This window comes from Pongo abelii, chromosome 1 (genome assembly GCF_028885655.2).
Source record: "Pongo abelii isolate AG06213 chromosome 1, NHGRI_mPonAbe1-v2.0_pri, whole genome shotgun sequence".
Lineage (NCBI taxonomy): Eukaryota > Metazoa > Chordata > Mammalia > Primates > Hominidae > Pongo > Pongo abelii.
In genome coordinates this window covers 207,266,549-207,377,551 of record NC_071985.2, presented here as the reverse complement: position 1 = coordinate 207,377,551, position 111,003 = coordinate 207,266,549, and the positions used below count along the sequence as shown (strand labels likewise).

At 52.3% G+C, this 111,003-nt stretch overlaps 5 protein-coding genes and 1 long non-coding RNA gene across 35 annotated transcripts; 3 read left to right on the top strand and 3 right to left on the bottom strand.

Moving 5' to 3' along the window:
* The first annotated feature begins 900 nt into the window (after positions 1-900).
* On the top strand, positions 901-2,318 carry SH3BGRL3 (SH3 domain binding glutamate rich protein like 3). The gene is given in 3 exon segments (NM_001131878.1): positions 901-1,005; positions 1,566-1,733; positions 1,859-2,318. Coding segments are annotated over 3 exon segments (282 nt in total). The 5' UTR covers positions 901-957; the 3' UTR covers positions 1,925-2,318.
* Positions 2,319-3,077: 759 nt separating this feature from the next.
* On the bottom strand, positions 3,078-27,599 carry UBXN11 (UBX domain protein 11). 19 transcript variants are annotated; one of them, XM_054539654.2, is made up of 16 exons: positions 27,346-27,512; positions 23,775-23,899; positions 23,536-23,641; positions 22,406-22,434; positions 21,637-21,735; positions 18,695-18,795; positions 18,158-18,212; positions 17,650-17,726; positions 14,937-15,063; positions 6,514-6,728; positions 6,156-6,233; positions 5,068-5,188; positions 4,848-4,951; positions 3,588-3,661; positions 3,373-3,513; positions 3,078-3,293 (listed from the first exon to the last, which is right to left on the bottom strand). In XM_054539654.2, the coding sequence occupies exons 3-16, from the start codon at positions 23,604-23,606 to the stop codon at positions 3,095-3,097; spliced, it is 1,491 nt and encodes a 496-aa protein (XP_054395629.1). In that variant the 5' UTR covers positions 23,607-23,641; positions 23,775-23,899; positions 27,346-27,512; the 3' UTR covers positions 3,078-3,094. The 19 variants fall into 19 exon arrangements, with proteins under 19 accessions (XP_054395629.1, XP_063570289.1, XP_054395617.1 ...); XM_063714219.1 differs by having other exon boundaries at positions 18,683-18,795; positions 23,536-23,665; positions 27,346-27,480; XM_054539642.2 differs by having other exon boundaries at positions 18,683-18,795; positions 27,346-27,480.
* Positions 27,600-38,650: 11,051 nt separating this feature from the next.
* Positions 38,651-41,283, top strand: CD52 (CD52 molecule). The gene is made up of 2 exons (XM_002811220.5): positions 38,651-38,816; positions 40,931-41,283. Exons 1-2 carry the CDS (start codon positions 38,763-38,765, stop codon positions 41,060-41,062), a joined length of 186 nt encoding a protein of 61 aa, XP_002811266.1. The 5' UTR covers positions 38,651-38,762; the 3' UTR covers positions 41,063-41,283.
* CRYBG2 (crystallin beta-gamma domain containing 2) lies at positions 41,277-81,488 on the bottom strand. 5 transcript variants are annotated; one of them, XM_054539580.1, is made up of 23 exons: positions 80,931-81,485; positions 77,474-77,537; positions 76,330-76,419; positions 75,038-75,777; positions 64,575-67,683; positions 64,083-64,130; positions 63,884-63,996; positions 63,591-63,720; positions 60,100-60,239; positions 59,167-59,293; positions 58,829-58,864; positions 58,347-58,483; positions 58,062-58,188; positions 57,650-57,789; positions 57,415-57,541; positions 57,147-57,179; positions 56,903-57,015; positions 52,331-52,460; positions 49,570-49,709; positions 49,045-49,168; positions 44,921-45,079; positions 42,929-43,088; positions 41,277-42,821 (listed from the first exon to the last, which is right to left on the bottom strand). In XM_054539580.1, the coding sequence occupies exons 1-23, from the start codon at positions 81,041-81,043 to the stop codon at positions 42,733-42,735; spliced, it is 6,189 nt and encodes a 2,062-aa protein (XP_054395555.1). In that variant the 5' UTR covers positions 81,044-81,485; the 3' UTR covers positions 41,277-42,732. The 5 variants fall into 5 exon arrangements, 4 of the variants coding, with proteins under 4 accessions (XP_054395555.1, XP_054395569.1, XP_054395562.1 ...); XM_054539594.2 differs by having other exon boundaries at positions 81,237-81,485; XM_054539587.2 differs by lacking the exon at positions 76,330-76,419.
* Positions 81,489-82,628: 1,140 nt separating this feature from the next.
* Positions 82,629-95,607, bottom strand: ZNF683 (zinc finger protein 683). Of its 7 annotated transcripts, none has more exons than XM_054539542.2 (7): positions 95,315-95,490; positions 93,546-93,626; positions 89,449-89,576; positions 88,583-88,787; positions 85,526-86,220; positions 84,029-84,157; positions 82,629-83,017 (listed from the first exon to the last, which is right to left on the bottom strand). In XM_054539542.2, the coding sequence occupies exons 2-7, from the start codon at positions 93,556-93,558 to the stop codon at positions 82,646-82,648; spliced, it is 1,542 nt and encodes a 513-aa protein (XP_054395517.1). In that variant the 5' UTR covers positions 93,559-93,626; positions 95,315-95,490; the 3' UTR covers positions 82,629-82,645. The 7 variants fall into 7 exon arrangements, with proteins under 7 accessions (XP_054395517.1, XP_054395530.1, XP_054395507.1 ...); XM_054539555.2 differs by having other exon boundaries at positions 89,449-89,573; XM_054539532.1 differs by lacking the exon at positions 93,546-93,626 and having other exon boundaries at positions 95,315-95,607.
* A 14-nt stretch (positions 95,608-95,621) lies between these two features.
* LOC129051864 (uncharacterized) lies at positions 95,622-110,275 on the top strand. 2 transcript variants are annotated; one of them, XR_008516376.2, is made up of 3 exons: positions 95,622-95,771; positions 95,945-96,099; positions 108,818-110,275. It is a non-coding gene; the product is annotated as an uncharacterized LOC129051864 (long non-coding RNA). The 2 variants fall into 2 exon arrangements; XR_008516377.1 differs by lacking the exons at positions 95,945-96,099; positions 108,818-110,275 and adding an exon at positions 96,137-96,304.
* The last annotated feature ends 728 nt before the right edge of the window (positions 110,276-111,003 follow it).

Here is a 111,003-nt window from a genome sequence, read left to right as displayed (position 1 = left end):
ACATCTGAGAAGCATTATGTTGAGTGCCAGCTAGGTCTCCAAAGTTGGGCTGGTTGCTGGAGTCTGCCCCCTCAACCCCTGAATTCTTGCTGGGGGTAGTAGCAGTTTGGGAATGCCATCTGCAGCATGGAGCTGGGGTTGAGCTTGGACCACCCCAAGACCAGGGGGTGGATCTTAAGGGTCAGCTTGAGCCTAGGCTCTCGAGTCCTGACACCACCCTCTACCTCCACGCTTTCCAGCTGTCAGCCTTGGTCTCCATCTGGTTCCTTGAGGGTGTGGCCTCTGCGTCCTGCTACCACCCTTGTCTAAACCTTCCCACCTGAGTGGAACTTGGGGGAAAATCTCTAAGCATAGGCTCTTCCTGCTGTCCTATGCTTCCTATCCCCTAGGGTTAGTGGTGCGTGTTGGGTGGCGGAGCGGGGGTTCCCTTGGAGCAAGGTTCCTTAGTTTGGGAACTTTGGGTCTGAAAGCAGCTCAAGCCTTCCAAAGCCCCAAGCTGCCCTGTGCTATTAGGGCACCTCCTCCTGGAGACAGCGGCTCTCGTGGCTGGGGAGTTGGATGCACCAAACCTCTGTGCGACTGGAGAGGGAGGCTTCTGCCAGACCGTCTCCCGGGCCTGTCCTGCCACCCAGCCCCTCCCCAGTCTCACACTGAGCTCCAGATCAGGGAAGGGCCGAAAAGGACGAGCAGAGCAGCCGCAGAAGGGGCGCCCTGCGTGGGACGGGTCCGTTGCGCGCCTGGTCACCGAGAGGGAAGGGAAGGGGCCTCTGGCGCGCGGGGCGGTGTCGCGCAGGACCCGCCCCGCCTGCCCGCGCCGCCCATTGGTCCCGAGCGTGATGACTTGCGGGCGGAGCAGGAAGGAAACCGCTCCCGAGCACGGCGGCGGCGTCGTCTCCTGGCAGTGCAGCTGCCGCTACCGCCGCCCTCTGCCCGCCGGCCCGTCTGTCTACCCCCAGCATGAGCGGCCTGCGCGTCTACAGCACGTCGGTCACCGGCTCCCGCGAAGTAAGTGTGCGCCCGGACTGGCGCTGGGGGAAAGCGCAGGGCTGTGTCCCGGTGCCTTGGACCCTGGCGCCCGGGACCCGCCCCCAGGACGGGGGCGGGGTGGGGGGAGTGCGTCGGCGAGGTGCTGGGCACGATCTCCCGGATCCAGTCCCGAGACCCCATCCTGAGCGTCTTCATCGGGCATCCTGGGTCCTTTGCAGCCGCAGCATGAACTTCCCGTGCCCATCCCCCATCAACCCCACACCCATTCTCTGCACTCCCACTACCGGGCTGACCCTGACCACGACCGCAGCCTGCTCTTCCGGGGCCTGCCCTCCCCTCCCCTCCCCACCCTACCCTGAGCCTGACCCCCTCCCCCGTGGTTGATAATCCCTCTCTTCATCCTGCACCACCTCAAGCCTGACTCATCCTCCCAACTCCTAGAGGCCAGAACCCTCCCCTAGTGTGGAGGTGAATGGGGAGACAAAAGCTCCTGGTCACACTCTCTCTCACCCTGCCCAGTGTTTCCCTCATAAATCCTCCAGCCTATCCACTAACCCCTACCCACCCTCTGTCCCCAGATCAAGTCCCAACAGAGCGAGGTGACCCGAATCCTGGATGGGAAGCGCATCCAATACCAGCTAGTGGACATCTCCCAGGACAACGCCCTGAGGGATGAGATGCGAGCCTTGGCGGGCAACCCCAAGGCCACCCCACCCCAGATTGTCAACGGGGACCAGTACTGTGGGGTATGGGCTGGGGGACTGGGGGGTGGGGGGAGCGTTGGAAGAGAACTCTGGCCAGGGTCAGATCTGCCACAAAGCACTTGGGCCCCCTGCATTCAGGTGACCACCCCTCACCTCCCCTTCTCCAGGACTATGAGCTCTTCGTGGAGGCTGTGGAACAAAACAAGCTGCAGGAGTTCCTGAAGCTGGCCTGAGTCAAGCCTGTCGAGTTCCCCTGCTGGACTCCATCACCACACTCCCCTCAGCCTTCACCTGGCCATGAAGGACCTTTTGACCAACTCCCTGTCATTCCTAACCTAACCTTAGAGTCCCTCCCCCAATCCAGGCCACTTCTCCTCCCTCCTCTCTAAATGTAGTCACCTCTTCTCCATCTAAAGGCAACATTCCTTACCCATTAGTCTCAGAAATTGTCTTAAGCAACAGCCCCAAATGCTGGCTGCCCCCAGCCAAGCATTGGGGCCGCCATCCTGCCTGGCACTGGCTGATGGGCACCTCTGTTGGTTCCATCAGCCAGAGCTCTGCCAAAGGCCCCGCAGTCCCTCTCCCAGAAGGACCCTAGAGACAATTAAATGATGTCCTGTTCCATTGGCACTGTGTCTGGTTGGTTGTGGCCTGGGCCTCCTGGGTCCCTGCCCTGGGCAAGGTTGGTAGTTGTGACTGTGCTGAGACTGCTCTGTGGGAAGGGTGGCTGAGCTGTTCTCTTGTGACTGTCACCTCTGTGTTAGTGCATGTTTGGATATGTCTGCACACAAATACCTGTATGGACCAGTGGTTTCTGGAGATGTCTGGGTGGGCCACCCTCCAGTTCACATGCATGTGTCCATATCATGCTCGTGCCTTGGTGTGTAGTGCACATTTGCATGCCTGTCAGTGAGTATGGCCATCCCATGCGCCTGCCTGTGTTGGAGCACAATGGCTAAGTACGAGTGTGTCATGGGAGGTGGGTACCCAGCTGCAGTTCTGCTAGTTTGGGGGCATGGGTCTAGAGGCTAAATGGCTTTGTGTGGTGTTGAAGTGTCCCCACAAGTTGGTGGGTCTGTGCCTGTGCACAGGTATCTGCTGGCTGCACACGTATACAGTGAGGCTCTGCTGTCCCAGCTGAGAATATAAACCCAGCTGGGGCCAGCTCCTTCCCCCCACTGCATCCCTCCCTTCACAGGATCCACTTAGCCCTTCTTGGGAGAAAGAGGAACCTAGAAGACAAAGACCCAGCAGCCAGGCCCGCCAGCTGGGGCTCGAGTTACCAAGGGGCGGGTCGGCACCGCCCCCTCCCTGGCCCAGCTGGTCCCAGGCCTTTCCTATGTGCCTGGCGAGATGGCCCACCCGAGAGCCTGGCGGAGCAGCGGGTTGAGGGGGCGGGCACTTTATTGGGGGCTGGGACTGGGGCCGGGACCGGGACAGGGACCAGGACTGAATTTCGGGCTGGACTTCGGGGCTCGGCGTGCCCGCAGCAGCAGTGCTGCTTTGGGCACCAGGCCTGCAGCCTGCAGCGTGAGTGCATCATCCTGGTAGAGGGTGGGTGGGAATGTGCTGAAGATCTCAAAGGCGGAGGCATCCATGGCCCTGGGGACCAGGCAGAGCAGATCAGGCTGGGCAGTGGGGCCAGAGCCCCTCTGTGGCCCCAGCCCTGCCCTGCGCCCACCTGGCCTGCGCTAGCAGAGCTCGCACATCCCCAATGGTGTTGTCAGGCTGCATCATCAGTAGGAAGGCCTGTTCCCCATTCTCAGACTTGATGCGCAGCATGGAGAGCGGGGGTGCCGGCGTGTTGGGCGACTCCTGGCTCCTGCACAGCCCAGAGGCCATCAGCGCTCAGTGACCCAACGCCCCCAGGCCCTCACCTCCTCGTCCCGCCCTCACCTCTCTCGTTCAGCGGCCAAGGTGGGCGTCTCCACCACAATCTCCTGGATCCGGGCAGACAATGGGCAGCAGTTCTGGAAGGTATCAATGGAGGGTGGACAGAGCCCTAGGCCCCGTTTGAGTCATCCCCGCAAACCTTAGAGGGACACATCCTTGACCAGGGACAGATGAGACCAGTGAGCAAAGCGGGAGGGGGTGTTCTGTATAAACCAAGGCCAGAGGAGAGACAATGGAAGGGGAAGAAGGTTCTGGGAGGCAGCCCCATGGTTCCCCCCAGGTAATGGAGACAGAACCCCACACAGACGATGATCAGGCTGGAAGCCCACCCCAGCCTGGGGTCAGGGAAGGCTTCCCTCGGAAAATGACAACTGAGCTGTGACTGAAGGATGAGTGGGAGTCCTTAGAAATGGAATGGATGCAGGGATATTCCAGACAGCATCAACAAAGATCCTAGGGTCAGGGAAAGCTTCCTAGAGGTGGCGACACATTTGGGCAACTGCCAGCATTATGTGTGGCTGAAGCTGGGGCTCAATTGGACTGGAAGGAAAAGGTTGGTGTGAGGAGGGGCCTGGCAATATAGGACGGGCCTTGAGTGCAAGCATAAGGAACCTGGCTTTATCTCAAGAACCACTGGAACATTTCAACAGGGAAGGCAGCCTGGAGGGTGGTCAGCAGGGGCAGGAGTGGCAGTGGGAGGCAGCTGTCTGGGAGAGACACTCTGGACCCTAGACTAGGGTGGTGGGTGGCTGGAATGCGGAGAAGGGATGCATCTGGGAGAAGTTCTGGGGGTGGACAGACCAGACAGGACTTAGCAAGGTGTGGGTGAGGGAGGCAGAGGAGGCCTGAGAAACTAAGGTTTGGTGCCTTTCACAAGTGGACACCTAGGAGGAGAAGCAGAATAGGGAGCGAGGAGACAGAATGATGAGGGCCAAGGAGAGTCTGAGGCAGCCACGAAGGGAGTACCCAGTACTGAGTTGGATATTTTGGCCTAGACCTTGATGGGGTGGCCTGGGCCTTGGGCTCACCCCTGGCCTGGACTCTGACTTTAGCCCTCTTACAGCCAACCCACCTGCTTTCTGGGGCCCAGCCAGTGCCCTCACCAGCCTCACAGTTTCCAGGAGACAGTGGAGCAACAGCTCTGAGGGACTCATCAGGTGCCTCAAGCTTGAGCCTCCAGACAAGACACTGTTCTGGCAGGCTGGACCAGGGCTGGTGCTAAAGTTCCCCCAAGAGGGCTGGGGGAGTTAGCGTTGGCCTCACCTGCAAGGTGTCCCTGATGGGGCCCCGGATGTCAACCACCTCGCCTTGCCGGATCACAAACTTGGGGAGCCTGTTCAGAAATTTCTCAGCAGTCATCCTGGAGCCTGCAGGGAAAGCATTGGGAACTGGGGCCCAGGAAGGACTGAGTGGTGGTGGAGCCCCCCTGGAGTTTGTTCTGCAATCCCCCGGCCCCCTGGCTCAGCCTGGGGGCCAAACTCACCTGGGTGCTCCTCCACCCTGTCCAAGGCCTTGTGCATCCGCTGCCTGCCCACCACACGGCCCTCGCCTGGGAAGGGGTCCAGCCCATCCTCCAGGTAGACCTGATTGCGCAAGTCACTCACCTGGCAAGAAAGAAGGGCGACGGCAGCAGGCCCAGCTCTTCAGCCCTTGGCCCCACTTTCATCCCTATTTGCCTAAACACAGGCCAAGGGTATGGTCTAATGCAACCCCCGTTTTACATATGAGGAAACACAGGCCTCATAGTTCATACTGCTGTCATCTCCCTCGGCCCTGCTGCTCCTGTAAGCACCCCATCCACGCCAGCTGAAGCTGCAGTACTGACACCCTCCTTGGAGACCCCCCTCTCAGGAGCCTACCATGAAGGCAGAGTGTGAGGGGGTCAGAAGAGGACAAAGCCCCTGCTTTTTTCCAGTCTGCAGCACAAACCGCATCATCATACACGGAACCTCACTTGCCTCATCAAGGCATAGCTCCGAGGCCCCCATTGTGGCACGAATGCCTTAAACACCCCCCGTCATGACTCATGCTGTTTCCTGAGCCCTGGTGACACATGCTCCCTCCCTGACACGCCCTCAGTGCGGCACTAACCCACCACCTTCTGGAACACGAAACCTCATGGGCTCCGGTGGTGGCACCTACCCATGGGGCCAGTTCTACCTTATGTCCTTGAGTTCCAACATCTGTCCCCTCTGCTTTGCATTTGTGGCTCACAGCACTGCCTCCCACCCTACCCAGATAGCTTCAGGAGACTTGGGGGATAGCTGGGCCACTTCTGCAGGGACCCCAGGTTGTCAAGGTGTCCTGAAAGCTGGGGAGGACTAGAAGGCAGTGGCCCCACAGCCGAGGCTGTCTCCAGGGTGCCAGGAGAGGGCGCTGCCTGCTGCTGTTTCGGGCCTCTCTGCTCCCTTCCCAGCCTGGCTTCCAGACTTATCCTCCTAGAGGGCATCAGACTGGGGTCCCCCAGGGAGTGCAGTGGCTCCCCCTCAGAATGGGAGGTGCCTGGGGAAGCTGTGTATCCCCACTCCCTTCAAAATCCCCAGAGGTGTAGTTTGAGGAGCAGCTCATCACCTTAAAGGGGACCCCGTTGGGGTACAGTCGCTGGAGCTCTGAGGGAAAGAAGCCATCCAATATGTCTCGGAGACAGCGCTGCAAGGGGAGAGGAAAAGTGAGGGGGTGGCCTGGGCCTTGGGCCCACCCTGCCCTGCCACTGGTCTGGATGGCAGGCCCTAGATCCAGGGTCACCCAGTGCCACACTCTGGAAACATTCAGAGTTCCAGGCCTTGGGAGAGGGGCCTCTGCAAGTTGTGTGTGGGCCTGGGTGCCCCATGGAGGGCAGGCTGGGCCTGGGGTGAGCTGGCTCCATCATCCCCAACTAACAGTGGGCAGCAGGGGCACTAGAACACCACCCCCCCAACACCGCTCCTACCTGTGTGGAGGGATCGTAGAAGGGCTGGAAGGGCCCGTCGAACATCATGATGCCATTCCGGTAGAGCTTCAGCGGGATGGGCTCGAGGGTACGCAGCCGTGCCCCGCCGGGCACTGGTGTCACCTGGGTGTCACCCTCTACCACCAGCTCACTAAGATCCTGCAGGCTGGCCAGCAGCCTGTCAAAGTCCACCTCAGGGGGCGCCAATGAGTCCCCTGGCAAAGAGGACAGACACCTATGAGCCGCCTCTCAGCTGTCGTGTCCCTAGCAGCCCTAGCCTCTGTGGCTCCCTCCCAAGCTGGGCAGTGGTCTGTCTCCTTAACTGACTGCCTGGGGAAAAGGAAAGACAACGCTAGATAATAACAGCAGCTGTTAGGACAACGCTAGATAATAACAGCAGCTGTCTTTTATTGAGCACTTATTTTGTGCTAGGGGTTTACTATCCATATTCCATTCCCACTTCTTACCAAGCCTATCTATAAAGGCTACAATCACCTCCATTTTTTCAGATGAGGAAACTGAGGGTTAGAGAAAGTTACATGGCTTGTGAGGAACACAGCAGTAAGCAGCAGAAGCAGGATCTGATCCCAGATCTGTGCCAGGCACTGGGTTGGCAACTGAAAAGCACATGGCAGAGCTCCCAGCTCTGGATCAAGGCCTTCTGGGTTCAAATCCCAGCTCCTCCCTTCTATCTGTGTGACCATAGGTCATTTAATGCTTGTGCTGCAGCATTCTCTTCTAGAATGGATGACAGTAGTATCTGCCTCCTAGGATGGCTGTAAGACTACAAGAAGTGACCACGTAAGAGCCAGTTTGGAACACGCACCCTGTCCATGTTTGCTACTGTGCCCACCTCCACCTTGCACACATGGTCCTTACACCAACCCTGAGGCTTAAGGCAGGGGTAATTATTTTTATTTATTTGAGATGGAGTTTCACTCTTGTCCAGGCTGGAGTGCAATGGCACAATCTTGGATCACCGCAACCTTGCCTCCTGGGTTCAAGCGATTCTCCTATCTCAGCCTCCCGAGTAGCTGGGATTACAGGTGCGTGCCACCACACCCGGCTAATTTTTGTATTTTTAGTAGAGATGGGGTTTCATCATATTGGTCAGGGCTGGTCTTGAACTCCTGACCTCAGGTGATCCGCCCGCCTTGGCCTCCCAAAGTGCTGGGATTACAGGTGTGAGCCACCACGCCAGGCTGAGGCAGGGGTTATTTAGTTCCATTTTACACATGAGGAAACAGGCCCACAGAGATGAAAAATGACTCGTCCCAGCCACTTGGTGAGAGGAGGAACTGGGAAGGGAGCCGGGGCTGACTCTCAAGTCTGTTTCCCCCACCCATCTGCACCATCAGGAGAGGGAGGTCAGAAGAGGGACAGATGGCTCTTAGGGAAGATGTAGGGACAGCTGCTGGCCAGAACAGATATGGGACAGACCTTAGGTTGTACAACTATTTCTGGGTCACAGACCCCTTTGAGAAGCTGACAAAGCTCTGGCCTCCTCTTCTGAAAAATGTGTGGCGCATACATCTGTGCACTGGCTTCCGGGGAGAGTAGGGAGTGGTGGGGACAGCCGTGACGGATAACACAGCAGAAAGGTGGAGGGCAGGTAGATGCTGGCTGGGTGCAGACCAGGGGCCTGTTCTGTCATCTTTGATGGGACCTGGCCCCCAAGTAAGTCATCTGTTCGGGTGTGCCCTACAACACACCAGTAACTTTTGGGGCCTCGGAGAGGCTGTTTTTCAACAGGACAAGCAGGCTGCGGCAGGATGTGGGTCAGGGCTCTGGGGACCTAATTCCTTTCCTCTCAGTGGTGCAGTGGCTGTACCAGGGAGGTGGAGATGTGTTTCCTGTTGCTTTTGCAGCAGGTGAAATGGTAGGCCCCAGCTGGCCTTCTCCTCTCCCTTACACTTCCTACCATTGAAGGGGCTATACCTGCCCCCACCCCCTCCAGGGGTTCCCCCCATAGTCCCTGAGATTCCCAGGAAAAACTCGCCTAACAGAATGATACCAAGACACTATTTTAACAACTACCTTAAAAACAAATAGGCAAACCTAAAAACAATAGCAGAATAGATCATCTCATATAATGCCTGCCTCAACCCTCTTTTTTTTTTTTTTTTTTTCCGAGAAAGGGTCTCCCTCTGTCACCCAAGCTGGAGTATAGCGTCACAGTCATGACACTGCAACCGTGACCTCCCGGGTTCAACTGATCCTCCCACCTCAGCCTCCCAAGTAGCTGGGACCACAGGCAGGCAGGCATCACCACACCCTGCTAATTAATTTAAAAAAAAAAAATGTAGAGACGGGGTCTCGCTGTGTTACCAGGGCTCCGTCTTCTTTATAGATGGGGAAAGTGAGGCCCAGAAAGGTCAGATGACATGGCCTGATCAGACCAGACAGAGCCAGAAGAGCATCAAATACACCAACTCCTAATTCAATGCTCCTGCCACCTCCCAGGGCCAGGGGTTTTTCAGGCTGATGAACATGGGTGGTTGACAGGGGATGGGGTGAGAGCAGGGAGGATGCCAAGAAATGACGAAAGGGAAGAGAGAAGCTTGCCAAGAAAATGGCCCTGGCTTAAAGAAGTAAAAGCAGGTGGCCCAGGCAGATGCTGGATATGATAGAGTGGAGGTGAGACCAGGGGCCAGGAAGAAGGAATCACAGCTCTGGGCAAACCCGCACTGAGAGAATGAGATAGGAAGAGCTACCACAGCAGGGCCTTGTGAAGCCAGTGAGCCCCCACCACCCCACAAGGGCTCAACTGAGGCCTGACCCGTGGATGGAGAGAGGTGCAGTTGGGGAGTCACACAGCGGGAGGAAGGTCAGAGGGCAAGTCCCAGGTCTGCCCTGAGCTAGCAGCAGAACTCAAATGGAAAGGCACTTCCTCTTTGAGCCACAGCCGTCCTTTCTGTGCAATGGGGAGATGATAAGAACCCTGTACTGCCTGCAAGATCCAGCTGGTGAACCTGTCTGTAAATGACAGCCCTGTGCCAAGTGCCAGGAGACAGACATCACCATTTCTGTTTTACAGATAAGGAAATTGGGCCTTGTGAGCTGTCATGCCCCAGATCATGCAGCTTGCAGGGCCCAAGTGACTCAGCCTCAGTGCTCAGTGATCACGTAGGCTGCCTCTCAATATTGGTTCTTGGGAGGCTGCTTACTGGGGTCCCTTTTCCAGGGAGAGTGGCAATGCTGGGAGATCACCTCTGAGGCCTCATCCAACTTTGAAAGCCCACGAGCGTATTAAAATGAGGAGAAGGGAGGTCAAGTTCAAGCTCTTTGTCCCAACTCCCAAGACCCTTACTTAGCACCCAGCCTCCCCAACCTCCCCTCAACATGCCCCTCGCCTTGCGCTCTGGTGGGCACTGCAGGGCACTTCCGAGCTCTGTAACCCTGGGCCTCTATGGGCCTCAGCTTCCTCTTCTGTACGATGAGGACAATAAAAGTTCCCCCACTTCACAGGGCTGCTGTGAGGCTTGGAGGAAGCGTTTGGCAGATGGTGGCTGTTGTTGTCCCTAGCACCGCCTACTCATCGCTGGGCTCAAGCTGTGCCCACTCACCCCCACCTCCTCCAAGAAGCCTTGCTAGGAGCCCCCTCAACCTGCCTTGAGGCTGCATGCCTGGAGCCCTTGCGCCCACACCCTTGGCCCTCGTCACAGGCTGCTGCTTTCTGCTTGCTTGTTTGCCTTCCAGCCATGCTGGGTATCCCTTGAGCTCAGGAGCATTGAGCCCTGGGCCTGGCCCAGAGTGGCTGGGCCACTAGAAGCAGGGTTGGATCCTGCTGTCTAGCAATGTCTGAGCACCTGTGCTCTGCTAGGCCCTGCCCATCATGGCGATGCCCACGTCCAGGGTCCTGCCATCCTCAGGCTCAGACTCAAGTGAAGAAGACAGGGCGGCAAACGGCGACAATGGCATGTGTAAGTATCACTGTGGGGGCTGTGGAGCCCAGAAGAGGGCCAGACCCTACCATGCTCAGTGGAGAGGTGGCAGCCCCTCACTGCGCAGTGCCCACGGCACCCCGGCAGCTCACGCGGTGCCGCCCTCCGTGTGCCTGGCCTTGACCCTCAGGCAAAGATGGCTGCAACAGGAAGTGGAACCACTATTACCACACACCGGCAAGCTGGGCCCCGCTCTGGGGACTTTACTGCAGTCACTCTGCTCCTCAGAGGAGCCAGTGCAGGAAAGGAGGCCCTGCAGGTCTGGTCCCCGCCAGAGCACTCAACCAGCCTGTGGCCTGGCAGGATCTGAACTCAGGCCTGCCGGGTCCCACCTGCAGCTCTCTCTGGCCCCTGCCATTGAGCTACACACCACCCTGTCCCCACCTCATCATGTGCAGATGACTGTCCCAATGTGCTCTGATCATCCAAGCCTGGGCATGCAGGCATCACAGCCAATCACATACAGCTACACACACCCTTGCCCATGTGCCAAGCACTGGGACATGCATGACAACAGCTAGGTGACAGTGGCTGTCACAGTTTATTACCACATCCACTCAGTGGCCCCAGGAGCCCATCAGCATGACTGAGAAGGAAATGAATTCAGAGGGGGTCAGCGATCTGCGATGTGGGGTCTGACCCGACCTGAACCCTGCCTCAGCCAGAGCTTTTAGCCCCTTCCCTCAAGCAGAGCCCTCCCCACAGAGCAGCACAGCCCACACAGGGCAGTCAAGAGTTTGATGGCGGAGGTTGGATTTGCCCTGAGCTTCAGAGGAGAGGGAAGCGGGCAAGGCGCTCTGTGGGGACAGAGCAGGAGCAAAGGCTGGAGGCAGAAGTGCAGGTGGGGAGGGGTCAAGCCGGGTGGCTCTCGGGATTGAAGGGCAGGCCCAGGGGCAAGTCACGCAGGCTGCGGAGTCAGGGGGTCTCCAACCCAGACTCAGGAGTGTGAGGCTTGAGAGGAAGGAGGGAGGCGTGCGGGGTGCTGGCAGGGAGAGGTGGAGCCACGGAGGGAGGCAGGGACTGACTTGGGTAGGGGAAGTGGGGATTTCAGAGGGAGATGGGAGGGTGAGGATTCTCAGGGGAACAGGGAAGTAGTGAGGAGTGAGGAGCTCAGAGATGCAGAGGGTCGGGGGGGAGTGAGAACCTCAGAGCTGACCAGAGCTCTCAGCCCCGAGGCCCAACACCTGGCCCCAGTGGCGTGTGACCAGAGCAGGACTGTCCCTTTCATGTCTCCACGGACCCTGAAGCACCTGGCACAGCATCCTCTGTGATGCTGGCAGAGACAGGGGGAGAGTGTGCGATCCAGCCTGAGGCCAAGCCCCTTCATGGCCCCACCGGCCCTCCTCCCTAGGAGTCCCAGGCTCCAGAAAGTTTGATCACCCCCCTGGCTCGGCACAGATGGCCCCGGCTCATCCTCCACGGGCCTCCACCCCAGCGCCTGTGGGAGCCTCTCCAACAGAGGGAGAGCAGAGCAATCAGCTGAATGTCAGGCCAGGGGGCGCCAGGCTGTGAGCCTGAGGCCCCCGGGCAGGAGCAGGTTGGCACCTGGGGAGAGAGGAACAGGGACGCAGGAGAGAGAGATGTCCCAGGAACAGAAGCTGCTAGCAATGAAAAATATGTCATTCATCTGGCAGAAAGAGCTGAATCAAGGCCGCCCCCCATGCTGAAAAAATCAAAAAACAAAAGAAGGAAGAGAACGCACGGAGGGACCACATATATGGCCAGGGCCTCCAAGATGGAGGGCAGGGTTTTTCACAAGTCAAAGTGACTTGAGGCACTCAGAGCACAAACAACCAAACAGGGCAGAGTAGGAATCCACAGAGCCAGGTCCAGAAACCAGCCATCTGGAAAGGAGCAAGGAGGTCCCTCCTGGCCAGGAGGAAGGCTGCCCTGCAACAAGATGGCAGGCCTACCTGAAGCCTGAGCCCAGCCTGCCATGGCAGGGCCCAGGGTGCGGCACTTGTGGGCCTCTGGCCTAGATCCAGGATACACATTCTTAGAGCATCTGCAGCCACCCGATAGGGCCTCACCTCTCACTCATGTCAGGGGTCCCTCGAGAACTCTCCCCACGACACCCACCCTGGGTTCAGTTAGAGCTTTGGAGTTGGCATGCCTGGGCCTACAGTGCCCTGGGCAGCAGGGACACGCTCCCCTTACTAGCATCATAGGGGCTGCACAGGCCCCAGCTTTGCTGTGTCCCAAGTGGACTCAGCATCTTTCCCACAGCTGTGCTCCCTCAGGTTATCCCTGACTCCCCCGGTCCTCTCCCTCATGTAAAGACACCAAGGCCACGGATTCTACCTAAATCTCTCTGCCCGTCCCTTCTCACCATCCCCACCCTCAAGCTGGGCATCATCTCATCTTCTGCCTCGGTGACCAACTGCCTTACAGTGGGCTGCCAGCCTTAAGTCTTGCCCCTCTTCCCTCAATGATGAGTCCACAGACTCCTTAAGTGCCTCCCTTTACCCATCTGTGAAATGGAGTAACTCCTGGCCCCTGTCAAGGCTGTGAAGATGCTAACAGGGCACAGTGGCTCACAACTGTAATCCCAGCACTTTGGGAGGCTGAGGCAGGAGGATCACTGGCATCCAGGAGTTCAAGACCAGCCTTGGCAACGTAGCGAGACCTCGTCTCTACAAAAAACAAAGAAAATCAGCTGGGTGTGGTGGCACGTGCCTGCTGTCCCAGCTACTCAGACAGCTGAGGTGGGAGGATCGCTTCAGCCCAGGAGGTTGAGGCTGCAGTGAGCCATGATTGTGCCACTGCACTCAGCCCAGGCAAAAGTGAGACCCTGCCTCAAAAAATAAAAAGAAAAATAAAGAAAAAAGAAAATGCTTTGAAAGCTGCAAATGGCTGGGCGCGGTGGCTCACGCCTGTAATCCCAGCACTTTGGGATGCCGAGGCGGGAAGATCACGAGGTCAGGAGTTTGAGACCAGCCTGACCAACATGGCAAAACGCTGTCTCTACTAAAAATACAAAAATTAGCCGGTATGGTGGTGGGCGCCTGTAATCCCAGCTACTCAGGAGGCTGAGGCAGGAGAATCGCTTGAACCCAGGAGGCAGAAGTTGCAGTGAGCCGAGATTGTGCCATTGCACTCTAGCCTGGGCGACAAGAGCAAGGCTCCATCTCAAAAAAAAAAAAGAAAGCTGCAAATGGCACAAAAATGGGAAGTGATGTTTTGAGAAGAAGCAGTGAGGGCATTGCACCCTGAGATCTGGGGGCATCCGGCCAGAGCCCAGGCCTAAACAGGAGGCAGGATTCTCATGTTTGGGGTCTGGGTTTTTACCTAGCAGGAAACCAAGAAGGTGTCGTCATCTTCCAAATGGGCCCCTTGGAAGCTGTGCTCCTATTCCCGTGGGACCACCCCTGCCCTCAGACCTTGGAAACAACAATGGCTGCAAGGCCAGAGCTAGGTGCTCTGCATTTAACTCATTTGCTCCTTGTAACTCCCAGGGAATAACACTCCTGTTTTGTTGGTGAAGTGAATAGAGGTCACCTGCCCAAGTCACACCTGGGATAGGAGGTGGAGTCGAGCTGAGGGCCCAGGCATGCCTGACTCTAGAGCCTGAAGAAGCATCTTTTGGGTGACAATCTCCATTCTTTGAAGAGAATGGGCCTGGTTTTCAGAAATGGCTAGTTTTATGGACCCAAATCTGTGGGTCTATAGGAGGGGACTGTGGGAGGAATCCCTCTAGATACTAGTAGTCAAGTTAAAAATAAGACATGGTAGGCCGGGCGTGGTGGCTCACGCCTGTAATCCCAGCACTTTGAGAGGCCAAGGCGGGCAGATCACGAGGTGAGGAGTTCAAGACCAGCCTGGCCAACATGGTGAAAACCCATGTCTACTAAAAATACAAAAATTAGCTGGGTGTGTTGGCACACACTTGTAATCCTAGCTACTGAGGAGGCTGAGGCAGGAGAATTGCTTGAACCCAGGAGGCAGAGGTTGCAGTGAGCCAAGATCGTGCCACTGCACTCCAGCCTGGGTGACAGAGCAAGACTCTGTCTCAAAAAAAAAAAGGACATGGTAGGGGCCCACAGAACCAGGTGGATTCCAAGGGCCATAAGCAAACCTGGAGAGGGAGGCCAAGCCTGGGAATTTGGCAGCAGCTTCTAGAACAGGAGGATTGTTTTTTTTTTAAAACGGCAACAGCTTCTAGATTGGTGGCGTTTTGTAGACTATGTAACCTGAGGCAAATGAGGCCTTGCTACTACCTCTTGTATCTCTGGGCCTCTGACAGATGAGCAAGAGAGAGCAGAGGTGGGACCGCGGAGAAGTTGGCCAGCAGGTTAAGCGGTCAGTGATGGAGGCCGAGGCTGCTCCTGCATTGTCTCAGGGGCAAGTTGTGGGCTCTCAGGGCGTCTTGGGTCAGGGACCTGGGCATGAATGAGATAGGTCTCTGGGGAGCTGCTGGCCAACAGCAAATTGTCGGAGAATTCCTTTTAAAGAGGGCCTGGGGCGGACGCCCTGCTCTACCTGGCTTCCAGAACTTCTTGGCTGTCATCCAGTCCCTCTCGCCATCCTCTGAGACCGTCTTGCTCTCTGAGTCCTCCTGGTCCATGGGCTCGCCCACCCACTGCAGGCCATAGTCACCGAGGAACCGCTGTGGGAAAGAAGGGGGAGATGCAGGGGCACCGTCAGCTCAGCCCCTTCCCAGGAAAGGCAGTGTCAGCCCAAAGCCCAACCTCAGTCTGCAGGTGATGGGGCCCCCCGAGCTGACCAGACAAAGGGATGAGTAGGGGGATCTTGCCATTTCCTGGCTGTGAACTTGGAAAGCCACCTCAGTCCCTAGAGCCTCAGACTCCTCCTCTAATAAAATGGAGATGACAGTTCCTGCCACATAAGCTTGTGAGGAGGGCTCAGTAAGATCACTCAGGTCAGCGCCTGGCCCATGCGAGGGCTAGGTAAGGTCAGCCTTCTTGGCTACAGGAATCATGTGGCCTGGCCCAAGTGTGAGAAGGAGGCAGGGCTGAGGGATGTGAACCATGTGCCAGCCTCCCTAGGGCTTGGCCGCATGTCCCCTCTGCCACAGGAAACTTCTGGACTGTCTACATGTCCACACCCCGACTTCTTTTCTCAAGCCACTCTAACCTGGCCACATCGCCATACCTCTCTGAAACTGCTCAAGGTGCTGCCACCACCAACCTACCCGCTGCCAAGCGCATGGGTACATTTCTGTCTTTATCTTTCACCATCTGCTAGTTTTCCTCCCATCTCCTGGGCTGTTCCTTTCCAATTTCCTTCACCGTTTCCCCTTCCTATCCAACACCAACTCGTGGGGGCCCAGCTCCATCCACACGCTCTCCCAAATATATACGACAGAACCCAAATTTGTATTTATGCAGATTTCACCTGAGCTCCAGACTCACATTTCTAACCGTCTACACTTGGATGTCTAATGGCCATGGCTCTTGCCCCCGTCAAACCTCCCCCGCGCCAGGTTTTCCTGTCTCCCGAAATGGCACCCCCTCCACCTGGGAATCCTCTGTGGCCTATTCCTCCGGGATGACCCACAAGGCCTGTGGTGTCACCTCCAATGCAGCCTGGAACCCATCCGCTGGGCTCCATCTGCTGCCACCACCCTAGTTCAAGCGACTGTCATCTTTCTCCTGGACAATCCAGGGGCGGCACCTGCCTCCCCCGTCCTCTCCTCACCCACACCACCTACCCCCACAGAGCAGGGTGGTCTTTTTGTCAGGCCACCTCTCAAACTGAAGCCTTCCAATGGCTTCCCATTTTTTCGGGACAGGATCCAGCCAGCACCACGGGCGGCTCCAATGTGATGAGGCCCTTACGACCTCTTCTCTTTTCCTGTTCTTCTCCTTCCTCCACACAGCCACCGACCACAAGCCAAGTTATGTGGCGGGAAGTGGCACCTTCCCTGTCTAAGGCCTGGATCCTCTTACCCCATTCCCCTCCTCACTCACCAGACATCATGCCGAATGTCACCCCCGCAGGTGGTCCCCCAACTTGCCTCTGTGGTGTCACCCATTTCATCAAGTCACAGCACTCTCTGTACTTGTGTACCTGTGTACTCATTTGTTCCCCTCCCCACAGACTGGCAGCCTCATGCAGGCGGGGGATCATGTCTGTCTTGGTCATGCTCTGCCCCAGGCCTGCCCCAAGCAGATCCTCCAGATGAGGCTGTTAAATGAATGAAGTGATAACTGTGTGGCAGAGATGCATGCAAGGGCAGTCATGCCGCTGCCCCGAGGCTCTGGTGCAGCCCTCACCGCCTGTGGCCACTGCTCAGGGACAACCCCAGGTATGAACAGCTTGGAGTGGGAAGGGCTCTCAGCTGCAATTGGAGGTTTGCTGCCAAGGTTTTAAATTAGATTGAGACTTTGGAAACCAATTCTGCGTGGAGAGCGAGCGAGCCTGAATCCCAGGAAGAACTTCTGGCAGGGCCCATGCGTGCCTGGGACCCTTCTCTGTGCCTGGTGTCCCTCTAGTTCCCTTGCTGTTTGAATGGCTGTGTGAGCGGGGGAAAGGAAGGTGACTGGGGTCACTGAGTCCCCAGTGAGCAGAAGTCACAGCCAGAGGCAGCAAATTGCTTAACCAATTCAGTGCTAGGTCCTGGGTGCACGATGACAAACAGGAGGAAACTGCTCCCTCCTTCGTGGAGTTCAGAGTCCCACAAGGGAAGAGAGATGAGGCACTGAGAAAGCACGGGATGGAAAACCTGCCTAGGAGGCCCGGGGGATATGACTGAGGACAGCGGAACTGACCTGGGGGAGGTGGGGAAACATTTCAGCAGAGGGAACAGCAACAGCACGGCCCAAGGCCCTGAGGTGGGAAGCAGCTCCATGAGGTCAAAGACCCGGAGGAAGGGCCTCATGGCTGGAGATGAGAGTGGTTCAAGCTAAGATGAAGAGGCACGCGGGGGCCAGCCCGCAGGGGCCACGGCGAGGACTGTACAATTCAGTTCAGTGGGAGCCACGAGGTCTGCTAAGTAGGGGAGAGGCATGTTCAGAGGGCCCAAAAGCAGGGGTGTGCCCCAGCCCGACACCTCCCTGGCTCTTTAAAGTCTGGGCCAGTCCTGGGTAGAGAAATGCGGGGCAGGGCCCCTGGGTGGGATGTGATGAGGAGAGGCCCAGAGAGGTGGGCTCGGACCCAGCTCCCGAGGAACATGCCGTGAAGAGCTGGGGACTGCTGGCTGCCCGCATCCCCCGGGCCCCACCTCTCTCACCTCCATCTCCCTGACCTGCCGCTGCAGCTGCACGCACATCGTCTCCAGTTCCTCCTGCCGCTGCAGGGTTGCCTCGGCTTCAGGGAAAGACAGGGACAGGCTTCAGCTGCCCCAGCAAGACACTGCCAGGTCACCTCTGCCCTGAGGGTCATCTGGAGAAGCTGTTCTGGGGATCCCCCAAGAACTGCCTCTTGGCCCCCCACCTCTCTGGCCTCTCCTCTGACCTCGTGGCGGTGCCTTGATGGGCCCTAGGAGGCTGCCACTCCCCTCAGAGCCTCCCGTCCTCCACACTGCAGATGGGACTCGGTCCCATGTAGGAGGGCATGGAGTGACTCCAGCACTGTCCTGGATATGCTGCAGCCCCTCTGTGGGCTCAGCTGTCCAGACCCCACCAAGCAGTCAGCTTGATGCTCTTGATGCCAGAAGCCATTGTGAAGCTTCCAGGAGCCCTGGGCCCAGGGGAGGTGCCTGACTGGGGGCGCAGGTCAGCCCTCCAAGAGCCTCCTACCTGGATGTGGCTGGAGGGTCTGCACCAGGTCCTCCAGGGCCGCTATCTTCCGATCCTGTAGCATAAGACACAGGGTGAGCACAGGGCCTGTGGTTCCCAGAGCCCTGCCCAGACAGGAAGCTCCAGAGCTTTGCCTACGTTGGATGCTGGGGAGCAGCAAGCCCCTGCCACCCTTTGGCACAGCCACTTCTCCCGGACCTCAGATAACCCTTTGCAGTTCCTCTGAGGTAGGGAGAGGTGCGGCCCACACCTGAGGACCCCCGCATCTGAGGGTGCCGCGCTCTGCTCAGCAGTCCGCTGTGCCACCCAGTCCAGGGTCTACTGGGTCCTGCTCAGCTGAGGGGAAGACCCCCCAGCCTCTCGGCTCGGGTCACAGGGACCTAGATCAGGCCCAGGCCACACCTGGTCCTCAAACTGGGCAGGTCAGTGGGGGAGATGGTTCTAGAATCACCCGCCCTAGTCCAACTCCTGGCCTCCCCAGCCCAGTCCCTCCACCTCTCAGACCGGCCCCTGGCCCTCTCCCACCTGGAGCCCCACCTTGGACAGTATCTCATCAGTCTGGGCCTTCACCTGCTGCTCCAGGTCCCACAACTTCCTCGTCATGGAGGCCATCAGCTCCGAGTTATGCGATGCAGGGACTGCCAAGCACACAAAGTCCTTAGAGCCCAGACCTAGAGCCGAGGCTGAGTTGTGGGGGTGGAGGGAGGAGGATAGGGGTCCCAGGAATGGAAATGAAGGTCCTGAGAGCAACTCCCACTGGCATCATAGGAACTGTTCTAAACACTTCATGTAGATCAACCCCCTGTAATCCTTGAAACACACCCAGGAGGTAAATGAACTGTTTTAGGAAACTGAGACACAGAGGGATCAAGTAATTTGTCCAACATATACAAGGAAGTGGTGTAACATATGGGCCACATCACCCTGAAGCATTGCCAAAAATTTCACCCTCAATCTAATCAAACCTCCAAATCTAGTGTCCAGTTGGTAGGCAAAACGGCAGATAGAGGAGTGAGGCAAACACCCCACGGGCAAACCGCCAGACAAAGCCAGAATGCGGGGCGCTGTGGAAAACAGTAGCCAGGGCCGGGCGCGCGGTGGCTCACGCCTGTAATCCCAGCACTTTGGGAGGCCAAGGCAGGTGGATCACTTGAGGCCAGGAGTCTGAAACCAGCCTGGCCAACATGGTGAAATCATGTCTCTACTAAAAATACAAAAATCAGCCGGGCGTGGTGGCGGGTGCCTGTAATCCCAGCTACTCGAGAATCGCTTGAACCCAGGAGGCGGAGGTTGCAGTGAGCCAAGATCGCACCACTGCACTCCAGCCTGGGTAACAGAGTGAGGGACTCCGTCTCAAAAAAAAAAAAAAAAGTATGAAAACGGAAAAAAAGAGAAACCTACAGGAAGCAGCAGGCCTTTTCCTTTTCTTCCCCTAGACACTGTCCTTTCTATGTATGAAGCAGGAACCACAGCCATCATCCTACAACCACATGAGGCTGACATGTCAAGGCAGGTTCAGTGGAAAGATGGAGAAATCTGAGCCCCTGATGATGTCTTGGAGTCACTGAATTAACACCCCTGGAGCTGCCTCTTTAGGATTTCTTTGCATGTGGGATAACAAAACTTCCTTAATGTTCTTGTTGGTTGAGGAAGGGTTTTCTTTGACTTATAGTTAAATGCATCTTAATTGACAAAGAAATATTTGGGAACTGTCTACACATGGAGTGCAGGTGAGCTCACTGGGGCACAGTGGACACAGAGGAGAATCCAGGCCAGAGGAACATCACATTGAAAAGCTGAGGACCCGGATGCGGTGGCTCACACCTGTAATCCCAGCACTTTGGGAGGCCAAGGCAGGCAGATCACTTGAGACCAGAAGTTCGAGACCAGCCCGAGCAACATAGCGAAACCCTGTCTCTACTAAAAATACAAAAATTAGCCAGGCATGGTGGTGTGTGCCTGTAGTCCCAGCTACTTGAGAGGCTGAAGTGGGAGGACTGCTTGAGCCTGGCAGGTCGAGGCTGCAGTAAGTAGTGCTTTGCACCACTGCACTCCAGCCTGGGAAACAGAGCAAGGCAGTCTCAAAAAAAAAAAAAAAAACCTGAGGCAAAAAAGGAGGTGGTGATGACAGCTAAGAGACAGAGCCTAGAAGCAGAGGGTAATGGGAGGGCAGCAGCTTGGTGCCTAAGAGCTTGGTGGAGGTCCTGAGAAGGAAGGAGCAGTGGACAATATAGGACACTTGGCCGAGAAGTAAAATAAGACAGGCAAGTCCTCATCTGTTACCTTGGTAGGGACAGATATTGGCTGGGAGTGGGAGAGGAGGGGATGACAGGGGAAAGCAGGGAAAGGACACCTGGAGCTCTTTCAAAGAGAGAATCTGGTTGCCACGGTTGCTACTGAAAGTGACCTGGCTGGGTATGGTGTCTTATGCCTGTAATCCCAGCACATTGGGAGGCTGAGGCAGGAGGACTGATTGCACCTGGGAGGCTGAGGTTGCAGTGAGCCGTGATCGCACCACTGCACTCCAGCCTGGACGACAGAGCAAAACGCTGTCTCAAAAAAAATAAAATAAAAAAGAAAGTTGAGCCCAGCTAGGGTATAGGAGATCTTGGCTTTGTGGTGAAATGGCCGCAGAACCTTAGGCCAGGCTCTTCCTGTCTCTTTTTCTACCTCAATTCCCTCCTCCAGTAAAATGGAGGGGGCCTGGTGGAGGATCATCAGGCCCTTCCCTACGGCTGGCCTCCTGATGGGCAGCCACCACGCTGAGCACCTCATGTGACAAGCGCTGGCCAGGGGCCTTCCACCGAGGAGCATCTCATTGAATCCTCCCAACACGCTGCCCTCGCTGTTCTCATGCCCATTTCACAGAGGCCTCAGAGACAGAGACATGCGAAGTTGCTTGCTCAAGATACCACAGCTAGTGAGCTAGTGGAAACTTCCAACCTTATCCCCAGCATCCCCAGATCCCGCCCAGCACTCTGCACGGCTCATCCCTGCCTGCCCATGTCTCCCCTTTTCTCAGACCTGCTAAATCCCCGCTCTGGGAAGCCACCCTGATTAGCCCCATCCCACTTTAGGTGCCTCCATGAGCTCAGCATTGCCACAGCCCTCTGCCAAGCTAAGTGAACTGTCTAGGCGACTTTGGGCCTTGCCAGAGCCCTGCAGAAGCAGGAAGCTGAGCTCTACCCCAGGCTCTTCATCCCTCTCTGACCCTGAATCCTGAGCCCACTGATATCACACCTGGTAACTATAGCCACAGCCTGGCCTGGGGCTGGGGCTGGGGCTGGGCCTCCTGAGCTAAGAGTGGGGCTTGTGTGGCTTTACGCCAAGCCAGGTCCCTGCCACAATCAGCCAGGAGTGGAAGCAGCTGCCTCAGACCAAACAGGTGACAGGAAGGGCCATACCTCCCCAGGCCTTGCCCTTTCTCTGGGGCCCCCTCCTGCAGCCAGGACCCAGACCCTTCAGGCCTCTGCTCTCACCTTGCCGACTCACCGGGGCACCTATGCCACCATAGCAGGAAGGGACTGAGATCTTTTCTTCTGAGCCACGCCCATCACTCAACATGTCCACCTCATCTTCTGCAGACAGGGATGCCTAGGTCACCGCTCTGGGGCCGAGACCCAGAGGAAACTCAGGCCCTGGGCCCTCGCCAGCATGACGCGGCCTATGCACTGTGCCCCAGGGAGTTTGAGGAGAGAGAATTCACAAGGCTGGGGAGCAAGGATCCAACCAGAATGGGGCTGTTTTGGAGTTCTTCCAGTCCTGCTCCCAGGGGGACCGGCATGGCCAATGACAATGCCATGGTGGGGTGTTGGGGGGCGGGGATCCAAAGGCCTGAGCTACAAGAGTCAGGGTGGCAATGTGTGGACAGGCCTCCCGGGAGAAAAGGCTGTCATGCTGGAGGTGGCTGGAGGTGGAAGGCGGGCTGGGATCCAGACTCCTGGGCTGGGTAATCTCTTGGCCCTCACATGGTTTCTAGGTACACACTGGCCAGTCCCACAGTGGGTAAAGGGGTTCAAATGTGAGTGGCAACATCTGTGCCAAGGGTATGGGGCCTCCTAATCTGAGAGCTTCCAGGAGGGAATCCCAGCCCTCAGGGAGGACAGGGTGGGAGCTGCACATAACACGGTGGAGGCCGCTGCTCCAGCTGACAAGGGCCTTTGTTGTGTGACTTCTCTCCATCGACCCAACTGTAGGAGGTGCGAGCACATGAGAGGCCAAGAGGGCATGAGGGTGGAGCACACTTACCATCTCCGTAGATGCGGATTCCTCGCCTCCTGGGAACCCAGGCAAGAAGAAGGAAGAAATATAAGTTAGGGCCCCTGGAATGATACCAGGGATAAGGGTCTGGGCACCGGACTTCAGCCAAAGCTCAAAGAGATGCAAGCGGGGCCTCTAACTCCTGAGGACTTCCAGCCCCAAATCCCAGCACCAGCCTGGGGTGAGAAAAGGGACAGGCTTTGAGGTGTCTGACTTCGCCCAGTGGAGAAGGATGGGGAAGGGGTGAAGAGCAGAGTCTTAGGTGGGAAGACTACAAGGCTTGCAAAGCCCATGAGCTCAGCCCCAGCTCTGCTCTGCAAAGGCTGTGAGGCCCGTTGCTTAACCTCTCTGAATCTTCTAGGCCTTAGAATGACTCAAAGTGGGGCCAGGCGTGGTGGCTCACACCTAGAGTGCTGGTAATTCCAGCACTCTGGGAGGCCGAGGTGGGCAGATCACGAGGTCAGGAGATCGAGACCATCCTGGGTAACACAGTGAAACCCGTCTCTACTAAAAATACAAAAAATTAGCCAGGTGTTGTGGCACGCGCCTGTAGTCCCAGCTACTGAGGCTGAGGCAGGAGAATCGCTTGAACCCGGGAGGCACCGGTTGCAGTGAGCCAAGATCGTGCCACTGCAATCCACAGCCTGGGTGATAGAGCGGGACTTGGTCTAAAAAAAAAAAAAAAAAAAAAAACCACCACTCAAATTGGTATTCCGAAGAGCAAGAAGGAAGAGAGATAAAAAATGTTTTGAAAACATAAAAGTGCTAGACAGATGTAAAAGATTCCCTTTACTGAACCCCACACAGGGCCTGGCCCAGGATAGGTCCATAGACCATCTGTGTTTGCAGAATTAATCAATGAACAGCGAATGAACAGATGGGATGCCAAGCCACTCCTACAGGGCCCATACCTTACTGAAAGCACAACCCAGTTTGTGCTCAGATCCAAAGTTGGACGCCCCAGAAGAAGGTATAAAGAAAAAGACAGTGGTCAGGGAAGGCTATGTGGCCCTTCTTCGTATTCCCCGAGACACTAGGAGTCGTTGTCCCCTGGCCATGGAAGGATGGAAGAGGATACAGGGGCGGGGACAGAAAGACCCCCGAGGCTGGCTCCTTACCCAGGATTCACAGGCTCCGAGGGCAGGGGCACTTTCCGGGTCTTGCTAAGGGAGGCCAAAGGTGAGCTCATAGTTCTACGTCTAGAATCCAGCTGTCAGGAACTCCCTAGAGGAATGCAGGAAGTCAGCCCTTGGGGACAGAGGGGACAGACTCAGGGCTCCAAGCCCAGGGGATAGCCTGAAGTTTCCACTTCCCTGGCAACTCTTCCTGATGGGAAGCACTGTCTAGGCAGCAGTACCTTTTGCCTCTTCCACTGTCCCCACAGAGGTTTCTGGAAGTTTCTGTTATCTGCATGCTCTTCTGGGTATACGGCTCTCTGCTCTGAATTGAGAGACCTTTGGCCTGGTGGTGCTTGGGAAGGGACTGTGAGGGTGGGACGGGATGCAGAAATGAGTCAGAAGCCTGGAACTTTCCCAAACTTAGAGCCTGAAAATGCTACTACCCAGGAGGCCGTCTGTCCATCAGCCAGCTGGGTGACACAAAGCCCAAGTGTCTCCTTCCCTCCCACCAGAAACCAGGTGCCACTCCCAACATCTCAGAGCCAGAGAGGCCAACCCACAGGCAGGATTCAATCAAGACAGTCCATGTGGGCCAGGCTCCGTGGCTCACGCCTGTAATCCCAGCGCTTTGGGAGACTGAGGTGGGTGGATCGCCTGAGGTCAGTGGTTTGAGATCAGCCTGTCCAACATGGTGAAACCCTGTCTCTACTAAAAATACAAAAATTAGCTGGGCGTGGTGGCGTGCTCCTGTAGTCCCAGCTACTTGGGAGGCTGAGGCACGAGAATCGCTTGAACCCAGGAGGTGGGGAGGTCACAATGAGACAAGACTGCGCCATTGCACTCCAACCTGGGCAACAAGAGCGAAACTCCATCTCCAAAAAAAAAAAAAAAGACACAGTCCATGTGACACCAAGGTTAAGATGTCAGGTTTTGCCACTCACTGGAGTAACCCATCCTCAGTTTCTTTTACTATAAAATGGGAGTAGTAATAGTACTGGCACAGGCAGGGTTCTGAGCAGATTCAGAGAGAACAGAGAAGGTCTAGCCCAGTGCGAAGCTCAAAGGAAGCACTGAAAAATGTGAGTTGGGGCTGCTGTTCTTTTTGCTGTTGCTGCCACATAGGAGGCACCCGTAAATGTTAGTTTCCTTTCCTTCCGGAAAAAGGAGTGTACCTGAGGGACATAATCGAAGGCTACTACTCTATTCAGTAAATGACCTCAGATGATCCACCCGCCTCGGCCTCCCAAAGTGCTGGGATTACAGGCATGAGCCACCGCACCCAGCCTGGACCAAATTTTTTAGGACAAATCAAAGGAAGTTCCACTTTGAAAATGTCTGGTTCTGGCCTCAACCCTACTTCTGAAGTCAGTCAGTCAGCAAGGGAATCCATGCTGCCTGGAAGCAGCCTCCAATGCCTTCACTGCAGAGTTTGAGAATCATGCCCTACCACTTCCTTGGAAGGAGCCCTCCTCAAGGATCAGGCCCAGAGTTTCTTCACCCCCACCATCCAGCCTCCCAAATCTGTCCCCACCCTGCCCCAGCCCCTGCCCTGTCTGGGCAGCCTCGCGGGTTGTATGGCCAAGGCTCCCTTCATTAGTTCCCATGTGCTACCAGAGAGATCTTAAAACATAAAGCAGGCCAGGAGCGGTGGCTCATGCTTATAATCCCAGCACTGCTCACCCACGGAAAAAAATTCAAAATTCTGGCCAGGCACGGTGGCTCACACCTGTAATCCTAGCACTTTGGGAGGCCGAGGAGGGTGGATCACCTGAGGTCAGGAGTTCAAGACCAGCCTGACCAACGTGGCGAAACCCCATCTCTACTAAAAATACAAAAATTAGCCGGGTGTGGTGGCGGGCACTGGTAATCCCAGCTACTCAGGAGGCTGAGACAGGAGAATCGCTTGAACCCAGGAGGCGGAGGTTGCAGTGAGCAGAGAATGCGCCATTGCACTCCAGCCTGGGTGACAGAGCGAGACTCCATCTCAAAAAAAAATTCATAATTCCTTGATATAGGTGACCTGGTCCCTGCTTATGTCTCCTGACCTCATCTCCCATCTTGCCGCCTCCCACACTTGAGCCACCTGAACTGCTAGCAATGCCTCAAATGCACGTGTATGCCCCCTGCCTCAACCTCAACCCCCCCACTCCCAGAATGGTCTCCCCACTCCTACCTGCACCCTTCCCTTGGGCAGCTAACTCTTTTTATTCCCCTTCAGTTTGTTTTTCACTTATATTTTAGCTTTTTATTTGAAAATTATTATAGATCCACAGGAAATTAGGAAAATAGTACAGAAAGATCCTTTGTATCCTTCACCCAGCTTCCCTCAATACTTTTTTTTGTTTTTTGAGATGGAGTCTCGCTCTGTCGCCCAGGCTGGAGTGCAATGGCGCAATCTCGGCTCACTGCAACCTCCGCCTCCCAGGTTCAAGCAATTCTCCTGCCTCAGCCTCCCAAAGTGCTAGGATTACCGGCGTGAGCCACCGCACCTGGCCCATCTCTATAATTTTCTTACTTCAAAAAAGTTACATAAATGGAATTATACAGTATGCAACCTTTTTCATAAAACAGCTTTGAGATATAATTCACATATTTCACCTTCTTACAGTGTAAATTTCTTTTTAGTATATTCACAGAGCTGTACTACCATCACAATTTTAGAACATTTTCATCAGCCTAAAAAGACCCTGTACCCTTTAGCAGTCACCCCCGACATACCCTCCAGCCCCCACCCCTTTTCCCAGGCAGCCTTAGGCAACCACAAATCTACTTTCTGTTCTATAGACTTGCCCACACTGCACATTTCATATAAACGGAATATATACTAAAAACGATTGAAATTTACACTTTAAAGGAGTGAAGTATGTAATACGTGAATTATATCTCAATAAAGCTGTCATAGGGGAAAAAAAAAACTCCTAAACCAAATCCAACATTTTCGTCAAACTCACTTCCTCCCACTTCCCCCCTCTTAATGGGACCCCAACACCCAACCACATTTTTCTCTCCTTCCTTCCTTCTTACGCCGTCTTTCCTCTTACACTAAACCCTGCAGGTTAAACTCTTTCACATACAGCTGCCCCTTTCCATGGCTACCGTCGGCCGTCCTAGTGGGACTCTCACTGCCCATTCTGGGGGCTGTCACGTGGCCCCCAACTGACTTCCCTACTTCCAGTGTCACTCCAGTCCAGTCCGACACATTGTCTCCAGGTTAACCTTCTCCCAGAGTACAAGGGCCCCTGAGGGCAAAGGCTGCATTTCCCTGTCCGTTTGGGGGGACTTCTGAGGGCAGGGGCATGTCTCTTTCTCCTTCAGATTAGGGAGCCCTGAGGATAGTCGCCTACCTCCTTCACTTTGGGGCTTCCAAGGGCAGGACTGTGACCACCCCTCAGGCCAAAAGCTCCTTAACGCAGAGTTGTCACCCACTTCAGACCTGGCTCTGAGAGCAAAGCTGTGTACCATGCCTCTACATCTTTGGGACCAAACTCAGTGCTGTGCTTGACTCACAACATTCTTCTTCACACCTCCTCAGCCTATCCGTCATCCCCAAGGCCCAGAGCTCTGGCGGGGACACGTCTGGCCCGCTGCCAGGACTCCCTAATGTCCCCAGGACGCGCTCAGGGAGCGACGTCTATCACGACCTAACCCAGCCCTGGAAGCCGTGTCGCCTCCTTCCGCCTCCACGCGTAGTCATGGTAAGCAGGGTCCCGAACCTCTCCTGTGGGAGCCGCAGAGCTCGCAGGCCCTCGGGGCTCGGGCTCCAGCCTGCGTGGGGACTCCAAGGGCAGAAAGGTCTTAAGCCAGACTCACCACGCAGGGCCACTAGCCGTCCCGCAGCGCCGCCATCTTGTTGTCACGCGGTTTCCTAGGCCACCAGGACCCGTGCACTTCTCATTGGCTAGTTTGAGGGAGGCCTGAGCAACCTGCAGACAGCGAAGGTGGATACAGTCGCCTGTGCTCGGATTCTATTGGCCCACAGAGTCGGTATTCTTCGCGGGCGAATCCCAGAATGCACCGCTCTGAGCGGGCTCCAGGTCCGGGGCGGCGGGGGGGGGGGTCGTTCATACTCTCAGGTGCGGGAGGAAGGAGCCTGGGATTAGGTTAATGAAACTGATGGCTGCCTCAGGACCTGAATGTGTGATCCAGACAGTGCCGCTATTTTGCTAAATTGATCTTGGGGGGAATTATTCCTCTTAGCTTATTTCCCCATATGATCAGTGTTGTAACTCGAAGTACTGTAATGCTTCGCGGAGGCTGCTTTGAGGATGGATTGCAATGATGCAAGTACTTAATAAATGTTTCTTAAATCTGAGTTTCTGTGACAATTCCTTGACCAGATTGGCGCCCGGGAGGCCCAAATTCTAGTTCCCTTGTGTAAGACAATTTCCCCTCCCTGAGCCTCATCTGTAAAATTGTGTTGGATTAGACTCAGTCACCAAAACAGCTAAAGGCAGTTAACAGCATGAACTTTGGAATTAGGAGTCCTGGCTCCTTACTGTGTGTTCTTGGGCACTTTATACACCTTAGTTTTTATATCTGTAAAACAGTGATAATACCTACCCCCACTGGGTTGCCGTGAGGATTAAATAAGGTAATGCAAAGTACACGATTTTAAAGGGGAAAGCCGAAACAGAAACACCTGTAGAGAGCACTTTTTCAAAGACGTTTCCTGCTGTTAATCATCATCATCATCTCTCCACCCTTTCAGCTGTGATGGCCTGGGAGTTTATGATTTCTGATCTCAGGTACTCACTTCTTTGTGCCCAGGTTCAAAAGCCCTTTCTCTGCACAACACAGAGTGTCTTTTTTCGTTTTTTTTGTTTTTTTTTTTTTAATTTTCCGTTTGACTTTCTAGCCTACCACATTCAGGGAAGGGTAGACTCTGTTCACTGTAACATCCGCCTCCCAGGCTCAAGCCATCCTGCCATCACAGCCACCAGTGTAGCTCGGACTACAGGTGCACACAACAACGCCCAGCTAGTTTTTGTATTTTTTTGTAGAGCCGGGGTTTTGCCATGTTGCCCAGCCTGGTCTCAAACTCCTGAGCTCAAGCGATCCGCCCATCTCTGCCTCCTAAAGTGGAGGGCATTCTTTATATGCAAATTGGAAGCTAAAGAGAGCTACCATTACTGAGTGCCTTCCAAGTACCAGATGGAAACATGAAATTTACAGATGAGGGCCGGGCGCGGTGGTTCACGCCTGTAATCCCAGCATTTTGGGAGGCTGAGGCAGGTGGATCATCTGAGGTCGGGAGTTCGAGACCAGCCTGACCAACATGGAGTAACCCCGTCTCTACTGAAAATACAAAATTAGCCGGGCATGATGGCGCATGCCTGTAATCCCAGCTACTCAGGAAGGCTGAGGCAGGAGAATCGCTTGAACCTGGGAGGCGGATGTTGCGGTGAGCTGAGATCGCGCCATTGCACTCCAGCCTGGGCAACAAGAGTGAAACTCTGTCTCAAAAAAATAAAAAGAAAAGTAAAAAAGAAACAGATGAGAAAACAAGCTCAGGGTAGTACAGTGGCTTGCATAAGATTATAAAGGCAGGAAGCAGAAGTGGATTCAAACCCAGAACGGTCAGCCTCAAGAGTCCATGCTCTTCCTAGAAACTTTCACTCTGGTAAACAAGGCAGGCATAGATAAGCCAAGGAAGCAGGTGGTACAGACCTACTGCCAAGGAAGGAGTCTGGGTGGAAAGTGTGACTGGAGAGTGGAGATAAGAGGAGCTCTCTTGTTGCTGAGCTGCTCCCAGAAAGTTTTCTGAGGTTTTAGGTATATGAAGATGAGAAAGACTGAGATCACGCTGGGGCCAAGTGTTTTTTGGGGTTGGACCCGTGGTCAGGGAGGGTGGCAACTTCATATTGTCACCTTGCTCATGGAGATAAGCAAACGTGGGAAGCAGGAGCTCTGGCCTCATGAGCCCTGCTGTGGTCTGCCCTCTGATTCCTGCCTCAGCAAGAACCAGATCATGAGTGGCATTTACCCAGGCACCAGGATTTACCCCATCCCTTCTTCCCACCCAGGGCCTGGCTGTAGATTCCGCAGCAGGCAGACACTCAGCAAACATCTAGTTCCTGGGAGGAAAATGGGAGCCCTCTAACCTGGCAGGCCAGTCGTTTGAATTTTTTTTTTTTTTTTTTTGAGTCTTGCTCTGTCACCAGGCTGGAGTGCAGTAGCACGATCTCGGCTCACCACAACCTCCACCTCCCAGATTCAAGCGATTCTCCAGCCTCAGCCTCCCGAGTAGCTGGGACTACAGGCACGCGCCAACACACCCAGCTAATTTTTTTGTATTTTTAGTAGAGACAGGGTTTCACGATGTTGGCCAGGATGGTCTCCAACTCCTGACCTTGTGATCCGCCCACCTCAGCCTCCCAAAGTGCTGGGATTACAGGCGTGAGCCACTGCGCCCAGCCCCAAGTCGACTGATTTTTTTTTTTTTTTTTTTTTGAGACAGAGTTTCACTCTGTCGCCAGGCTGGAGTGCGGTGGCGTGATCTCAGCTCACTGCAATCTCCGACTCTCTGGTTTGAGCAATTCTCCTGCCTCAGCCTCTGAGTAGCTGGGATTACAGGCATGTGCCACCACCCCCAGCTAATTTTTGTATTTTTAGTAGAGATGGGGTTTCACCATGTTGGCCAGGATGGTCTCTATCTCCTGACCTCGTGATCTACCCACCTCAGCCTCCCAAAGTGCTGGGATTACAGGCGTGAGCCACCGCACCCTGCTTGTTTGATTTAAAAAAATAATAATAATAACATTTATTGGGGAAGTCAGAGCCTCATTATAAAAATATACAATTTTACTGGAGAAACTTGGAAAATAATGAGCCATCATTTGTTGAGGATACATTGTACTGTGGACCAGCATAATTTAACAACTTATGAGGCTGGGCTCTGTCGCTTAATAGCTGGCTGTTCCTGCTCAAGATACTTCACTTATCAGAGTCTCAGTGTCCACACCTGTAGAGATACTAATAGAATCTACCTCCTAGGATTATTGTACAAATTAAATTTTCCATAATGAGGCGCCAGCCCCAGCATGAGTGGGGACAACAGCTAAAAAAATACATACACTATTTTAAAAAGTCCTATAATGTTGTTACATTATTGCTTCTGAAAAGGTGTTCATTTCTTTCTTTGCTCATTTATTTATTTTTAGAGACAGACTCTGTCTATGTTGCCCAGGCTGGATTTGAACTCCTGAGCTCAAGGGATCCTGCTGTCTCGGCCTCTCAGCCTCCCAAGTAGTAGAGACTATACCCTCTTGCCACTGTGCCCGGCTCAAAAAGGAGAAGTTTTTGGCTGGGCACAGTGGCTCACACCTGTAATCCCAACATTTTGGGAGGCTGAAGTGGGTGGATCACCTGAGGTCAGGAGTTCGAGACCAGCCTGGCCAACATGACGAAACCCTGTCTCTACTAAAAAATACGAAAACTAGGCCCAGGAACAGTGGCTCATGCCTGTAATCCCAGCACTTTGGGAGGCTGAGACAGGTGGATCACCTAAGGTCAGGAGTTTGAGACCAGCCTGGCCAACATGGTGAAATCCCGTCTCTACTAAAAATACAAAAATCAGCCAGGTGTGGTGGCATGCGCCTATAATCCCAGCTACTTTGGAGGCTAAAGCAGGAGAATCGCTTGAACCCAGCAGTCGGAGGTTGCAGTGAGCCGAGGTCGCACCACTGCACTCCAGCCTGGGCAACAAGAGCGAGACTCCATCTCAAAAAAAAAAAAAAAAATAGAAATACAAAAGTTAGCAGGGCATGGTGGCGGTCGCCTGTGATCTCAGCTACTCTCAAGGTTAAGGCAGGAGAATTGCTTGAACCTGGGAGACAGAGGTTGCAGTGAGCCAAGATTGCGCCACTGCACTCCAGCCTGGGCGACAGTGCCAGACTCTGTCTTAAAAAACAAAACAAAAAAAAGAGGTGTTTCTCAAAAACAAAATTATAAAAGAAACCAAGAGTCTAAGCTCATCGTTTTTTTTTTTTTTTTTTTTGACCTATATTTCTCTTCCCACATCTTGGAAGGTCTGGAAATCTCTGAGCTCTCCAGGCTCACAAGACTTGAGTGTTGTGAGGGCCTTGGAGACCCATCCGACCACTTCCAAGCTGGAAGGATTCCCTCTGGACTTCTGAGATGGGGTCGCCTAGCCTCATCTTGATCGCATCCAGTGGTAGATATTCACTGTCTGATGATGGTGCAAAGGCCCTGGCATGGGAGGAGGGAGGTCCTGAACAAGGCTCTTTCTGGACCTGTTTCCCACCTGCAGGGTGAGGAAGTAGAACCCAGCTCTGGGGCTCGATGGCTCTGGAAGTCTCATTCTTTCTTTTCTTTTTTTTTTTTTTTGAGACAGACTTTCACTCTGTTGCCCAGGCTGGAGTGCAGTGACGTGATCTCAGCTCACTGCAAATTCCACCTCCCAGGTTCAAGTGATTCTCTGCCTCAGCCTCCGGAGTAGCTGGGATTACAGGTGCCTGCCACCATGCCCAGCTAATTTTTTTGTATTTTTTAGTAAAGACGGGGTTTCACCATGTTGGCCAGGCTGGTCTTGAACTCCTGACCTTGTGATCCACCCACCTCAGCCTCCCAAAGTGCTGGGATTACAGGCGTGAGCCACCGTGCCCGGCAGAAATCTCTATTCTTTTTTTGAGATGGAGTCTCACACTCGTTGCCAAGGTTGGAGTGCAGTGGCGCGATCTTGGCTCACTGCAAACTCTGCCTCCCGGGTTCAAGCAATTCTCCTGCCTCAGCCTCCCGAGTAGCTAAGATTACAGGCACGTGCCACCATGCCCGGCTAATTTTTGTATTTTTAGTAGAGATAGCATTTCACCATGTTGGTCAGGCTGGTCTGAAACTCTTGACCTCGTGATCTGCCCGCCTCAGCCTCCCAAAGTGTTGGGATTATAGGCATGACCCACTGCACCTGGCCACAAGTCTCTATTCTTGAGAGTGAACAGAGTCTGCTTTGCTTTTAGGTCATTTCCTGAAAGAGCCTTGTTAGTTATGACCCCTCTGAGGTTAAAGAGTTTATTGAGTTCTACCAGCTCAGGAAGTAAAAGGTAAATAACAAAGGAGAAAGAGTTCCTCCAAGTCTCTTTAGCAGAATACAAATCTAGCTATCTCTTCCACCTTCTCCCTTCTCCACCCACATCACCACCACCTTAGACGAAGCCCTTATCATCTACAGCTTAGCCTGATATTTAGAGCCCTCCTATTTTGGGTTCTGCCTTTCTCACGTTCCAGAAACCGTCATGTTCTCCCCTACGTTCTGGCCTCTCCTTCCAATGAGAACATCCTCTCTTGCCTTTTCCATTTGGGAAAATTCCCACTTGATCCTTCAACAAGTTCAAATGTCCCCTCCCCCATGAAATCATCTCTGGTTCATCCCCACTCCCCCGCAAGCAGAACCACACTCTACACTCCACTCTCTAAAAGCCCTGCTGCCATTATAGCATTTCTTTTTTTTTTGAGACAAAATCTCTTTCTGTTGCCCAGGCTGGAGTGCAATGGCGGGATCTCAGTTCACTGCAATCTCCACCTCTGGGTTCAAGCGATTCTCCTGCCTCAGCATCCTGAGTAGCTGAGATTACAGGTGCATGCTGCCACGCCCAGCTAATTTTTTGTATTTTCAGTAGAGACGGGGTTTCTCCATGTTGGCCAGGCTGGTTTCAAACTCCCGACCTCAGGTGATCCGCCCACCTCGGCCTCCCAAAGTGCTGGGATTACAGGCGTGAACCACCACGCCTGGCCCATTATAGCACTTCTTCTTCAGTTTTGTGATTTTCGTATGGGTCTCCCTACTGGACTATAAATTCCTCAGGGGAAAGGACCCTCGCTCATTCATCTTGCCTGACACACAGTAGGTGTCAATAAGTTAATTAAAAGAGTGAATGAGGCTGGACACAGTGGCTCACGACTGTAAGCCCAGGACTTTGGGAGGCCGAGGTGGGCAGATCACCTGAGGTCGGGAGTTTGAGACCAGCCTGGCCAACATGGAGAAACCCCATCTCTACTAAAAATACAAAAAATTAGCTGGGCATGGTGACGTGCACCTGTAATCCCAGCTACTCAGGATGCTGAGGCAGGAGAATTGCTTGAACCCAGGAGGTGGAGGTTGCAGTGAGCCAAGATCATGCCATTGCACTCCAGACTGGGCAACAAGAGCAAAACTCTGTCTCAAAAAAAAAAAAAAAAAAAAGAGTGAATGAGCAAAAGACTGAATGGATAGGTGGGTGGAGGGATAGGTGAATGAATGGGTGGATGAAGATTCACCTTGGATGCTGTATGATGCTACTGAATCCCAGCCCTGTCTCAGTGAGGATGAAAAATTCAGGGCGGATCACACTGTGATGTGTGCTATAACTCTCTTCTCCTTCCTCCCTCCCTGCTGTATTCCATTCTCTCATTGACCAAGGACATTTGGAGAACCTGGCCTATGTGAGACTGTGCTAGGCCCCAGGGACAGTCATCAAAAGACACTGTGGAACTGGGATGGGATGGTGATCTAAGGTGCTTTGCATGCCTGGTCTCTTCTTGTTCTGCACGTCTCAGCACACACATTTCCTCTGAGTGGTCTTTCCTGCCCACTGACCTAGAATATATCCTCCCCACGTTTCACTTCTTCTTCTCACATTACCCCCTTGATTTCCTGATGCCATTTGTGAAAATCTGAAATTACCATTGTTTTTATTAGCCTTCCTCTACTCAAATATCAGCTCCATAATAGCAGGGACCATGTCTTTATGTCACTGCTGTATTCCCAGTGCCTAATTCAGTACCTGGAACACAGCAGGCACCCAATAAACACATTCTGCTCTAATAATATTTTCTTGTGGTCTTTACTTCACTTCACTAATTTTCTCTTCGGCCCAATCTGATGTTAAACCTATCCACTGAGTTCCTAATTTTTATTACCATATTTTTCAGTTCCAGAATTTCCATTTGGTTCTTTACTATCATTTCTTTTTTTTTTTTTTTTTTTTTTTTGAGATGGAGTCTTGCTCCGTTGCCCAGGCTGGAGGGCAGTGGCACAATCTCGGCTCACTGCAAGCTCCGCCTTCCGGGTTCACGCCATTCTCCTACCTCAGCCTCCCGAGTAGCTGGGACTACAGGTGCCCACCACCATGCCTGGCTAAGTTTTTGTATTTTTAGTAGAGACGGGGTTTCACCGTGTTAGCCAGGATGGTCTCGATCTCCTGACCTTGTGATCCACTCGCCTCGGTTTCTCAAAGTGCTGGGATTACAGTTGAGAGCCACCACACCCGGCCGGTTCTTTACTATAATTTCTAGTTCTCAATCTTGTCCAGTCTCAATCTTGTCCTGCTGCTCAGAGGGCAGAAGAGGAAAATGTCTTTAAGTATAGTAAGCAGTTATTTGAAAATTTGATTGATTATTCCATTATCTGGATCTTTTGTATAACTTTCTACTGTCTGTTTCTGCTTTTTGGTCACGTTGTCTTCAATTTCTTTGAGGGTTGGGCTGTTGTTTCCTGTTTACTCTCACTCCCCGTGGTCCAACCCAAAGCCTAGGTGGGGGGAGTTTGTCAGGGCTCCCCTTTCTTAGAGGATCTAGAACTATAGTTTTTCTCCCATACATTTGTAAGTATGTGAAGATGAGAAAGCTCAGCTCAGTTTCTCAGCTGTCCCCTCTGCAAGTGGCATACTTTTAGGAGAAAAGCAGCTCCAAATAAAGGGCCTGCTTCTCTCAGTCCCTTATTTCTTTTCTGCGTTGGTAACTTTTCAGTACTGACTCTACTGTTGCCCCATAGTAAATATTTACTGGATGAATAAATGCAGGACTACTAGGCTCAGAGGTAGGAATAGATCTAGATGCATTACACGCACTCATTCTTCCGGCAGTCCCTGACACCTACACTGTGCCATGTTCTGTGCTGTGCTGAGTAAGAGAAGTGACAAAACCTAGTCCCAACCCACAAGGGACAGACCATATTCTTGGTAGACACAATCTTTAGAACAGAGGTCAACAGAAAGGGCCCTTCAAACATTTAGGAAAAGCAGAAAGTTTCCCTGGGGAAGGGGCTTCTAAGCTAAATCTTGAAGAATAAAGAAGAGTTTGCAGTCTGGGCAACACAGCAAAACTCCATCCTCCACCACCCCAAAAATTAGCTGGGCGTGGTGGCATGCACCTGTAGTCCCACGTACTTAGGAGGATGAGGCGGGAGGATTGCTTGAGCCCAGGAGTTTGAGGTTACAGTGAGCTATGATTGCATCACTTGTACTCCAGCCTGGGTGACAACGGCAAGAACCTGTCTTGAGGGGGGAAAAAAAAAAAGAGTTTGCCAGGTAAAATAATTGGAGAAGGGCTTTCCTTGTAGAGGAAATACATGGACTGTAAAAGATACTCCTCAGAGTGTCAGGAGGTGAAAATGAAGCTTCTGAGGTTTGCAAGAAAATGTTTACAAATAAGAGTCTGGCATTTAGTATCCTTGCATGCATCTCCAGCATGGGAAACTATAACACGGCTGGCCCCAGGCTCGTCCTGTCTGGCTGCCTCTTTGTAAGAGGGGAGAAGATTGCACAGTGTGATGGAGCTCATTTTCAGCGGAGTAATCTCAGACTTCAACACGGGGGTATCCTGTCTCCTGGGCTGGTGCCCTTCTGGCACAGGACACGTCTCTGGCTCTCATGAACCCTAGAATCACTCACCCCCACAGGCACACCAAAGACAGCTGAGAACTTGAGTCAAGCGTGAGGAGAGACCTCTGGGTGAAAGGGCAGGGATGGGGAAAGAGGGTGATGGATGGCTGGGGGCTTCTCCCTCTTCTCTCCCTCCCTGCCCCTCCCTCTCCACTTTCTGGCTTTCTCTCATCAGCTTTGACTCTCAGTTCTTCTTTTCTTCTCTTATTTTTTTTTTTTTGAAATGGAGTTTTTCTCTTGTCGCTCAGGCTGGAGTACAATGGCGTGATCTCGGCTCACTGCAACCTTCTTCTCCCGGGTTCAAGCGATTCTCCTGCCTCAGCCTCCTGAGTAGTTGGGATTACAGGCATGCGCCAGCACATCGGGCTAATTTCTGTATTTTTAGTAGAGACAGGGTTTCACCATGTTGGCCAGGCTGGTCTCGAACTCCTGACCTCAGGTGATCCACCCACCTCGGCCTCCCAAAATGCTGGGATTACAGGCATGAGCCACTGTTCCCTGGCCCCTTTTTCTTTCTTTTTTTTTTTTTTTTTGAGACAGGGTCTTGCTCTGTCACCCTGGCTGGAGTGCAGTGGCACAATCATGGCTCATTGCAGCCTGGACCTCCCAGGCACAAGCAATCCTCCTGCCTCAGCCCCCAAGTAGCTGAGGCTATAGGTTTGTGCCACTATGCCCGGCTAATTTTTTTTTTTTTTTTGAGAGATGGGGCCTCCCTATGTTGCCTGGGTGGTCTCAAACTCCTGTGCTCAAGTTATCTGCCCACCTCAGCCTCCCAAACTGCTAGGATTACAGGCGTAGCCCCCATGCCCGGCCTCTGTTTTTTTCTTTGGACCCAGCCTCAGCCAGATCTCCCCTGGGCTTGCAACACAAGGCCCAAAACAATAGAAGAGAAGTGAGGGGAGTTTTCCCTTTACTACCTAGCATGTAAATGAGGCCTAAAGTAGACCAAGGAAGGGAGAGTGTGAAGGGAGAGTGGGCCAGAGCTGGGGTTGTGGTGACCACTTCCTGGGGCCTGGGGGGAGTTGGTGTAGGGGAGGGGGCAGGAGTGGCAGGGAATCAAGACTTAATGGGTGAATTCTAGGACAGCCCCAGAGGTTACATACACGGCTGTGGCTTCAGACAGACCTGGATTCAAGGTCAAATGAGACTGGCTCCACCATTTACGATCTTAGCAAGTCACTTAACATCTAAGCCTCAGTTTTTTCACCAGTCAAATGGGGATAAACATAACACCTGCTGCAGGGCACCACAGAGGGAATCAAGTGAGGGAATGCATAAAGCATGGAGCACTGTCCAGGCAGCTTTGGGATTCCTCTCATCCGCCCACCCCTCCTTGGGCCCTCACAGCCACCCCCTCACCCCAGTCCCCTTCCACTGCAGCTTAGTCACCCGCTTGTCCTTTCCCTTGCTCCCCTCCCATTCATCCTCAGCTAATACAAACAACCCATCTGCTTGCTACTTTCTCTACCCAAATCACAAAATGCTAGGTCTTGGCTGGGCGTGGTGGCTCATGCCTGTAATCCCAGCACTTTTGGGAGGCCGAGGCAGGCGGATCACTTGAGGTCAGGCATTCGAGACCAGCCTAGCCAACATGGTGAAACCCCATCTCTACTAAAAAAAAAAAAAAAAAAAAAAAAAAAAATTAGCCAGGCATGGTGGCACACACCTGTAGTCCCAGCTATGCGGGAGGCTAAGGCAGGATAATTGCTTGAACCCAGGAGGTGGAGGTTGCAGTAAGCCGAGATCATGCCAGTGCACAGAGCAAAACTCTGTTTAAAAAAAACAACAACAACAACAACAAAACACTAGGTCTTAACAAACTTCAGAAATAATCTATTTCAGTCTTCCCAGTTGTTCCTTGAAATGAGGAACTGAGGCCTAGAGAGGGAAAGCCCAACTGAAACCAGGCTTCCCGATTCCTCACCTCCAGCACCTTCACAGAAATCCACCAGCCCTTCCACAATCTAAACATTTCCCAAGCTTTCATTCAGAACCTGCAGCCCATCTACAACCTTCCCTTGAAACCTAAATCTATCCTAGCCTTTCTCCTTCAGCTCCTATACTCTGCCCCAATCTTCTTGAAACAACAAACTCATTTACGAAATATCTGCTATGTGCTGGCTCTTTTTAAATTGGTTATTATTACATGTAATCACATGTAATCCGGCAGTTCTTTTGTTAAAGGGTCAGAGAGGTAGAGTTTCTGGCCCAGGGTCTCAGAGCTGGTCAGTGATTAAACCAGGATTCAGCCTGCAGGATGCATGATTCCAAGCCTCAGGCCCTACTTACTCCCACCGTTGCCTCTGGATTGACCTCTCTCCTATCTCATGCGATCTAGCCTGCTCCCTCAGCCAGGGCCTTAGAACCTAGGGCCTGGTATTATCCACCCCCAGATCTGCAGAAAGGAAGCCACACCCCTCCTCCACCTTGTAGGCCCTCCTTCCTCTCCCTACCTCACCCCCGCCTCCTCTGCCTCCTGGTTCAAAAGCAGCCAAGCCAAAAGAAGCCTCCAGACAGCCCTGAGATCACCTAAAAAGCTGCTACCAAGACAGCCACCAAGATCCTACCAAAATGAAGCGCTTCCTCTTCCTCCTACTCACCATCAGCCTCCTGGTTATGGTACAGGTAAGAGCAATGTCTGGCACCACTGCCAGGACTCCCCAAAGTTGCTTGGCATGGAGGGAGGGCATACAGGATGTGAGCTCCCGGAGACCCAGCCTTCTCTCCTGAGAGCACAGCAGATGGACTCCAACAGGAAAATCGGGGACACAGTGGGCCTGGCCACCCAGCCTTCCAGCTCTTCTGGCTGGGGCTGCACTGCTTGTGGGCTGCCCTGAGAGAAACCTGTATCCACAGCTGGGGAGCACTTACAGGGTGCCAGGCGCATTGGGGCACCCAAGGGGTGCTGTGGAATAATAGAGAACTAAGAGACTTGGGAAGACAACCCTGAGTGAGGAAGGCATCAGCCCACAGGGAGTCTGGAGAGATGGTCCTTTGGGGAGAGGCCAGGAGATGTCCAAGTGGAGTCTGCTGTGGTTATGGAGGTGACAGGGGACACTCCAACCCCCACTCCCCTGCCAGAGAGAAGCCTGGATGTTCAGGAATGCAAAGAAGACAGGACTCTCCCATTTCAGAAACAACTGGAGTCTCAAAAGTGACTGCTATTCCAGGAGGCAGCTTTGGTAGCATCCCAGGTGCCCAGAGGGGAGTCAGTACAGCAGACCGGAGCCATCAAGTTCTTGATCAAGAACACCTTGATCACCGTCAAAACCAGCTTAATCTCCATCAAGAACAGTTCTAGTTGCAGCTCCATCAAGCATTAAGGACAGCTTGATCACCATCTGGCCACTTCCCCACCCCATATCCAGCCACTCACGCTGTGCCAACTGCTTTCTCACTCAGCCCCGGCTCATATGACCTTCACAACTGTGATGAACTTCTCCCCACTCAGAAGAGGAAACTGAGGCTCAGGGAAGCTAAGCCCTTTGCCAGGCTAGGAAGGTCAAGGGCTAGGGCTCCCCTGTCTCCCTCTATGCCAGAAGGGCTGGTGGCTGGGGAGAGGTGAAAAGAAAGGTTCTGTGACCGGGCACGGTGGGTCACGCCTGTAATCCCAGCACTTTGGGAGGCCGAGGCAGGCGGATCACCTGAGGTCAGGAGCTCAAGACCACCCTGGCCAACATGACAAAATCCCATCTCTACTAAAAATACAAAAATTAGCTGGGCGAGCCGGGTGCGCTGGCTCACGTCTGTAATCCCAGCACTTTGGGAAGCTGAGGCGGGCGGATCATGAGGTCAGGAGATGGAGACCATCCTGGCTAACACGTTGAAACCTCGTCTCCACCATAAATACAAAAAGAAATTAGCCGGGCATGGTGGCGGGCACCTGTGGTCCCAGCTACTCGAGAGGCTGAGGCAGGAGAATGGCGTGAACCCGGAGGTGGAGCTTGCAGTGAGCCGAGATCGCGCCACTGCACTCCAGCCTGGGCGGGCGACAGAGCGAGACTCTGTCTCGGAAAAAAAAAAATTAGCTGGGCGTGATGGCGGGTGCCTATAATCCCAGCTACTTGGGAGGTCGAGGCAGGAGAATCGCTCAAAACCGGGGGTGGAGGTTGCAGTGAGCCGAGATCATGCCACTTCACTCCAGCCTGGGCAAAAGAGCGAAACTCTATCTCAAAAAAACAGAAAGGTTCTGTGAGAGGGGGTGGGCGGGGGCAGTGATCACCTCTGTCCCTGCTTGTGTCAAAGCAGGAAGCAGCCAAACATCCTGACAGGACCTGTGGAAGAAGAAGTGGTCACATGGGACAGAACTGAGGACTGTTTTATTGAGGCGGGCGGATTGAGGGCAGGGAGGGTAGAAAGGGGACTGCATCTTTAAATATCAAACACGAGATTCAAAAGTCCCCTGAGGGCTGGGTACGGTGACTCACGCCTGTAATCCCAGTACTTTGGGAGGCCGAGGCGGGTGGATCACCAGGTTAGGAGTTCGAGACCAGCCTGACCAACATGGTGAAACCCCGTCTCTACTAAAAATAGAAAAATTAGCCAGGCGTGGGGGCACGTGCCTGTAGTCCCAGCTACTCAGGAGGCTGAGGCAGGAGAATCACTTGAGCCTGGGAGGTGGAGGATGCAGTGAGCCAAGATCGCACTACTGCAGTCCAGCCTGGGTGACAGACTGAGACTCCGCCTCAAAAAAAAAAAAAAAAAAGTCCCCTGAGCTTATCCCACTTCTCCTCCTGCAGATACAAACTGGAGTCTCAGCACAAAACAGCACCAGCCAAACCAGCAGCGCCCCAGCATCCAGCAACATGAGCGGAGGCATTCTCCTTCTCTTCGTGGCCAATGCCGTAATCCACCTCTTCTGCTTCAGTTGAGGTGACACGTCTCAGCCTTAGCCCTGTGCCCCCTGAAATAGCTGCCACCATCACTCACAAGAGGATCCCCTCCATCCTTGGGAGGGGTTGATGCCAGACATCACCAGGTTGTAGAAGTTGACAGACAGTGCCATGGGGGCAACAGCCAAAGTAGGGGGGTAATGATGTAGGGGCCAAGCAGTGCCCAGCTGGGGGTCAATAAAGTTACCCTTGTACTTGCAGTGGGGTCCTGCGTGTGGTTACTGGACATCCCTACGCCCCGAGAGCCAGCTGTGCAGCAGCACCAGGGAGTTTCCCATGTTCCCATCAGCAGGGAAGTAGGCACCAGGGAGCAGCCCCCAGCTTCCCTACCTAAATTCCAATGCTGAGGGCCCCTCCCCTTAGAAGCACATCACAGGGACAAGGCCCAGAACCTGGCAGCCTCACCAACCCTGCAGTTGCGTTTGCTTCACCCATCCCTGGGTGTTTGGGAATGATGGTACTAGAGATGCCACCACCCTGGACATCCCAGGCTCAGAGAGCCCCTACCCCATACCTGGGTATCTTCAGAATGACAGATCCAGGGAGATCCCCAGTCCCAGGGACACCCCTCAACAAGGTCTTTAGATCCCCAGCAAACCAGCCCCACAGGCATCTGGGGCTGGAGAATGATGATGGGTGGCTGTCTACCTCCCATGCTGGCCCAGGGGCTGGGAAGGCAGGAAGGGCAAGCAGCTGCTCTGACCACTCCCACCCTCTGGGGCTTGGGGCATCGGAGGTGGGTGCTGCAGAGATGGAAGGGAGCCCCAGGGCACCCCCCAAGGGCCCCTCCCACCTTGGCTTCTTCCTTGAGGACCTCCAGGGACAGAGGGAGCTCCCCCTCTTCTATGTCCTGCCCTCTCTGAGCTGGGTTAGAGACCTAGACGCCCTGTCCTGGCTTCTCTAAGACTAGAGTTGGGGTGAGTGCAGCAGAGCCCTGGGGGCACAGCCCTTCAGGGTGTGGCTCATACTCATCTCCCGTGCCTGGCCCACTGCACCCCCATCACACTAACCTCCACGTTTTCACCCTGGACTCGTATGCATCCCTAGAATATTCTTTCTCTGTCTCCTGGAGCCTGGCTAACTCCTTCCCACCCTAACATCTGAGCTGCAGGTCCCTGATGTGTGCAGAGGGACATCTCAACCTGCCCTGCACCCCTTGTGGGGGTGACGTTCCTGCTGTGTGAGTCCCTCTACTTCTTTCCTCCCTTCTCATGGATGCATCACCCTACCTGTCAGGATCCTCTGTGGGACTGTGAGTTCCCTAAGGACAGGGACCGAAAGGCTCGGTTTGTGTCTGTGCCCGCACAGCCTAGGACCCCGCCCAGCTCAGAGCCCGCTCTCACAACACTTCATTTGGGTGGCTGCGCGAGACTACGTGCCCCAGTTAGTCTGGTCCCAGGGCGCCCTCTGATGGCAGAAGGAAGTCTAACATCTGAACCCCAAAGCTGGAGCCTGGAGGGAAGAAGCCAGCCTGAGCGCCAGGGAAGAAGGCAGGTGAACAAATCCCCACCCCACCCCGAAATATCAAGGTGCACAGAGACAAGGGTACCTGGCAGCATATTAGAAAATAGCTTATGTTACAACAAAAACCCTATAAAAACATTCATCCCAGCAAAAGCCTCCAGGGCTGGAGGGTGAGGGGAAAAGGTTCAAAGCACATGGATGGTCCAGATCTGGGATGCTCTGTCCTCATCCGGCTCCCATAGCACCACGTGGTCCCGGTCGTAGCCCCGGCCTCCTGGGGGTGGGATGAGGATTAAAAGATAGGGAGATAGTCAGAGAGAGCTGGGACTCCATGGTTCTCAGCCCCCTCAGGAGCCCTCTCCCCCATACATCCCACCTTACCCTTCACATCCAGGATCTGGCCTTCGAACATCTGGCTGCAGATGTGGCCCGATTCACTGATGCTCCACGTCTGGCGTGGCAGGCGGCTCTCGGCCCACAGCACCACCTTGGAGCCTGAGCTAGGGGGTCCAATCACCTGCAGGCTCATTGTGGGGGCCATCTGAGGCCCCAGGAGGTCATCAGGCATTGTTCCTCCCCACAGGGACTCTACCGTACCCAAGAAACCCTTGACCCATCTGCTCCGAATCCTGGCTCTTAGGGACTGTGGCCCTGGGCAAGTCTCTTAATCCTCCTCAGCTTCAGTTTCCCTGGGGATGGGAATCCCCAAATGCTGGCTTTTGCGAGGGTTCAGTGTGAGAAAACATAAAAGGGCTAGAAAAATATTAACTCCTCCAGGAATCCTTCCATGATTGGCTTCCAAAGCATAGGCTTTAGCATCAGACAAATCTCTACACATTTACTAGCTGTGTGACTTTCAGCAAATTACCTAACCTCTGTATGCTCTGGTTTCCTCACCTGTAAAATGGGGAGTATAAAAAGACCTGCCCCACAGTACTCTAGACTAAAGATTATAGGAGGCATTTGTGTGAAGAACTCAATGCAGAGCCTGGCATGTGGTCAGCCATCTCTCTCATTCTAAGTAAAAGATAAAACCTCTCAATGGCCTACAAAGACCTACAGTCCCCATAACCTTTCTGGCCTCATCTCCTGCTACCTCCCCCTCACTCAACTCACTCTAGCCACCCAGCTAGCCTTGCTAGCCCAGAAAAATCCCAGGCATGTTCCTTCCTCATGGCCTTTGCACTGGCTGTTCCCTCTGCCTGGAACACTCTTCCCTCAGATATCTGCACGGCTGCCTCCCTCAAATGTCATCTTCTTAGGAAAGGCTCCCATACTATACCTGATACTTCCTATTCTCCTTCTCTTTTTTTTTGGGAGACAGAGTCTCCCTCTGTTGCCCAGGCTGGTGTGCAGTGCTGTGATCATAGCTTACCGCAGCCTCAATCTCCTGGGCCCACGTAATCCTCCCACCTCAGCCTCCTGAGTAGCTGGGACTACAGGTGCATGCCACCACATCCGGCTAGTTTTTTTATTTTTTGTGGAGATGGCATCTCATTATGCTGCCCAGGCTGGTCTTGAACTCCCGAGCTCAAGAGATCCTCCTGCCTCACTCAGCTTCTCAAAGTGCTGTGATTATAGGCGTGAGCCACTGAGCCTGGCCTATTCCCCTTTCATGATTTATCTTCCTCTATTGAACTTTCATCCTCTAAGACACTAAGACATTCTGCCCATTTAAGTTATTTCTGTCTATCTCTCCCCGCTAGGATGTAAGCTTCAGGAGGGCAGGTGTCCATTCTGTCTATAACTGCTGTATCCCCAGCATCTAGAACAGAGCCTGACACATAGTAGGTACTCAAGAAATGTGTGTGGAGTAAATCTACCTTTTTTCTTATTTTTATTTTTGTTTTTTTTTTTGAGACCAGGTCTTGTGCTGTCACCAAGGCTGGAGTGCAGTGGCGCAATCCTGGCTCACTGCAGCCTCTAACTCCTGGGCTCAAGCCTCCCACCTCAGCCTCTTGAGTACCTGGGACTAGAGGCATGCACCACCACACCCAGTTAATTTTTTGTTTGGCCTCAAACTCCTGTCCTCAAGCAATCCTCCTGCCTTGGCCTTCCAAAGTGTTGGGATTATAGGCATGAGCCACCATGCCTGGCCAAATCTACCATTGTTAATAGGGCTCAAGTTCTGTCATGGGCATCAGAGCTGGGAGGTCCCTTAGAAGCACCCATTTCATTGCTCTTGTTTTTGCAGACTGAGGCCCAGAGAAGAGCATGACTTGCCCAGGGGGACACAGTCTGCACTCCCCCCCTCCGCAGGGTCCTGGCTTCTGTGTGCATCCCTCTGTGTTCCTGATTGGGCTGGGACTCCCCAGAGTGGACCTGCAAATGCCTAGGGCCAGGGTGTCCCTGTGCCAGCCCCTGTATCAATACCTGGTTCTTCAGCATCCCATCCTCGTAGTACCAGATGCAGCTACCTCCAGCTCGGGGGTCGGAGACCACCACACGGCCTGCCTTCATGTCCTCCACGTGGTCCGGCACTGCCAGGAATCCCCCCAGTGCTGCATTCCAGAGGCGGAAATAAACCCGGCGCTGGTGGCAGAAAGAGGCTGAGAGTCAGGGGTGCCAGGGAGGGATGACCTGGGCCCCCAGTACCCTCAACTCTGGACTGTCCAGTATCAGGCTCCCAAGCCTGATACTTGTCCCCAAACTTTCCTTGACTCTAAGTCACCGCTTCTTTACACACACTTACAGAGAGCACATGTATCACACACACACAGTTCCATGGTCATAGAGGTACCCACAGATGTGTGCAGAGGGACAAACTGACAGATACACCTCTGGTCCACATGGTGGCACAGAAGTTCACAGAAGACACAAACACATGGATACATGCAGCCATCCAACTCACATGTTCTAACCATAGATCCATGCAGTCTACTCCATACCAGGCAGTTCTGCTTGCTAAAAGCGTGGATGTGTGTGGGCATACAGATGTGCACCCACACTTACAGAAAGAAATGCACACACACCTGTGTTGAAGAGAGTTCCTGATGGGGTGGACACTGGACTGTCAGACATCAGACATGGCTCTGCCATAAATCAGCTGGAGCTCTTAGATGGTAGCAAAAGTAATAATAGTAATAACAATAATCACAGCTAACGTTTGTTGAGAGCTGACTCACTCAAGCACTGTTCTAAGGGTTTTACCTACATTATCTTCAATCCTCAAAACAGACCCATGACACGTGTTATCCTCATTTTAAAGACGAGGAAACGAAGGTCTAAGGAGGTACAGTACTTGCCCAAGATTGCAGAGCAAATCCGTGTCCACTTCTCTGAGCCTTTATTTCCCCATCTGTAAAATGTGAGGGGTGGAGATAATCTCCAAGATTTCTCCCAGCAATGATGTTATGAGTCTTGAATACGAGAACTACACAAATATCCTTATACAAAGATACACACACTATCAATGGTGTCACAAGTACAAGCATGCGCAGTCATAAATGCACTCCCAGCCAGGCGCGGAGGCTCACGCCTATAATAGCAGCACTTTGGGAGGCCGAGGTGGGTGGATCACCTGAGGTCAGGAGTTCGAGGTCAGCCTGGCCAACATGGCAAAACCCTGTCTCTACCAAAAATACAAAAAAATTAGCCAGGCGTGGTGGCACACGCCTGTAATCCCAGCTACTCGGGAGGCTGAGGCTGGAGAATCGCTTGAACCCGGGAGATGAAGGTTGCAGTGAGCCGAGATTACACCACTGCACTCCAGCCTGGGTGACAGAGTAGGACTCCATCTCAAAAATGAATAAATTAATAAAAATAAAAAAAGAATGCACTCCCACAGATACACACACACACACACACACAGGTCATCACCAGAGCACACAGATGCATGGACACAAATAACCTGATGAGCACAGAAATACTCTCAGATGGGAACATGCATGCGCACACACATACACACAGAGCCCATGGCCTTACCATTTATCTGCACATGTGCATTAATGATACTGATGTTCAGACATGCAGGCACGGACATACAGAAACACATATGCAGGCAGTGCTTCCCCAAGTGAGGTATGCTTACTACCAGTGGGTGGTCCATGAGATCACTTTCAGTCCTATGTGGTTAAATTTTTTTTTTTTTGAGACAGGGTCTCTCTCTGTCACCCAGGCTGGAGTGCCAGTGGAGCCATCATGGCTCACTGCAGCCTCAAACTCCTGGGCTCAGGTGATCCTCCCGAGTAGCTGGGATATAGCACAAGCCATCACACCTAGCTCATTTCTTTTGTATTTTTTGTAGAGATGGGGTCTCGCCATGTTGCCCAGGCTTGTCTCTAACTCCTGGGCTCAAGCAACCCTCCATCCTCGGCCTCCCAAAGTGATGAAATTACAGGTGTGAGCCACCGCACCCAGCCTATAAACTCATTTTTGAAAAATTAATGGTAATGTCTTTATTACATTACCATTACATGTATTACCATTACATTACCATTACATGTATTACCATTACATGTATTACATTGCCATTACATGTATTAATGGTATGTATCTATTAAGAAAAAAAATCAGGCTGGGCATGGTGGCTCACGCCTGTAAACCCAGCACTTTGGGAGGCTGAGACGGGCGGATCATGAGGTCAGGAGATAGAGACCATCCTGGCTAACATGGTGAAACCCCGTCTCTACTAAAAATACAAAAAAGTTAGCTGGGCGTGGTGGCGGGTGCCTGTAGTCCCAGCTACTCAGGAAGCTGAGGCAGGAGAATGGCATGAACCCGGGAGGCGGAGCTTGCAGTGAGCCGAGATCGCGCCACTGCACTCCAGCCTGGGTGACAGAGTGAGAAGACTCTGTCTCAAAAAAAAAAAAAAAAAAAAAAAAAGAAAATCATATATACACCTCAAACTCATGACTTTATGGATATTATTCCTTAGGACAAGGATAAAGTAAAAAAAAAAATGTGATTTTTTTCTTTTTCCTCTTCTGGGGATATTGTCTAGAGGCACTCAGAATGTTCCAGCATTTGACATAGTGTCATAGGCCTTCCTACGGTACAGCCTCTAACAAAACTAGGCTGTCCTGAGCCCCTGGTAATAGAATTGTTGACCTTTATACCAACAAATTTGGGAAAGCACCAAAATCTGCATGTGGCTTGTGCTCAGGCAGACTTCAAGGGGTTCATGCTGTGAGGTCTAAAGTTCTTATGAGATTGTCCAAAACAAAAAACATGTCAGGAGGGCGTACAGTGGTTCCAGGTATGCTAAATGTGTTTGTGACAGGCAAGCCCGCTTTCCTTATGCAGCAGCTGAAAATCGTTATGAAAGTGTTGAAGGCACAAGCATAGACTCAGAAAACTAAATAAAAACTGGGCTGGGGCTAGGCACAGTGGTTCATGCCTGTAATCCCAACACTTTGGGAGGCCAAGGTGGGCAGATCACGTGAGGTCAGGAGCTCAAGACCAGCCTGGCCAACATGATAAAACCCCATTTCTACTAAAAATACAAAAATTAGCCAGGCGCAGTGGCTCATGCCTGTAATCCCAGCACTCTGGGAGGCCAAAGTGGGCAGATCACAAGGTCAGGCATTCGAGACCAACCTGGCCAACACAGTGAAACCCCGTCTCTACTAAAAATACAAAAATTAGCCGGGTGTGGTGGTGGGCACCTGTAATCCCAGCTACTTGGGAGTCTGAGGCAGGAGAATTGCTTGAACTCAGGGGGCAGAGGTTGTAGTGAGCCGAGATCACGCCATTGCACTTCAGCCCAGGTGACAGTGCGAGATTCCGTCTCAAAAAACAAAAATACCCCCAAAAATTAGCCAGATGTGGTGGCACAAGCTTGTAATCCCAGCTACTTCGGAGGATGAGGTAGGAGAATCACTTGAACTTGGGAGGTGGAGATTGCAGTGAGCCGAGATCGTGCCATTGCACTCCAATCTGGGCAACAAAAGCAAAACTCCATCTCGAAAAAAAAAAAAAAAAAAAAAAAAAAAAAAAAAAAAAAAAAAAGGGCTGGGCATGGTGGCTCACGTCTGTAATCCCAGCACTTTGGGAGGCCGAGGCAGGTGGATCACTTGAGGTCAGGAGTTCGAGACCAGCCTGGCCAACATGGTGAAACTCTGCCTCTACTAAAAATACAAAAATTAGCTGAGCGTGGTGGCACGTGCCTGTGGTCCCAGTTACTTGGGAGGCTGAGGCACAAGAAGCACTTAAACCCGGGAGGTGGAGGTTGCAGTGAGCCAGGATGTTGCCACTGTGCTCCAGCCTTTGTGACAGAGCAAGACTCTGTCTCAAAAAAAAAAAAAAAAAAAAAAGAGAAAGAGAAAAAAAAGCTTTTTTGAGAAATAAAAATTAATTAAAAGACTTTTAAAAAGAGAGTTAATCTAGAGAAAAATATTAAGTAGACAATGGCTCAAGAGGAATGACGATGTGGCAAAAGTTGTGACAAAAGTACACAAATGCTGCGTTTGGGAAACACACAGCTAGACACTCATCCAGAAAGGCCTGCCCAGACATGCTCAGCCCCAGACACGCTCAGCTCCAGCCACGCTACCCACCTGCTTGATGGGGTAGAGGGAGCCCACCCTCTGGGTGCCGCTGTAGGTCAGCCAGTTGGTGATCTCGCAGCTTCCCACCAGCCACTGGCGGCCCCGGAAGTCACTGTGTTCACATAGCACCCAACTGGGCCAGCAGGTGTCAGGGACACAGAGAAGAGCCCAGATACACAGACAGACAGACAGGTGGAGGAGGAGACACAGAGATGTCAAAACATTCTCCACCTCCTCTTCTCCCATGCAGGGATTCCTCTGCCTGGAATAGGGTTCCCAGGGCGGAGAGGGAGGCTGGGAAGTAGATTTGGGGTTTTCAGGGTAAAGTAGGATCTGAGAAGCCCACCAAGCTGGAGTCTAAGGCCTGAGAGCCAGTGACCCTTCTCAGTCTGCACTTCTCCCTCTTTCCTGGCTTGGAGGGGAGTGGGGGAAAAGCAGGGAGAGGAAAGAGGCCAGAGACCCCCAGGATCTCCGTCTTGCCACGACTCATCCCCACCAGCAGCCCCCGCACCCGTGCCTCCCCTCAGCACTCACACGCCCCCCTTGATCCGCACGGACAGCACATGGTTGTTGAAGCCCTCAGCTTGCAGGCTCCGCACCTCCCTGCTGAGCTCGATCTCCTTCCCCTCGAAGCACTCGAGTCCATACAGGAAAATCGAAGGCTCTGAAAAGTGCTGGGGCCCAGGAGACAGAAGAGGGTGAGGCTCTGAGAGCCCAAGTCCCAGACACAGCCCCACAATCCCAGACACCCCGACTCCCAGATCTGTATGTCACGCCTTCTTCCCTCCTGAGCTCAGTTCTGCAGGGCCACTGACTCTTGGACGCTGCCAGCTGAGTGCTCCCGATTCTCAGAGGCAGTAAGCGCTAGGCTGGGTCCCCAGTTTCCCCCTCAAACCTCCTCTCCAGTAAATAGCACTTCTCAGAACTAACCTGGCACTCTGAGCCAGGATGGAAACCTGGGGCTTATTCTAGGCTTTTTTTTTTTTTTTTTTGAGACGGAGTCCTGCTCTTGTCGCCCAGGCTGTAGTACAGTGGTGCAATATTGGCTCACTGCAACCTCTGCCTCCCGGGTTCAAACAATTCTTCTGCCTCAGCCTCCTGAATAGCTGGGATTACAGGCACGCATCACCACACCCGGCTAATTTTTGTACTTTTAGTAGAGACGGGGTTTTGCCATGTTAGTCTGGCTGGTCTCAAACTCCTGACCTCAGGTGATCTGCCCTCCTTGGCCTGCCAAAGTGCTGGGATTACAGGAGTGAGCCACCATGCCCAGCCTAGATTTTTTTTTTTTTTTTTTGCGATAGGGTCTCGCTCTGTTGCCCAGGCTGGAGTGCAGTGGCGCAATCACGGCTCACTGTAGCCTCGACTTCCTGGGCTAAAGCGATCCTCCCACCTCAGCCTCCTGAGTAGCTGGGACTACAGGCACATGCTACCATGCCCAGCTAATTTTTTGTAGAGACAGGGTCTCACCATGTTGCCCAGGCAGGTCTCAAACTCCTAGGCTCAAGTGATCCTCCTGCCTTAGCCTCCTGAAGTGCTGGAATTTATTTACTTAATTTTTTTGAGATGGAGTCTCACTCTGTCACCCAGGCTGGAGGGCAGTGGCGCAATCTCAGCTCACTGTAACCTCCACCTTTTAAGTTCAAGCAATTCTTCTGCTTCAGCCTCCCAAGTAGCTGGGATTACAGGCACGTGCCATCATGCCCGGCTAATTTTTGTAGAGACAGGGTTTCATCACGTTGGCCAGGCTAGTCTCAAATCTTGACCTCATGATCTGCCCACCTTGGCTTCCCAAAGTGCTGGAACTACAGGCGTGAGCCAACACGCCCGGCCCAAAGTGCTAGAATTATAGGTACAAGCCACTGCACCTGGCCTCATTCTAGATTTCTCCTTTTCATCTTCATGATAACAATAACAACAATAATAATACTGATAATAATAGCAGCTCACATTCATCAGGGTTTACTATAGGCCATGTTATGCTAAGCACTTTACCTGATCTCATTATAACTCTTCAACAACCCCATAAGGTAGAAGCTATTATTATCCCCCACTTAATAGGGAGGAAACAAGCTGGAGAGGGTAAATCGCTTGCTCAGAGCCCTAAAGCTGGGCTTCAGAACCAGGTTTATTTGTCTTCAGAGCCCAGCGTGTCATTGCAAGGGACTTGGACCCCAGAACCAGCTGCCTGGGGGAGAGCCTGGCTTTGCATGTTACCAACTATGTAACCTGGAGCCTGTGGCTTAGTTTCCACATCTGGAAAAGGGAGATAATAATGGTAACACACCTCTCAGCGTTGTGGAGAAGATTAAAAGTCTTTAGTATACGTGGCGAGCTTTTTTTTTTTTTTTTTTTTTGAGACAGAGTCTTGTTCTGTCACCCAGGCTGGAGTACAGTGGCACTATCCACTATCTGGCCTCACTACAACCTTTGCCTCCTGGGTTCAAGCGAATCTCCTGTCTCAGCCTCCCAAGTAGCTGGGATTACAGACATGCACCATCACACCCAGCTAATTTTTGTATTTTTAGTAGAGATGGGGTTTCACCATGTTGGCCAGGCTGGTCTTGAACTCCTCACCTCAGGTGATCCACCTGCCTTGGCCTCTCAAAGTGCTGGGATTACAGGCATGAGCCACCATGCCTGGCTGGTAGGAAGCCTTTTAAACACCACCTGGCACATACTATGCACTCAGTAAGCATCACCTGTTCTGACTGGGTTCTGCCCCCACTGGCCACACAGTCAATCACCAAGTCCTACAGATGCTAGCCCCTTATTGTGGCCCTGTCACTTCCATCCATCTCTTCCTAGGTGGAGGACATCACAATTCATTCTGGGTCATTGTAGCAGCAACCCCACTGCCTTGCCTTCTCATTGGTCTGCAGCAGGCAGTGCCATCTTTCTAGCTGGTCCTGTCACTCCTCCCTGCATGGAACACCACCTTGGCAGCACTGGCCCCTGCCCCACCCAGCCCTGAGTGTTAGTCCCACCATCCCCACACGACTTCTGTATCTGGATGCACCACTCTGCATGTAATCTTTATGTCTATGGGACCATGGGTTCCTTACAGGCAGGGCTGTGTCTGATTTCTTTCCATGTCCCCAGGTCCTGTCTCAGTGGGTGCTCAATGAAGAGCTAGCAAACTAAACTGGCTTTACAGCCCCAGAGTCAAGGGGACCTGGGGCGGTTCTAAAAATACTGGAATCAACCCCTGCACCAGCACACAGGTTCTGTGCAGAACTCCCACAGCAGCAACTTCTGCTTCCGGGATTGCCTGGAACCAGACATGGAAACTCACCAGGGATACCTTCTGGAGAGAGCCCAGGACTGTGGAGGCTAGGCAGCCCATGGCCGTGAGAGTGGGGAACTCGCCCTCAGAGAGAATGTGCTGGTCACCCTCGAAGTTCTTCTCATCAAACAGGATCCAGCTGCGGAAGGGGAAGAAATGGAGGGTATCTGAGCCTACCTGCCCTTGGCCTGCCCAGGTTCCCCTGAGATACAGAAGAGGGAATGCAGACTTGATCATGATCCCCTGTGCCAGGGAAGGTGGGATGAACAGGCCCTACAGCAGCAGGGAATGAGGTCAGACCTAAGAAAAGACTGAATGAAATCATACTGCCCCTATGGAGAGGAATTTGGCAATATTAGGCAAAACTCCATGAGTAATTACTCAGCAATCTCATACCTAGGAATCCATCCCAAGGACACCCTTTGAAAACATGAAATAACATATGCAGGGGGCTGTTCATTATGGCACTTCTGCAATAGCAAAGGGGGGAAGCAGCCCAGATGTCCATCAATAGGGGATTGGAGCTGAATAAATTAAGAAAAAGTGGGCTGGGTGCGGCGGCTCATGCCTGTAATCCCAGCACTTTGGGAGGCTGAGGCGGGCAGATCACGAGGTCAGGAGATCCAGACCATCCTGGCTAATACAGTGAAACCCCATCTCTACTAAAAATACAAAAGATTAGCCAGGCGTGGTGGCGGGCACCTGTAGTCCCAGCTACTCAGGAGGCTGAGGCAGGAGAATGGCATGAACCCAGGAGGCAGAGCTTGCAGTGAGCTGAAATCACGCCACTGCACTCCAGCCTGGGCAACAGAGTGAAACTCTGTGTCAAAAAAAAAAAAAGAAAGAAAAAGTGGAGTATAATGCAGCAGTTAAGTGGAATGAAAAAGAGCTCTTAAAGGGATATAAAGTGATCTCCAAACAGATGAAAAAAGCAGGTGCATAACAGTGCTTATAGCAAACTTCCTTTAAAAAACTGAGATATAATTCACATGCCATAAAATTCACACTTTTTGTTGTTATTGTTGTTGAGACGGAGTTTCCCTATTGTTGCCCAGGCTGGAGTGCAAAGGCGCGATCTCAGCTCACCGTAACCTCCGCCTCCTGGGTTCAAGCAATTCTCCTGCATCAGCCTCCCGAGTAGCTGGGACTACAGGCATGCGCCACCACGCCCAGCTAATTTTGTATTTTTAGTAGAGATGGGGTTTCACCATGTTGACCAGGCTGGTCTCGAGCTCCTAACCTCAAGTGATCCACCCACCTCGGCCTCCCAGAGTGCTGGGATTACAGGCATGAGCCACTGCATCTGGCCAAAATTCACACTTTTAAAGTGTACAATTTAGTGCTTTTTTATTATATTAAACCGGTTAGTATGTTCCCTTTTGTGTAACAAAATGGAGGAGAAGGAAAAAAATATATAAATATTTGGCTTCTATAGTTATATGGAAATTTATGAGTGTATGTTTGCTTATATCTTAACAACAACAACAAAAAAAGCCAGTGGATGAATACACCAAACCCCAAAAAAAAAAAAAAAAAAAAGATTTCTAACATGGGGGAGAGAGGGAAAAAGTTGGCAAGAACAGAGATGAAAGCTATTGGCTTTAGAACTGTTATAGGCTGAATGTCTGTGTCCTCCCAAAATCATATGCGAAAGCCATAACCCTCAATGTAATGTTATTCAGAGGTGGGGCCTTTAGGAGGTAATTCAGTTTAGAGGGGGTCATGAGGGTGAGACCCTATGATGGGATTAGTGTCCTTAAAAGAAGAGGAAGAGGCCGGGTGCCGTGGCTCTCGCCTGTAATCCCAACACTTTGGGAGGCCGAGGTGGGCAGATCACCTGAGGTCGGGAGTTCGAGGCCAGCCTGACCAACGTGAAGAAACCCCACCTCTACTAAAAATACAAAAATTAGCCGGGTGTGGTGGTGCATGCGTATAATCCCAGGTACTCGAGAGGCTGAGGCAGGAGAGTTGCTTAAACCCGGGAGGCAGAGGTTTCAGGGAGCCGAGATTGCGCCATTGCACTCCAGCCTAGGCAACAAGAGTGAAACTCCACCTCAAAAAAAAAAGAAGAGGAAGAGACGGGAGCTCATACTCTCGCTCTTCACTACATGAGAACACAGCAAGAAGGTGGCCTTCTGCAAGCCGGGAAGAAAGGCCTCACTGGGGAAGTGAAGTGGCCAGCACCTTGATCTTGAATTTCCTAGTCTCCAGAACTGTGAGAGAATAAATTTCTCTTATTTAAACCACACAGACTATGGTATTTTGTGATATCAGCCTGAGCTAAGGCAAGAACCATGTAAATATTTCATGTAATAATTATTATTTTAGAGATAAGATCTCACTCTGTTGCCCAGGCTGGAGTGCAGTGGTGTGATCATAGCTTACTGCAGCCTCCAACTCCTGGGCTCAAACAATCCTCCCATCTCAGCCTCCTGAGTAGGTAGTATTATAGGTGCCTGACACCACATCCACCTAATAAAAATTTTTTTTTGTGGAGACAGGGTCTCCTTATGTTGCCCAGGTGGTTCTTGAACTCCTGGACTCCTGCCTCAGCCTCCCAAAGTGCTGGGATTACAGGCATGAGCCACCGTGCCCAGCTTCATGGTAATTATTCATAGGAAAACCGAATTAGGGCCAGGTGCAGTGGCTCACACCTGTAATCCCAACATTTTGGGAGACCAAGAAGGGAGGATTGCTTGAGCCCAGAAGTTTGAAACCAGCCTAAGTAACAAAGTGAGACCCCCATCTCTACAAAAAAGTTAAAAAATTAGCCGGGCGCGGTGGCATGCACCTATGGTCCCAGCTTCTCAGGAGGCTGAAATAGGAGAATCCCTTGAGCCCAAGAGGTCAAGGCTGCAATGAGCAGTGTTCACACCACTGCACTCCAGCCTGAATGAGAAAGTGAGACCCTGTCTCAAACAAAAACAAAAACATATCCAGAAATCGATAAAAATGAAAAATATTCCTTAAAACTGAAAATAAATTAAATTAATGAAACTAATTGTATATTAGGTTGGTGACATAACCACACACACAAAAGTATTATTTCAAATGTGTTTAAGACACAGTAATTTGAACTAATACATAACAAATAGGTTATAGGTGAATATCTTGAGGACAAAAAGAACCACAAGAGGCCAGGCACAGTGGCTCATGCCTGTAATCCCAGCACTTTGGGAGGCCAAGGGGGGCAGATCACGAGGTCAAGAGTTTGAGACCAGCCTGACCAACATCATGAAACCCCATATCTACTAAAAATACAAAAATTAGCTGGGCGTGGTGGCGGGTGCCTGTAATCCCAGCTACTCGGGAGGCTGAAGCAGGAGAGTTGCTTGAACCCAGGAGGCGGAGGTTGCAGTGAGCCGAGACAGCGCCACTGCACTCCAGTCTGGGCGACAGAGCAAGATTCCATCTCAAAAAAACAAACAAACAAACAAAAAAACCCAGGAAACTCCCAACAGCATTCAGTGGTTTTTACTATTAGTTGTAATACGGGCATTATAACTTTGAAACACCTAGCATGCAGATTTTGGTCTCTACCATTTGCCACTAAAAGGAACCAGAGTTCCTTGGCAAATAGCCAATTCTAATTTGGAGCAAAAAAAAAAAAAAATGTACAAAATGATCCTGGAGCATTTTATTATATCAAGAAAGTTATCAAAACTACTGGGGTCGCCGGGCGCGGTGGCTCATGCCTGTAATCCCAGCACTTCCGGAGGCCGAGGTGGGCGGATCACCTGAGGTTGGGAATTCAAGACCAGCCTGACCCACATGGAGAAACCCCATCTCTACTAAAAATACAAAATTAGCCGGGCTTGGTGGCCTATGCCTATAATCCCAGCTACTTGGGAAGGCTGAGGCAGGAGAATCGCTTGAACCTGGGAGGCGGAGGTTGCGGTAAGCTGAGATCGCGCCACTGCACTCCAGCCTGGGCAACAGAGCAAAACTCTGTCTCAAAACAAAACAAAACAATACAAAAAAACTACTGGGGTCGGCCAGGCACGGTGGCTCATGCCTGTAATCCCAGCACTTTGGAAGGCCGAGGTGGCGGATGGCTTGAGCCCAGGAGTTTGAGATCAGCCTGGCCAACGTGAGGAAACCTGGCCCAAGGACCTTATTTGGATGCTGAGAAAAACAAGTTAATTTCACAAAGGCATTTTTGAGACAATGGGAGAAATCTGAACACGGACTGGGTATTGGGTAATATGAACAAATTGTTATTAATTTTATTAGATGTGATAATGACTTGTGGCTACGTGGGGAAAATGTTCTTTCATATTAGAGACACACGTTGAAGTGTGTACCCATGAAATTTTACATTGGGTCAGGGATTTAAAATACTCCACTGAAAATTTAAAAGAGCACACGGATAGAGGAAACAAGATTTATCTTTATATTATATAATCTACAGTTTTACATTTTCCATTAAAACCTTATTTTATTTTGTTAGTTTTAAAATTGCGCAAGACAGAACAGCTCATCCCAAGGTAGCCAAAGGAAGGAAATCATTTGAAAGATTCTCCTCCTGCAGCCCCGCCTCTGCCCCAGCGCCCCCAGCCCTCCACCCCTCCACGTCCTCACCTGCCGCCGTGGACCCGGCAGGACTGAGGTCGGAAGGAGGCGGGCAGAGCGACCTGGTCATCTTCGAAGGAGAAGTGTTCGCCCAGAAAGTCGGGACGGGAGAAAAGCTGAATCTGGAGGCAGAGAGGGGAGATGAGGGGAAAGGAGGGCGATGGAGTGGGGCCGAGAACAGCGGGGAGGGGAGGGGTTTGAAACGAGGGGAGAGACGTGAGCCCAGCGGCTCCCTGCGGAGTCCCCGCCTTACCTTTGAGACGAAGTGCAGATCGTGCTCCCCGACCTGAAGGGAGGGACCGAATCGAGAATTAGGGAGGGTGCGGGCCCCTAGCCTCGGCTCCTCTAGGTTTCAGTACTGCCCACCCCGCGGCCGCGCCCTCGGCCCCGCCCCCTTCCAAGGCCCCGCCCCAAGCGCCCAGGCAGGTCCTCCAGCCCTCTACCTCTGCGTGTGGGCGGGGCGCACCCGAACTCCAGGTCCCGCCACCGGGGAGGCCCCGCCCCCCGCGGCCGGCACGCACCTGTAGGACCGGCTGCAGCGAGGCGAGGGCGCTGTTGCCAGCACCCCAGTCCTCGCAGTTACGGTACACGCCCTTCTCCAGCACGTACTGTTCCCCGGAGAAGCCCACCTCCTGGTAGGCCACCCACCTGCAGGAAGGGCGGGGCGCGGGTCAGCTGGGACGGAGCCTGCACCTCTCCTGGAACCGCCCCCGGCTCGCCCGGGCCCGCCCCGCTCCCGGAGCCCGGGTCACTTACACGCCACTGAGCACGTGGATGGCCTGTGTGCTGGGGCCGTGTTGCACCAGCTCCACATCCGGCAATGCCTTGCTCACCTCCACGCCGTGCCCCTCGAAGTCCATGGCCTCAAATAGCACGACGGCCGGGTCCCCGAAGTCCTGGGTCCCCAGGGACAGTCAGGTCTCTCCCGCCCACAAACCGAAACCCCTGGGAGTGCCCAGACCCCAGGGTCACAGCCCACCCGGGGAATTAGGGGTGAGGCTATCAGTACAGCCTGGAGAAGAACAGCAGGGGAAGAGAGGCTAGACCTCTGGGAACACTTCGAGGGAGAACACGGAGAGGGGGTACAAATTCTTCCCTCCACAAACTGTACTGGGGGAGGTCTGGCTGTGGCCAGAGGCAGAGGGATGGGCCAATTGCCTTTGCTTACCGTCCGGATGACCCGGAGGGAGGTCAGCAACTCGTCATAGCCTCCCCAGTGTGACCAGTCTGGGTATTCCCCCTCCTCCAGCAGATACTGGTGGCCCCGGAAGCCCTCCTTCTCGTAGCCCACCCAGCTGGGAAAAGCAGGAGGATGGACAGGCAGGTTCAGTCATAGGAGGCCCATGGATGAATGAGACAGCTGTCCCCACCCCTACACAGCCCAGGTCACTCCCCACTCCCAAGGGTAAAGGCCAGAGGTGATGAAATAGAAGGAAGGGTCCTGAGTTCTCACCAGCCCCCAAGAACTCTCAGGGACCCCACAGAGGCCAGGTGGGGGCTCTGGCTGTCCTCTGGCTGCTGAAGGTTGTAGATGTCTCGGCTCACTTCCCAGCTGCGGCCCTGAAAGCCTGGGGCCTCATACACCACAGCCTGGGGGAAAGGGGCTGTCAGGATAGCGGGGAGTCATCTGGACCCAAACACACCCAGCCAGCTCAGGAATGGCTCTGCCCAGCATCAGGCCAATGTGGCATCCCCCAGCCCTCCCACCTCCTTGCTGAACTCCATCCCTTACCCAATTCCTATCTCTACTCCGACCTCTGACCTTCTTACACATCAAAAGCCAGTTCCCAGGGAGCCCATCAGGTCCCATCCCCCCAGACCCCGCTTCTGGCCCCCAGTGCCCTCCTCTCTGGATTTCCTGCCCAGACCACGATAACCAAACACCTGCACCCCACCACCAAAGGCCCTCTTGGGCTCTTAAGCCCAGACTCTTACCCTGGGCTCCCCTGGCTTCTCCACACTTGGGCAGCCCTGCAGAGGAGACAGAGCTGAGACACCAGCCCAGAGATGGGAAAGACAGATGGGGCTGCGGATCTAGGATTTTCCTGATCCCGAGAACTCCAACCCCATGTCTTCCCTCTTCCCCCATCTCTTAGGTTAATCCTCCCTCTCCTCCCACTCCCATTCCCAATAGAAGCTCCCAGGAAGCAGTCTCCAAGGGTTGCTGTTTTACATTTCATCCCCCATCCCTTCCCACAGACTGCAGGACCAGCTACTTGGGACCAGGGACAGAGCCTAGACCTCCTGGCCTGTGAGTGTGCCCTGTTCTTTACCAATCTCATGGGCTTCAGGGAGCCCACGCTAGGGTCCGATGTGCCCCAGGCCTCTGAGGTGGGGTACTCTCCAGGTTCCAGGATGTAGGGAGTGTCTTCAAATAATGGTTTGGGGTACAGTAGCCACCTGGGGGAAGGCAGAGAGGCTGCTGCACCCCAGACTTCAAGGGATACAGATTGGTGGGCGGGAGGGAAGGTTTAGAGGGGAAAAGGAGGTTTTCCGCGGAGGTTCCCATCAGTCCCGTATAATCTCTTGCAGTAGCCACATTGGTCTCCCTTCCTCTGGCTTTGCCTTCTCTAATTTCACACAGCAGCTGGAGCATTTTTCTCTAGCATGCATGGAAAACTGCTTCAACAACCCCAGTAGTTCCCTGTTAGCCTCACAATAAAGCCCGGCTATGCAAAGAGGCTCTGCAATCTGGCCTCTTCCTTCTCCCTGGGCCTCAGTTCTTCCCACTTGTTGCTTACACCGGCTACACTGAAAATTTGAAGCTTAGCTCTCTCCTCTCTGGGCCTTTGCATGTGCTATTCCCTCTGCCAGATATACTCTTTTCCCCATTCCTTCAATTGACAAATATTTAGAAGCATCTGCTCTGTGCCAGACCCTGCTACAGGCATCAGGGATACAGTAGTGAACAAACATACACAATCTCTGCCCTCATGGAGCTTAGATTCTTAGCCAACTCATCCCAGCATGGTGTCTCCTCCTCCAGGAAGGTTTCTCTGAGTTCCACACTCTGCCTCTGATGGTATGGTGTTTTTCTGTGCTCCCTCACCCCAAAAATCTGAATTGCTATTGTCTGCTTACTTGCCTGTCCCCACCAGTGGACTGAGCACTCCTGAAGGCAGGAACTGTGTTCTGTCACCTCTGTGTCCCCAGCACCCAGCACAGTGAATGTCATATGAGGGGATTCTAGAATAGACCAGACTCACAGTCCTGCAGAGACGGTGGCAGATGCCACCTGCAGGGGCTTCTCCAGACCCTGGGAATTCTTCAAGGCCTCTGTTAGCTTCACTTGCTCCCCCTTGAGGCCCTCCTCAGAGAAGAGGCTGATTTCCGGGGTGCTGTAGTCCTGTGGAAGGAGGGGGGAAATTAAATATATATAAACAGCCGGGCGTGGTGGCTCACACCTGTAATCCCAGCACTTTGGGAGGCCGAGGCAGGCAGATCACCTGAGGTCAGCAGTTTGAGACCAGCTGACCAACATAGAAAAACCCGGTCTCTACTAAAAATACAAAATTAGCTGGGCATGCCTGTAATCCCAGCTACTGGGGAGCCTGAGGCAGGAGAATCGCTTGAACCTGGGAGGCAGAGGTTGCGGTGAGCCGAGATCACGCCATTGCACTCCAGCCTGGGCAATAAGAGTGAAACTCCGTCTCAAAACAGAAAAAAAAAAAGAAAAGATATATAAACAGCCCCCCTTGGACAACACCCCGCTTCCCCAAGTCCATTTATCCCAGGCTCCAAATAGCTTCTGAGAAAACCTTTGTAGCCATTCCCCCAGAGACCAGGAAAGTGACTAGGGTGGTCTTTGCAAGGTCAGCCAAACAAGCCTGAGACCAAAGCCCCTGCTGGTCCCTTGCTGAACCTTTGGGACCTGGGACAAAAGTTCCCGGGAGAACCTGCAAAGTGCCAGGCCCATAGCCCTGCCTCTGGGTAGCCTGACTTCCAGCCTGGTGGGAGGATGAGCAAGATGGACAGCCACTTCCTGAGTTCCAACTTTGACTGCTTCTTTAGGTACGGTTCCTGCCTCTGTCTAGACTGGCTTTGCCTGCACGTCATCCCAGGAAGCAGCAGATCCTCTTTGTATTCTGAGTGTTTCTTCCCCACCAGGACCATTTTCATTTACTCATTCATTCATCAAATATGTACGAAGCATCTACTGCATGCAAGGCAGTGTGCTAAGGTCATGTCCTACCCTATCTCATTTAGTCCTCCCAGTGGGCGTTATTCATCCAGTCACAGGTAAGGAAAGTGAGGCTGGGAGAAGTTAAGCAACCTGCCCAAGGTCACACAGCTTGTAAGTAGCAGAGCAGTATAGTTTTTGTTCACTGTTGCAACCCAGCACCTCCCATGTGCTTGGCATATAACAGGCGCCCAATCAACGCTGAATGAATCAAAGGAATCCAGAAACATCTGACTTCAAAGCCTTTGCTTTTCTCTTGTAGTTGTTACCTCCCATATGAAGATGAATTTATTGTCAGAAGTTCACAATTAATTGTCCACAAACATTTGTGTGTTTCTGGAGAGGCTTTGTTTTTTTTTTTGTTTTGTTTTTGTTTTTTTGTTTTTTGAGACGGAGTTTTGCTCTTGTTGCCCAGGCTGGATTGCAGTGGTGTGATCTTGGCTCACCGAAACCTCTGCCTCCTGGGTTCAGCGATTCTCCTGCCTCAGCCTCCCAAGCAGCTGGGATTACAGGCACCTGCCACCATGCCCGGCTAATTTTTTGTATTTTTTTTAGTAGAGACAGGGTTTCATCAGGTTGGCCAGGCTGGTCTTGAATTCCTGACCTCAGGTGATCCACCTGCCTCAGCCTCCCAAAGTGTTGGGATTACAGGCGTGAGCCACCATGCCCAGCCTCTGGAGAGGCTTTGAAAACTATCCCCTCCTCCTGGGCCACTGTCCTAGTTAAGCCTAATGAGCACTCATCATCTCCTACCAGGAAGATTGCAACAGCTCTGGACTCAGTTATTCATTCTTTCATTAGAAACAAAAATCAGGCCAGGCGCAGTGGCTCACACCTGTAATCCCAGCACTTTGAGAGGCCAAGATGGGCGGATCATGAGGTCAGGAGATCGAGACCATCCTGGCTAACACGGTGAAACCGCGTCTCTGCTAAAAATACAAAAAAAAAATTAGCTGGGCGTGGTGGCAGGTGCCTGTGGTCCCAGCTACTCGGGAGGCTGAGGCAGGAGAATTGCATGAACCTGGGAGGCGGAGCCTGCTGTGAGTCAAGATCGTGCCACTGCACTCCAGCCTGGGCGACAGAGCGAGACTCTGTCTCAAAAAAAAAAAAAAAAGAAACAAAAATCAAAAAATCAAACAAACCAAAAGAACCAAAATGCCTGATAGACACTGCTTTTAGAGTCATTGCTCTTCCTTCTGGTATCAAGCTTAATTTTGAAATTAAGCTTGAAATTAAACAACAATGTTGTTGTTTTCACAGCACAGCACATGAAATTATAATTTTTTTTTACTCTTGTTGCCCAGGCTGGAGTGCAATGGCATGATCTCAGCTCACTGCAACCTCCGCCTCCCGAGTTCAAGCAATTTTCCAGCCTCAGCCTCCCCAGTAGCTGGGATTATAGGTGCCCACCATCAAACCTGGCTAATTTTTGTATTTTTTAGTAGAGCCCATGTTGTCTGGGCTGGTCTTGAACTCCTGACCTCAGGTAATCCCCCAACTTGGCCTCCCAAAGTGCTGGGATTATAGGCGTGAGCCACTGCACCTGGCTTTTGAAATTATAATGTTAACTTTTCAAACCACACAGCCCTTCCTCAAAAATCAGAGGTGCCCCTGGCTGGAAATCACAGCCCTTCTTGGTCTCCCTGCCTCCAGGATCCCTCTTTTTTCCACCTGGCAGCCAGTGGGATGTTTATAAATCCCTAGTCTGGCTATATGGCATCCCTGCTCCAAACCCAATCCTCATAGCCTAGCTTGACTGTAAGTCCTGAAGGGCAAAGAGATCTCCCCCCACTGCCTATTGCCTGGCACCGGTGCCTGGCATATATTAGACATGAGTGAGCATCTGTGAACAAATGAATGAGCAAACATGCCTGGCACCTCGGGTCTGACTGGGGGGTCTGCACGCTGGCCCCTGGGGGGCAGGTAACCCCCACGTCCACTCCTACCTTGTCTCTGCTGCTCTCTCCCCTTCCTGCTTGAGCATCCACTCAAACTTCCCCAGGCTGCTTTCCCAAGCTGAGCTTGGCCTCTTGCCTGGGCCCCGACTCCTCAAGCCAGGCTGCCCATTCCCCAGAATCTCTTTCTTCCCCAGTCAGCTCCACGGTCAGGAATCTACAGACCAGTCCACATTAAGCCCCTCTGCTCACTACCCTATAAGATCTCTGCCAGGAATTTCTTTTGAAACGGAGTCTCACTCTGTTGCCCAGATTGGAGTGCAGTGATACAATCCAGGCTCACTGCAACCTCTGCCTCCCGGGTTCAAGTAATTCTCCTGCCTCAGCCTCCCGAGAAGCTGGGATTACAGGCGCATGCCACCACACTCGGCTAATTTTTGTATTTTTAGTAGAGACGGGGTTTCACCATGTTGGCCAGGCTGGTCTCCAACTCCTGTCCTCAGCCAATCCACCTGCCTTGGCTTCCCAAAGTGCTGGCATTACAGGCGTGAGCCACTGCTCCCGGCCTCAGGGATTTCAACTCTAGGCACTTGAGGCCATCTCCCACCTCCAACTCACTCACCCAGACAACCCTCCTTAGGGAGCCGATGCCTTGGGGACTCCACTTTGTCCCTGGGGTTCTGAGTTCCACGTCTCCTTCAGGCAGGACCAGCTTCTGACCCCGGAACTCTGGCTCTTCATACAGCACCCAGCTGTGGGCACAGAGATTCCAGGGTCACAGATGGTGAGGAGGATGTGCCCAGGGCTGCCGGGTAGCTGATGGGGTTTCTCCCAGGCTGGCCTGGTCACTCCTCACTCCCCTCTGCACGCCCCCAGGTTCACAGCCAGGTGCCTTGCTGGGCACTCCCCACTCACCAGCCTCGAACTACCCTTATGGAGGCTACGGGGGCCCAGCCTGAGGCATCAACAATGTCTCCCCAGACCTCCCTGCCACTGCCTTGGCAGCCAGACTCCGAGAAGAAGATCACCTGAGAAGGCACAGAAGCGGTCCTCAGGCCCTGACCCCAGGCCCCTGCCTCCTGCTGCCCCCACCCACTTGCCCCCACAACCCTACCTTTCCAGGCCTGGTGTTCGGCTTGCCCTGGGTCTTTAAGGCTGGGCTCTGAAACGGAGGCAGGTGATAAAGAAGTCCTGTGGGTCACCTCTTTTCTGCCTCCCCACAACCTGCCATTCCAAGGATCCCACATCCTCCCTATTAACCTCCAACCCCAAGGAGCTGGCGCATAGAGGGTTCTCACACTTGTTCCCAACCCCCAGGGGCTTCATCACCCTGTCCCAGGAGCTCGGTGCTCATCACCCGCCTTCCTCAGCTCCCAGGATCTTGGAGCCCCCACACCCTTTGGAATCCACAGTACAAACCTCCCACAGTAAGGATAGGGAGATTGAGGCCCAGAGAGATGTGGCTTCCACAGGTCAGCTGAACCAGACTTCAGACAGAAGCCTCTGCCCCCAGACTCTGACTCCCAGCACCACTCTCTTCACACCACCCAAGCCTTGACCCAGGTGAGGCCAGGCACCTCCTTTGCCCACCCGAGGCCTCACTTACCCACCCCTCCAGGGGCAGGGAACAGGCAAGCTTCTCCGTTGGGGATGGTCTTTCACTGCAAAGCAGGGGCAACTGTCCTGGCACCTTCCTGAGCCCCGGTGCCCCATGGGGCTGCAGAGCAGATAGTTTTGTGCCCAGTGGTTCCGGGGTGGAGGCCTCCTTGGTGGCAGGCACCAGACTGCCGAACAGAAGGCTGCCTCCGAGACGGGAAGTGGGCCTGCTGCCTCCCTGCAATTCCAATCCCAGCTCTGAGTGGGGGCCCTTGGTTCCTGCTACATGCTTCTTCATCATCTCCAGAGGAGAGCAGGAGACCTGGGTGGGTCTGGCAGGGTGGAGGTCTCTGGAGGGGCTGGGCCCAGCTTTCTCCTGCCTGCGCTGGAGCTTCTCATCATCACTCAGATAGGGGTTCTCTGGTTCCTCCTCCTCCTCCTCTTTCTCTTCCAGTGAAGGCACCTCCTGGGGGCCAGGGCCCAGCACCCATGGCCCCGGCTGGTCCTCCTCAATGGCAGGCAGTGTGGCGTACATGGAAAGGTAGGAGGAGCGAGGGGCTCGTGGCAGCCGGTGAGTGCGGAGGATCTCAGGGGGCTCCATGCTCCGCAGGGTATCCAGGAATATCTCCAGGTCAGCGGCCAGGGCCACCTCATCCTCCTCCCTTGATGTCTCTGGGCACGTCTTGCCCTCGGTGGGATCAGAGACAAGCTGGGACTCCGTGCTGGCCTCTGCTCCTGTTGGCACTGGGGCAGGGGTGCCTCCTGGGCTGGGGGACACCCTGTCCACTGAGGAAGATGGGGCAGGGAGAGCAGCGGGGTCCTGCACAACCTCTTTCTGGGTGAGAGATGAGATGGGGCTCCCTTCAGAGTCCTGGACCCCCTTATCCTGTTTGGGGAGTGAGGTAGCAGGAGCAGTTGGGCCTTGAACAGTCTCTTCCTTGGTGAGGGGTGGGGCAAGGCTGCCTGCAATACCCTGGACAGCCTCTTTTTGGATGCTAGTGCTGCCTTCTGGGCCCTGGACAACCTCAGTTGACTTGGGGGACAAGGCAGCAGGAGCACCGGACCCCTGCACCACCTCCTTCTGGGTGGGAGATGAGGCAGCAGGAGCACCGGGGCCCTTCACAACCTCTTTCTGGGTTGGGGACGAGGCAGCAGGAGCACTGGACCCCTGCACCACCTCCTTCTGGGTGGAGGATGAAGCAGCAGGAGCACCGGGGCCCTTCACAACCTCTTTCTGGGTGGGGGATGAGGCAGCAGGAGCACCAGGGCCCTTCACGACCTCTTTTGGGGCGGTGGACAAGGCAGCAGGAGCACCAGACCCCTGCACCACCTCCTTCTGGGTGGGGGATGAGGCAGCAGGAGCATCAGGGCCCTTCACAACCTCTTTCCAGGTGGGAAATGAGGCATCAGGAGCACTGGGGCCCTTCACGACCTCTTTCTGGATGGGGGATGAGGCAGCAGGAGCACTGGACCCCTGCACCACCTCCTGGGTGGAAGATGAGGCAGCAGGAGCACTGGGGCCCTTCACGACCTCTTTCCAGGTGGGGGACGAGGCAGCAGGAGCACTGGACCCCTGCACCACCTCCTTCCGGGTGGGAGATGAGGCAGCAGGAGCACCAGGGCCCTTCACGACCTCTTTCGGGGTTGGGGACAAGGCAGCAGGAGCACCGGGGCCCCGTACCACCTCCCTCTGGGCGAAGGGGAGGACAGGGACATTTTCAGAGTTCTGAACAAACTTATTCCTTGGGGATGATGGAGCAGAAAGACCTCCTGGGCTGGGGACATCCTTCCTTCTTGTAGAGGATGGAGCAGGAGGTTGTCCAGGGACTGTCACATGCTCGCTCCTCACCATGGGCAGGACGGTGGCAGCAGGGGGGTCCACGAGCCCTTCCCTTTTTATAGGGGGCAGAACAAAGGGAGTGAGCTGGGCCCTGGGGTGAGTGGGCACCACAGGCTGCTTTGCAGGGTGAGTTAGGCCCGGAGAGGGGACATGGGTCTGGAGTCTGGGAGAGGAGGGGACAGATGCTTGACCCTGAGAAGTCTGGAGAGGGAGCTCAGTGGAACTGGGGGCTCCCAGCACCTGCTGGAGCTCACAGGCCCTGGCATCCGGGGCTCTGCCCTGGTCTCTGTCCGGACAGGCTGCAAGGGCATCCTGATTCTTAGGCAGGGGAGCACTGGCTGGGATGCCTGTAGAGGCCAGGGCAGAGCTGTCTTTAAGCTGTGCTGTCCTGGTCTCAGGCAGCTGCCTCAAGGCTGCCCTCACTGTGCTGCCCAGACCTGTGCTCCTTGGCCTGTCAGCCGTGGGCCTGGGCAGGTGGCTGGCAGGGGGGCTGTGTCCAGCAGGCACGAGGTTACTTAGCACTTTCACAGCCTGGCTGCGGCTGGGCGAGCCTGGTGGGGAGCCCACCACCACTGGCGGCACCATGCGGGCGACCTGACGGCCCCGTGGCAGGGCCTCACCTGAGGACACTGGCCTCACAGTCACAGAGCTGCTCACCCGCCGGTCCACATGACCTCCCACCACCGTGGCAGTCCGCACAGTGCATGTCACTCGGTATTCCTCGAGGCTCCGGGAGCTACCACTGGTGAGACCTACACCTGGGTGGGGACTTGGCTCTCGGGGCCCAGGCAGGGGAACCAAAAGCTCAGTCCTGGCCATAGCTCCCACACGTGGGGGCTCAGTCCTGGGAGCTTGGCGGCTGCCATCACTCTGGTCCACAGCCTCCTTCAACCTCCCCTCAGGCCTTTTCTCCTTGGGAGGTGGTATGTACTTCTTGGAAAAGATGGGTCCATGGCTCTGGAAGTTCTTGGAGCCAGCCGTATCCCGAGGGCCCTGGCAATTGACAGTCTCTTCTTCCTGTGTTGCAAAGCCATTGACTTCCTCTCGACGGCTGAACTCAAACATCTCCTTCTGGGGGACTTCCATCTGGGCCCCTGACACCAGGGACACCTTGTGAAAACCATGTTTGATCTCTTCCTGGGCAGGGGGCCGCTGCCGCCATGTCAATGTGGCACTTACCACTCGGGCCTTGGCCTGGGCCGTGGGCCCACCTGCCTCCTCCATGTGGGGCCCCGGCAACCTGTCTGGAGGTGTCCTTGTCCCACTGTGGTCCAGCTCCCTGCAGAGGAATAAGAGAGATGAGGGTCAGAGGGTGGTGAGAGTGGCTTCCCAAAGTACGGAATAACCACCCCTACCCAGGTCAGGCCAGGAACCTCAGGCAAATAACCACCCCTACCCCGGTCAGGCCGGGAACCTCAGGCAAATCGCTTGGCCTGTTGGGTCATTGCTTTCTCATCTGTGAAATAGGCATGGTAGTCTTAGCTCTGATTTGGTTGATCAGAGCCCCTCATCCATCCCTCTCCCTGACTTTCAGGTGATTTCCTAGGTCAGGGTCCTTCAAAGGTGAAGCTGAGGCCTGAGCCCAGAAGGAGAGAAAAGGAAGAAGGCAGAAGGGAAGACGCAGCTGACCCACAGGTCTATGGGGGGGGCTGGGACTCTGCCCACAGAGCCCTAGGTCTAGTCCCCCAGGAGCTGAAAACTAGAAAGCCGAAAACTGGGCAAGCGTTGTTCTAACTCTGTTCAGGAAAGATGGGCTTTGGCCTTAAGCAGAGCTGGGTTCCTTAGCTGCTCACTAACTGGCCATTTCTCCCCTTCAAGCATCCGGGTCCTCAGCCACAAAACTGGAGTCTTGCCAGAGTCCAGTAAAAGAAACAACGAAACCTCCCCCCGCATTTTTTTGTCTTTTTTTTGTTTTGTTTTGGTTTTTTTTGAGACAGGATCTCGCTCTGTTACCCAGGCTGGAGTACAGTGGCGTGATCATAGCTCATTGCAGCCTCGAACTCCTGGGCTCAAGTGATCTTCCTGCCTCAGCCTCCCGAGTAGCTGGGACTACAGGCACACGCCACCACACCCAGCTAGTTTTTATTTATTTATTTATTATTTTTATTTCTATTTATTTATTTATTTTTTGAGACGGAGTCTCGCTCAGTCGCCCAGGCTGGAGTGCAGTGGCATGATCTCGGCTCACTGCAAGCTCCACATCCCCGGTTCACACCATTCTCCTGCCTCAGCCTCCCCAAGTAGCTGGGACTACAGGCGCCCGCCACCATACCCGGCTAATTTTTTTGTATTTTTAGTAGAGACGGGGTTTCACCGTGTTAGCCAGGATGGTCTTGATCTCCTGACCTCATGATCCACCCGCCTCGGCCTCCCAAAGTGCTCGGATTACAGGTGTGAGCCACCGTGCCCAGCCCCAGCTAGTTTTTATTTTGTATTTTGAGGTCTTGTTATGTTGCCCAGGCTGGTCTCCAACTCCTGGGCTGAAGTGATCCTCCCACCTTGGCCTTCCAAAACATTGGGATTACGGCTATATGCCACTACTGTGCCTGGCCTAAATTTTTATCTTTTTATTTTAATTTATTTTATGAGACTGAGTCTTGCTCTGTTGCCCAGATTGAAGTGCAGTAGCTCACTGCAGCCTTGAACTCCTGGGCTGAAGTGATCCTTCTGCGTTAACTCTCCAAGTAATTGGGACTACAGGCACATGCCACCACACCCAAAATGCTCGCCTTATAACCTAAATTGCTGGCTCATCAACTTTCTGCTGTCACCTTGGAGATTTGTGACCAAACGTTAGCAGGTGTGCACACATGTGTACAGGCATGAGCACCTGCTGATGGTCTCCAGAGCACAGGGGCAGGTCTGTGTGCAAGTGTAGGTCTAAATGGAGCCTCTCAGAGCTGGGGGCAGTGGCTAACACCTGTAATCCCAGCACTTTGGGAGGCAGAGGTGGGAGGATTGCTTGAGGCCAGCAGTTCTAGACCAGCCTAGGTGACATAACAAGACTCTACAAGTCTCTACAAAAAATTAAAAGAATTAACCAGCATGGTGGTGTGTGCCTGTAGCCCTAGCTACCCTGGAGGCTGAGGTGGGAGGATCACTTGAGCCCAGGCTGCAATGAGCTATGATCGTGTCACTGCACTCCAGCCTGAGTGACAGAGAGATCTTATCTCTAAGAAAAGTTATCATTATTTTTTGAGATGGAGTCTCGCTCTGTCGCCCAGGCTGGAGTGCAGTGGCACGATCTCAGCCCAGGTTCAAGCGATTCTCCTGCCTCAGCCTCCTGAGTAGCTGGGATTACAGGCATGTGCCACCATTCCCAGCTAATTTTTGTATTTTTAGTAGAGATGGGGTTTCACTATGTTGCCCAGGCTAGTCTCAAACTCCTGACCTCAAGTGATCCACCCGCCTTGGCTTCCCAAAGTGCTGGGATTACAGATGTGAGCCACTGCCCCCGGCCTAAAAAAAAAGTTTTTAATAAAAACAAAAATAAGGCTGGGTGTGGTGGCTCACGCCTGTAATCCCAGCACTTTGGGAGGCCAAGGCAGGCCGATCACCTGAGGTCAGGAGTTCAAGACCAGCCTGACTAAGGTGATGAAACCTAGTCTCTACTAAAAATAAAAATATCCAGGCATGGTGGTGGGCACCTGCAATCCCAGCTACTTGGGAAATTGAGGTAGGAGAATTGCTTGAACCTGGGGGGCGGAGGTTGCAGTGAGCTGAGATCATGCCACTGCGCTCTAGCCTGGGCAACAGAGCGAGACTCTGTCTCAAAATAAAAATAAAAAAAAGTAAATAAACGGAGCCCCTTGGCTCCATTAGGGCACTTGGGCTTTACAATGCACTCTTCCCTCGATTCTGTCCTCTGTGATTTTTTTCCCTACTGAAGGTTAAGAAACCAAGGGTCAGAGAAGAGGAGTGACTGGCCCAGGATGACGCGGCTATGAGGTTGTCAAGCAGGGATTTAAATTCCCATCTTCTGATTTCATAACCAGGCATCCTCCCTCCTACCCCCAGGCCACGGCTCTGGGGCATGTCCAGCTGCTCCTGTGATCGTCCTCAGCAGAGCATGTGTCACCCTCCGTCCTGGAGGGGTGGGGCCTGGGTCTTGTTTCTTTTCTGACTCTTCCTTGATGTCTCTGGGTCTCCATAACCTCCCTTACTAAATGTAGGATAATATTAACACCTGCCGAAGAAGACCATCTAAGCTTCTGCTATGGCTTGAATATTTGTCCCCTCCAAAACTTATGTTGAAACTTAATCCCCAATGTGGTAATATTGAGAGGTGGGGCCTCTAAGCAGTGATTGGGTTATGAGGGCTATGCCTCATGAATGGATTAATATACTCATGGATTAATAGATTAGTGGTTTAATGGATTAATGAGTGATCATGGGAGTAGGACTAGAGGCTTTTTTTTTTTTTTTTTTTTTTTTGAGACAGGGTTTTGCTCTGTTGCCTAGGCTGGAGTGCAGTGGCACAATCTCAGCTTACTGCAACCTCTGCCTCCTGGGCCCAAACAGTCCTCCCACCTCAGCCCGCCGAGTAGCTGGGACTACAAGCGTGCACCGCTATGCCTGGCTAATTTTTGTATTTTTTGTAGAGATGGGGTTTCACTACGTTGCCCAGGCTTGTCTCTAACTCCTGAGCCCAAGAGATCCGCCCGCCTCTGCCTCCCACAGTGCTGGGATTACAGATGTGAGCCACTGTGCCTGACCGAACCAGTGGTTTTATAGGAAGAGGAAGGGACACCTGAACTAGCACCTCAGCCCCACTGCCATGTGATGCTCTGAGCCCCCTCGGGACTCTGCAGAGAATCACCAACAAGGTTCTTACCAGATGCACCCCCTTGACCTTGGGCTTCCAGGTTCAGGTATTCCATTATAAGCAGCAGAAAATAGACTAAGCTCCCTAGGAACTCTCAGGTGAATTTCTCTGTTTTAATAGTTACAACAACAACAACAACAGCCATTTGGGGAGGGCTTACTCTGCCAAACACCTTGCTAAGTGCTTTAGATTCATTGTCCCATTGAAGCCTCAGAAGAATCCCAGGAGCTTGAGACCTCATAAAGAATAAATTATTAATAAATTAGATCATACCTTCCCATTTTGCAGATGAGATTTTTTAAATGCTCAGAGAGGTTAAGAAACTTGCTCAAAGTCACAGAGTAGCCGAATCAAGACTTGAACCCCAACCCTAAGTGCTCACCCACCATACCAAACTCCCTAATATATGTATCCTATAACTGAGTCTCTGGTTTGGGGGTTTACATTTACAGGGAGCCACGTCAGTCCTGGAGGGCGTCTCCACCCCCACTCCCTGACTTCCAAGCTATACTGACCAGGGCAATCCTATTCTTAGACCCCACGAACCCCATAGAGGCCAGCCTGTTCAGCCCCAGTCTTTGGGCCTTCTCCATGAGGTACCCCTCCAAGAGACCTGACTCTGGGCGGGAAATGGACCCACTGCCCCCACTCCCCTCCCCCATTTCCCATTGTGCTCCTTCCTGAGAAGCTGGTGGAATTCGGAACTTTGACCCTTCCCTGTGGCCACAGCAGTGACTCAGGTTTTATGAGGGGCAGAGATGAAAGAGACTGAGGCCCCGGGAAGCCTGACCTGGCTCCAGGACCGCTGGTGGCTATGACAGTGTCAGGGACAGGGTCCAAGGGGGCCTGGAAGGCAGAGAGGTTAGGTAGAGCCCTGGTCCTTTTCCCAGGCCAGGGCTTCCTGAGAGCAGGACACAGCCAGACACCAAAGGCTCTGGATTTTAGCCTCTCACTGAGGCCCCAACCCACTCCCCTGTCCCCATTAGGGAACTCCCTTTTTCCTCATGCGACCCCTGCCCTCCTCGCTGGGACTCCCCCTAAATGAATTTTGACGCCCTCGCCGAGCACCTCCTAACCCCTGTCCACCTGCCTCCCACTCTCCGAGCTTCCTTGTCTCTGATGGTGCTTATAGTAAATGGCAAAGCTTGAGCTCTAACTCATTCATTCATTCAATTACTCACTCATTCAATGCTAATTGCGTCAAGGGATGTGCTAGGCCTTGGCTAGACTCAACCAGAACCAGAGCCAACTTTCCCATGAAGGGTGGCATATTAAGAAACCAGGGGCCAAGGAATTAGACATAAAAACAAGGACATTTGGAAAGCGCCACAGGCATCAGGAAAGCGACAGGAGAGCAATGTTAAAGGAAGCGGCCGATCATCAGATCAGATATTGTCAATGACCTCCTACCAATCAGAATTTAACGTCTTTCTCAACCAGCCCAACCCCTGGACAACACCCCTGATAGCCAGTCATTCCACAAGCATGTGGTCATTGGCTTCTGCCTGCATACCTCCAGGGACAGGGAGGTCACCAGTTGACAGTTCACCTGCCCTGTCCCTGAACAGTCATGACTGCTAGAATGTCCTTCAGACTCTGCTGGAATGTGCCTGTCTATAGATGCCCCCTTTTGTCCTTGCTCTGAAGACATACCCCAATACAATGACCCAGGGTGCCTCTCCTGGGCCAGCAGAAGGGGCCATTCCCAGAGCCCTTTCGTCTGCAGGGCCCCAGACCAGAAGTGGATTTGTTGGCAGCGTGACCTGTGACCTCCAAACAAGGCGTGTGGAGCTGGGAAGGGAGAGGCTGAGGAGGGGGCGGGGGGAGTGTGGGAAAGAGCCTTGTCTAACCCAACAAGTCCTGGATTCTCCCCACTTACCTGTGAGTCACCCCCAAACTAGGCCAAACCAGTCCACAGGCCCACATGCAGGCAAACACATGCTGTGTCACACAGACGCAGGCACAGACACACAGACAGATACCAACACAGACCCACAATCACACAGGCACAAAGATACACCTAGATGCCTACAAAAACATACACAACCAGGGACACACAAAAACACACTCACCCAAGAAATACAAACATGCACAGGCAGTCAGAGTCACAACAGACACACAAATCACATACACACAGAAACACAGACACAATGACACACACGTGCACACATTCACAGTACACACACAGTCAGTTCACAGCCACAAGCTCTCTTCCCCTTGAAATTCACCTACCCCTGAACGTGGACACAGACGCTTGGATGCACACCTATCTTACACATTCCCACTGGCAGTCCCAGCTATGTCTCACTTCTCGACTCCCATATTTGCCAATCTTGGCCCAGAGAAACTTCTCCCAGGAAAGGGACATAGAAGGATGATGTTTCTGGAGGTCACCTGCCCCCCACTCTAAGTGAGCCCTAGCCTCCCCCCTGAGTCTGTCATTATCCACCTGGGCCCAAAATAGCCAGGTAGTGGCAGATAGAAACCACATCCCGCCAGCTAACCCTACTTCTCTTTCCCGTCCCCCTCTCCAGGGTAGCCTCCTCCACCCACCTTCCCTCTCTCTGTAGCCCTTCTCCCCCAGCCCCTGACTTCTGAGGCATCCAAGCAGGTCTCAGAGCCAGCCTGGGTCCTACATCTCCCTCTTCCTTGGCACGGAAGCAGTCACATTGACCCCTGCTTGGAGGACCCCAGCATCCCTGGTTCTGCCTTTGCTACTACAACGCTGCCCAATCCACCGCCATGGGAGCCCAGAAAACCCTGGAGCCCACACAGCAATCTCACCCAACCCTCCACTCTCTGCACAGGGCCAAAGAGGCTTCTTCCAGGCAGGATGGAGCAGTGGTTAGAGCACAGGTACTGGAGTTATAGAAATCTAAGTTCAGTTTCTAGCTCCTTCACTTTCTAGTTGACTTTGAGCAAGTGACTTAACCTTTCAGAGCCTCCTAGAATTAGAAGGCAGGGGTTGGGATTAGTCCCTACTCATAGGATGGTTGGGAAGATTAAATAAAATTATGCTTAGAAAACAAATTGCAAATGACAGCCACCCCATCATTCTTCAGCACCGTTCAAAATCCCACCCCAGGCTCATTTCCTCCTCAGGGTCATCCCTGGGAGGTTCCATGTTCATCCCTCCTTGATGAGTTTTGGGGAACACATCCTTCCACCTCTGCGTCCCCCAGGCAGATTTAGGAGAGTCATTTCAACACAAATAAATCCAGGCTTGGGAAACTCAACACCTGCTCCTTTGGCTTCCAGCGCAGAGCCAGGTGGGGTAATTATTGCTGTCACTGAGACATAATTAATAAGCATCCCTGCTATTTTGGCACCCCCAGTCTCTGGAGTTCAAAGTATATTCCTGTAACCACCTCCTCCTTCCTCATTTTCAGCTACCAAATCCTCTCAACAACTCAAGGCCCAGAGAGGTTAAGCAGCTCGCCTCAGGACACTCAGCACCTAGGCTGGGTGCCAATTCCCAGGCTGAGTCTGTGGCCTCCTGAACAGAACTGGGGAGTGGTGTGTACTGTGGAGAAGGCAACCCCCTTCTGCCCATCCTCTCCCTGACAGGCTTTCCCCTTTCTCAGATGGACAGTGGGGGTGAGAAGCAGTGGGTTCCAGGAGGTAGCCTGTGGGCAAAGGGAGAGAGAGGAAGGCAGGGTTGGAGCAGGGAGGGAAGGCAGAGTCAGCTCAGCGTCCTGAATGAATGGGCCTAGAACTGGAGAGGCCCAGGAAATAGGCAAAGTCTCAAGACAGGGCAGCCAGGCCAGTCTCCCCTCCCATCTCCCCACAGAGACCGATCTCTACTCACAGTCTGCGTGGGGACCCAGGTGTCCAGCCAGCCTGGAGCTTCTGCTGCTGGGCCGTGCTCCCCTGATGCGATTGGGCTCTCAGCTGGGGTTCCTGGGGCGGGGCTGTCCGGCACCCTGTGATGGGGCGTGGCCCCTGGGGAGGCTCCCACCAGCCCTCGGATTCCTCAGGGCCGCAGGGGGGTGGAGCTGGTTGGGCCGGTTCTTCACCCTCCTCCCCAGGTGCTTGCCTGTGTCCCAGCAGGGTGACAGTGATGTAGTAGCGGGTCCTCCTGGAAGAGGGACACATGTGTAGGGTCTGGGCAGGCTCTGGCAAGGCAGTCCCTGGGGTGGCAGGCTTGCCCTTTGTCCCCTCTGCCCTGGGGAAGGATGCAAGGCGGGGCAGCAGGGGTGCGTCTTCCAGGTTGCTGGGTGGCTCAGGCCTCAGAGGGACCTCTGAAGCTGTGGGTGGAGACTGCTGACAGGTGCAGCCTGAGGATCCCTGCTCCCCATGTCCAGGAGCAGGCCCTGGGTATGGGGGGAGCCTGGCACGAGCAGGCTCTCCTGAGGCCACTTCCAGGGCCAGGCTCTCAGGCCCCAGGGAGGCATGGCTGGCCAGGTCGAAGGTGCTGCCCACCGCTGGCCTCTGTAGGCGCCCCAGGGACTGAGCAGGACCCCCCGAGATTCCTTGTTGCTTCCAAATCCAGAAATCACCATGGCCCCCTACATGGATGTCCCATTCTGAGCAGCTCTGGCCTTGGGCCTGGATGAAAACAGAGACAGACACTGAGAGAGGCGGGGGCATGGTGACAGCTCCCCCTGCCCTCCAGGCACCGCTGGAACCTGGTACCTTCCCTGTCACAGGGAAGCTGAACAGGGCTCTGACACCAAGGTAAGCTGCCCTAGGGAGAGGCTGCCAAGGCCACCAGAGCTGGACAAAGGGACAGAGCTCTGGGAAGGCCCTTCAGCATTTAACTCACCCCTTCCCATTCTATATAAGAGGAAAGTGGGGCCCAAAGAAGATGGCGACATGACTGAGATCACACAGCAAGCCAGCGAGGGCTCCCAGCTCTCAGGTGCCACACTCCCTCCCAGGTGACAAGGCACCCAGGGCCTGGCCGGCCATGCCCCCCAAAGGCTGGGGATCCTAGCTTCCTTGCAGTCCTGAGGTGCTTCCCCGCCCTGGGGCTGAGGGCTGGGTGGGAAGGCCTGCCTCAAGTGCCCATGGCCTCCGCCCATTCCAGGCTAACAGAGAGACTGTGGCCACCTCTCTTGTACCCTCCCAGCTTAAGACAGAACACCTGGGAGGATGTACCTGGGATATAAGGGAGCCAGAGAAGAGGGTTCCCCTGAAATGGGACAACACCTGACCTCTTCTGCTGTCTTCCCCTGGGGTCCAGCCTGGCTGTGGGGATAAGAGGAGAGGGCTCAGCACCCCAGACCCAGATGGACACTGCCCCCAAAACCACCCATTTTAAAAGATGGGCTGTTTCCTTTGCAACAGAGGAGGCCAAAATTCCTCCTAGCAGGGGTCCTTGCTGCCAAATGCCTTAATTTACTCATCTATGAAACAGATGCAGCTTCTCATTCCCCAGGGGCTGACCATCTCAAGAGACAAGAGTACAGTGATGAACCTAGAGGCTTGGATCGAGGCAACCTGGAGGCTTGGGTCGAGGCAACCTGGGCTTGAATCCCAGCCCTGCTGCTTCCTATAATAGCTGCAATACCGTTTGCATTTGAGTTTCCTCATGTGGAAAATGGGTGTGATAATAACAGTACCTGCCTCCTGAGAGTGCGGTACAGATGGTACAAGATAGTCCATGCAGACGGCCCAACACATAACAAGAAGGCAATTAAACACTGGCAATTACTCATGGTATTTAAGACCCAAGAGAGACACATGGCTGCTTAAGCCACCTCCAGAGGAGGCTGCCCTCACTCCTCCAAGGGAAGAACACCTTTTCACTGTTCAGTTCAGGGCTCAGGTCCCCACTGCAGATGAGGAAACTGGGGCAGGAGGTTAAGCCACTAGCCCAGCCTCACCCCTGAGGGGCCATGCCAGGAAGTGGGGAAAAGGGACCAAAGATGGAAGGCGGTCAGACCAAAGAAGAGAATGGAGACAAGCGAGGCCCCTCTGCCCCTACATCCCTCCCCAGAAGATCCCAGCTTTAGGAAGTCACATTTCCTGAAAGTCCGGGCCCCAACCGTGTGGGATGTCCCATATCCATTACTTTATCTCCCACAACAGCCTTGAGAGTGGAGCATTATTGTCCTCATTTTGCAGAAGGGAACACTGAGGTTTCAAGGAGGGGAATGATCTGCCCAGGGTCACATGGTGGATCAGTGGCAGAGGGAGGACTGGAGCTCCGGTTGTCTGACTTGTCAGTCCGGGTTCTCACAACCTGCTCAGCCCTCCCAGAGCTCCTGCCCTCCCCACTCCCCTTTGGATTTTCTCCTACCTTGAGACTGACATTGCAGGTGGTACCCTGGGCTAGGTCAGAGCAGCTCCGGCCATCCCGAGGCCTGGGAAGGAAGCACAGGGGGAAGAGAATGAAGTAGCCTCCTCCTGTGTCAATACCATCACCCCCAGTCTGGACCCGGAAGTCCTCTCCCCCAACCTTTTTTCAGGGCCCACAGCCCAGCAGGATGAACTCCTAACACATTTTGGGGAAGGATTATGTGGCAGCCTCTTCTCTGTTCCCTCTCCCAGCTGTCCACTTCACCCCCAGAGGCAAAGAAAGAGACAGGAATGGGCTTGATTGCAAAATGGGGGCTGGGCCTGTTATGGGGCTGGAATACAGAGAAAGACAGTGCCCTGATAATGCAAAAGTTGGCCGTTTGCTGAGGCCTTCCTGTGTGCCAGGCTTGGCACTAGGCATTGTACCTACATAATCTCCCCTAAGCCTCACAGTAATCCTAGAAGGTGGATATTAGTGCCTCCTGTTTTTCGGATACAGAAAGTGAGGCCCAGAGAGGTGAAATGACTTGCTTAGACTCCGCTCCAAAGGTTGGCTGGACACCACGGCATGAATGGGGGCAAGGTGGGAAAGTGCCTTGGCTCCTCCTCTGCGCACTCCACACCCCCAGCAATCAGCAGGGGTCAGAGGCCCCCGCCTCAGTACTGGAGTCCCATTCCCAGGGCGGGTGAGAACGGAGAGCAAGTGTAGCATGGCCAAGAATCATCACTCCGGCCCTGCAGATTGCCTGAACAACCCCTCCCGGCCCTCCCCACCCCTGACTCATTTGCACCTCCAAGTCTAGAGAGGGAGGGGCAGTGCCGCCTGGGCCTATAGGGCAGGTTTCTGCCAGACAGGGTAAAGGAGGAGGGAGTGTCTTCCAGGCGGGGGCGGGCAGGGCACTGGCAGGGTGTGGACACCCCAAGGCACCCAGGCTTCCAGGCATAGGGTGACTGGACCTTCTCCTCTCTCTTTAGGATGACAGAGCAGCACAAATCCCTGCCCTCATTTTGCCCCCACCACACCCCCACTCCCCCTGGCGCAGGCTGAAGACAACTGTGCCATGATAAGATCAGAACAAATTGCCAGGTAACTGGGCAGACACACAAACACCCACGTGTGAGAGCACACCCCATGCTCTTCACGGATGTAGGACCGGGGAGCTGTGGGGCTCTCAGATTCTCAATACTGCCTTCCCCGCCTTTTGACTTGGCCTTCCACAGGATGTTTTTCCTTCTGTTTAAAACATTTTAAAGTTTTAAAAGAGCACAAGGGGCCAGGCGCGGTGGCTCATGCCTGTTAATCCCAGCACTTTGGGAGGCCGAGGTGGGCGGATCACGAGGTCAAGAGTTCGAGACCAGCCTGGTCAATATGGTGAAACCCCGTCTCTACTAAAAATACAAAAATTAGCTGGGCGTGGAGGAACGTGCTTGTAGTCCCAGCTACTCAGGAGGCTGAGGCAGGAGGATCGCTTGAACCTGGGAGGCGGAGGTTGCAGTGAGCCGAGATCATGCCACTGCACTCCAGCCTGGGCGACAGAGTGAGACTCCATCTCAAAAACGAAACAAAACAAAACAAAGCAAAACAAAAAAACAGCACAAGGGACCAGGCCTGGTAGCTCAAACTCATAATCCCAGCACGTTGGGAGGCCAAACCAAATCACTTGAGCTCAGGAGTTTGAGACCAGGCTGAGCAACATAGCCAAATTCCAACTCTACAAAAAATAAAAAGATTGGGTGGATGTTGGCATGTTCCTAGCTACTTGGGAGGCTGAGGCAGGAGGAGTTTGAGGATGCAGTGTCCTATGAGAGTGACACTGCATTCCAGCCTGGGTGACAGAGTAAGACCCTGATTCTACTTAAAAAAAAAAAAAAAAGTTAAAAAAATCAAAATAAAAAAGAGCCAGGTGCAGTGGCTCACACCTATAAACCTGGCACTTTGGGAGACTGAGGTGGGCAGACTGCTTGAGTCCAGGAGTTCGAGATCAGCCTGGGGAACATGGTGAAACCTTGTCTGTACAAAAAATCAGCCAAGCATGGTGGCACATGCCTGTAATCCCAGCTACTCAGAAGGCTGAGGTGGGAGGATCAAATGAGCCTGGGGAGGTCAAGGCTACAGTGAGATGCGATAGTGCCACTGCACTCCAGCCTGGGCAACAGAGCAAGATTCCATCTTAAAAAACGAATAAGTAAATACATAAAAGATATAAGAGCACAGGGAGCGTTCCACATTAACATCCAAAATCTTGGTACATTGATACACATATTTTTATGCTTCAAGATACTCATACACACTTATTTGATCAACCACAACACTCTAACACACACACACACACACACAAAACCCCTCAGACATTAGCTACCAGTGCATGGGCTCAGAGAGGTGAAGCAATCTGCTCAGGGTCATATAACCAGTGGCACCTACAGCTAGGAGCTGGGACCCCTGGCTTGCAGTCTGGCAGTCCCCGCAGGCAACAGAGCTTCAGAAATGTGGGCTCTGAAGTCAGACTGCCAAAGCCTGTGTCCCAGCTACACCACATCCCAGCTGTGTGGCTTTGGGCAGGTGACGTCACCTGTCTGAACCTCCATTTCCTTATCTGAATCATGTGGAATATCTGCTTCATAGGGCTGCTGTGAGGATTACGTGAGATAATCCAGGTGAAGTATGAAGCATGTGGCAAATAAAGGCTTATTGTTATTACAATCTAGAGCTACCTCCACGGGTGGGGACAACAGGGGAAAACCTCTCCGTGGCATCTAAGTGCAAATGCAGTACGGTCTCAGATGGAACCTGTCAGGTTCATGACAAAGGGATATGAAGACATCATCTGTGATGCGAGAATCAAAGTCCATAGGGAAGGGAAGAACTACAGCCTTTGCCCTTAAACTGTCTCTGTTGTCTACAGGCTGCCTGCCTGACTTAGGAAATTGTCCACATAAGTTGTAAAGTTTAAAAGACCACAGGGACCATTCCACATTCACATCCAAAATTGTGATACATTAACACACACACACGTGTGTGTGTGTGTATATATATATTTTTTTTTCTTCTTTTTTTTTTTTTGAGACGGTGTCTTGCTCTGTTGCCAGGCTGGAGTGCAGTGGCTGGATCTCGGCTCACTGCAACCTCCGCCTCCCGGGCTCAAGCGGTTCTCCTGCCTCTGCCTCCGGAGTAGCTGGGACTACAGGAGCGCGCCACCACACCCAGCTAATTTTTGTATTTTTAGTAGAAGCGGGGTTTTACCATGTTGTTTGGCCAGGATAGTCTCAATCTCTTGACCTCATGATCCGCCCGCCTCGGACTCCCAAGACACATATATTTTTATGCTTCGAGAGATACACATACACGCTTGTTTGATCACTACACTCTCTCTCTCTCTCTCTCACACACACACACACACACACACACACGGTCTAGGGCCCAGGGGCGCCCCACGCGGCCTTTCTCCATCTCTCCTCACCTATCCCGGGATGTGGCCTCCGAGGTCTCTTTCCCGCTGTGCTCCCTCCGGACCCCTAACCCAGCCAAAAGGCGGGCCAGGCAGGCCCCCGGGCCTCCGCACCGCTCGGCCATGGCGAGTGAAAGACCCGGGGCTCGGGCCGTCGGAGCACCTGACCGCCGGGGCTACCCGCATCCGCTGCATTTGCGGAGAAATGCCTCCTCCGGCCCGCCCCCTAGCAAACAGCGGCCCCACCCGCAGCCCATGCGGGCGGTGACCCGATCCAGATGCTGCCCGTGCCCTGGGGCACTCTCCAGGACCCCTAACCTCATTGTTCTCCTAGGACCGCAGACCCCAGACGTTCGGCAAGAGCTCTTGCCCCCACCCCGGGGGCGTGGTTCTCCGCCCGGTCCGCGCTACATCTTCAAGCCCCTGGAGGCGCCAGGGCCCCCTCGCAGCCCCGGGTGAGCTAGCCCAAGAGCGAGACCTGCAGGACGCCGGACAGGGAAAGTGGCCTGGGGCGAACAGAGGCGGGGAGGCGGGGCTGATCGAGCGAGGGGGCTCCCCCCAGGAGCAGGAGGAGCTGGACACGGGGGGCGGTTGCGGCGGGGAGGTGGATGGTTCGGAATGGGCGTGGTCTTGCCGAATGGGAGGGTCTAACGCGAGTGGTTGGCTTCCCGCGCAGGGCCCAAGGTGTGACACGAGTAGGCTTGGAACCGGAACCTTAGCTACTGGTGGGGCCGAAGCCCACTCTGCCATCGTTCTGCCACGGTCATTGGGGCTTGCTCCTCCCTATGGGAAGCACTTACGGCCGGGAGCGGGAATCCGGTCATCACCGCGGTGGGGAAGCCGCACAGAAATCCACGGGGTGCGGACGGCGCCACCTCCTGGAAGTCGGCCAGAGAACCCCACTCTGTCCGCAAATCGCTCTTATTTAATAACAACTATCATCGATTGTGATCCTAACCTGGGCCTCCTTCCTCCCAGGCAATACCCTTTTCCGCCTGGCGCGGCCTCTCTGATTCGAGTGGGGATGGGGAGCACCTTGTACATTTCAGAGGATCCTCCGGGCCTACAGGGAGAAGGGCCATCAGGCCTCAGCTCCCCAGGGTCTCCGCCAGTTCTTCTCTGCCTGTAGCCCTTATCTGGCTGCAGCCTCCACGCCTTCCCTGAGCCTGGCACTCTGTTAGCCCAGAGTGTTGTGGTAACTAGACCCAGTTGACAGAGGACATCATGCTTCTGGGTCGTGAGCGGACCCTGATATCTTGAGTCTCCTTCCATAGCCCCACAATGAGAGGCACCCCACCCCTCCACCTCGCAACGACTATGCAGGGAGTACCTACTGAGGTGCAAGTGGCCAATAGGAAGGGTGAGACCCAGGCAGTGTGGGCAGCAGGACCCTCTGCACAGGTGTTGGGAAAAGGACAATGTGCCCAGGCTGGACAGCACGGTCGGCACCCTGCAGCGCGCTGGAGGGCTGGACTGTCTGTCGGTGAGTAGACAAGGAGAGCCTGGTCCTAGACGGGGAGTGGAACTCAAGCCCAGCTGAAGCAGATGGCTGCAGCCACGCACTGCACACACAGGCAGCACAGGCTCTTCCTGGCTGAGTCCCCTGACCTGCTCCCAGGTGAAGTGTGAGGTCTGGCAAATACACAGTGGCTTTCCCCCATTACCCCCACCCCCCACCTAAACTGTTGAAGCTCAGGAAGCCTCAATGCATGAGAGAAGAAATATTTTTAATTGTTCTGGCCCTGCCCCATCCCCAGGGGAGTCCCGGCACTGCTCAGGCTCACTGCTCTTGCTTTCCCCTGGGATGTCGAGGACACTTTGACCTCATCTATGTCACAGCCCATGTGTTTCTCAGATGCCACCGCCATAAGATCTAGTGCCCCCTGGTGCCACTGGGCAAGGCAGGCCAGAGAGGTCAGGGGCAGCTGGGTGTGCACCAGGCCACAGGGCTGTGGGGCGTGCAGCCGATGGTGCAGCTTCAGGTGGATGTGCTGGGTGAAGCGACTCCGGCAGACGCTGCACTGGAAGGGCCGGGCCCCCGAGTGCAGGCGCAGGTGGGTCTTGAGGTTACTGGAGCTGCTGAAGCGTTTGTGGCACACCTGATGGGAACGAGCACTGGCATCAGCTTTGTCCTCTGGGCTGGCTCAGGCATTCTACTCCCTCTCCCCATCCTGGAAATACCCATGACCCGCCTCTCTTTCCCTCCAGGCCTGGAAGCTTTTCCAGTGATTTCTCCCTGGGACCCATGGTATCTAGCATATTAGAACCAGGCCAGCTTGGGTTAGTTAGTGTCCTTCTTTTACTCCATGTGTGACCTTGTAAAAGTAACTTCTCCTCTCTGAGCCTTCCTCTGCTCATTGGTAACATTGGTTATTAATACCTAGCTTCATAGATATGGTGGACTGAATGAGATAATCACATAGAACTCTTAAGTGTGAAGCTGCAGCTTCAGTGGATTGTAATTAACATTTACAGGGGGCTGCCACATGCCTGCAGTTGGTTTCATCTAGTTTTCCCCAGGACCCTAGGGAAGCATGACTAAATACTAGTACAAGTCCTATATTACAGTAAGAAAGCAGAGTCTCAGAGGAGTGAAGCCACTAGCCAAAGGTCACACAGCAAGTTGGAGGCAGAGCTAGGATTTGAACACAGGTGGCCCAACTTTGCAGCCTGGACTCATAAGCATGGCACTGCTTTCATTTCTGCCCCTGTAAAACGGGAAAGAACCCCTGCCCTTCTGATTTCCCGAGGGATGTGGCCAGGCTCACAGAAGGAGGGAGCTGACATCAAGCTAATAGTTTTCCTACTTGGATACTCAGGGTACACTATAGCATTAACTCCTCCAACAACTCAGGGAGGTAGATAATGAGTATACATCCACTCTCCATGACCTCCAACTTCATTGTTCTCTCCCTCCTGCAGGCCTTTGGAGTGACCTTCAGTATTACCCATTCCAGGCTGAGAGGGGTCATTTTCAATTTTCACTCCCCCTTCCCATCTCCACTTGCTCAGGAGGACTGGGGAATGGAGGTTGCAGGTGCCATCCCTCCAAGGGCCTAAAACTCCTCACCAGCCTATAGGAGTACAGAGTAGGGGGAGAAGGATCTCACCGAGCACTTGTGGGGCCGCTCCCCAGTGTGCACCAGGTGGTGCTTCTGCAGGTGGGCAAGTTGGGTGAAGCTCTTCTGGCACAAGGCACACTGGAATGGACGCTCTCCACTGTGCACACGCAGGTGGACCTGAGTCAGATGCGGGAGAAATGCTGCCAACTGCCCAGCACCCCCAGCAGGGCCTGAGGTCCTCTCCAAATCTCTGCCCACTTCCCTCTCCCTCCCTGTCATCTCCCTCAGGGCCCATCATCCCCAGGATACTCTACTCTTTCTGCTGCCCTGTAGGCGAGATGGCAGTGGTCAGAAGGCCAGGGGTAAGAGGTACCCCAGGTATATTGTGGAGCACTGCTATTCAAAATGTGGTTCACAGACCAGCAGCGCTGGTATCACACTTTGGGAGCATGTTAGAAATGCAGGTTCTCAAGTCCGGCCCCAGACCTGCTGAATCAAAAACTCTGGGAGGGCTGAGCACACGCTCATGGCTGTAATCCCAGCATTTTGGGAGGCCGAGGAGGGAGGATCAATGGAGCCCAGGAGTTCAATACCAGCCTGAGAAACACATTGTGACCCCGTATGCACAAAAAATTTGAAAATTAACGAGGTGTGGTGGCGTGTGCAGTGGTCCCAGCTACTGGGGAGGATGAAGTGGGAGCATCCCTTAAGCCCAGGAGTTTGAGACCAGCGTGGGCGACAGAATGAGACTCCATACGGAAAAAAAAAAAAAGATAACTCTGGGGCTGGGAGCTACTCTGGAGGCTGAGGTGGGAGGATCGCAAAAACTCTAGGAATCTGCATGTTTACTAGCTCTCCAGGTGGTCTGAGGCTCATGAAAGTTTAAGAACTCCTGTCCTGCAGGATCCAGTAGGGCTTCTCCTCATAACCACAATGTGCCCTCAACTTCAGAACCAGCCAGCGAGCGCACAGTTTCCGGCCTTTGTTAACGCACTGAGATGCGCCCCTGGGCGCCCCCTGCTGGGCGATGCGGATGGTGAGGCCAATCGCATCGGCGGTCGCGCAGATTTGTGGGATCCCACTTGTAAAAGGTTGGTCATTGGACTGTGGTCTAGACTCACCAAAATCTACCCATTCCCTCATCTGACTGCCCAAAAAAATAAATAAGAAGCTTAACTGGGAGTCCAGAAAGGATGGTTGTCCAGGAAAGGGCTTTCTTTGCCCAGAGCAAATGTTGAGAGACTAAACCTAACACTACCGTTAAATCAGGGTGATCTTAGGCAAATGCTGCCCATTAAAAGCCTCAGTCTCCCCGTTTTAACGTAAATGAGACGATCTCATAGGCAGTCCTCTAGGGTGGCAAGAACTTTGGTGGCCGTCTTATCCTATATCTCCACCCAAATGAACCATCCAAGGTCACTTGGCCCTAGAGGTTGCCCAGGACTGCCTTCTAGCTTTGAGGTCCTTGCTTCTAGAAGCAGACTGGGGTGCGTGGGGGGCCCTGAAGGATGTTGAGGGGAGCAGCAGAGCCCAGGAGGCAGATACCTTGAGATTGGAGAGCTGCCCAAAGCTCTTGCCACATATGTTGCACTCGTACAAGATTTTGCCATTCTTCTTTTTCAGCGGGTAAGGCAAGGCTGCAGTGCCTGTCTGGGAACTCAGTGGGACCCGCTTTGCTGGAGATGCCATGCCACCACACTTCAGGCCTGGGGAGTTGGTTGGGGCAGCTCCAGCACCTGGATTTCGGGCCTGGGAAGGCAGGGCTTGGCCAGAGGCTTGGAAGTCCCCTGGGTAGGGAAGCAGGGTCTCCCACCGAGCGCTGGGGTGCCCCGGCTCATTGACCATCATCAGCAGGCTAGGCATAGCCATGGTGGGGTAGGTGGTGTCTTGGGGCAGCATGAGGAGGTGGGGACATTGGTCAGAAGGTAGGGCCCCATAGGTGAACAGGTGGGGTGGAGGCAGGAGAAGTGGGTATCCAGGGTAGAAGGTGTGGAGGAGAAATGGGAGCTCCTTGGAGATGGAGTTGGCAGGGGGACAGGGGCAGAAAGCCAAGGGGCTGGGGCTCTTTCTGTTCTGCAGCGGTGGTGGGGAAGAGCTGTTATGAGGGGAGAAGGCTGGGCAGGGGGCCCCCTCGCCAGCTCTTTCTGGCTGTTTTCCCAGCTTGTCCTTGTTCCGTGGGTACTTGACTGTGAGTTTCTTCTCATTGGTGGAGCTGGCGTGCAGCCCTGGTGGCTCGTGCTCTAAGCAGGAAAAGGAAGGCGGTCAGATCCCCACAGTCTGGGGTGAAGTTCTGTCCTCCATCAAACCTGCCCTGCTCGGGGCTGAGAAAGACCTCCGGCCTGCAAGCCTGCTAGCATTTCTATAGTGCTGAACAATTTCAGGGGGAGAAAGCAGTTCAAGGTCCCTATTAGACACCTAGGTTGAGAAGCCAAGTGGGCAGATGGATAAATTGGGTTGGAGTTTAAAGGAGAGGTCTGAACTGGAGACATAAATCCAGGTGCCATGGGTACAGATAAGATCACATAAGGGTGAGGCTAGATCTGCTGTGTCCAAAATGGCAGCCACTGGACACGTGACTAGATTTACATTAATTACAATGATTCTAATAAAAAATGAAGTTCTCAGTTGCACCAGTCACATTTACAGTGCTCAGCAGGTATGGCATTGGAGAGCACAGGTATAGAATGTTCCCATTATTGCAGGGAGTTCTACCAAACAGTGCTATTCTAGATAAAGAGTACTAAAATAAAAAACCTGTTAAAAAGTAAACTGTCAGCCAGGTGCAGTGGCTCATGCCTGTAATCCCAGTGCTTTGGGAGGCCGAGGCAGGAGGATTGCTTAAGCCCAGGAATTTGAGATCAGCCTGGGCAACAAAGCAAAATCCCATCTCTACAAAACAATAAGAAGATTAAGGCTGGGCACGGTGGCTCACGCCTGTAATCCCAGCACTTTGGGAGGCCGAGGCGGGAAGATCACCTGAGGTTGGGAGTTTGAGACCAGCCTGACCAACATGGAGAAACCCCATCTCTACTAAAAATACAAAATTAGCTGGGCATGGTGGCATATGCCTGTAATCCCAGCTACTTGGGAGGCTGAGGCAGAAGAATCGCTTGAACCTGGGAGGCAGAGATTGCAGTGAGCCGAGATCATGCCATTGCACTCCAGCCTGGGCAACAAAAGCGAAACTCTGTTTCAAAAAAGAAAGAAAGAAAGAAAGAAAATTAGCTGGGTGTTTGTGGCATGTGTCTGTAGTAGTCCCAACTACTCAGGAGGCTGAGGAGAGAGGATTGCTTGAGCCCAGGAGTTGGAGGCTGCAGTGAGCCATGATTGTGTCCCTGCACTCCAACCTATCTCAAAAAAAAAAAAAAAAAAAGCAAGTTGTCTTCTGGTTGGATCCTTATTTATTTACTCAATCAATCTCACTGAGCTGTTTCACTCTGTACTCTGTGCTGGGGTCCTAGAAATAAAGGATACAGCAAGAGAGTCCTTGCCTTCAGGGGGTCATCGTCACATAAGGAAATGGTGTGTTACAACAAACCTAGAACCCAGGCAGAGATGAGATCACACTTTTGTGGATGAAGAAACCAGATCTCGGTGTTGTGTCCAAGTCCATAGAAATAGAAAGGGCAGAACTGAGACTCCAACCCCAATTCCCTAACTCCCAGCCCAGTGCTTTTTTTTTGAGATGGAGTCTCGCTCTGTCGCCCAGGCTGAGCGCAGTGGCGCCATCTTGGCTCACTGCAAGCTCCGCCTCCCAGGTTCACACCATTCTTCTGCCTCAGCCTCCCGAGTAGCTGGACTACAGGCGCCCGCCACCATGCCCAGCTAATTTTTTGTATTTTTAGTAGAGACGAGGTTTCACCGTGTCAGCCACGATGGTCTCGATCTCCTTACCTTGTGATGCGCCCGCCTCAGCCTCCCAAAGTGCTGGGATTACAGGCATGAGCCACCGTACCTGGCCCCCAGTGCTTTTATAAGATCCCTCTAGGGCTGGGCACAGCGGCTCACATCTATAATTCCAGCACTTTGGGTCACCGAGGCAGGTGGATCACCTGAGGTGAGGCGCTCGAGACCAGCCTGGCCAACATGGCAAAACCCTGTCTTTACTAAAAATACAAAAATTAGCCAGGGGTGGTGGCGCACACCTGTAATCCCAGCTACTCCGAGAGGCTGAGGCAGGAGAATCGCTTGAACCTGGGAGGCAGAGGTTGCAGTGACTGGAGATCATGCCATTGCACTCCAGCCTGGGCAACAGAACGAGACTCCATCTCAAAAACAAACAAACAAACAAACAAAAAACACCTCTCTAAGCAGACAAAGCACCATCCCCAACCCCCACGACCTTGGCTATACCTACACCAGCTCCTACACACATGCCTGAGAAGCCAGTGCCCAGCTTCTCTGGCTTAGGTATCACCACTCGAAAGCCCCCTGCACCCTCAGGCAAAAACTCCAAGGCCAAAATGTGGAAGTAAAGTGTGCCTAAGCTCTGTCTTCATCAGTGATACTGCATCCTCTCCACCACCCATCCCCAAACCTAGCAGTGCCCCCCACCCTCCAGCCTCTGCCAGGCGCAGGTGCAGCCCGGTGCCCTGGGCTTACTCATGCTCAAGGCGTCCTCTTGGAGGCCCCGCAGGTCTGTGCCCACGGGTGCTGGCTGTGGGGTGCACAGGTTCAGGTCCAAGTCCTGTAGGCAGGCCAGCAGTGCAGACCTGCCCGGTGCCAGGGGCAAGGGACACAGCCAGCTGGCACAGGATGGGCCATGAGCATCCACCATGTCTGGAAGTGGTCTGCAGGCTGAGAAGACCTGGAGGGCAGGGGCAAGGGGCTTGGGGGCTGGTGACTGGGACTCCATGGGTCCCTTAGATGGCCCCCACCCCTATTTTGTTTTCCAAAGGGGAGAATAAGCTAAAACAGCCACCACACTCCATATCTGTCACTCAAATGGCATCTCTTCCCTCATCCAAAGATCTCTTTCCCCCAGGATTTTCCCACCCACCACAAGATTGCCCTCCTCCTGTCCCCAGGGCCCTCTCTAGCCCTGTTCTCCCTCCCTGTCCCGAAACCATGTACCTCTGACCACCCTGGTCCCCAGTGTATCTCAGACCATCACTGTAATTTGAATGTCACCAGGTTGAGCACAAAGAAAATCCCCATCAAAGACTATAAACTCCACAAGATGGCCCTGAGCCCCTGCTCACTAAGGCCCAAGGCCATGGTCATAGCTGCCAAGCCTACTGCATGAGGCTTCCGCTTCTTATTCCCCACAGGAGAGTCTGAGCCCCTGAGGCGTGGGGAGAGAGTGTCTGGCTCCTCAAAGGAACATCCCTATGATGTGCCTGGGCTAGGGGGTGCTCAGGACAGGGAAGGAGGTCTAGGTCCCTTCAGACATTCCCCTTTTTCCTCCTAATGTCACCTCCTACTATAAGCAGACTACCCACAAAGGTAAGACTGGGGTTCTACCTTACCTGGTCACCTCGGAAGAGCTGGAAGTCCAGGCTGGGGGACAGGGAGCCCCCTGTACCTCCCAGGGCCATGGGCCTATGGCAACAACCTAATTGTGCAGCTGGTTCTTCCTTCATATCCCCATTACCTGCTGGGAAACAGGTGAGTTAGAGGTAAGCTGTGAAGGTCCTCCAAATAGGAGTCTGAGTTCTAGGACGGGCTCTCCCATTAACATGCTGCATGACCACAAGTTATTCATGTCCCTTCCTGGACTCAGTTTCCCTATCCGCAAAATGGGAAGGTTGGTCTAGTTGATGTGTAAGGATTCTCTCAGTGTTGACATTTAGAAGCCAGTGATGCTCTCCTGGTAGGTGTGGAAAGATTAAATAGAGATTGGCCAGGTGCCGTGGCTCAAGCCTGTAATCCCAGCACTTTGGGAGGCTGAGATGGGAGGATCTTTTGAGGCCAGGAGTTCTAGACCAGCCTGGGCAACATAGTGAGACCCCCATCTCTACAAAATAAAAAATATGGTGGGTGGGGTGGCTCAGGCCTGTAATCCCAGCACTTTGGGAGTCCAAGGCAGTTGGATCACCTGATGTCAGGAGTTCAAGACTAACCTCGGCAACATGGTGAAACCCTGTCTCTACTAAAAATACAAAAATTATCCAGGCATGGTGGTGCATGCCTATAATCCCACCTACTCAGGAGGCCAAGGCACGAGAATCACTTGAACCTGGGAGGTGGAGGTTGCAGTGAGCCAAGATCGTGCCACTGCATTCAAGCCTGGGCAACAGAATGAGACTCCTTCTAAAAAAAAATAAAATAAATAAAAAAATAAAAAATTTAAAAAAAGGGAGGCCCAGGCAGGTGGATCACCTGAGGTCAAGAGTTCGAGACCAGCCTGGCTAACATGGTGAAACCCCGTCTCTACTAAATATACAAAAATTAAAATTAGACCAGGCGCAGTGGCTCATGCCTGTAATCCCAGCATTTTGGGAGGCCGAGGCAGGCGGATCACCTGAGGTCGGGAGTTCAAGACCAGCCTGACGAACAGGGTGAAACCCCATCTCTACTAAAACTACATAAATTAGCCGGGTGTGGTGGCGCACGCCTGTAATCCCAGCTACTCAGGAGGCTGAGGCAGGAGAATCGCTTGAACCCGGGAGGCGGAGGTTGCAGTGAGCCAAGATAGCACCACTGCATTCCAGCCTGGGTGACAGAGCAAGACTTTGTCTCAAAAAAAAAAAAAAATTAGCTGAGCGTGGTGGCTCACACCTGTAGTCCCAGCTACTAGGGAGGCTGAGGCAAGAGAATCACTTGAACCCAAGAGGCGGAGGTTGCAGTAGCCAAGATCACGTCACTGCACTCCAGTCTGGGCAACAGAGTGAGACTCGGTTCAAAAATAAATAAATAAATTAGCTGGGTGTAGTAGCCTGTGCCTGTGGTCCCCAGCTACTTGGGAGGCTGAGGTGGGAAGATTGCTTGAGCCTGGAAGGTTGTGGCTGCAGTGAGCTGAGATCACACCACTATACTCTAGCCTGGGCGAGGATAGAGCAAGACCCTGTCTCAATCAATCAATCAATCAATGGAGATTAGCCAATCAGAAGTGAAGAGCAGAGCTCTCTTGAGAGGAGAGGAAGGCCCTCACAGAGGTTACTTCCAAGTAAGTGCAGAGATCTGAGGGAACATTCCAGATTCTTCAGGGCTACAGAGAAGCCACCCCCTTCTGTGCTGAGAGGGGTCCCTGTGCTGAGAGGGGTCCCTGACTCTACCAACCAGAGGCCCCCCACCAAGGGGAATCCTGTATCCTAGCTCACCCAGACAGCTCTTCTGGACAGCTGAGGACATCTCAGTGTCCTGTCACCCAGGCTGCCCAGCTCAGTGCTCTCACCAGGAATAAAGCCTGAATGAGCGGACCAAGCCCCCGGATGCCCCTGACTAGCCTGACAGAGAGACGCGAGTGCCCAGCTGTCTGCTCACCCAGCACCAGGCTTCTCTGCCATCTTCCACCTGAGGCCACACAGCACAGGGATCACTTCAGCCCAGTGAATGCCCCAAGACCCCTTCCCCGTCCCCTCAGGGACCACCCTTTAAATCCCAAATGCCCCTCAGACCCTAAAACCCTCACTCCAGTGTCTCAGCCCTCTAAAACCCCTTCTCCTTTCCCTCTTTCCTCACTCCTCCCAACGCTGCTTCAGGTCTCGAAGCAAATACCATGGCCCCCCGAAGGGCTGCTGGCTGTGGGGCTCTCCACTCGGTGCTGCAGCAGTGCTCCCGGCTGGGAAGGAAGGAGGTGGGCAGCCAGGCCACAGCTGCCTGTGGCTGAGGCCCCAGTGGGGAGTGAGAGATGGCAGGAAGGTGTTACATTTGAAGTTGCCACAGATAGGAAGTGGGGGCAGGCAGGCCTGGGGGCCCTGCAAGTTCTGACAAGGGGGCACTATCCACTCAGCTTTGCCTACCTGTGGCAACTCTGGAGGACAACCTGCTGGTGTGGATTGCAGTGAACTGGGGCTACTGGAATTTCAGGATGTGTGTGTGAGGGGGCCAGGCTGTTATTTCTGTTCTCAAAGTACCCAGATGGCTGGACAGGAGGACAGAGTAGGGCTCAAAGCCTGGACAGGGGGGCCTTCTGTGGAGGGGAGCCAAGCTGAGATGAAGACAGGCATTGATGATGACAGGGAGACAGTGATGGTGACAGGTAGGGACAGGAACAGGCAGAGACAAGAACAGGCAACATAGAAGGATATGGAATGAGACAGAGGACGGAGCAGGCAACTGATCTCACAGAGATACAGCAAACACGTTTTCCTCCTCCAGGTCCCATCTCAGATCTCCTGACCCTGGAAAGTTCTATCCTCTAATCTAGAGGCCCCAAGAGGCAAAAGATAATTCAAGGATATGGCCAGGTGAAGTGGCTCACATCTGTAATCCTAGCACTTCAGGAGACCAAGGCAGACCCATCTCCTGAGCCCAGGAGTTTGAGATCAGCCTGGGCAACAAAGCAAGACCTCATCTCTACAAAAAATACAAAACTTAGCTGGGCATGGTGACTTGCACCTCTGGTCCCAGCTACTCAGGAGGCTGAGGCAGGAAGATCACTTGAGCCCAGGAATATAAGGCTGCAGTGAACTAGGATATCACCACTGCACTCTAGCCTGGGTAACAGAGAAAGATCCTGTCTCTTTAAAAAAAAAAAAAAAATAGACATAGCAAAATGGGTGTAAGGCATGACTAGGCCAGGTGTGGTGGCTCACATCTGTAATCCCAGCACTTTGGGAAGCTGAGGTAGGCCAGCTGCTTGAGCCCAGGAGTTCAAGACCAGCATGAGCAACATGATGAAACACCATCTCTACAAAAAATACAAAAATTAGCCAGGCATGGTGGCGCATGCCTGTTGTCCCAGCTACTCAGGAGGCTGAGGTGGGAGGATCACTTGAGCCAGGGAGGTCGAGACTGCAGTGAGCTGAGATCATGCCACTGCACTCCAGCCTGGGTGACAGAGCGAGACCCTGTCTCAAAAAAACATAAATAAATAAGGAAAAGACATGTCTAGATACAAAAAGGGAGGCCTCATAGGCCAGAAAGTGGCTTTTTAGCCTGAGCAATATCATTATTCTTGGGAGCATGAGAAGAAGCATCACCCCTGCGGCCTCACACAAATTTGGGTGTGCGTGAGTCTGGCCCAGGGTGCAAAAGCCCCAACCAGCCATCAATCTCCACCTCAGCCACGCCACCCTGGTGTCCCAGAACATACAGGGACATCTCAGGCTATGCACCAGGGGCTGGGGCATGTTCCTGGGGTTTCTCTGCCAGCTCAGCCCCTAGGGCTGTGACCCATCCTCCACATAACTGATCCCAACATGTTTGTGAGCATCTCAAGGACAGGGACCTCTGTCTACTCATTTTGGTTTTCCATGTAGAAATTTGTCAGGTTTTTTTGGATGCCCAGCCTCTGAAACTTTTCCCCTACATGAGTCTTGAGGGAGGCAAAAGGTACCTCCCATTATAAAAGCCAAAATGGCCAAATACTTAGTTCCAACCTCCCTCCCCAGCACTTCATGCAAGCACACATGGACTAGGTCGATCAGATGTCCCCACCCAGAAGGGGTGACCCACACACCTTTGGCTTCCATCTGCCAGCTCTGCCCCCTCCTGGCATCACACTCTGCTCGCAACTCTCAAAACACTTTGCACAACCTCTCTGTTAGAAAAAAATAAAACCTACTTCCCCTCTATCCGCACTTCCCAAACCCACTCTGGTGATCACGGGCTTTCCTTGGCTTGGGTCTCTGGTCTGGGTCAAGGCATCTGCTCAGGTTCCTCAGTTAGAAGACCGTGGTCTTCCATTTGTGCTACCTCCCCAGGGCATGTGGGACAAAGTGACATCACATTTAGGCCTGTGACATCACAGTTAGGCCTGTGACATCACAGGGCGTGGAGGCTGACAAGACAGATGATCTGGGAGATGAGAGCAAGGAAGGGCTTGGCAGGCAGAGGCTGCTCCACATGGGAACCTGAGGGAGTCTGTCCTCAGCCCACCTCTTGGGACATTTCCTAGCCAAGCCGGGTCTTGTGAGCATGAGAAGAGGCATAACCCCTGCAGCCTCACACAAATTCTGGTGTGCGTGAGTCTGGCCCAGGGTGCAAAAGCCCCAACAAGCCATTAATCTCCACCCCAGCCCAGTAGACTAGCAGGTCAGAAGCTAGTGCCGCTGGCTGAGCGCAGTGGCTCACGCCTGTAATCCCAGGACTTTGGGAGGCCGAGGAGGGCAGATCACTTGAGGTCAGGAGTTCAAGACCAGCCTGGCCAACATGGTGGAACCCCATCTCTACAAAAATACAAAAATTAGCCAAGCGTGGTGGCACATGCCTGTTTTTCCAGCTACTTGGGAGACTGAGGCAGGAGAACTGCTTGAACCCAGGAGGCGGAGGTTGCAGTGAGCCGAGATGGCTCTGCTACACTCCAGGCTGGGCAACAGAGTGAGACTCCATCTCAAAATAAAATAAAACACAATAAAAAAAGCCACTGGTCCTGAGGTGGCAGGTCTGTGGAAACTCCTCTCTACAACAAAGGCTGTGGTACCACATCCGGCTTCCAGGGCAGTGGAGGAAAGAAGGGGGTTCAGGGGAGGCTGCAGAGTCTGTGCAGGGCTGGTCCTGGGGTGTGATATTTGGCCATGGTCCTGTCTACTTCCAGCCTCCCTTGATCCATCCTGTTCTCCAAGCCTCGCTCTCCAGCCTTCTCAGACCTCCTGTGAGCTTTTCTAACATCTTTTAAACAAATTCCTTCTGCTTAACTCTTCCTGAAATGGTTTTTGTAGCTTACAACTGATAATTCTGCATTATACATGCCCAGAACAGAAGATAAAGTAACAGGATTCCAGCTGGAATTGTCCAAGGAACAGAGTAAATAGCCACCTTTACAAACAGCTTTCTTGCTGTGTCTGGCACTGTGCTAGGGGCTTCATAAACTTTATCTCATTTAGTCTTCACAATAAGCCGGTGTGGTGGTGGATTTTATTATTAGCAACTCATCCAGAGTCACACAACAAGTAGCCAAGAGCTCTTTAGTGGTAAACCTCAGACTCTGCCATCTCTTGGCCATATCAGCTTCCCCCACTATGACAGCCACCCCCTCATTTCTTTCTTTCTTGCTCTCTCTTCCCACATGCTGCTCCCAGTCCTTCCCCCAACTCCTCAGTGGCCCCCTCAGTATCCTTCAGCTTAACGGAGGGGCTTAGTTCACCAAAACTCTACTCCCCAAAAGCAAGAGCCCTCTCAGACCCCCAGGCCACAAGCCCGCCTCCCCTGCTGTCTTGCTGGGAATCACAGGGAAGTGAGGAGGCACCGAGTGAAGTTTCCTCCCCTCCAAGGCACTTCCCCACACACCTTTGGCTTCCATCTGCCAGCTCTGCCCCCTCTTGGCATCACATTCTGCTCCCAACTCTCAGACCACTTTGCACAACCTCTGTTAGAAAAAAATAAAAAAGGAAATGGCCTTGGAGATTTCCAGTTCTCCAATCCTGAAAGCTCCCTGGCTTGGCTAGGAAATGACCCAGGAGGTGGGCTGAGGACAGACTCCCTCAGGTTCCCACGTGGAGCAGCCTCTGCCTGCCAAGCCCTCCCTTGCTCTCATCTCCCAGATCATCTGTCTTGTCAGCCTCCACACCCTGTGATGTCACAGACCTAACTGTGATGTCACAGGCCTAAATGTGATGTCACTTTGTCCCACATGCCCTGGGGAGGTAGCACAAAGGGAGGACCACAGTCTTCTAACTGAGGAACCTGAGCAGATGCCTTGACCCAGACCAGAGACCCAAGCCAAGGAAAGCCCGTGATCACCAGAGTGGGTTTGGGAAGTGTGGATAGAGGGGAAGTAGGGAGCTGACTCCAGGTGCAAGGGGCATGTTCGGGAGGCCTCTGAAGAGGAGGTGCCTCCACAGTAGGGGACAAGAGCTGGAGGGGCTGGGTCCTCGGGCTCCTGGTGCTCACTACACACTTTCTTCTTCCTTTCGTTAGTTGCAAAATAATACATACTAGTGGTAAACATTTCAAACAACAGAAAATGTAAAAACAAAAAATGGAAGCTCCTCCTCCTTCGCAATTTCCCAGTGGTCAACGTGAACTCTTTAGTGTTTACCCTTCCAGACATTTTTCTATGAACCAACAAACAGGTAAATTGATTTTTTTAATTGCTTTTTTTTTCCTAAGGAATGAAGCAACTTATTGAAAATGAAAGTACACTCTGCAGTGTGGGAGCAGGCCTGAGCATAGGGGCTCAAAGGCCCCATTACAGAGTTTTTGGGAGTTTAAATACCTTCTTCTTGTGGTACGCCCTATGTAAATGAAGAGAATGAAGTAAAGTTACAAAGTCATTTACTCAGGGAGAAGATATTTCCTGTCAGAGCTGAAGTGTGAATTGGCCTTATGTTTCCTGCCTCCAGACCCTATTTTCCTGCCTCATCTCCCCGCTAAGAGATGTGATTGTGGTCCCCATAAATCTTCATGGGAGGCAGAGGGACACAAATCTTCATGGGAGGCAGAGGGACCGATGGTCTTTTTCCTGCAACTGCTTCATGCTGGCCTGGGGTGTAGTCCCTACCTATTGGGTGTCATGGAACTCTCACCCTGTTCTGTCTAGTGGAGGCAGGGTAGCTTCTTGATGGCCAGGGGTGGTGTCTTCACTTGGATTGGCTGGAGCCTTTGTTGCATGATCATCTGAAGCTTGGTGGCCTCCTTTTGCTGGTATGTCAGGTTTCTGGGCTGTCTCTCCTTGAGCAGCCCCAGGGATCCTGCTTGACTCTTCCTCCGGGCTGGCTCACCAAAATATGTCACTGGTTGGGAGTGTCCAGGTTCTTGGCATCTTGAACGAAGAATTGGACAAAAAGCAGAAACAAAGCAACAAAGAAATGAAGGGATTTATTGAAAATAAAGTACACTCCACATGTTGGAGTGGGCCTGAGCATAGGGGCTGAAAGGCTACATTGTGTTTTATACAAACATGGGAATATATTGATGCACATTGCTCTTCCGGGTTTTCTTTTCTTTTCTTTTTTTTTTTTGAGACGGAATCTCACTCTGCCTCCCAGGCTGGAGTACAGTGGTGTGATCTTGGCTCACTGGCAACCTCCACCTCCTGGGTTCAAGCAGTTCTCCTGTTCAAGCTAGGACTACAGGCACACGCCACCAAGCCCAGCTAATTTTTTTGTATTTTTAGTAGAGACGGGGTTTCACCACATTGGCCAGGCTGGTCTCAAACTCCTGACCTCAAGTGATCCACCCACCTCGGCCTCCCAAAGTGCTGGATTACAGGTGTGAGCCACCATGCCCAGTCTCTTCTGGGTTTTCTAATAATCCATTGTGGGCATCATTTCATGCTCTGAACGTACCTATCTGCTTCCTGCTTTTTCCTGACTATATAATGTTCCATTGCAGGGTTGTGCTTAATATGTAGCATTCCCCTATTGGTGGACATATGGGTGGGATCCAATTTTCCCCTTTCTACACAAGGCTGGAAAAGACCTCCAGACAGAGTCAATATGCGGAGTGGTTAAGAATATGAGCTCTGCTGGATTTAATCCCAACTGGGTAACCTTATGGCAAATCACTTAACCTCTCTGTGCATCTTTCCTCATCTGCAAATGGGGATAATAATAGCACTTGCCTCACAAAATTATTCCAGATTTCCTCAAGATAATCCATGTAAAGCCCTTAGGATGGTGCCTGGCCCAAAGCAAGCACTTGACAAATGTGGGTGACTATTGATATGGTACATTACCCTTTACCTAGTTAGGCAAGCGTCTGAAAGTCAGCTTCCTAAAAGTGTTAAAATTGTGATGGTTATTCCTGACCCATTTTGGAAGATCGGAATTTGGGCAGCACAATTGGAGAGATTAACTACATTTAGTTTTATTGCTTTATTTATTGACCCTTCCCTGGTGGGGATCATTGCTCTCATTCAATGCAGTCTTCCCCTACCCCATCCACACACCACAATAATAATAGCTCTTGGCATGTGAGCCCTCATTATATGCCAGGAACCATGCAAAGCCATTCCACACGCTTTGTCTCACTGGATCAGCAGAGTGACTCTGGGAGATGAATGCCATTATTCCCATTTTAGAGGCAAGAAAACTGACACTCAGATAAGGAAAATGACTCACTCGAGATCAGATGACTTGGCTGGGCATGGCTCACACCTGTAATCCCAGCACTTTGGGAGGCCAAGGCGGGTGGATCACCTGAGGTCAGGAGTTCAAGACCAGCCTGGCCAACATGGTGAAACCTTGTCTCTATTAAAAATACAAAAATTAGCCGGGCATGGTGGTGGGTGCCAGTAATCACAGCTACTTGAGAGGTTGAGGCAGGAGAATCGCTTGAACCTAGGAGGCGGAGGTTGCAGTGAGGTGAGATCATGCCATTGCACTCCAGCATGGGAGACAAGAGCAAAACTCAATCTCAAAAAAAAAAAAAACAAAAAAAACCACATGACCCCAAAGTGGAAAGCATAGAAACAGAGAGTAGAAAGGTCTTTACCAGGGGCAGGGGCCTGGGGTGTAGGGAAATGGGAGATGAAGCTCAAAAGGTACAAAGTTGCAGTTACTTAGAATGAATAAGTCTAGAGCTGTAACATACAGCATGAGGATTATAGTTAGTAATATTATATAGTAGACATTTGCTAAAACAGTAATTTTAGGTACTTTTACCACACACACACGCACGCACACACACACACACACAAAAAAAGGTAACTGTGAGGTGATGGATGTGTTAAATTGCTTGACTGTAGTAATCACTTTACTGTGCATATGTGTATCAAAACTTCATGTTGTAGATCTTAAATATATACAATTTTAAAAGAAACACATGACCCAAGTTGAGGTTGCAAGTCCCAGAGGTGAGGGAGAGCTTAGGGAAGACTTTCCAGGCATTTGAAGAAGTAAAAAGTGCCACAAATATGTTTGGTAGAAGGGGCTCCCAGAAAAATTAAGACAAACAGAGGCCATCTTGAAATGAGCTGCAGAATTAGCATCTGGTACCCTGCAAGAACGTCATTCATTCACATATTTACTTGCCTTTCCTTCTTTCTTTCTTTTTTTTTTTTTGTTTTTGTTTTTGTTTTTGGTAGAGACAGGGTCTGGCTATGCTGACCAGGCTAGTCTCAAACTCCTGCCCTCAAACAGCCTCCCAAAGTAATTCACATATTTATTAATTCACATATTTATTTATTACCAGTCACGCATTGGACTATTTTCTGGGAATACAGCCCATAGAAATATGATTCAGACCTTGGAATTACAGTCCGGCTATCAAGAAGCTTGCTGGATGTTGTGAAATGGAAAGTAACGTACATCCGAGCTTATTATTAGGAGGGTAGGGGCTGGAGGAGCAAAGTAGAACTGGGGGTGGGGTTGGCTGACTCATGCACTAAGAAAGGGAGACAATGGAACCACAGCCAGAAGCCCCACTTCCTCCCTGAAAACCTTAAAAACTTCTTCAACCCATATCCATTGCCACCTCCAACCTTGAGGCCAGCCAGCTGACTTCCCAGTCAGCTCAGCACATGGGTCCAGGACCTCTGTCACACAGACACTTTTGAGGGGCACCAGGTAAGGACTCCAGGTCAGGAAGGGATCTGGGACATCACTGGCTTAGAGGTTAAGCAGCTGTGTGGGGTGTGCCTCCACAGGCAGAGCTGAGGGTGGGGCTGACAGTGCTCTTGCCTGGCTCTGCTCTGTGGTTGACACCTCCCGCCCTCTGCCTGACACCCACTTGCTTATCTCCCCAGACAGCCCAGCTGTCAGTCTGTCAGATGCATTTGAGTTGGCCCTTGGCTTCACACCCCAAGGTGGGGAAGAGATCTTGAGTTAAGGCGTGCCTGCTCTTACATTTGCAGAAGGGGCCTACAGACACTCTTGCGTCTTCCCCTGCACCCATCTATGACCTTCCAATCCTTCTGTGGGTAAAATTGCAGATGTGTCTTCAAATGATATCCAACGTCATGCCACTTATCCTCTCATCTCAAGCATTCCAAGAGAATAGGAGACAAGAGGTCACCTTGCTTGGATTCAAATCCAGCAGAGCTAATGTACTCTGAGCCACTATGCAAAACTGCCCACCATGTACATGTATGTCCTTTCCAGCCTGGTGTGGAACAGGGCAAAATTAAAGTCCATCTATATGTCTACCATTAGAAGAAAGCTACATATTATGTACATCCATGCATCAGAATACTATGCATCCAGGAAAAAGCAGGAGGTAAATTTACTCAATGCCTCCTATATGCCAGATCTCTTTATGATCATCTTATTTAATCTTCCTCAAAATTCTCCAAGGTGGCCAGGTATGGTGGCTCACACCTGTAATCCAAACACTTTGAGAGGCCAAGGTGGGAGGATAGCTTGAGCCCAGGAGTTTGAGACCAGCCTGGGCAACATAGCAAGACCCCTTCCCTACAAAAAATAACTAGGCATGATGACATGGGCCTGTAGTTCCAGCTACTTGAGAGGCTGAGGCAGGAGAATTGCTTGAGCCCTGGAGGTCAAGGCTGCAGTGAGCCATGAGTGTGCCACTGCACTCCAGCCTGGGCAACAGAGCGAAACTTTATCTCAAAAAAAAAAAAAAAATTCTCCAAGGTAAGAATTTTTAATGTCTCCATTTTATGGATGAGCAGACAAGACTCAGCAAGGGTATACCAGGTAGTATCAACTCAAATGCCTACAGTGGCCATGTAGTTAACATAAAGTGATCCAAGAATAAGTATGATAAAATTGTTTCCTGACACTCAGTCTTGGTTTCAAGGATCCAACAGGGAAGGGTGGGGACCGAGGCAAACCAGAGAGCATGGTCCATTCTTAAAGACCAGCCACTACTCAGAATAATCAGGGGCCAGTGTTGCCAGGCTTCCAACTTTTCCAGAGAATCTGAAAATCAGGAGTTGTATGTGAAATCTCCATATTTTTTAAAAGAATGGCTCCAATGTCTTTTTTTTTTTTTTTTTTTTTTTTTGAGACAGAGTCTTGCTCTGTCACCCAGGCTGGAGTGCAGTGGCATGATCTCCCTATTGGGGATCATGGAACTCTCACCCTGTACTGTCTAGTGGAGGCAGGGTAGCTTCTTGATGGCCAGGGGTGGTGTCTTCACCTGCAACTGGCTGGAGCCTTTGTTGCATGATCATCTGAAGCTTGATGGTCTCCGCCTCCCAGGTTCAAGAGATTCTTCTGCCTCAGCCTACCGAGTAGCTGGGGAGACAGGCACGTGCCACCACACTCGGCTAATTTTTCTATTTTTAGTAGAGACGGGGTTTTGCCATGTTGGCCAGGCTGGTCTCAAACTCCTGACCTCAGGTGATCCACCCCCCCTCGGCTTCCCAAAGTGCTGGGATTACAGGCGTGAGCCACTGCACCTGGCTCTCCAATGTCTTAAAGTAATGTGTATGCCAATCAGAATAGGTCTGTGTGTCAGATTCAGCAGCCTCTGCCCAAGGTCCCAAAGCCCAAGGCCTTTCCACATTTCTAGCTGTCTCCAAAGCTATGACCTTGATTGTTTTCACTAAACACTTAAATAATTAATATCAAATCTTCACAAACTTTTCCAAAAACCAGAAGAGGAGAGAACATTTCCCAACGCATCCTATGAGACCGATATTACCCTGATATCAAAAAACAATGACAGGCTTGCTGCAGTGGATCATACCTGTAATCCCAGCACTTTGGGAGGCCGAGGCAGGAAGATAGCTTGAGCCCAGGAGTTCAAAGACCAGCCTGGGCAACATGATGAAACCCATCTCTACAAAAAAAAATTTTTTAATTAAAAAAAAAAACAAAGATCATAAAACTACATACTAATATCTCTTGTGAGCACAAATACAAAAATCCACAACAAAATAGGAGCAAGCAGAACTCAACAACATATAAAAAGGGTTATACATCATGAGTGAGTGAGTTTTATCTCAGAAATGGTTTAACATGCAAAAATCAATTACTATAATAAACTATGGCAGTGGAATAAAGGACATGGTCATCTCAATAGGTGCAGGAAAATGATTTGACGAAATCCACCATTCCTTTTTCGGATAAAGTACACTCACCAGGCCGGGTGCAGTGGCTCACACTTGTAATCCCAGGACTTTGGGAGGTCGAGGTTGGTAGATCACCTGAGGTCGGGAGTTTGAGACCTGCCTGACCAACATGGAGAAACCCCGTCACTACTAAAAATACAAAATTAGCTGGGCATGGTGGTGCATGCCCGTAATCCCAGCTACTCGGGAGGCTGAGGCAGGAAAATCGCTTGAACCCGGGAGGAGGAGGTTGCGGGGTGAACTGAGATCATGCCATTGCACTCCAGCCAGGATAACAAGAGCAAAACTCTGTTTCAAAAAAAAAAACAAAAAAAAACGACTCACCAAACTAGGAATAGGGAACTTCCTCACCCTGATAAAAGGCTTCTACAAAAAGCACACAGCTAAGATTGAATTTAGGATGAAAGGTGAGTTGTTTTCCTCTTCAGATCAGGAATGAGACCATATCCACCCTTACCACTTCTATTCAACACTGTCCTAAAGGTTCTAGCCAGGGCTACTAGGCAAAAAAAAAAAAAAAAAAAAAAAGAAAGAAAAAAAAGGCACCCAGATTAGAAATTAAGAGGTAAAACTGTTTGTATATACAGAGGACATAATCTTGTACATAGAAAATCCTGAGGAGGCCGGGCTCGGTGGCTCATGCCTGTAATCCCAGCACTTTGGGAGGCTAAGGTGGGTGGATCACCTGAGGTCAGGAGTTCAAGACCAGCCTGGCCAACATGGCAATAAAAATACAAAAATTTACCGGGCATGGTGGCGGGTGCCTGTAATCCCAACTACTTGGGAGGTTGAGGCAGAAGAATCACTTGAACCTGGGAGGCAGAGGTTGCAGTGAGCCGAGATCACGCCATTACACTCCAGCCTGAGCAACAAGAGTGAAACTCCATCTCAAAAAAAAAAAAAAGAAAGAAAATCCTGAGGAATCCACAGAAACCTATTGAAACTAATGCAAGGTTGCAGGATACAAAACCAACAAATGGTGCTGAGAAAACAGAATATCTACATACAAAAAGAGTTGTATCCCTGGCTGGGTGCAGTGTGGCTCATGCCTGTAATTCCAGCAACTTTGGGAGGCTGAGGCAGAAGTTTCGCTTGAGCTCAGGAGTTTGAGACTAGCCTGGATAACATGGCAAAATCTCTTCTCTACAAAAAAAAATACAAAAATTAGCCGGACGTGGTGGTGCGCGTCCGTACTCCCAGCTACTTGGGAAGCTGAGATGGGAGGATCACTTGGGCCTGGGAGGTCAAGGCTGCAGTGAGCTGTGGTTGGGCCACTGCACTCCAACCTGGGCAACAAAGCAAGACCCTATCACACACACACAAAAAAAAGTTGTATCAGTTTCTCTTATCATATACAAAATTAAATTCAAAATGCATCGTATACCTAAATGTAAGAGCTAAAACTCCAAAACTCTTAGGAGAAAATATGGGAGCAAACCTTTCTGACCTTGGGTTAGACAAAGCTTTCTTAGACACAACACAAAAAGCACAAGCAACAAAAAATAAAGTAGGAAAATTGGATTTCACCAAAATTAAAAGACTTGGGGTTCATAAGATTCAATCAAAGGAAGTGTAGGATAGCTGTATATTTTTTTTTAATAAAAATAAAATAAAATAGGCTAGGCATGGTGGCTCACTGAGCGAGACTCCATCTCAAAAAAAACCAAATAAATAAAACAAATAAATAAATAAATAAAATAAAGGAAAATAACAAGTGTTGTTGGTGGCCAGGTGTGGTGGCTCACCCCCGTAATCCTAGCACTTTGGGAGGCCAAGGCAGGTGGATCACGAGGTCAGGAGTTCAAGACCAGCCTGGCCAACACGGTGAAACACCATCTCTGCTAAACATACAAAAAATTAGCTGGGTGTGGTGGCATGCGCCTGTAATACCAGCTACTTGGGAGGCTGAGGCAGGAGAATTGCTTGAACCCAGGAGGCGGAGGTTGCAGTGAGCTGAGATTGCATCATTGCACTGGGCAACAGAGACTCTGTCTTGAAAAAAAAGAAAATGCAAGTGTTGTTGGCAAGGATGTAGATAAATTGGAACTCTCATACATTGTTGGAGGTAATGCAAAATGGTCCAGGTGCTATGGCAAAACAGTTTGGTGGTTCCTCAAAGGTAAAGAATTAGCATATTCCACTTCCAGTATATACCCAAAATTGGAAACAGGTACTCAAACAAGCACATATGCATTCATGTTCATAGCAACATTATTTGAAACAGTCCAAAAGGTAGAAACAGCCTACATGTCCATCAACAGATGAATGGATAAATTATAGTGCATACATACAATAGAATATTCATCCATAAACAGGAATAAAGTATTGATACATGCTGCAACATGGAGAAACTCCAAAACATTATGCTAAAGCAAATAAACCAGACACGAAAAGTCACAATTGTATGCAATTGTATGATTCTTTTTTTTTTTTTTTGAGACAGAGTTTCACTCTTGTTGCCCAGGCTGGAGTGCAATGGCGCGATCTCGGCTCACTGGAACCTCCGCCTCCTGGGTTCAAGCGATTCTCTTGCTTCAGCCTCCCGAGTAGCTGGGATTACAGGTATGCGCCACCATGCCCAGCTAATTTTGTATTTTTAGTAAAGACAGGGTTTCTCCATGTTGGTCAGGCTGGTCTCGAACTCCCGACCTCGGGTGATCCACCCGCCTCAGTCTCCCAAAGTGCTGGGATTACAGGCTTGAGCCACCGTGCCTGGCTATTTTTTTTTTTTTTTTTTTGAGATGGGGTCTCCCTTTGTCACCCAGGCTGGAGTGCAGTGGCACAATCATGGCTGCCTGCAGCCTCAACCTCCTGGGCTCAAGCAATTCTCCCACCTCAGCCTCCTGAGTAGCTGGGACTGTAGACATGCACCACCACACCAGGGTAATTTTTTTTTATTATTTTTAGTAGAAACAAAGTCTTGCTATGTTACCCAGGCTGATCTTCAACTCCTGAGCTCAAGCAATCCTCCTGCCTCGGTCTCCCAAAGTACTGGGATTGCAGGCATGAACCACCTTGCCCAGCCATAAAATGGTTGCTTTTAAGTTATATTAATTTCACCTAAATAAATTATTTTTTGAAAAAGAATGTGAAAAGATAACCCACAGAACGAGATAAAATATTTTCAAATCATATCTGATAATAAACTTGTATTCAGAATATAAAAATAACTCTTGCAACTCAATAATAAAAGACAAATAACCAAATTTAAAAATGGGCAAAGGAACTGAACAGACATTTCTCTGAAGAAGATATATAATCGGTCAATAAGTACATAAGAGATGCTCACCATCATTAACCATCAGGAAAATGCAAGTGGAAACCACAATGAGAGATACGATTTCACACCTACTAGGATGACTACAATTGCACAAAAGAAACCAAAACAGAAAAAAACACAAATGTTAGCGAGATTGCAGAGAAATTGGAACCCTTATACATTGCTGGTAGAAATATAAAATGGTACAGTCACTGTGGAAAACAGATGGGCAATTCCTCAAGAAACTAAACAGAGGCCAAGTGCCTGTAATCCCAGCACTTCAGAAGCTCAAGGCAAGAGAATTGCTTGAAGTCAGAAGTTTGAAACCCGCCTAGGCAACAAAGTGAGACTTCATTGCTACCGAAAAATTTTAAAATTAGCAGAGTGCAGTGTCATGTGCCTGTAGTCCCATCTACTCGGGAGACAGAGGTGGGAGGATCACTTAAGCCCCAGGAGTTTAAGGATGCAGTGAGATATGACTGTGCCACTGCACTCCGGCCTGGGTGACAGAGCAAGACCCTGTCTCTGGGGAAAAAAAAAAGGTTAAACAGCTGGGAGTCATGGCTTGTAATCCCAGCTACTCGGGAGGCTGAGGCAGGAGAATCGCTTGAACCCAGGAGGCAGAGGTTCCAGTGAGCCGAGATCGCGCCATTGCGCTCCAGCCTGGGCAGCAAGAGTGAAACTCTGTCTCAAAAAAAAAAAAAAAAAAAAAGAATCATACAATTGCATAAAATTGTGACTTTTTGTGTCTGGTTTATTTGCTTTAGCATAATGTTTTGGAGTTTCTCCACGTTGCAGCATGTATCAATACTTTATTCCTGTTTATGGATGAATATTCCATTGTACGTATGCAATACAATTTATCCATTCATGCCTATGCCGAGGCAGGAGGATTGCTGTGCCCAAGTTTCAGACAAGCCTAGGCAACATAGTGAGACCCTGTCTCTACAAACAAATTTTAAAATTAGCCAAGTGTGGTGGCACACACCTGTAGTCCCAGTTACTTGGGAGGCTGAGGTGGGAGGACGGCTGGAGCCCGGAAGGTTGAGGCTGCAGTGAGCTATGATCATGCCACTGCATTCCAGTCTGGGCAACAGAGTGAGACCCTGTCTCAAAAAAAAAAAGTATTGATACATGTTACAACATGAATCAACAGTGAAAACCTTTATGTTAAGTGAAAGAAGCCAGACACAAAGGCAACATATTATGTAGTTCTATTTATATGAAATGTACAGAATAGGCCATCCTGGCTAACATGGTGAAACCCCATCTCTACTAAAAATACAAAAAATTAGCCGGGCATGGTGGCGGGCTCCTGTAGTCCCAGCTGCTGAGGAGGATGGGGCAGGAGAATGGCGTAAACCTGGGAGGCAGAGCTTGCAGTGAGCCGATTGTGCCACTGCACTCCAGCCTGGGCGACAGAGGGAGACTCCGTCTCAAAAAGAAAAGAAAAGAAATGTACAGAATGGGGAAATCCATAGAGACAGAAAGTGGATTAGTGGTTGTTGCCAGAGGATGTGGGTTGGCAGGGGAGGGGAATGGAGACTGCATTACTTAGCATGATGAAGATGTTCTAAAATAAATTGTGGTGATAGTTGCACAACTCTGTGACTAGACTAAAATCTATTGAATTGTACACTTTAAATAAATGAATTGTATAATAGGTGTATTATATCTTAATAAAGCTGTTAAAGAAAGGTAGAGAGAGAAAGAGAGAAATAGAGGAATATTCATGCTCTTCTTACACTTGACTGCCTTCCTAGGGTTCCCCGTAAACGCCTCCTGCTCGAATGGGAGCTCTAAGAAATGAGGGACCAGCTGAAGTTTCCACCAAAACCTATATGTCAGCATCCCCCACACAAAAAGCAGACCCTGGGTCAGGTAATTCGATGAAAAGGCACAGGCTCTGCAGTGGCAGAAATGGTAGTTTGGCACTCAACATTCTTTCCTCCTCCTAGCGTGGCTTCCTGGACTGCACAGATGGAAAGTGAAAAACTACGTTTCCCAGACTCCCTTGCAGCTAGGGCTCTGGATGTGAATGTGGATCTGCTAATCTAGATACATTAGGGTGAGATTTGGAAGGTGGAAGAAAAGAGGTTAAAGGCTTTGGATCAAAGCCATTTCTGCAGCAGTGTCAGCAGAAGTCTTAGGGTAAGGATTTGAAGCAACTTTTTTTTTTCTTGTTTTTGAGATGGAGTCTCACTCTGTTGCCCAGGCTGGAGTGCAATGGCGCGATCTTAAATCACGGCAACCTCTGCCTCCCGGGTTCAAGCGATTCTCCTGCCTCAGCCTCCCGAGTAGCTGGGATTACAGGCATCCACCACTACGTCTGGCTAATAAAGTTGTTTTTAAAAGTTGCTTCAGCCTGTGTGCAGTGGCTCATGCCTGTAATCCCAGCACTTTGGGAGGCTGAGGCGGGCAGATCACCTGAGGTCAGGAGTTCGAGACTAGCCTGGCCAACATGGCGAAACCCCATCTCTACTAAAAATACAAAAATTAACCGGACGTGGTGGAGGGAACCTGTAATCCCAGTTACTCGGGAGGTTGAGGCAGGAGAATCACTTGAACCCTAGAGGCAGAGGTTGCAGTGAGCAGAGATCGCACCACTGCACTCCAGCCTGGGCGACAAGAGCAAGATTCCATCTCAAAAAAACAAAACAAAACAAAACTTTAATGGAGTATAATAGATATACAAAAAACTGCTCATATTTAATGTGTACAGCTTGATGGGTATGGACATATGCATATATTTGCAAAACCATCACTACTTTCAAGGTAATAAACATATTCGTCACCTCCACAGGCTTCCTCGTGCTGTTGTTGTTGTTGTTTTGTGGTAAGAACACATAACATAAGATCTAGCCTCCTAACAAAAAAAATTTCTTTTTGAGACAGAATCTCACTCTGTCTCCCAGGCTGGAGTGCAGTGGCACAATCATGGCTCACTGGAGCCTCGATCTCTTGGGCTCAAGCGATCCTCCCACCTCAGCCTCTCTAGTAACTGGGACTACAGGCATGTGTCACCATGCCCAGTGGATTTTTTTTTCTTTTTTGAGATGGAGTTTCACTCTTGTCACCCAGGCTGCAGTGCAATGGCCCAATCTTGGCTCACTGCAACCTGCCACCTCTGCCTCCCGGGTTCAAGTGATTTTCCTGTCTCAGCCTCCCCAGTAGCTGGGATTACAGGCACCTGCCACCACACCCAGCTAATTTTGGTATTTTTAGTAGAGACGGGGTTTCATCACGTTCGCCAGGCTGATCTCGAACTTCTGACCTCAGGTGGTTGACCCGCCTCAGCCTCCCAAGTGCTGGGATTATAGGCGTGAGTCACCGCAGTGATGCAATCATAACTCACTGTAACCTTGACCTCCTAGGCTCAAACCGATCCTCCCACTTCAGCCTCCCACAGTGCTAAGATTACAGGTGTGAGCCACTGTGCCAGACAGAGAATGGATTTGAAGCCACATTGGTCTGATTCCAGAGCATGAGCCCTTTTATCAGTTCTCTGTACTTGGGCTTGTTACTTTTAACCCATGATTCGTTTTCCTTTCAGCTTGGGGAAAGAGTTGGCATCCTCCTTTCAATGAGAAAGCATCTCAATGAGCAACCCCCTGGATTGGATGGGCCACCACCCCAGAAAACTGGGGCAATTTGGGTACCACAAGGAGGGACTGGAAGGCAGCAGGTCCTTTGCCAGGATGGGGCCATCATCTGCCAATCCTCATTGCTCACCCAAGAAGTCAGGAGAGAAAGATCCGTTTATTTGACTGACATTGACCAAAAACAAGAGGTGTGGTTGGTGCCACGGGGCTGCAGGAGGAACCGGGCCCAGAGCCTTCTTAAAGAAGCATGTGATCAACGGTGGGACACGGTGGCTTACGCCTGTAATTTCAGCACTTTGGGAGGCCAAGGCGGGTGGATCACCTGAGGTCAGGAGTTCAAGACGAACCTGGGCAACATGGTGAAACACCATCTCGACTAAAAATACAAAAAAATTAGCCGCCATGGTGGCACACGCCTGTAATCCCAGTTACTCGGGAGGCTGAGGCAGGAAAATCGCTTGAACCCAGGAGGTGGAGGTTGCAGTGAGCTGAGATTGCACTCCAGCCTGGGCAACAAGAGTGAAAGTCTGTTTCAAAAGAAAAAGAAGCACGTGATCTAGCAAGGAGTCAGGACCATGAATCCACCCTCTCCTGTCCATCAGCCAGCTGCAGAGCATTCCAAGGACACTCTCCCAGGGCCTCAGGGTTTTCATACCCTTGGAGAGGATCCCCAATCCCCATCTCATCAACGACCTCAAATTTAAGGTTCACTGGGCAACTTCCTCCCTGTAAAAGCCTCTTAGACCCCAATTCAGCAAGCTATCCTACCTCTGAGGGTCCCCAGCCCTTAGTAGAGACAGACACCTCCTCAGGTCTATTCCACTTTATGTCATGATGACAGGGGGAAGGGTATGAGGCCTGGATGACTTCTAAGCCCCATCATCAGCCACAGCCTACCTTGGGCAAGTTACTGAGCCTCTATGAACCTCTTTCTGCACCTGTGAAATAGGGTTGCTAATGCCCACCTTGTTGGAGAGGTCACCCACATAACGAATTTACTCAGGGCCTAACTACTATTCAACAGATGGCTATTTTCCCCTCCTGTCCCCTCTCCTGCCATTTCCTTCCAGATTATAGCGTCCTACAGGGCAGAAAAAGAGCCTGAGCATTTATTTACCCACATCCACACCCCCACACAGTCTCACATACATGGGTGCTGTCTGACAAAACCTGTGCAATGAATGAGTCAACAACCAGAAGCCCACAGCCGAAATCCCTCCATTCATTTTGTCGATTTGTATGGTGAATAAATGTGTCCTAAGTCTCAAACAGGTGCCGGGCCCCATGCTGGGGGCAAAGGATATAAAGGAGAGGGAAACAGGGTCCTTGCCCCCAAGGGGCCCCTGAACTGTGATGAAAGAGACAAGTCAGTCATGCATTACAGTCCAGTGCCATGACTGGGCCATGGATTTGGAAAATCCTGGATTCCTGGTGAAGGGACCATTGGGATTGCAGAAAGAAGACGCCGGACAGAACTGGGAGATTTGGATTCTAGCCTCATTCTGTCACTAGCTTGCTCTGGAAGTGTCTTCAAGTCACTTCCTTAGTTTCCACATCTTAAAATGAGTGCAAGGAAGAGGGGCACCTGCTTGCTGTTCAATGTCCCCTCAGAGACAGACTCTTGGGCAGAGGATTCTACGGGCCTGGGGCTGCTTTTGTAACACCAGAGCCTCCTGCTCCTGCACCCTTACCTTGTGCCCACTTGGGTTTGCCAAGCAGGGACCTTGTTCCCCACCACTGTCTACCCCTGGTGTTCCCTGACCAGTTGGGGGACTCAGCCTCTGGTCTTGCAGTTTCCCTCGAGCTAGCTGTCACAGCAGCTGTGTGTGCCAGTGAGGGGTCAGGCTTGGAGAGGGTAGTGGGCAAGGGGAAGGTATCACCTTCCAAAGTAACCTCTGAGGGGGAGGCTGGTGACCACTTTGAAGCAGACTGTCATCACCACCACCCTGTTCCCAGGAAACCCCCACAGGCTGAGGGAAGGAGGGGCTTTGAAGAAACATAGCCTGGTACAAGGCCTCCTGCAAAGAGGAGGACAACCTCAGGGCCTGAAGGGCCAGCCAGTTTTGGAGGGGCATCTGGGAGCAGAATGAGGAGGATGGGGCAGGGTTAGTGATTCTTTGTTTTGTTTTGTTTTGAG

Coding starts and splice junctions, on each gene's coding strand:
- UBXN11 (XM_054539648.2), bottom strand. CDS start 23,606: ATGAGCTCACCTTTGGCCTCCCTTAGCAAGACCCGGAAAGTGCCCCTG. Junction 6,729..14,936: donor CAAGAAGTTCTGGAAGCCAG/GTAGAGCAGGGC, acceptor CCTCTTTGCCAG/GGGACTCATTGGCGCCCCCT. Junction 3,662..4,847: donor CCATCAGGGACACCTTGCAG/GTGAGGCCAACG, acceptor GATACCTTCCAG/AACTGCTGCCCATTGTCTGC.
- CD52 (XM_002811220.5), top strand. CDS start 38,763: ATGAAGCGCTTCCTCTTCCTCCTACTCACCATCAGCCTCCTGGTTATG. Junction 38,817..40,930: donor GCCTCCTGGTTATGGTACAG/GTAAGAGCAATG, acceptor CTCCTCCTGCAG/ATACAAACTGGAGTCTCAGC.
- CRYBG2 (XM_054539580.1), bottom strand. CDS start 81,043: ATGGCCGAGCGGTGCGGAGGCCCGGGGGCCTGCCTGGCCCGCCTTTTG. Junction 77,538..80,930: donor GAGGCCACATCCCGGGATAG/GTGAGGAGAGAT, acceptor CTTCCTTCCCAG/GCCTCGGGATGGCCGGAGCT. Junction 57,542..57,649: donor ATCCACGTGCTCAGTGGCGT/GTAAGTGACCCG, acceptor CCCTTCCTGCAG/GTGGGTGGCCTACCAGGAGG.
- ZNF683 (XM_054539532.1), bottom strand. Junction 84,158..85,525: donor GGCAGCTCTCCAATCTCAAG/GTATCTGCCTCC, acceptor CATCTGACTCAG/GTCCACCTGCGTGTGCACAG. Junction 83,018..84,028: donor AGCGGCCCCACAAGTGCTCG/GTGAGATCCTTC, acceptor CGTTCCCATCAG/GTGTGCCACAAACGCTTCAG.